General features: G+C 43.5%; 1 protein-coding gene across 2 annotated transcripts; it reads right to left on the reverse strand.

Moving 5' to 3' along the window:
- Positions 1 to 17,344: 17,344 nt before the first annotated feature.
- CCDC85A (coiled-coil domain containing 85A) lies at positions 17,345 to 96,083 on the reverse strand. Of its 2 annotated transcripts, XM_086631137.1 has the most exons (5): positions 95,865 to 96,083; positions 92,303 to 93,218; positions 33,736 to 33,812; positions 24,394 to 24,513; positions 17,345 to 17,434 (listed from the first exon to the last, which is right to left on the reverse strand). In XM_086631137.1, exons 1-5 carry the CDS (start codon positions 96,081 to 96,083, stop codon positions 17,345 to 17,347), a joined length of 1,422 nt encoding a protein of 473 aa, XP_086487263.1. The 2 variants fall into 2 exon arrangements, with proteins under 2 accessions (XP_086487263.1, XP_086487265.1); XM_086631139.1 differs by lacking the exon at positions 24,394 to 24,513.
- Between the last annotated feature and the right edge of the window lie 48,096 nt (positions 96,084 to 144,179).

Below are 144,179 nucleotides of genomic sequence, written 5' to 3' on the forward strand. Positions count from 1 at the left end.
TCCCACGCTAAAAATGAAACTGTATATAAAGACTGTCCTAAAAGCCCGGCAGTCACAACAGCTCCCGGAAACAGCAGATATCTATTTGGGTAATACAGACAAGATGTCAAGTCTTCAAACGCGTAAGCTGTTAAACCAAGCGCCAACCCATCCATAAACGTCTGCGCACCACAGAGCCAGAAAGAGCTCTCCCCTTCATTCAGCCTCCGAGAAATAAATCATGTATTTGCCTTATTGCAGCAGCGACAACAAGTCGTCTTGAATTCAGACATTCAAGAATTAAAGCTCTCCCTCTTTGTGCATTTCCTAAAGGAAAAGAATTTCCTAAAGACAATATTTATTGCACGGGAGCTGCAGTGACTCGGACCACCGTGGGCCCAGCAGGAGGGTGCTTGCCAGGGCCCAGCTTCAGCAGAGCCACCCAGCTCCGAGCTCCCAGAGCGGGACCAACGTCCTGCTGTGCTCAAGACCCCGTGCTTTCTTAGCTCAGCATTGCTTTCTCCTTCTTATCCTAGAGCTGGCAGGAGCTTTATCTACTGCAGGCTGGCAAAAACTTGGAATTAATGGTCCTTTATTTCCTTATGGACTTTCTTTATTTGTAATGCTATTCTTTATGCCATGGTGGCAGAGGTAGGGAATCCCTCTTCCTTCTCCTCCTGCCCCACTGCTGATTTGCTCACCTGACGTTTAAGTTTTCCTACAACATCCATAAGGGGTGGGGTGGAAATCACAACAAAAAAAAAAAATCCAGGAAACATAAGCTTATAACTTCAGGCCATACTATATTCAGCAGTTCCCTGGTGTGCTGCTATGTTTTTGATTGCTGTTGTCAGTATACATGCAGGAGAGGTAGCTGCTGTTTTATGAAAGAAGAACCCTTTACACCCAGGTGTTAAGTGCGTGACTTTCACTCCTGATGTGTGTATATATATTTATACACATTATATTGCATCACGATACTTTGATTTGCAAGCGAGCAATGTTCAACGACGTAACGTGTAATGTATACGGGGGACAGATAGATACAGAGTTATTACAAGGTAAGATTAAAACTCTTTGGTTGATCTGTATTGATTTTATTTTCGCAGTACTGTCTGTCTGATCATACATCTTCCCATTTCCACCCCGCTGCTGGGCAGGAGATGGTGCCTGATTCGGCTGAGACTGCAGAGCACGGCGTGTATCTGTGTAGCAGAGAAAAAGCCACCGGCATCCTTGAGTGGTTACAAATTACAGACCTCTCACCAGGGGACCAGACTAGAGCCAGCATCCAGCTTTTAGTGTGCCAAAGCCAAATACGGCTAAATTACACTCTCATCCGCTTCACCAAACAGCCACTGTGGCAGATGCAGCCTCCAGCAGGTCCTCGCCCCGTGGCCGGGGCCACCTTGCGCGGCCATCCGCACTGGCACACGCACAAAGCACGGAGGGGTCGTGCCGCAGCGCGGCGACCCTCTTCACGGTCTGTCAGATCAAGTTTAGCCCTTGTACAAATGCACGCACACGTGTAACGGCCAAAAGCACCTCGAGAAGCAAAAGAGAAGTGTCGCAACATACAAGTGCCGAGTGAGAGCACCAACACTTCCATACCCAGCACAGAAGTCCCCTCCTTTCTTTGCAAATCAAAAAAACTCAACCAGGAGCATCTCCCAACCCTCCTTACTGACTGAAAAGTAGCAGATTATTTGAAAGCAGGAAGCAGACACACCCACATCACATTTTCAACCTTGTCAGCGTTTGCCAAGCATCATTTCAAGCCTAACATTACAGACGTTTAACAGGTCCATACTGAAAGCCTTTGAACCTTGCAATCAATATGACTGAGCCACTGCACAAAATTTACCATTGATCCGTGTTTCACTTCATTAAATGTTAGTTTTACAAGGTTCAAAACGGGTCTGCTTAAAATTGTTTAACAACCTGCGCTTGCACCATCAGCTCTAAATAGCCACACAAGACTGACTGCAGGCAAACCCGCTAGTTGTATCTTGCTCTGCAACAATATCAATGTGGTAAACTCACTTTTTAAAGTTTGTCATGTGTTCAGCAACATTCACTTTGAGCTCAAGTATGCTGACAATACCACTTAACGGTAACCCTTCGGGATTCAGACACGGCAACATCACCACCAGCTGCCTCCAGCGCACACTCGCCTGTAGGTACTGCAAAAGTGACGCTGCAAATACACATTAATCACACCCCTGAGAAGCTGCTGCCATACCAGCTACATTTCAGCTGTCTCTCCCATCTTAAGGGAGGAAAAGCCAGTACAAGGTTGGGAACAGGTAGCAGCGTATGTCCTCAGATGGTGCATCACACAGGGGAAGGACTGTCTGAGGCAGAAAACAGTTGCAGGATTTGTGTGTGTGTGTTGCAACTCACCACAGGTGACGCAAGCTCCAAGGCAGCAGCAGAGAGAGACAGCATGAATAACAAAACTTAAACGGTGAGCTCACCCTCTTCTTTGAATGCCACTGCTGCCCGAGCTCAGCCACAGCTGAGCTGCCCACCCTGAGGGCCTCAAGGAGGGACTCTTTAAAATTTGTCAAACTTTAAATACAGATATTTTTAAAAAATACCAGTTCCTCTGGAGCGAGCAGGCACAAGTGCTGCGGCATGTGCCATTTAGTCACTTAAAAACCATTTGTGATCCTGAAGTGGACTATGCCATACAGATTTGCAGCAGTATTAATGTGCACACTCAGCTAATTAATAATCAGTTCTGCTTTTTGGCTTCTCATTCTTGATCCACTGAGTTAAGTGTGAAACACAAAATCTTGATTCCTGCTACACCAGGATGCCTGAGAGCATCTATCAAGCCCTTAGTCCACAGGCAACGCTCTGCATGGGACAAATTCCGAGGGCTGATAGCAAACCATCACTCTCCTACCACTACTAACGAACACCGTTATTTATCTTCTGGACAACTTTAATATTTTAGTGCAAATGGGTTTATGTACTAGTATTTCCTCATTTCTACAGCCTTGAGTTGCCAGCCTCTATATTTTCACTTCCCTAGCCAACAGTTAATAACGGAGAAAAATATTGTACATTCATTACAGAGGGGAAAAAAAAGTTCCACATCAACATGATTCCTTCATGCTCTGGTTAAGGGTTGGGCTTCTCTCTTTATTCTTGCCTCCCATAATTTATGAAACCCTCTGCCACAATAAAATTAACAGCAAGTCTTAGAGTAGGTGAAAATTTTTTTATGCAAACAATTCCTACATTGCATAAACCATCAGACAAGAATCAGCATTCTTTAAAAATAATATATATACATTTTTAAGGCATATCAGTTGCTGATGAACTTTGCCACCTACCACTTGCAGATGCGCTGGGGCAGCCAGCCCCAGGCAGGGGCCTCCTTGCTGGCACCCAGCTGGGAGCTGGCATTTGCAAATGGAAATCTGCTCAAGTGTTTTGAAAATTGCTACTCACCTTTGCTGGTGCTGAGAGCCAAGGTGACAGTCCAGCATACCGCGGCCATGACAATGCCTGGGTGTATTGCTCCTCTCAGTGCAGCACTGTGGCCTTCAGCGGAAGCATTCCTGTTTAAGAACACCGTGTCAGAGAATTACAGCAATTTTACAGCCCAGAAATAACAGCGGCTCTCTTGTTCACAAGGCAAGTAATTAGACATCGCAAAACCCACAGAAAAGTGTTGTTTTCACATTGGTACTCTGTATTACAGAGCTGTGAACTGCTCAATACCAAAATCTCCCAGATGCTGTTTCTGAGGTGTTACACTTCAGTCATTACTCAGTCCCCCTGTCAAAAAACAGGCATTGCTAAGTCTTGAAGGAAACCTCTGGGTTGGTACAAGCTCCATGGCCAGGAGAGGGACACGCAAATCTATGTTCAGATTCGGAGGGCTGCAATGCACACAGTGACAGAAACCACCCTTGCAGTGACATCAGAAGAGTTTCACAGCACCCACTAGCGTGATGTTACCAAAGGCGTTCAGAGAATTCTCCTCCTTTGTGCATTATTTCTCTCTGTCCCCCAGTTTTCCTTTGAGCAGAGAAGCCCTGCCGACGGCAGCGGCTCGAAAGTGGTCCCTTTGACTTCATGGCTAAAGCATCACACAATGTAATGTTTTCCTTGTTCCTGTTGTCTGCAGGATAAGCAGTATTTTTTTGACAGACAAACTCATAAACGAAATAAACAGATACCTCTACAGGATACAATGAGCGGAGAGCTGCTCCAGTCACAGATCAGCATGATTTTGCAAGGCCCAGCAGCCAATCTGCTTAGCACAGCCACAAAACCAACTCCAGCATCAAGGCAGGAAAGGAGAAGGGCAGAAATCAGCTCTCATCTGCAAAGTTTTATTCCTCTGAGCATCAACAAAACGCAGATGGCCTTTTCTCTGAGTGAAGACCATTCTGCACCTGGAAAACTCGAGTTGGGAAGAGAGACCAGAAGGCAAAGGGGAGAAATCTGTTTGTACAAGCACTTTGCTTTGCAAACTGAGCCATACCCCTCTAATCAGCAGCAAATGTTCCTGTGCACAGCAGTACTATGTGCAAATCAAATGTGTCTCTCAAACAGGTGAAGGCATTTCTTCACATAAATAAATATTTTGCATTGACTTCACAAAAGCCAACAGGTGCCTGTTGGAATTTTTAAAATAGATGAAAAAGGTGTTAAGAAAAATGGTGTTAAGAAAAATAATGTTAATAAGGTATTCAGCACAAATCCAAAACTTAGCTTCATACTTGCGACTATGAAGAGAATTAACTCTATCCCAGCCAAAACCAGCACAGGCTGTTTGGGATCTGCCTTTCTTTTCTGAAATTATTTTGAAGGCCCAGGGATGAAGCCAGAAGCGGATTGGAGGGACCCTCCCCCTAGGAACGGAATTCAAAAAGCAGTATTTTTCTGAGCAGTGTTCCCAAGGAAAGGCCATCAGGCACTTGCACATATCTCCCAGCAGTACCACAGAATGATGCCACATCACACGCTAAGATAAAAACTCAGCTAAGACCAGACAAATTAAGTGTGTGTTTTATCATCAGGCTGCACAAACCCAGAGTAAATGCCTTACAGACTTACCTGTCTGCACCAACAGTTTACAAAGCACCAACACTGAGCATGTTCACAGGGTTATCCTTCGAGGCATTAACAAACCCCATCTGACAAACTCCCCTCTAACAAGAAGTTTTTGCAAAGCATCCAGTGAATCACAGACCAACAGGAAATGAATTCAAGTTCTCAAGAGCAGAGGAACACCTTGTCCAGGCCGGTGCCTTATTCACATAAAACTATCCCGGTTATAACTCCTCACCCTCATCAAGTTGTTCCGAGCTGCATAAATTAGTTACATGGGAGTGAACAGGAATAGCAGATATCTGATAGATGATGTAAATTCCCTGAAGTCCTTTGAAAATCTAAGCTTCAAAACGAGGAAAACATCTTTTAGAACTCCTTTAAGCTGATTTTTAATTGCAAAGTATAGATCACTGCACTTCACCCAGATTTTTTTCTTCTTCTAACATGGCTTTATTTTGTTGTAATTCAATTAGAATTGTAGTTTCTCAAGTACCATAGCTGTGTCCTTTTGATAAATACCTAATTATCCTACTAAACTCTACTATATTTATTTACGAGAGCAAGAGTGCCTACAAAGTACAACCATTTTTGATCACAACAATGAGATTTCTACTGTTTATGGACCAAATTTTCCTAGGAGGTACAGAGGGGGAAAATCCACTTACAGCTGAGGTATATCAAATGGCATTAGTTCAGGAGCTTACCTAGAGTATTTATATTTTATTGGAATAGCTTTGTCACTTCCTTTTAATACACATTATCATTTTTACTACAGTTACAGGTTTACAATCTCTGGTTCCCTTCCTGGGCCTTAGGCCATTCCCAGCAGCCACTAACGATGGCAATTTACCAATAGTCACAAACGAGGGACACATCATTTCCCACCAATTGTGGTAACCATTGCTTCTCAAGATGAAAACCTGTTCCAGGTGTTTATACCACAAGAAAGGACTTGCACGGTTAAATTAAATTTTAAACCTTTATAATTACTACATTTGACAATTTCCATGTAACTTACCTACTCCTGAGGAAATTGCAACAGACACACCAAAACAAGAATAGGAAATGCAGCACTTCGAGATAATTTTCCAGTCATTTATACCCATGAAATCCCAGTTAATAGGACTGTGGCCGTAAAGCAGCAATAGAAACATGAAAGGAATCAGGCCCTTTCTTTTAAGGGAATGTCAGTCCAGCTAAACCAGCACTACCTTTCCTGATGGGTTTAAATAGTGTACGGATCACTCAGGTAACTGAAAATAGAATAAAAAACCGGTTTGGTGTGCAGTTACAGTTCAGCTAAGACTCCAAGCATTGCAGTCGTATTTTTCCTGCCCTTTGGTCATCTTTGAAAGAATGTACGATGCAAAGAATGAAACTTAGAGGACACATCTGAACAGAGTCCACGCCAGAACATTGCTCTGGATCAGCTACACAGCTCTCTTCTGGTACCACCCCTGAATTTATAGAATTTTAGCTCCTCTTGTTCAGGCTACCAGAACTCAGAGCCTAATAATGTGTGAAATAGGAATTACAAAGGTGGTTAATAGGCAGTATAGTCAGAAACCTATTAGGGAACATATTTAATTACCTCTAGGAAAAAAAAAAAAAAGAAAACAACAGTCTGCCTAATGTTTCCTCCCCATCCAAACGAATAGCATGGAATAATTAGACGAAATATAAATCACTGTGATTTATGGACTTTGCTGTTTATACAGTTTCTGTGATGGCAAAAACTTAAAACGCCACAAATACAGAATTAGATTACCTTTTTTACAACATGCATTCAAAAAGTTTTCCTCAGTCTTCCATACCGACGGCTGCTGACCAGGCACGGCTAACCACGGGCAGCAAGCGGGAGAAAAAGGATTTCTCGGGACGCCGTTCCGCCCAAGGAAACACGCTTTTACCTTTAGGGCACAAAATGGCTGGAAACGCCCAAATTCGAGCCGCTTTTTTCCGCCCTTGGGACTCGCACAGCGCCGGGCGCGGCGTGTGAGGAGAGGGGAGGGGAGGAGCGGCGGGGGCGCCCCCCGCCGGGCGCAGCCGGTTCTGGCCGGTTCCGGCCGCCCCGCGCGGGGCAGCGCGCAGCCCCGCGGAGCGCTGCGGGAACGTTATCGGAATCCATCTTCTCCCGATCGCGCCTCCCTCCCGCTCAGGCTGGGATATCAGCCGGGAAAAAGGCAAGGATATGGCCACACGGAGTCTTCATCTGGGAAAAGGAAGAGCTGCCGAGGGAAGCCACTCGGACAGTCGGAAGTAGTCACTTTTTTTTTTTTTTTTTTTTTTTTAATTTGAGGCATCTTTTTTTAACCTGAAAATTTCTCCAAAATGACTTTAGAGCAGCACGTGCATTGCATGCTGCTGGCACAGACCTGCCTCTACATCCAACTCAATTTCCCATTAGCACTTGCAGAAACATTTTGCTGGAGGCAGTAAAGCCGTTACTCAGCATCAGGACATACGGATTATGGATGTTATGCACCAATATTCCTGTAATTTCCATTCTGTCAGAGTACCAACACAGCCTTTGTCATCACTGTATTTAAACACATCTTGTACCCATATAAAATAGGGCTGCTGAGGGAGGTCATCCCTCCCCTCCAGTTAGCACTGGTGGGACATCTGGAGTGCTGGGTCCAGTTTTGGGCTTCCCAGATGGCCATGGACATACCAGAACGAGCACATACCACAACAGCCAGAGGCTGGAGCACAAAGCATGTGCCTCTCCCCAGAGGTGCCCAGTTAAAGGATGAGCCACATGGGAACACAGGAAATTCTGGGCAGACTATAAATAAAGCTTTTTCACCATGAGGATGATCCAACTGGATGGAAGACAGAGCAACTCTGTGTTTGGCAAGGGGTGACCAACACACAGGGATGAACCCTGCACATCTGGTGTGGTCTAGCCCAAGAGTCGGTCCATGCAGCTCCCCACTGGCACTCAGCCACTGGCGCATGCCACGGCCAACGGCAATGGCTTCCCCTGAAGATGATTACAGGCCACTCCTATCCTGTTTACTTGTTATGAATCGTTTCAGCATGTTTTCCAAAGTCTGATTAAATCGTGGTTAACAGCTCGTCCACTCACAAGTGGCTTGTGAAGGTCCTCAGGTGCCCGACCCCTTTCCTCCGCTGCGATGCGCAGTCGGGTCCCGGTGTGCAATCACTGGGCAGACCCGCTCCGGTGGACAGCTTAATTACAGCCACATGCTACTGGGGTCAACGCAGAACTTAGAGACTGAACTCCAGGTAACACACGGCATCAGTTATGATTACAGAAATATACTGGTGTCTTCCTGCTGCTCTCCCTGTCTGCCCAGTTACGCCCACGGCTGCAAACCACATGTGATGCATCAACCCCAAACAGCGCTTTCCAAGTGGGCAAAGGATGGTGGCAGCTCTGCTTTGGCACGTTGTGCCCTGGATCTGGGGACCAGCTGGCCAGGCTCTCCCCATGGGACACACCAAGGGTGAACCTGAACTATGGGGACTGCTGATCTTTCCTGATGGTCTGTGGCACCTTCAGATCCAGAGTGGATATTGTCCTGTACAGAAACAAACAGGAATGTGCTAATTATGTAGCTTTGCTCTTCTAGTGAAGCCATCTCAGAGTATACTGCCTTCAACATCTATTTCATTTTTTCCTCTAATGTTATTTAGTGGGATTTTTGGAGACCAAGTTTAATCATTCATCATTATTTTACCGTTTCTCCCCCCTTTCAAGTTATTAGCAAAACAATTAAGATTAATATTTTAACAAAAATTTCTAGCTATAATTAGTCTCTGGGAGGCAAAAATCTTTTGCTTTGTTTAACATGTACATACAATTTATTTACTGTGGTTAAATGAAGAAGCTTTGGAGTCCTCTTAGCTACAGGTTACCTCATCTGGATGCGAGGTGCTCTACCTGTCTGCAGGGAACTGACCTCTCCAAAGGAGCACGTTTTACTTCGAAATCACTCATTCAGATGCCATCGAATTCCAAGATACAAATAAGAAATTTGGCTACAAACCTTTTTGCTTTTTACTTTAAGTTCTCTTTTTAAACGTTTGATGTGAATATCCCAATCAGGAAAGCCAAGAAACTGTGCTGGGAGCCTTACCAAGAGAAACGTGCTGCCTTTTGGGCATTATAGCAGAAAACAGACTTTGCTCTGAGGAGCGCAACATCCCATCTGCAACACCCTCTAACTGCACTATGCACCAGACCATAAACTAAGTCCTGTTTGTTTCCAGCGACCTTCAAATTAAGCCCGGTGTGCATACCTGCGTGCAGACCCTCAGTGCGTGTGAGCACCTGAGCAAAAGGGAGGCTGTACCATGCTACGTATTGATCCAGACAACTAGAAATCTAATAACATATATTATTCTCTCACTATACTGTGCAGAAGTTCAGTAGCATCTCTTAACTCCGCATCATCATGACAGGCTCAACGGCTACGACGTGCTTTTTCTTTTAAAGGGTTTTCAGCTGTAAGGGCAGCTAACATATGCTCTCCTTCCAGCCCTAGAGACCTGTTGGCCATTCCGGGCTGTCGGCAGCCCTGCCAGCGAGGCGTGGTGCCCTGGCACAGAAGGGTGACACAGCATGCACCAACAGACTAATGTTTCTTCGGGAAACTGACGGACGGGGTGGTGGGAGGCAGCTAAGCAAGGGCAAAGGGGATCGTGGTTCAGCAAGACAGAAACTGAACCACAAAGCCCGTGATTTAGAAGCCCTCACACTATTCATGACATCTTGTTCCCTTGGATAGAAGGTTTCTTCCCACGCTGTGGAAGATTTGTCTTTCTAGATGGCACCATCCAGAGCAGAAGGCCTCCAAGAAGCAGTTTTTGCAGTTGGGCATATTCGAAATTTGATGTAAAAGAAAGCAAAACCAGAGAAATCACTAGGACCTGTTAGACAATGGTAAGAAGCAGCCTTCAACCCCAGCCAACTCCTCCTCCATCTTTTCATCCACTTCCTACAAACTTGGCCGCACACACTTGTAAGTTCATCACTGCTCCTCTTTTCTATGGGGCCACGCGACCATCTGGCCTGAACATCAGTGACCCCAGTCCTGCTGCCCAAGCGTGAAAGGTGCTTGACCAACTCTGAGAAGAACTCGCTTCGGGTGTTCAACATCACCACTTCTTCCCCGACACTTTGGCTTTATTTGGCCCCAGCTACAAATGCTAATGTTTAGCTAAGCTCCTCTGAGACACCACTCGCATGCTGCAGGAGAAAAGCACAGGAGGAAAATCAAACCTCCAGTCGACATTTGGTAGGCTGTTGGCAGAGTGCCCAAATGATGCATCCAAGCCCCAAAACATGCAGTGCAAAACTCCAGAATCTTTAGCAAGAAGCCAAAGGGATGCTGTAAAACGACAGGCTTAAACAAAAAACAAGAGGGAGTGTGAAAGTCACAACAGAAAGAAAAGAGTGCATTGCTTGAACATCAGTGTACTGTGAGATAGTTCAAGAGTGCTCGTGAAGAAGGCTTTGAAATGAGTTTCATAATCTGCTGTGATTCAAGGAAAGGCCTTATTCGAGACATTATTCATCTTGCACTTAACTGTAAGCACATGTTGGGGTTTCGGCCTGAAGCAAGGGGTTAATTCTCCAATTATTTCACAGGATTAGAACTACCTTTCTTTTTCCCCAGGAAATGTAGTGTTATCGTGAAGCCCATCCAGACATGCTATTTCATAATTAACACTAAATAAAAAGTGAATTCTCTCCTTTGTCTAAATAGTTTGCTTTGGCTCGGCTAGGAGCAGCAATTAGCAAGACGGCCTCCCTGAACGTGTTTGATCTGCTACGGGGCTTCCTGCTGCGTATCAGAAGAACAAACCTGATTTCACACAATCCATGGGGTTTACGTTGGCTGGACGTGCTATAATTAAAATAATCTTTTTTTTTTTTCCTTCCAAGGGCTTTGTTTATATGCTTGTGGGTTTTTGTGGAGAGGCATGCACGTACCTAATGCAGCAGTTTTGTTGACTTACACTTCTGCTCTTTACCGGTTCCCTTTGTAGTGTTCACTGTTTGTAGTTTGGTGCAGAAACTGGGACCTGTTATCATTTGTGTTATAGGTCCATTTTATGAGCAGGAGTAAAGGAGCAGTTCCCATGGAAATGTTTCCTTGTTTCACGGTGTGCTTTTCCTGGGATTTTCAAGGTTGTGTAGGGTGAGCTCTGGGGCTTTCTAAATGGGCGCATGCAGCAGTCTGTGACCACTTCCCTTTCAGCAGGGAGAAAAAGAACACATTTTTGGATTGTCTATTTCCTCTCTTATGAAGTCTTAACGCCTGTGAAAACAGCAGCTCGACAGCCCCATAGCACAGATTGATGTTCAGGCCAATTCCCACCTCTCTGACAACAAACCGGATCCTATTTTGAAAGGCCACCTCAAAACTCGAGTGTTTTCCTTCCATTCTCCGACCTTTACACTTAAGCCATGAGTGATGCTATGGTTTAACGGGGCTCAGCACACTCGCCTGAGCCAAGATGTCCTTGTGTCACTAGGGACTTTCAAAGCCTCTTGAAAAAACACGCCATGAACCCCCCTCCTGCTCTCCAGCAGAGGCATTCAGGCCCAGGGAACACTACTGCTCATGAACCAGCCCTGTCCCCTGGCATTTACCAAGAGCAATGCTAAAAAAAATAAAAATGTAAAATCACAGGTGAAAATGTTAAACCACCTTCTTTCTCACACAGCCCTTCTCCGAGTCCTTTATGATCGCTGCATACACAGGTGAGCTGCATTGCAAAAAGATCCACCTGCAGCCTGGATCCTGGCAGGACATGTCCCCGTCCCCATCCCCTTTCCCTTTGTCCTCATTCTTTCCAGAGCCTGGAGCTGGGTTCCCAGTGTTATATTTTCCTTTACTTTTTCCATCTGAAGACTTATAAATAATTTTTAAAGTTTACTTCACTCTATTCACAGTCGTAGTGAAAAACCCACCAAAGAGACTTCAAACTTCAGGGCCATGGCCACTGCATTGAAGAGATAATTACAACAAATTCTCATTCAATTGGAGAGTAATTATCATCTTCTAACAATCATATTAAATAATTAATTTTTGTTATTTAGCACTTCTTTGTGAAGCAGGTGTTTAGGAAACTGTTTCAGACAGAAACACGTAATGAAGTCCCTGTGGTCCTTCCCCACCAGCCAGCAGCATGAGAAGAACCACAAAAACTTGGACAGATCTGGAGATACCCACAGCCTAGCTCCAGCACGGCCAGCAAAGACCTCATATCAATATCAGAAGATGCTGTGGTTTTACTTATTTTTCATCATTCCCCATGAATGTTTCCCAGTTTTCTAATTACTCCCACGGAAATGTTTGCACTTTCTCAGTTAAGAAAGATTCGAGTAAGGTTTGTCTCTGGTCCATGTTCTCTCTTAAGCTTTTAAAACATGATAAAATTTTTTATTTATGTTAGACTATGTAAAATTTCATTTTCATTCACACTGCCATTTTTGGTAGTTGTCTGTCCCCCCACCAAAGTCAGCAGGAGCATCCCATGTAGTCTCATGGTCCTTCAGCAATTACTAAGCCTTCCCCTCCTCTGATCTTTTTGAGAGGTGGCCCCTGTATTTGGCTTTTCATAACAACTAAAGCTTGTCTTCCACATACTGAAAATCTCAGCCACGCCATGCTATTTCTGGGATAAAAAAAGAACCATGAAGAGTCTGGAGTCACCAAGGAGGAGGGGAAAGAGGTTCTTTAAAAAAAAAAAAGTAGTCATTACTAGGCAAGAAGATTACTTGTTCTTTCCTCTGTTTGCAGTTTCTCCCTGCCCCTCACTCCCAACACTGCATATATCGCATGTGAGTTGCCAGCTCTGGCATCTGCTGATTCACTTTTGGGCCAGACTGCATGTTCTAAAAAGTACCATAACCATGAGGCAGCCCAGCAAACACCTGTTTGCTGGTTGATTAAATAATGCAGAACAACTGGTTACTAAATCCAGGCAGAGCTGCTATCAAGTCAGCTGTTCTTACCTTCAGGTTTTTGGACAACCAGAGTCACAGAGCTAGTTGCTGGTTTGGGGACGTTCATGGCTGGGGTCCCTGTGTACACGGTTCACCTGAGCCTGGAAAACATGAGTGCGGAGTTATAAGGAGGTCTTGACATCATATACCTGGCAGCTGCATTTGCTACTCTGCTCTGCAGGAATTCCAAATAAATGACAGTCTCATCAATATTACTTCCCCCTCTGAAAGTGGGGAAAAAAAGTGGCTGAGCCACTTTCTTCTGTATCAAACTGGTGAGATCAGTATAAAGAATTCACACCACCTTGGGACTTATTTCAAAAACATGTAAAGAATTAAACAAACCAGTGCCCTGGAAAGAGTGGTATTTGCTGGGGAGGTACTCGACAGCAACACAGAAAGCCTGTGGGGCATTTAGTGTTTGAGGCTCGGGCAGCTGGAGGGAGCGTGGGGCTGGGTGCCGTCCCCACAGGCTGCCCGTGCTCAAAATGTCAAAAAGGGGCACCCTGGCTTCGTGCCGCATCCATAAACACATCCATCACCTGCAACCTTTGGGGAACAGGCTCTACTGAAACAATTCACCTGCTGAAAAACAAACTGCCATTCTTTACCTTCCAACCCTTCAGCAAAGTAGCTTTTCTCCCCTCCGGAACGTAAAATCCACTCCCTACATCCGCCACACGAGTGCTATTTAAAATTCACTCGCATGGTGAATTTTATGGCTCATTCACGCTCAGCGCAGAAGCTGGGAACGGCCCCGTAACAACACGTGCAAATTTTCCACTGAAGCAGCTTTATGCTAAAACCAACTGAACAAGGAGTCCATGAGGCTTGGCACCATTACATTCTACCGAAACGCGCCTAACCGTGCGCGCAGAGAGCAAGACAGACGAGATGAAGGTCTGTAACTACTACAGCAATTTTTACTCATTAGTGCAGAGACATATCAGCAGGGTACAGGACACCTCGAGAGCACTGACCCTCTTCTCCGCACGCTGCCCACTTTCTCCTCTTAGTAAGCTGTATTTTTAGGAGCCCCCAAAGGATTCATTAGCTTCCAAGATATTGATTGTACTAAGTATTTTTTTTTCCAGAAAATTTAGTGTGAGTTTCCTGCTCACTGGCACAAGCAGTAACAGGCAGCCCTTTCACTGCACTTTCCCCCGACATGAGGGGGACGAGGGAGCCTGGTCTCAGGGCAGAGATGAGGTGGGCAGAGAGAGATGAGGTGGGCAGAGAGAGATGAGGTGGGCAGAGAGAGATGAGGTGGGCAGAGAGAGATGAGGTGGGCAGAGAGAGATGAGGTGGGCAGAGAGAGATGAGGTGGGCAGAGAGAGATGAGGTGGGCAGAGAGAGATGAGGTGGGCAGAGAGAGATGAGGTGGGCAGAGAGAGATGAGGTGGGCAGAGAGAGATGAGGTGGGCAGAGAGAGATGAGGTGGGCAGAGAGAGATGAGGTGGGCAGAGAGAGATGAGGTGGGCAGAGAGAGATGAGGTGGGCAGAGAGAGATGAGGTGGGCAGAGAGAGATGAGGTGGGCAGAGAGAGATGAGGTGGGCAGAGAGAGATGAGGTGGGCAGAGAGAGATGAGGTGGGCAGAGAGAGATGAGGTGGGCAGAGAGAGATGAGGTGGGCAGAGAGAGATGAGGTGGGCAGAGAGAGATGAGGTGGGCAGAGAGAGATGAGGTGGGCAGAGAGAGATGAGGTGGGCAGAGAGAGATGAGGTGGGCAGAGAGAGATGAGGTGGGCAGAGAGAGATGAGGTGGGCAGAGAGAGATGAGGTGGGCAGAGATGAGGTGGGCAGAGATGAGGTGGGCAGAGATGAGGTGGGCACAGGAGGCCACCAACACACCGCAGGACACAACCAGCCTCCCCCAGTACCACAAACATGCCTGAGTCTCTTACCTGAACAAAACGCTCCAGGAGCTCCATCTGGCCCTGTCCTCATCTCAGAGCTGAGAGCTGCACTGTGCCAGAAGGGAGGAGGAGGAAGGGCCGGGCAGACTGCCCCGGCAGCACACCTGTGGCTTAATGCATCACACCTGGGGCACACAGCTGGTGGCAACCTGGGGCTGCTGCATGGCACCTCGCTGTCAGCATGTAACACACACAGTAGCTACCTCAGTTAGTGTAAAACACAAGCAAGTCCACACATCTGGGAATTTTTTTAAGACACCTGGAGAGAAAGTGAACAAGAATCCACAAAAGCGAACAAGAATCCACAAAAGCGAACAAAAATCCATAAAAGTGAACAAGAATCCACAAAATGTAGCTAATTTCTCAACCGAGCAGGAAGCACTTCAAACAGCTCCTTCGAAGCAAACGGCACGTGAGCCCAAGCACCTCGCGGCTGCGGTCATGAAAGGAGAGCAAACCACGGTGAGATTCTATAATTTATTACCGTTGCTAAGATGAACACAGATACTTGATACCCAATCGTATGTAGAACTGTAAAAAAATAGTTTTAATACAGTATCAAAATTTACACAAGTGTCGTGTCAAAAGACCAGCGTCCTTCCAATTAGCCCCTGCACGTACGGACTGCAGGCACAAGTACATGTTCACGTTTTTTCATACAGATAGAGATATATAGGAATACAACAATTGAAGTTTAACTATGCAAACAATATGTATGGGAGAAAACAACATGGAAAGATAACAGACGACCGTTGGGGCTGGGTAATATTTAACAAATTATGCACAAGTGCAATGTTTCAAAATGGAAGGCCGGATTCTGCATTTCCAACTCAAGGAGATGGAGTGAACAGGAGTTTTGCCCGAGAAAGCGATGCTGGATCAGAGGCCTTACGTCAAATGGTACCAAGGGAAAATAACAACAGAAACCAACAGAATTACTGCTGCAAATGAACACGCTTTTTCTGAGGACAGTTGGCAGATTTACATCATACTCCTATAGAACAAAAGATTGTACAGCAACCGAGCTACATTCCACCGCAAACAGCCCACGAATACAGCACGTTGCAAGCTCAGAGAAAACAGAGGTTCTGACTTTGGCTTAAATCTTAGTAACCAAGAACAAACCAGAAACCCAGGAATTGTTGCATTCCTATTTTTTTTTTTTTTTATTAGTCTCTTTGATGCCCAGCTATGGTAAAAAGTTAAGCAACAGCATTCAGTCACAAGCCTGTTGCACATTCATACATGAAACTATCATTGCTTGTAGATATACACAAAATACCTATCGTTGCAATTCAATACACACAACTACTATCATACACATAGATAAAAATAAACTAAGCACATCTAGGGCGCCGTCTGGTCAAATCTCAGGCAATCTGAACAAGAGCTTTCTGCCTCATAATGATGAAAGACATGCTCTGAGTATAATAAAACCTTCTTCTTTGAAAGGACGCTACAGTGGCAAGAAAAGCTTTTTATAATGCAGTGCAATCCTTTAGATCCTTATAGACTCGTGTTAAATAAACCAGCGTGTCTCTAAATTAAGCAGTAGAAATTAGCATCCTGACAATTGGAAAATACTTTCCAAAAAAACCTCTGATGGAAATTCTGATTTGAGACCTGCAATAGTGATACCTAAGTATTCTGTTCATTAAAGGGCTGCGAACACGGTACACGTCTTCAGAAGATGTGCATCAAAGTGAACCGAAAAGAAAGCTACCGGTACTTTCATTTAGAAAGAAATTGTGTTTCACTACAAGTACTGTAGTTATGCTACACTACTGGCTGGTTAGGAGACTGTATGGTCTTTTAGCACCTCCAAAGGCAGGTATTCTACCAAAGCAAAAAAATCATCTGGAAATTGCCTAAGCACCATTACCCAATATTTTACAGACTGAAGTGTGAGCTACTACGAAGTGACTTTCTCAAAACTGTGGAGACCAAAGGCACAGTTTATCAATGTCTCTCCAGTCTGGTGAAAAACCTCTGTTAAATCCGGCGGAAAATTCGGTCAGACTTACTAGAGATTCACTGCAACTAACCAAAATAAAACTTATTCCATGTAACTCCTGCGGAATCCCAATTATCTTTTAGTTAGGATGGAAATACCTCAGTGCTTCTAAAGGCGGTGTGTGGAAGTGACGATGCGGCGGCAGCGTTTCAGTAGCCAGGATACCAAACAGCAGTATTCGGGGAACGCGGACAACGCGGCTCCTCTGAAAGACCCCTGTGCAGAACCTCTACCAGTTGCCAAGGTAGTCTCTTGTAGTGCATACAGACACCCCGTCGTCAGCTGGGAAGTCACTGCGGACACAGTCCGTTCTTCCTCTCTCATCGGCAGTTCAAACTCCTTCTCTTCAGAGAGAGGACTTGCTCAGGGCCTTTCACATCGGTCCCTTATACTGATTTCCTGACAAATGTTGTCTAATTCCAGGGCACGACCCTGCAGCATCTCCAAGTTTCCTCCACACAACCTAAAGGGAGGGATGGAAAGAGATCTCATTATCACCAGTTCAGCTGTACTGGCCTTCATACAGGCATGCATCTGGAAACACCACGCGTTCACTAAGCAGACCATGCAGCACAAGTAAAGACAGAGGGGAGGGACACACAACAGGAGAAGAGAATATTTCTCAAGGGATACGACATTCCTTCTGAACACGGAAAGCACATGCTTCTAGGTAAAAATGATTAAAAACAGAGACAAATGAACTAGCACGTGCATCACCAGGATATTCTGCGCTTCAGATACAAGACTGAGGACATTTACAAGCCTCAAATGAAACTTTCTTCAACTATTTCCTAAACCACATCTCTTGTAGAATGCAACTGAGAAGCACGAAGCTCAGTCCAGAGGAGTCTAACTGTTTCTAGTTTAAAAAGCACAGAACAGTTCTCCTCTTTTTCAAATAATTTACCTGTACTCTCGAAATCGAGCAAGGCATTACAAGTGTTCGGTTTATTTCATTTGTTCTTCCTTGAGATCAGAGGAATTGTGCATGTAGTCACTGTTCTACATATGCTTGTATGTTTTGTTGAACCAGAGCAAAATCTACAATTTCGTAGAAGTTAGCAATTTTTTTCTTAGCTTAGACTCTAGGTTATAAAAGTTTCCTTCCTCATACTCACACCTACTCCCATTCATGATTGCATAGCATCCATGTTACAATTATGGAGTTAAAAATGCAGAGAAGTTATACCAAAAAAAACCTTAGGGAAGTATTTTATAATGATTTATAAAAAGTTTGACTGATTATAAGCAGAAGAATCAGCAGCTTGTGTCGTATCACCAGACATCTCCTCCAGGGGACACCAGAAACAAGTGGTGGTTACCACCATACTGTGTATTGCAACTGAAGATTATTTCTGTCTAATAATAATCAACTAAAGTGTAACTGCTACTGAACCACACATTAATCTTTGGAGGAACAGCAATATGACTGTCGAGAAAGGCAAAACCAGTTTCCCATTGTCATTTTTTATTATCTGTATTTTAACAGAGTCTAAAGCCCAGGAGCGACCAGAGATTGCATTAACTGCAACTGAATAAACACAAAGCAGATGGATCCTGGGAAGCTATCGCCCTGAAAAGACACCACCAGCCCCGGTTCCTACAGCTGATGAGCAAAGGCAGAACAAGCCCAAGGTCCTACAGTTATTCTGCGTAAGAGATGGGAAAACAATCCAGTTTCTCTGAGCCTTTGCTGAAGAAAACCTAAGTATAGGCATGAAAAACAGAACTACTCCAAGATTGGAAGCAATAAGACTAGTGTTACTACACAGGGTCAAACAAATTAAAGTCCTTCAAAGAGAACTGTCTCTAATACCAATGGGTGGGCACAACCCAAACCCTGCAAACTCTTCATAAGACCAGAATCTCGTAGACTGAAATCAGAAGGAAAATGGGTGGAATCATGTTATCATCATAAAACACGCATGCATTTTAGCTGTTTGCTGTGTTGTGAAACACCGTGCCATGGAGAAAGCACAAAAATGGGTTTTCAGTAAACCTTCCACACCAGCTGTCTATGGCTGAGCCATCAGAAACGGGGGAGGGCTGGATTTGATGAGACGGGCCATCTCTTTCCAATATTTGGTTGCTGATGTTCCTAATTTCATATTATCAAGACCTCTTGGATAACTTTTGCGAGAAGGCACATTGTACCTACAATTTCAACAATTTTTCTGGTAAATAAACATTGGACAATATTTACCAAGCAGCTAATGCTGACACAATAATAAACTAAAAGGTGAAACTTCCCAAAGTCCTTTATTTCCAGCTGAACAAATGACCCCTGATTGCTAGGGACAAATGCATACAAGACAGCCCTGGAAAACCAACATCCTAAGCAGAACTGACAAGGGGGGGTCAAAGGGAATATTCCTGGTGTTTTTGTAGGTGGGAAAAGGAGAAATCGTTATCAGCAACCACTTTTGCTTGTGCATACAGTGCAACAGATACCTGGGTCTCAAAGGCATCACAGTAATTTTATTTGCCTCCTTTTCAGAAACACGGGATCATATAGGCTAAATTCCTTCAGATTTATCAGGAAACTCTCCTTTTGTGCTGGCATACGTACAGTTCTTTGCCCAGTCATGATAGTTGTACATACTGCTGCCTTCTGGGCACATATTTGTTTGGCCCTCTGCATTGCAAGTGCATTTTGGATTTTATATAGGGTTTTCTTTCAATGCTGACTTGTCACTAGCAGCACTAATGGAATTACTTTGCATTTACAAGCACTCAGAAAATGTAATACTTAAGCATTCCTGAATGTGTTTTAAATAGTCATGACAGAGTAAAAAGCCTATTGCCAAAAGCTTCACTCAAAATTTCAGCAGAAACCTTGACTGAATAAAAAACAGCTACGAGGTTCATGATGAAGTCATGGTGATTCATTTTTAGCTTACTTCCAATGTACAGGAGCGAAAGGATGGAGAAATCTTCTCCCCGGAAGCCAGGCAGAAACCTGCACCCTCAGAGTGGTCAGGGAGCCGGCTGTGGCAGCGCTCGAGGCCCGTGGTACTTCACATGGAGAACGAAACACTTGAGATCTCTGGGCTCCCTGACCCCTCTTGCCCAGCTACCCCACAAATCCCATATGACATATCCCATCTTCCCTTTGGCTCCAAGCCCGAGTGAGTGTGCTGCAGCCTTGTGAACAAAACTCCTCAGTAGCCTGAGGAAAATAATGAAGAACACCCTTCTAGACTTAATCCAAACATTCCTGTGCTTTGGAGTTACCTCCATGCTCACTAATACATGATAAGCTACCTCTAAACCTGCTGCTACATTCTCCTAGGACATTGCAAGTACATAAACACAAAGCAAAACCAGTCCCAAATACTTTGTTGATGAGGGGGTACCAATACCATATGCACATCCTGAGGAGAGAATTCCCACATCCATTATCTTAATAAAATATCAGCGTGATCGCATAACACCATAAAGTTCCTACAACGTGAATTATACATCCAAATTGCATTGTGGTACCAATCAAGGCTATGCACCAAAATTATAGAGCCCAAAATGAAACTTCCATTCATTCCAGTGTTTTCAGAGGCAAAACGATGCCGTGGCAAACATTTCACATAAAACACCCACAGTGCATAAAGCTGGAGCAAAACACTGAGCGACAAACTGGAAGGAACTGTAATGAGAATGTAAAAAAAAAAGAAATGTTACAATTAGTTTCTCACAAATCCACTGTACTTTTAACATGGACTAGACGAATATAAGAAAAAGTAAAACCAGAAAGGAAATATGCCACTATTTTAAAAGTATAATAATATATCAATAGTCAAATCAGACATAGATTATAAAAGTCAGAAGAAAAAGTAGTGTTTCAGTGCCAGCAGCAGAACTTTGAATGGCTGGGAACAAAGAGACAAGGCAGAACACAAGTACACATTTGGGATTTACAAAAATGAATTGATAATGTCAAATTTAGTATATTAGCATTTTAGAAGTGGCACTACTTACATCACGAGAACTTTTACGGATTACTGTTGAATATGCATTAGCTAGAAACTGCTTTTTTATCCATAAATTGCAAAGTGGTAGCGTAGGCAGGAAAATACCTACGTGCCATTGTACAGATGGGGAAACTGAGGCTGCCAGATTTCATCACACTTGCCAGATTTTATTCTTGTGAAGGATAAATTCAGGTCAGCTGAGTCATTCGGTACTTTATCCCAGATATATTATCATACATAGATTTTTCTGATCGATACTAACCAACATGTCAAAATTACAGTGTTCCTAATAAAACAGTAATTGCATTACAGAAACAGTAATTGACTTAATTTCCATATAAAATCTTCAAGGGCATATTGTCAGCACTTAAACCAAAACACTTTGCATCTTCAGGTCTTTCCAGGCTTGCTAAGGTAGTGGGGTAAGAGTCTTTAACAGCCTGCTGATTTATATTTTCCTGAGCTTCCAAAACAAGGATATGTTTAAAAAAAAAAGGGTATTTTATGTTACAAATTTTTGGTATGCAGACACAAATAAGAGCAGTAGTATATATAAGCTTTCATGGGTCCTCCTCAGTATGGGCATACATATATAACTGGCCAATTGCATTTACAGATAACTCGACTGACTCCAGGGCTCTGGATTTCGGGGCAGGAGGGATCATTAAATCTTCTTGCCTGACCTCCTGGGTACCACAGAACACTTACTTTTCTGCAGCAGCTCCTACACTTAGCCTCAGACTTTGTCTTCGATGAAAGCACACCTCAATTTAATTTGCAGATGGCATAGTGGAGTTTCCAGGAGGTGACACACAACTCAGGACAGGAAAACCTGAAGCACGCTTCGCAGGTAAGCCTGTGCCCTTGGTTATTCAGGCAGTCAGACTAGATAACCATCATCATTCCATAATCCATAAACGTAAACCCTGGTCCGCAAGACAAACCTACGTGGCACGTGCACACCTCCGTGCACAAGCGTGCGGTTTGGCCACATACGACTTGCAAAAAGAAACGACCACATCCTGCCATATGAAGCAGCGACGTATAGATCCCTGGTGGCACCACTCGCCCATAGGGAACAACCCCGCAGGCACTGGCGGGGTGGGGAGGATCGCCGAGGCCCAGGCAGGGCGACACGCACGTGGCAGTTTCTTCTTTCCACCACTCTGCACGGCGGAACGGGTCATGGAGGAGCCTTTATCAGACCAGCTGCATGGCAAAGCTCTTCTCTCTCTTTCACACTGTCTCCCCCAGCAGGAGATTCACAGGCAATTTATTGTTTTAAAAAGTCTCCTCGTTACTCAGGGAAAAAACAGCTCTATTTTTAGCAATGACCTCACTCTGTTTTCTTACGGATCTGTCCCTTCAAAATCCATTCCTGCTCTTTATATTTCTTGCTGTGCAGAAGGGGATTGCGCTAACAACCAGGTTTTGTTAACAAGGACTATTTCTTTTTTTGCAGGAACTCCAAATTGCCAGATTTGTAAAGAAAAGCAGGCTCCTTCCTTTGGCTTGTTCTTCCTCCTGCATCTGATTCTGCTCAGTGATGTAAGCGGGAGCTCTGCAGAAAAATGCCAGAAAGGCAGGATCAAACCCATCTGCTTCACTCTGGGAAACAGCAGGGTCTCCTCCGTGGCTGGGGACGGGGAAGGTTGGGCAGTGTGTCTAGCTGACAGCTCACTTTCCATTCCGAATACAACAGTATCATTTATATCTATTTCTGCCTGCCGCAACACCTCCTAGTAAACTAAAAGCTGAGCTTTCACATCATATTGCACTAAATTCTGTGTATTTCTTATCAATCCATTTCAGCAACCAAGGCATCAGCCATTGTTCAAACATTCCACTTATGCCAACCAGCTATTACAGGCTGTCAAAAGCACATCGTCAAACGTTCCGTTCATGGGTATTTTAAGAGAACTACAAAAGGCTTTTTTCGATAATTAGGCATGATCTCTTGACAAAATTGCTTGGCATAGCTGTATTTTCTTCCATAACACATGGAAGATGCACACTGGACCTTGAGCTGAACTGGGCACTCCTCAGCAGCCGGGCACGGCGGTTTGTCACACCTCTCCTGCCCGAGGGCAAGCCCAGCGTGGCAGAGTGCTGCTGACGGGGACGTGGTCCGGGTGGCCGCTAGAAGGGGACTTGTAATTGTGTGCATGGGGAGAGGGGCTCAAGCACTCTGCTGCTGCTTCCCCCGTTGGGAAGCCAGAAAAACAGGGGAGGCGGCTGCGGTGAAGCCCTGCACCCGGGTTTTATGTTACAGGAAAGGATTTGATGGCTGTAATTTGTGCGCTGTTCACTTGCATAAACCTATTTCCTCAGGCTTGAGAGAGGAGAAGTCAATGTCACCCAGCCACGTGGAAGATAATCACTCTGCATAAACTCAGATGTCCAGGCAAGTCGACAGCACTACTGAGCTCCTACTGTGCACTGTGCATCTCCACAAAACTCAAAACCAGAGCAAACGTCTACAAAAGTCCTTTCCGGGTCTCTCCTGAAGGAGTGCAAACCTAAACCCCCCAAGTGTCCAGGATGTCCCTGCAACATCTGCATGGGTGGAGAATTACATCCACTTACCCGAGAGTTTTAGAGCAGTTTAGCTAACGAGGGAAGTCGAGGAGAGAAGATGTGCACAAAGCACCAGAAAACAATCACATCGGAGCCAGCATTAGGGGACAGGAATACGGGGTCCCTGCCCCTCTGCTCAGCTCACCATCAGTTTTTAATCCTCTCCTGAGGAGCATGGACACAGCTGGGTGGTGGGACAGTGAACTCAACCACTTGTTGAATCAGATGACCTGATAAACCATTGCATCTTGTAACAGCTTTCTGAATTTCATTAATTGCAACAGTTGGACACAGGTAAGAACAGGCGAATTTGCCCCTCTGGTTGCTTGTGTCAGTTGCTGTTTACCAACACAACACAACGCAGGTCTCTGCAATCCAACCCTGACTTCAGAGTAAATCACATCTGCTCTCAAGGAAGTTTCAACACTGACCTTGGGATCACGATGCATGGTCTTCAGCACAAAGTTCTGCTATTTTTGTTATGATTATACCATGCGTATTGGCTTTATCTTTGCATTTAAGAATTTTTCTTTCTGCATGGGTTACAGGAATCCGTTATATTCCACTGGAGAACAAATATTACATCCCAGATGAAGTAGAAAAACTTCCTTATTCAGCAAAACACCACTTTCAGCTTCAAAGTGTACAAGTGTGAGTAATTTGGAGAGCAGCTACAGCTGGCATCACCTCCATTGTAAGGGCTGGATTCCTGCCCCAAGAAACACACAGTCCACAGATGCGATGAGTGACACACAGAAAAACAATCCCACTCATGACAGTAACATCCCAGTGGTGTCCACAGGAATGTTGCCAGGACAATACGACACGTGTTGAGTAGCAGACATGACGTTTTGCATGGACTGTACCGGAGGAGCGTTACCTTCAGAGCATTTACCACTGAGTCAGACTGCTGAGAGGCTGAGCCATGTCCACTGACGCTAGCTGGCTCGTTTGCAGAGCAGTAACTCCCCTCCGCCCCTCCTGGCATCCTAATGGGATCCTTTGCAAAAAATTAAAAACTATTTAATAAAGAAAAGGGTTGGTAACTAATTAAAACAGATGTCAATTATCTATTGTTCTTTTTAAAAAGGCTGAGAAGCACTGAAAGCACGTTTTACTCCAAAGTCCCCCTCCTTCTGTGCCACTGGAACCAAGATCCACGTGAGGCAGCTCGGGTGCTACTGCTGAGTGTCATCCAAACACTCTGGCCCTCAAGAGCATCTATCTGGAAAATCAGGACATAGCAATAAAATTTCTTACATATGTACGTTGCCTCAGAAAAGTGCTGCGAGGTTCAGAGAGATGATTTCAACTCCAGAGGAAAGTTTTGAGAACATCTACTTTTATCCCAATAATTCTGGAGGTTGTTCCTTCAACAAAACTCTCATTTTCAGACATTGCTGCAAGGTTTGCAACACAAGCTCAGTCACAGCCAACCAGGGAAGGAGCCAGGAGCTCCGGGCTGCCAGCTCACTCCTTCCCTGTCTCCAGCTGCTCTGGTGCAAGGGCATGTCCCCCTGCTTGCCTGCAACATGTCAATTGATACCCAACAGTGACAACCTCAGGGGCTTCTGCCTCCCAGAGAACACCTGGAAGGGTTCTTCAGGACACTGCCAAACAAATGCAAGCTACCCAAACTCTTGCAGCTCAGTCACCTCAAACTTTGCAGGGTGTAAAGCATCTCCTGGAGCAACTGCAGTGCCAAGGTAACTTGAGCAAGCAGCCTGCTTTGGAGGAGTGCTAAAAATACCCCTGCTGCATTCATGGACATCAATGCGATAGCTGCAGCGACAGAGACGGTCCGAGTAGATGCTTTCAACCTGATCTGCTCTTCACTGTCATTCTTAATGCAGAATTTTGTTTGAAAAAAATGAGAAATATAAAGAAGAAAAAACATTTCAAAGATTGTGAGATGAAAAGTTCCTTTCTTACAGAGTAAGAAACACTGTAGGAAACACTAAGAAATAACGTAGCAGTAATTCCTGCTGGAATGTGTGGGAAATGCATTTCTGAAGGAAAGGTAATGACAGTGGAAAGAGCCTCTGATCACAATCAGTGCCCCCATGTGCACTAATTTGCCCCGCTGAGCAAGCGCACAGCACGTTGCGGTCTTTTTGGGGGTGTCTACAACCTAAACAATAGGGAAGATGAAGGTGTGTGTGGGAGGAAAAGGGCACAGAGAGATGACACGAGGCTGAACTTCACAGATCCAGCCTGCCTGACTACGTTTCACTGAAAAGCACCCCAGTCCAAAGCAAGTTTATGTGCCACGCACGACTTTGTGGGGATACGCCCAGGCCTTGGCAACCAACGCTGCGTTGCCCATGGCCGTGCCAAAGGAGCACATGGCAGAGAGAATCCTTGCAATTCCTGAACATGTTACGCCCGATCCTCGCGATCGTCTGCACACAGGCTGCAGGACTGAACCTCACATATTCAAAAAACCCTAAAAACAATTAAAAAAACCCCAAAGAGAATGCTGCATCCGCTAAGCCCACGGAAAAGGTACCTTGAGTCTAAATATGAAACCTCGTTTGGCACATGAACTCTCTTCCAGTGCCACCCTCCTGCCAAGCAATGGTGGGCATTAAAGGGTCTCCTCACCAGGCTGCCAATACTGGCACACACTCAGGGCAGCGCGCGGCGTATCGTCCTACAACTCACCGCGGCTATTACCAATTTGCTGTGATGTATGGAGGGAGGTTTAGGACTTATTTTGCTTTGGGAAGGATTTATAGATCTGTTGGTGACTGGGCTGGCTTAATGCTATTCTTTGGGAAAGGAAATGAAAGAGGAAGGAAAAGGGGTAATAAAGCAGATTGGAATGATTCAGGTTTAGGATAAATTTCCTCAGTCAGCTTTGGGTTTTTACAAATCAGACTATTCTGGTTCTTTACTGACTCCAGGGCCAGCAAAGATTTTGGTCAGTTTTGAACAGTGAAATAGAAATATTGCTACTAAAAGGCTGGGAAAATTAGTACAGATCATACATCTAAAGCCTCCTGAAAATGGTATATCCAAAAGTCCTGCAAATTGTGCTGCTGTCAGAGCTCAGGCCTTCCTCCAGGCAGCCGTCCTCCACAGCCTTTTCTGTGCCACATGCAGCACTTTTCTGTCTCGCCTTCACGAGAACGTTGTGAACACGCTGCTTTAAGCAGACAGCACTCTCAGCACATGTTGGTAGGAGACTGAAAATTAGTATTTCCCCTGTGGACATCCTTCTCCCTCCTCCCTCTGTCCTTGAGAAGAGACATAAGCTTTTCTTAAAAAGCAAGGCAGGTTTTGCAGCCCTGAAGGCTCATCCTCCAGCTCAGGGACTCTTCATCTCAGGTGAGGCCTCACCAGAGAGGCAGCACAGCTTCAGCCTTCGTTGGAGGAAGCTTATTCCAGCAGATGATGGGGATGGGACCAGCCTGAATGTGGGTCTCCTGATGCTCGGCAAGTCCTGCGAGCCTGAAGACGCTTCAGCACTACTGACTGTATGATGAGTTTCTGAGGCAGTGGAGCAAAACAAGAGGAAAAGGCACTCTGCCAAAGTGGCGGTGTCTGAAAACGAGGTGCTTTGGGGGACTAAAAAAGTGTGCTTTTCAGACCTGTCATCACCACCGCCGCTTGTCGGGGGGGAGCACGGCAATGTTGAACCTTCCACCAACACTGGACTCGAGTTTCCTTGTACTGAGACTCTTCTCTGTCACTGCCCAACCCAGGTTACAACTGGATCCTGAGCAGGACATTGAGGGTGGGAGGAGAAATCCTTTTCCCTTCCTCCTCTTCTCTAGCTCCACACTCAGCATTTGCATTCAGCCACTCAAAGCGGGCATCCCATGTGTCCACAGGTTTTGGACAGATCTTTCATTTATTATCCAGTAACAAAGTCATGGAAATGGAACCAAATCAGAGGGATGAAGTTGTGGCTCCACAGTGCTGAAATCTGTATCAATTTTAAATATCTTGAGTAATTTTGAATAAACATCAACATCTGAGAAAGAATTGGGTTTTTTGCTCATTCTACACTAACTATCCCTACTGCTCCTGTCCAGCCCTTGCACCCAAGCTGAAGCATGGTTTGCATGCTGTCTCCTCCAAGCCTAACATGTACTGTGCATGGACTATACCACTGCAGAAAGCACCTTGTCTGAAGCAGGTAAAAACCACATAACATCGCCTGCATGTTTGGCCATAAAGATAGTAGAGGGAACTGCAATCACTAAGCATGCAGATCCATTTTCTGTTGCAAGTAAACCTACAAAACATCTAATGCCGACATGCGACTCTAGTGAATAGAAAGCACAGAAAATCTGACTCAATCCTGTAATACTACATAACAAAAATTAGATGAATGGAAATTGAGCATCCCCCTCACACTGACTGCAAAATGTTAAGGATACTCAGGCCGTTATCCCATAGTGCCAGAGGCAAACCCTGCACTGTACTCTGTCATGGTCAGAATAAAGACCCCTGTGTAGAACAGGATACTCTTTGATGGAGAGAGCTATTATGAGCCTTTCTACTTGAGCCAGAAGAAAACATCTTTTTTTCAGTCCCTACTGCTGATAAGGACAGCCATGAATGAAAACCACTGTAGTGCAAAGCAGACTACACAGCTCAAGCCAGTGGCAGTTGATCTGCCGGCCTCTCTGGAGGAAGCACGCCGCTTGCTGCCTGACTCGCAGCCTCCCCACGGCACACAGGGATAGCCAAGGAGGAAAAAACACGGTCCATCTCTGCCCCAAGGACACTTGTAGTCACCTCACCAAAGCTGCTGAGAGAACACGATTTTCCTGTCCACTGAGCACTGCTCTGTTCACTCACCATCGGAGACCCACCTCAGCCAAAGCACAAGACCTCCTTCTCCAGCTGCCTTTTATCCCAGAGGTTTCCAGGGAAGTATATCCTTCCTGCTGGGTAACTGCCATGCCAGTTCAATCACTACCTGATCTTCAAAGCTTCTTTCTGATTTCCCCAGCCCTCAATTTCCCCGTTAGCTCAAAGTAAAACACAGGCTGTGTTTGCCAGCTTGTTTCAAACAGGCAAGAGAAAGGAAAAACACAAAGCAATAAGCTGCAGTCTGTTGCTCTGCTGGATTAATAACGCACTAAACAAACCTGCAAAAATTTTTTAGGGAACATTCCTGTCGATTAAAATACATGACTTCAAAATGCTGCAGTTATTCACCATAATTCCTGCTCTCAAAGACCTCAGCGGAAACCTCTGCTTCTGCATATTGCTGCCAAAATCCAGGCATCCTCGTAGCGTATTTGAAGCACACTCAGATTTCCGAGTTGCCAAAACCATTGCTGGCTGCACACCTTCAGAAACACTCATCTTCCGCAGGCCCTTCATAAATCTCTTTTGCTAATGAACCTGTATGAGAAAAAGGCTTTGGGCTGCAGCACCTTTAAATCTTGAAGGCATAAAGACCACCACTGTATAAAATCTGGAAGATTCAGTGGACTCTACTAGAAACTCATGAGTACAAAGTAACTCCAGACTTTCAGAAATTACTCTGGGGAAAAAAATAAGTAACTCTGTCCTTCTCTCTGAACTACAACTCTTTTTGCACACTAAGTTCTTCTTGTATCTGTATCTTGGTAACATCAAGCCACAAGCTCTTGCCGTTCAGCTTGCCCATGCCAACCAAGTCGGAAGTGCTATGTTCAGGACACCCCGAGACAAAGACTCTGGTCAGAACCTCAGTTGTTGTAAACTGAAGTCGCTCCATTAATGATCTTTTAATATAAACTGAGGATGAGAGCGCATGAAAGAAAGGGTGGGTGGACGCTGTTGATTTACTTTCAGCAAATATTTGATGACATGATTAGGTAACTCGGGTTTGTTCAATGGGTTTTAATTACATTTTGGTTGAAGAATTCCCTATTCTTCTACACGCTATGGAAGGGAGAAGACAAACAGTGTCGGACTGTGACTGACAGATTTTACAAAAAAAAACGACTAACCAAACAGCTCCCATCTTCTAATTAGATTTATAACTAAAGCCATGCCATGCAGGGGAAAAATAAAAACCACAGATGTCAGCAAAAAGGTTTTTGAATAGTTGGAAAGGACTTGAAATAAAATGTGATAATCTAATGAAAGGAGGAAGAAAGAGGGAAATGGAAAGTGTTGGAAGCACTTAAAAATAAACTGGTGTGTGCCTAAGGATTACGCCTGCCATTTCACACTTAAACATACCAGGACTGGAAAAGGCTAGCAAGGATGCAAAAACCAAAAAAACTTCCTGAAGCAACAGTGGAAATGAGAGAGAGAAAAAAAAAGAGATGGCAAAAGTCTTGTAAAGGAAAGAATGGGGAAACTGAGGCAGAAAAGCCCACGTGAGAGGGCGCAGAGGGCTCTGGTTCAGCCCTGCACCACACCTGCCCCATGGTTTTGGTGCTGCACGCTGTGGGAAGCCGGGAGGTCAGCTCCCTGCATCCAGCCCCCGGCCCCACTGACCCGCGCGGTTTGTTCACTCGGGAAGCGCATCCTGGCCATACTTCCTCTCCCCTTCTTTAAAACATAAAGCTAAACCATAAGGACAAAGACTTGGAAGGGGGAAATGTCTGACAATTCTCTGCCTCTTGCTCCCTCCTCCCGTGAAACAAACGAAAACCGAAGCAATTTGAACTGGTGGCTTGCCAAGTGTTTCTTCTGCAAATGCATTCGCTGTCATTATATGACAGACGTCCGCATTTCCATAACATTGCAGCTCAGCTTATCAGCCCTGAAATACTACCCCTATGAAAATTCAGGGATATCTCCAGTTAATTGACACGTGGATGCCAGATCCCCATCTCACTTCTCCCAGCATAAAGACACAGACAGCAGTTGCCCCCCACACCAAGGCTGGGAGGACACTTCTGTTTTCAGTTATCTGAAGTTACTCACGACATAACAGATCTGTCACAGCTCAGGAAGCTGTAACTGAAATCCAAACCCATTGTTTGGTCCCTACATATTTTCTTAATTATTGCTGAGTATCTTCATTGCAATACGCACGGACGCTATCTTCTGGCTAGAGCACTGGCCATACTACCACGTATTTTGGTTTTTTTTTTTTTAATGTTAGGGGTAAAACTCGAGCCACAGCGATGCCGTACACACTTTGAGGCAGCAGAAGGCAGTGGCACTGCCAGAGTCCACGTGCTGCGAAGAGCTTTCCTGCCCCCGCTGGGAACCACACTGGCCTGAAATCCATCCAGCAAACCAGAAATGTTCTCACTCAGGTCCTGTTGCCTCTACGCACTGCGGTCACGCACCCTTACCAACTTGAGCGGTTGAGAAGCACCAGCGCCCGCTGCACGCCCCTTGTCCCGGGCCCAGCGGCACAGTTTGGCATTCTCAACAGAAGACCCAGCTGCATACCATAAATCTTGGGAAGTATCTGTTTCCTTGCACAAAAATCCTATCTGTGGCCAGAAAATGAAAGGGTCTGGATCGTGTCTTGTTACATGCTATCTGAGAGAAGGGAAAAAACATCAACAACAACAAAGGAACAGCTAATTACAGCAAACCTACAACCCTTCCGTGGCTTCTTACAACTCTTAAGCCCACTACTATGCTATGAACCACCACCAGGAAGAGACACTAACAGGCATAAGTGAATATGTGCATTTTTATACCTTTTCTATCAGCTGATCAAACTAAAACATCGACTCAGTGGTGGTACTGCATCTCCTCCGACAAAGCAGCCCTTCAGTACAGCAGACTGAACTCAAACCCAGATTCCATTTGAACAGCGATGGCAGCACTTAAAACCATTTTCTCTGGAAATGCTCTTGCCACTAAATATTAATAAAACCTTTACATTAGAGGTCTGTGAGGTTCTGAAAAGAAAACTAATATGTATGGTGGGAGACAAGCAAAGCAAAACGAATTGGAAAAGAACAACACCTAAGTGATAGATGGAAGGAGTGATTTATCTGAAGAGGGAGTCAACAAATGTGCCGGTGCATTCTCACGAGTGACACACAAGCAGAAAAGGGGGAAACGCAAGGATATTGAAAGCAGAGGGGAAAAAGAAGAAAACCCTCCCAGGGCTCCAGTACGCAGTCAATGAGGTGCTGCACAAAAAGCAAAAGGCACTCTCTGACCGAAGCACTGGCGAAATTTTAAGGCACGACACTGTAATTGAGGAAGAGCTGTGCCAGAAACCTTCATCAGTTGTGGAGCTCATCGTATATTTTCAGCTGATTTGTCAAAAGCACTCAGTTTGGCTTAATGCCCAACAAACTCCCATTCCTCCCATTAAATGGAATCGAACCAGTGCCAGGAGCTTATATATTTCCATCCCGTGTCCTTGTCTTTGTGACGGGGCCTGATGGCTGCTGACAGCACGTTCAGGGCGTTACTCACAGGAACAACAAATCCCCCAAAATGAACTCATGCAAACGCAATGCCAAGGTAATTGCGTGCCAAGTCAGAATAAGCTTGGTGTCTACATTTCTTCCCTCTCCCCAAAGCAATGACTTTCTTCAGGAGGAAAGGTGAGTAAGATATGCCGAGAAACGTGAACCCTTGTCACTCCTTATTTCTTACAATAAAGTATCCAGAGATAGAAGGAGATTTTTCAGAACTCTGCTGCAGATCCTTATGCCAAGAAAACCAAACATAAGACAAACTTTGACCTGTGTATTTAAAAACAAAAAGCAGTTTGCAGGCTTGCTCACCTAGTTCTTCCCCTTCCAAACCCCACAATCAACATATTTCATTTCGATTACTTTTCTAACAGCTATGGGCTCAAGTGCTATTTTCACAAGCACTATCTTCTGGTTTTGGAACCCCATCCAATGCATTTTCAATGAACTCAACATCCACAATGTGGGTGTTCCAGTCTTTGGCAAGATCTGGCAATGCATTTCATGGATGTCCACCTGAGTGCCTCAAACCCAGACAAATAAAACATATGTCCACTTCTAAAGACTTTGCCCACAGAGAACGTTCTGCACAATTTATCCTCTAGTGTTGTTCCAGACCCAAGACAAACCACAACGGTATTTTTCAGGCAGATTTGTTAACATTTGCCCTGAACACCGCTCTTGACAAGAAAATTACATTCTTTATCACTGAAGATCAACCTTTGTCTTTCCTAGTGAAGACACTTCAATGGGCAGACATTTAACCATTCTTGCTTTCCTTCTTCTCCAGATCAAAAAATCTGGGTATAGAGAAGTTATATAAATTGCTCAAGGTCACTTAACAAGCCAAGAGCTAACTAAGAGCTGTAAAGGCCTTTCCAACTATCTTATCATAGGTGAGGAAAAAAAACACCACACTTCACTTAAAATCTGCCTTGAGAAAGGAAATTGTTAACCTGAAGCTGAGATCTTCTAGCTAATCTTGCCTTATACAAATGAATAAATCAGAGCCAGTAGATTTTAATTCTTGTTACATTTCAATGCTATCTTGGATTTTACACTCAAGTAACAGTACTACGTTCAAGAAAAAGCACTTTTCTTCCTCAGACCAATGTCTTCATTTAAACTAGTGTTTGATTTAAACAAAATGCAACATCTTTTTTCTTCCAGTGGGCAACTTCATTTGGAGACTTTATGGATTTTCCTAAGGATTACTTAACAAAATATAACAGAAATATGTGCTGGTTTGTATGTGTATACATAAAAAAATACAAGTGTTTTTGATTCAGTCTTAATGAACTTCGAATTTTTTCATTCTTAAAAACATATTGGGAAAACCTTCAACTTCATATTTGCTTATTTACTCAATTTAATTTGTCTTGCATTTACATATCTAATATATTCCTTAAAATATTAAAAACAATATAACCCAATTATTATTACTTAAACCATTTGCATTTTTAAAGCAAAATATTTTGGTTAACTATAAAAAGTACTCAATATCTTAATAACAAGACGCTCTTGGAATAAAACCAGAATGTAAAGGGTCAGCTCACTGTGATTTTCAACCCTCAAATTGATTAACTAGATGCACCAGCTTCCAGTGAATTTTTCTTAGCAAAGTATCAACATCTGCAAAGGAGAAAAATGAATGACAGCATTGTCATAGTCTTAAATAAATACCCCACTCAATCACGAGCAAGATGAACAAACAGATGCGAGTGACTCTGATTATCCGAATGATCAGCCTGAGTGTTCCAATGGAATAACGTCAAACGAGAAGTCATACTGGTTTTATCTCAAGCACGAGGACCCGAGCGTTGCTGTCTAGCTGCCGGCTACTGTTCCCACCAACAGAAGTCACCCACCTGGGGCAGCATGCGATTTTCCTCCTCCAGCTGTCTTACTCTTGCCTCCAGCTGCCTAACATAGGACAAGGTTGATTCTAAAAAATCAAAAAGAAAAAAAACTCATATTATCCACAGAGATCTGCTTGTGTTTACTAGTGTCAGAGCCCATGCGATATTCTGACTGGTGCTCAGAGCAGATTGCCTCTCTCAAACGTCCATTCAACATTCATCTCTGCTCCTCTCAAGGGCAGTGCAAATAACGCCGATGCTAGAATTAACCTAATTCCTCATTGCTTGTGATTCTGAACTGCTGCACTCTAAAGGTGGTCCCTTCTCAGACACACGGTATCTCACAGAAAGGCACCACAGACTTGAGTGCTTCCAACCCAGCCCCCAAGCTCTGTGACCTTGCACTGTATTTCAGAAATACCCCACGAGAGTAACGTGTTATCCCACCAAGTCACCACTGAAAAGCCCAGAAAGAGAAGACAGTCTTCTGCAGGAAGACACAGTAAAAGTGGGGTCCTCCACCATGGTGCCCATGCAGCCTGCCCCCACGAGCCATGGTCTCGCCAGCAGGGAATACAGTAGGTTGTCAGTACGAAGGTTCAACCCTAAGCCACTGCTAGGGACGTGCTGTCAGGGCTTGAGCCTGGGCTAGAAACCAGATGTGTGTCCCAGGGCGCTGAGAGGGTTTGGAGTCTGGTTGCTAGCACGACAGCCTGGGGCACAGCACTGCTCACGGCAAGTGCTCCTCACCCCACGCGCTCCAGGGCACTACAGTACTAGGACATGTTCTCACAGCGTGGCCTTGCTATGCGGTCTTGACTGAAGAGCACAGTCCTGCCCGCTCTATTCACAAGTGACCTCGCTGACCCTCGTAAGATAATTTGGTTGATTATGGAGAATATGAGTCACTCCCAGTCTGCTCTGTTCCCAAGAACTTTATGTAAGAAGAGCAGATCCATGATCCATCCCTAAAAGCATCCAAGAACTTGATCATCCTGCATTTCTTGGGTCACATAGAATTTCTGCTATTGAAGTCCTGTATCTGAGAGAAGTACATGCCTGAGAAAGTAGCACTCAGCTGTGAGAGAAAGGATATCTTCTCAATCCTGAAACACTGCTGTGACTCTCGTACCTCCTTGTATATAGATGAAAGTCCACCATGTACCCACTCCTGCCTCGATGATCCACTCAACTTTCTCTGCGATGTCAATTTGTACTCATCCTACCACATAACTAGTAAAATGATCTCTTTGATGATTAATAGTACGGAATCCACAGGGTTCGGGACAGTACTGTCAGTTGATATAACTCTGCAAAGCTGCACCAACGACAGAGCTGTTCACTGGTTTAAACTGACAGATGAATTCGTGCACCAGTTCCCTCCGATCCTTCATCACCATGTCAGCCTGCCCATAAAATAAAGGTGATGGGAAACGAGGTGTCACTTACTGCTCTGACGAGACCGCGATAGGTTAAGATATGCACGCACGGATAGTGCACGGGAATTTACGCAACACCAAGTAATTTGTCAAAAATGATTAATACACAGCAAGGCACTGGATTAAAAATAGCATTGTACAATAAAAGGGAAGAGGTAATGTGAGGTTCTGCGCACTCTGCTGCATAAGGATTTTCATAGCTAGTGATGGGTGCATCTCTGGAGAGTCACTAAGCCTAGCTCAGATGAGCACTTAGAAGATGAACAGCTTATTCAATTAACTGTATACGACAGGGTCCCTCCCATCAAATCAGCCTCCTTCCCAGCAGCAGCACTTTGGGGAGGAGCTGCAGAAGCTCCCTCACTATTACGGCCATTAGCATAGGCAATAGCTCCCAGCACACCTTATCTCTTCTCTCTGTTGTTTTATACAGAAGATGGTTTCTGTGGAGCCATCTTTCTGGAAGGACTGAAGCAGGCGCTTTCTCTGGCACTAGCCATCTCTAAACTCACCGGTTACAAGTCCACTGCTATGCTAGTTTGGGCTCAGGTCTGACTTCCCAGCTGTGCCCACCAGCCCACTTCATGCAAGCTCTCTCCTGGATTCTCTTCAACTCTGGATCTTTTCTAATTTTCTGCTTTACCATTTATTAGCTCTTCGCATGGCATATAGCTCTTGGAAAAGTTTGCTTCTCGGTCGTACTTCCTCACTTACATGTTGGGAGTCCAGAGTCTCTGCTGCTTCAAATCACACAACTCTGCTGTCGGTTCACAACTTCCCAATACCAGTTCATACCAGCTGAGGATTTGGTCTGAAATCTCTGCGCCTGTTAACCCTTCTAAAGTGTGAAAACAGTTACTTACATCTCCTTTTGCAATCTGATTAAAACAGAAAATTAGGTCATCTAGCAAAGGCTTGTAGCAAATCCTTACTTATGTGAGCCTTCTTGACAGAGAGACTAGACGCATATATATTTCAGTATCTGTTAATATATTTATGCTGTGATGTTATGAGCTTAGAGGAAAAAATGAGCAGAAAAGCCAGTCAAGGATATAAGAGATGGAGGAACTTAAAATACACAAAGTGAAACACAGACACCAGCGACACCAATAACAAACTTTAAAAAAAAAAAAAGTTGCATCTTCAAGGTATTTATGAGAAGGACTCTATGAACCATCTATTCTTAATCAGCCTGAAGACCAGCAAATCTTAAAACACCATCCAGAAAATGGCTACCTGACACCACTCCCATTGTCATTCCAGGCAAATTTTCACCAGGCAATTAAGCAATTTAAACTGAAGCAGAATGCACGGATGATAGTAAAGCTTCAGCTCCAGTATCTGAGCTGAAAACAAATGTCTCCCAAAGGGAAAGCAGTACAGAAACTTAGCATCACTTCCATAACATGACAGTTGTCTCGTAATAAAGCATTTAATAAGATGCTACAATGTGTCAGGCAATCACTGCTCTGAAACAGAACCTGCGCAAACAAGATGATCCCTAGCTGATGTCATCAGTCATAAAACCTGTTTGTGCTTCATCTTTCCCCAAACAGATTTACCTAACACTGCTCATTTTCACAGAGATGCAAGCACACAGAAAAGCCCTCCCTTATTTGCAGAATCTCAAACTTGAGTTGCAGACTGCTTATAAACTCCCGAACGCGAATCTGCTGAGCTTCCCCTGCTCAGAGCACAACCAGGGGAAAACAGCAGCTGCATTAACACCGTAAAAGCTCAACTACTACGTTGTGGGTAACAGCACAGAAACTGTTAACTACGCTGAGGTCAAACGCATACGTAAATAAGAACTGACAAATAATTAATTTGGGCTCACACACAAACAGGATCTCACCACAAAGACGACACTGCAGTAGCCAAACTACCAGTTTCATCACCTGTGGGCTTCTTGGTTACACTATTCCCACCCCTTCCCATCTTCCCTCACTAGGTACTTCGACCCGAGCATCAGTTTTCAATAATTCCCATTCTCTGGAATTGATTCCTACAAAACAAGCCTCCCTGCTTGAGCTTCCCGTGCTCTTAGCATGACTGAGAGTGTGATCATTGTGTGATGCTGCATTCCAGGGTTGAAACTAAAATTCTTTCTAAATTATTAGAGAGACAGTAATATCTTGCTTTTAGGGAAATTCAGTTACAATCCACCCTTTCTCCACATCTGTCACTCCAACATGTTATTAGAGAACATCAATATTTATGTAGCTGATCTCTTTTTCTTTGACATCCACACTCTTGAAGCTAGTAGGTATTTTTGGGTAGTGTCAAACTTTATCAGACACTTACGTTGCTGCCAAAGGCATGTTTGTGCCTTGGCTTTATCCATTCTTGTGTGACTGCACCCGATCTTGCTCTCTCAAGTAGTTCCTAATGTTCCTTAAGCTAGATTATCCTCTGCTATTTTAGAATGGTTGAGGACATCACATTAAATTCTGATACTTTCCTTTTTTTACTTGGGCTTGGGTTTTTTGCAGAGACTAGAGGTTTACAACTCACAGGCAACTGTGGAATTGCATGGGAGAACTTTTCAAAGACTGAGGTCCTCTACCCAGCTGTTAGCTCCCTGCAAAGCAAATAGATCAGAACCCCACAGAAAGCAAAAACTCAAGGGTTCAACCTACACTTCTACTTGTTGAAATGAGCCTGAGTAACAAGTACAATGTAGCAGGTGGAAGGGGCTTTACCTCATGACCAGAGGAGTATTTGAGGCGAAGACTGGGAGATGCAACACCTCTAGTGCTGATACGAACTCAGAAAGTAACATTACTTTCTGAGTGCTTTAACTCAACAACTAAAATTCAATTTTTCTGCATTTAAAAAAAAAACCAATGATTCTAAATTGTAATAGTTGTATGTAAAAATTGAGCCCAGGGATTCCGCAGACCTCCTTTTGACTAACTTTAAAGGAGAAACCCATCAATGCAGACAATGCTACCTGCTTCATGGAAGTTAAAAAAAAAAATGTATAGGATCTTTTAACTTTGAAGAAAACTGATAATACAGCGAATGAGCGAAGCAGACATCCCACAGGAAGCTGAAAAAATCCTCCAAGCTGAAAATATTTAGAAGGCTGGAGGTATTAGGAGAAAAGAGTAATACTGTTTGCCTTCATCCCTAGCCACCAACTTATGGCCAGCATGAAGAAAAGATGCTATGCTGGACAGAGGCTGCTCTGGAGCAGCAGCAGCCGGTCCTCACATCCTCACGGCCAGAAAATGGAAAACCACTATTTCCTGAGAGTCTGAACATCTCCTCAGTTCTGATAATGTCAACGTTTGCTGCTTCCACTGGCTCAGCTCTGCCTGGCATTCACGTTCCTAAAGGAGGTCACCAGAATCTGGAGAGCTGTCACATCCCAATCCGTGTATTTTAAACGGTATAAATGAGGGAAACTGCCAACAATTTACCACAGCGAAGAATTTAGCGTGTTAGGCATAGTGATGCTTTGATGTATGGCAACGAAGGTCCCGGTAAGGTATATCCAGCTTCACCAGGTGAAGTCATTTGTCACGCTGCTCTTCCTGCACTGCGTTGGCAGGAATTTAAGAACTGCATATCGAATCGGGTTTTGGTCACTCACACCCGCACCCAGCATCCCGCGCTGAAAACTAAATAATCTGTAAATAAACAGAAGATGAAAAACAAGTCTGTGCAAGGGCTGTTTTAAACCCTCCTGTAATTAACTGACAGCTCCACACGTTTCTGAAGGGCTTTCCGTGCTAACTGGGGAGCAGATTCAATGACACACAAAGTATCTCCCTGTCCTGTAATTCCTAGTCATCTGATTTAATTACTTCAATATTAATATTCATGACTACGACATGTTATTGCTGCAATCCATCCTCTTTCAGCTGCCTCGTTTGAACACAAGAAAAAAACCAAATCGCACTGTTCGTGTAAATCCAACACAGATTCACACCACCCGCACCCCTGAACTGGTGAAGCTGCTCAGTGGTCACACTGGCAGCGTCCAGCCTCCCAGCAGCAGGATTCGACGACCTCCGAAGGTCGTTTTTAGCCCTGTCTTGTGCGATTTTGTTACGGCTGCACATCTTACATAACGCTCCTATTGAATCCCCCTGTAACGCAGCAACGTTCAGACTAGTGCAATCGTGTAGGCAAAGATGTTTGCCGAAGGTGCCGTTTTATTAAGCTCACCAGAATGTTTAGGAGCTGTTTACCACTAAGGCACACATTCCCGGGAAGTTTTGGGGCAGCGAACGCCGCAGCATTAGCACTAAGATAGGGTTTGCATTTCTCGATATTGCTGTTCTCTGAAATTCTCCCAGCCCAAGCTGAGATTTCTTGTGATTACGGATCCAGCACTTCTTGACTTCTCCCTGTAATTAAAAATATAATTACCTAAGCTTAGCCAGTTCACTGAATATTTCAAAACTGAATCCTAGCGAAGGGAAAAGCGTACATATGCTAATTCAAACATCCAGAAGGCAATGTTACCCCTGCCACTTAGTTTTATTTCTCAGGCAACATGTGCCATGTTTCCCCTTTCAGCACACATTACACACAGACGTGCTAATTACAGGATCTCTGTAATCAGATGTTTTTACCCAGATTTCATACAAAAATAGTGTTTTCTCAGTTACAGCAGCTTTTAATCACAGATTATCTATTTATTACTGAAAAAAATACTTCTCATTGCCTTGAGGCATCCCTAGCCGTGCGTTGAACGATTCCTCAACGCTGCCTGACTCGGATTGCCAGTGTGTTTGCACTTCTCTGCATTTAAGTGCCACTTGGATGCCGTAGATTCTCTGGGCTGACCAGGCTGCCGTGCACACGCTTCCCTGGGGCGAGGGGCAGGCATCGCCCCGCTGTGGCAGCACCCGGGGGTTTCACTCCTGTTGGGGTCACCCAAGGAACGCCCGAGGTCACCCAAACGCTGCCTGTGACACAACCTACTGAAAACATAGGGTTGGCTTCCACTTAAGTGGGACTTAAGTGATTTAGGTTGGCATTTGTCAGAGGTTTTGTTGCATGTTTAGCTTTAGGGTGCAATAAAATTTCCAGGAGTATTAATCAATAAAAATCTTAAAAAAGAAATTTAACAGAGAAAGAGGATTTGACTACAAGAGTACCTAAAAACGGTATCAGATACCAGACGAGGTAAGATTTCGTTTCCTACTTCTCTGAAGCTATCCATAACACTTGCTAACAGCTGGATAACTGTCACACTAATGGTCTGCTGTAACACTAACCTTGGTTTGTTTGGGTTTTTTGGTGCTAGAGGTGACAACAGCAAAGCTCTTCTTGCTGGCCTGCTTGATATCCTGTTAGCTCCACTTCAGCCTGTGCTAAATGCATTTGCCACGTTATTGCTGAAAACTGAGAAAATCAAACCCATTATCCTATTGCTGAAACCTTTCCCACTGGCTGTTAGCTTGTTCTGGTATTGATTTTGCGTGTTTCATGATTGGTAAAATCCTTATTGGCTCCACTTACTTGACTGCTTGGGTTTGTCCCCATGCCACCACACTCCCATTTGCTCATTAGGGGCGTTCCCCAGCTGCAGGCACATCCTCCCAGACTGGAAGTGCAGCAGAAGGAGAGGGGGGTGTTCAGTGGGCTCCTGTGTGAAATCCAATGAAAGACTGGAAAAGTCTCTTCAGCCCATTCCAAGGCTGGGAATAGCTTTGCTTAGGGAAAAAAGAAAGATGAGGGCACTGACTCGGAGACATAAATACAGGAGGGTTTCACTACTGCTACATAGAAAGAAATCTATGTAAAGACATTTCAAACTTACACCAGTGCCTCCTGATCATGTTGGTTTGCATCTGTTAAGTGGTCCCTCTCTGAAAAGGCCCTGGGTCCCCTGCAAACACACGGCCAGCGTGAAACCACGCACGCCTTCGTGGCCCCATGCGTCCACAGAGCCACCTCCCACTTCTCCCAGTTCTCCTGTGCCCATGGTAAGTGACCATTTGCAGTACAACAAAATGAAAAAAAAATAAAGAAAATTCAAAGCTTCCCAGCAACAGCAATATTAGTGCAAAAAGCAGAGGACCAGAGGGTCAAACTGACTGAGGTGTCGAACACATGCACTAAAGGTCCTTCATCATCCCCGCAACTCCCCACAGACGCTCAGGACCACCTTTCTTATCAGGTAGAACTGTATTTCTTAGGCTCCAATCATCAGATGCTGAGGAAACATAATGTAGAATAGTTAGTTTGGCTGAGAATGTTAGTACTGGTACAGCAAGCTCTAGTTAATAATTATATTGGCTTCCACTTGGAAGTCTGCAATGTAGGCCAAAACTGAAACCTACACCTCCAGGAATTCTGAATCAGATCAAACCTATGAATCATTTCTATGCTCATCTACTGCCTCGTTAGGAGGCAGTTATCCAACCTGTAAGCTCCCTTTTAATGGGTTCCTATTTGTCTGACTCAAAAGCAAATTTAAATGATGTTCCTGAGAGAGCACAAATAGAAGCTTGCACATTACGGAAGCAGCACACACACTTTTTCTTGCTACAACTGCAAAACAGATGCCAAAACTCAAAAGGAAGATCAATAGCCACGTGAATATATGGAAGAACAACCAACCCACACTCTTCCTCCTTGGTAAGGCATCTCCTTGTGCAAGCGAAATTGACAGTTCACATTCTGGGTTTGTGGGGAAGCTTGGAGGGAGAGGCAAAGGCTGGAAAGGATCCCGTAGCTGTGTACACCATCAACTAAATCGGTCACCGCAAAGTGCACATGTACGGCAGCAAACTGCATCCTACTGTCCATAGGCTGCAGACCACGGCAGGCAGCAAGCTGTCCCAGGGAGTCCTTTCCTGACCCCTTACATCTCCCCCTGCTCAGAGAGGCCTCCGGTGAGATATTCTCACTTGGGAGAACCTGGACAGTCATCCAATCTCAGCTTCCAAGAGATACTTGGGCAGCAGGCAGTGCCATGAAAGCAAGAGGGGCAGCAAGGCTGCTCTCTCAGGCTCTGTTTCCAGCTCCTTGGCTCAGTCCTGATCCTGCTGCCACTCCATCTCCTGCAATAGCAGCATCCCACAGTGAGCTGCGGTGTGCAGACAGCGGCACAAAGCCTCTCGTAAGCCCTGCCGGAGAGCCAACGCCGCGACAGCATCTCCCACGCGTGCAACAACGGTGGCACACTTGGTCTTCAGGGGAAGAGTATCACGTAACAACAACCCGAGCAGACAGCAGGATTTAATACAGCTATTATCTGTGAGCCTGCTGCCTCAGGGGCACAGAAAAAGCTGCTGAGAGGATCAGGAATCTTTTAAATCTGCTCTTAAACTCAGATGTGCAAACTGACACCTGTCATGTCAAAGATCAGGGAAAACGCAACCAACCACTGACAACCCTGTTTGGGAAGCTCCTTCTTAACTGCATTGCACAGCCCTAATAGAATCATTTTTTAAAACTTTTTGTGGTTTCTCTTACTTTTAAGTGTTCTAAACCATTCCTGCAACACAGCAATCCAGACAGCAGAAAGGCTTTCAGAAAGCAGCATGCTGGATAAAAGGATGAGCATTTACATTTAGCAGACTCAGGAGGGATAACAACTGTCTCAACCAAAGGAAGAAATCCATTCCCTAACCAATGTCAGAGAGGAGACGGAAGAGAAGGAAACAGCAAACGGAATGCCAAGACGCTAAATTTAGATCAGCTCTTATTGCTGCTCCGTGAGCATCCACGGACAAAGAACCTTCACGTTTTGAGTCACCACTGCAGTTCACACAACCTGCAACTCGGAATTAAAGCACGTGTCCCAGATACCACGCCAAGTTACAGCGGCAATCAGTTCTGCACAAACACACCGAAACATATCAAGCTACGTGAATTAACCCGGTAAATAATATCAGTAATATCCGAGATGTTCTTACTGTGAACATCGTCTCCCAACTAAATGTGAAAGTTAAAAACATGAGAAATTTTGAGCGGTTTTGCCATTTGATCTCAGTCAGCGCTCAAGCAGCAGAAGAGAAATTCTCCTACATCCAGCCATCTCCCTCACACACACATCTTGCAGACGTCCACGAGAAACATTATGGTCCTTCATTGAGAAAAACAAGTCAGCACACAGCCTGCGTGCCACAAAGGAGAGAAGAAATTCAATGTATTTATAGAAAGCTTTCATTTTATTTCTAATAAAAGACCTCAGAGTGTTTTCACAATATCGTGGTTATGAAATAAACATATCCCAGTATTTTATGAACGATGAGGAGTCGATAAGGGACATCATTATTCAAATACACATACAAGATAAATGTATTTGATAAATAGTGATGAACTGCAGAGATATTTATCTCTGACGCTCTAAGTCCTTACTTCAATTCTCAAACATAGAATGGAAAATTAAAAAAAAAAGGGAAAAAAAAATATTTGGGTTTATTGCCAGAGCAGTAAACATTTCCAAGAACATCTCACTAGCCGTGTTCAAAGCTCTGCCGATACACAATTTCATACTGGAATAATGAGTCATACTTTCTAACGAGCAGGAGATCCAATTTTGATTTCAGACCTGTCCATTAGTCTCCCCGCAGCCGCACAGCCCTGCCGCAGGTACGCGGCACGCCAGGTCGCGCTGGCCAGGCAGGCATCCCCGAGCCCGTGGCCACCCGCAGCGCCCGCCGCCAAGAGGGCTGGACCTCATCGCCAGGTGGAGAGAGAGGGCAAAGGGGGACACCCCACACCTCTCGCCTCTAGGAACAAAGGCATCGAAACGTTCCGAGCACTTGGCATCTTGTCCCAGGGGCAGAGCATCAGCAGAAGGCACCAGCTACAGCAGGTCACCACCGCAGCACCGGGACGCTCCACCCACCCAGAAAGAAGTGGGAGAACGTGCTCCCCGAAACCCTGAGTGTATTATTACAGGATGGATATTTACTGGGAAAATCAATGGGAAAAAGTACAAAACCAGCAGGTCTCCAAGGGAAGGAGAAGCTCAATTTATACCATTATCCTTCTCTATGGATGAGCGATGAGGAGCACTCCTGTGATCAGGCGCAAGCAGAAGCTGGGGAACTGGAATTCCATGATTCTATGAACTGCCAGAGGAAGACAGGCTAATGTGGGCAAGCACAGTGAAGATTTAAAATTATCAGAACAAAAGGGGTTTTTGGATTAATTTCTCTACACAGAGTGATTGAGATGTAGGACAGGCTATTAAATGTCGTAAAAGAAGTTGCAAGATTAAATATGTCCTCGGGACTGAAACCAACCTCTTGCTTCCCACAGCCCACTAAAGAGCCATCACATAGTAACGCCCTCCTGTCCCTGCTGAGCCTGGTCACATCTGAAGCAGGAAAGATGACCATTTTGTAAAATTAGTCCACTGGCAACCTCAGCACAGAACCTAACTCTGAGGAAAAATTAATCCATCCATTTTGTGCTGGCAGCTACACGAAAGCGGAGGAGAGGACTGTCTGTATAGCCTCCATCTCTTCTGTAAGACTTTTTGGGGCTGATTGTGGAAGGGAGTAATAAAAAGCAGTATTCAAATGGCATGGCTTTTAAGCCAAAATCTGTGGGTGCGAGTATGTCACTACCTGTGGGTACTCCGCCTTCAACAGTCTGTCTGCCAGGCCATGAAACACGAGCGCCTGGGCTGCTTCCCCCTCAGCTGGAAGCATCCATGTCTCCAGACAAAATCTCTGGGAAGGGGAAGCTTCCAAAAGGGATCTCAGGGACTGGGAATCAGTCTAAACATCCAGCTCTGGCTGAAATCAGCACCTTACTAAACTACTTCAGCACTTGGGAAAACTCTGTAGATATCTCCTGCATGTTCTAGATACATCAACAAGCCTGACCTCAGGGGCATAAAGATGACTGTACCAGAACAGACCAGGCACCCACCTAACACAGGATCCCACCCCAGCTTCACCTATTTCCTTAATTTTTGGAGCTCTGACCCAGCATGTCTGGGTTCCTGATATAATGCTGCGATTACGTGATTATTCAGCAGTCATTGCGTCCTCAGAGCCACAGCTGGGGCAGTGCCTGCCAGGCAGAGCGAACCCGGTGCTGCATGCCGACCCCACCACATTGCATTTCTAGACATCCAAGCTCTCCTGGGGACAGGGTTTCGGCATGTTTTGCACATTTCTCCATTCACACGGTCAGACATATGGTTCTCTACCCTGAGCCCACAATTTTCCCTGCCCTGTTGCCTCTCCTGCCTTGGATGAGGCTTTGGGCAACCTGGTGTAGTGGAAGGTGTCCCTGCCCATGGCAGGGGGGTTGGAACTAGATGATCTTTGAGGTCCCTTCCAACCCAAACCATTCTGTGATTCTATGATTCCCCGAGGTCTCTATGGCTGTACCCTACACTGCTGCTGGGCCTTAGAACTAATCAAAGACTGCATTTTATTTTGTGAAAGTAAACAGATACAAACCCACATCATTAAGTGATTCAGAAAAACAGCACTTGTGAGAGGCATAAAACACGGGAACCTCTGTCTTATCAGGGCTTCAGAGGAAACCAGGGGCACCACATGAACAGAGTTTTCTGGTTTCTCAGTGCCTTTCACAGTTATTGCACTGCAACCATAATATGCTGCTATTGTATTAACATGAGTAAGACACTAATAATTTAAAACTAATCTCAAATACAGGTAACAAAGCACAGCACGTAATGATAGGCTGCACTATACACATTTATCTGCTTTAAAGCTATCAGCTTAACAGCTGAATCACAACATACCTCCTAGACCCAGCGAATGGTGGCTGAGCCCCTTGTGCTCTCTTTCCCTTTCTGCTAGCAGAGTATGTGCAATGCCTTCGTAGCAAAACCAGCCGAGATTTCCTAAGTCAGCATGTTCAATAACCAGCTGCCCATTTCCTGGTCAGCGTAACATATTTCTCCAGTGATCCCATATAGGTTGTGTAGGTCCCGCGACAGCAGATGTGGCAGCTCCCTTAAGATGCTGCTGCCTGTCCTGCTGGCAGCCCCTCCACCGATGTCACTTTTAACCAGTATTAGCAAAGCTAATCCTTGGCCTTTAACATGACATGATCACCTTCCTAACTGAAGAGGTTAACAAAGTGCTTTCACTTTACTACACTTCCAAAACATTTAGGAGAAATATTTAAATGTATCTCCAAGCAGCCCTAAATACAGGTCAGGAAGTCTTCTACAGAGCCATCCATTCACCTTTGTCCCTAACGTTGCCACCAACCACCCAGTATGGCCACTTCTGAATCTGTGCTTCTCACTTGGAGCTGTCTCTTAACACGTGAAACGATGCCACGCTCCTGCTGACTGCCCCTGCCCCTTCTACGTCTCAAGTCCCATTTAAGCCAACAGGACAGCATCAGCCAAATATAAGAAGCACCTGAAAATGGTCAACCAACAGTTGCAGTAATTCTGCAAGTGTCTAAATCACCCGCAGTTCTTCGGTCAGGGATGTAGTACTTTGTTCAGTTGTACAGGGGCTTTGACACCCAGGCAAAGCTTCGAATGACTCACGGAGCAGTCAAACATGAGAGCTCTCACAGCTGCTTATCTACATCATCAGAACAAAACATATTTTAAACAAGGTCTCCTCTGTTTATTTCCTGGTTACTTCACTAATGGGAAAGCAATTTACGCATTTCCTCTCCCTAAACATATAAATAATGGAGAAAGGCTTTTGGTTACAAAGGCTGTTGAAAATTGTCATTTTCAGCGCTGGCATTTACACAGGGTAATTCATGGCTGCTCCTCCTGCCCCGGGCACAAGGAGAGGGGCTGCACGACCTCCCGAGGCCCCTTTCTGGCCCCGTTCAGCGTCAGGTCCCTCTCCCGCTACACAACACACAGAGAACAACGAGACAGGCCTCGGAAATCAAGGGTGCACGTGCTTGTGTGCGCACGTGGGTGTGAAGTGAGGGCCTCTTTACTCACTACCTGCTTTAGAGTTATTAGGATTTCGTTCTGGCTTTTTTAATAGGATTACAAGGACTAAAAATTTGCCTCTTCAGCAGACAAAACCACACAAGAGTGGTTTTTTTTTTTGGTTCCTTAGCTGAGCATTTCCTGAGCAGGTGGTACGGTGTAATAGTGACAGTTATCGTGTCTATCTGATTAATACCAATACTGAAACTGAAAGATAATAATGTTAGGAAATATAATAAATTCTAGAAAAATAAAAAATACCGACGTTTTACTCTCCCAGCAGCTGCAAACTAGGCCTGTATCTCCTGAGACTTTCTAGAATGAAGACAAAAAGACATAATTATTCCCAGAGTTCTGGGCGATAAGAGACAGACGCGACTGTAACTACGAACTGAAGGAAAACTATGAGTAAAACAGTCGGGGGGGAATTACGAATCGGATTATATTACATACATGTGATCACCGCAAGTCATGTTAAAAAGACAACAAAACCAGACTACCTGCTATTTTTTTACAAAGGGATGAGCTCCAATACTATAGTGCTGAGGGCAAGGAAGGTAGAGTAAGTGTATAAATGAGCTGTCAGGGTAGCTGCTGTAACGAAATGCAGGCAGCATCCTGAAGTTTCTGAAGAAAATTGAGGAATAGTCAATAGTCAAGAAAGTCTCGGAGGTTTAAGGCTAGAAAAATGCCATTAAAACAATGCAATCTGGCTTCCTGCCCTGTGGAGACAAAGGAATTTTGATAATAATTCCAGGAATGCCTGGTTTCCTTTTCACTGCTGGAAGTGGATACGGTCACAAGGAGGCTGTGGGCTTTTTTCTCTACAGAAAATTTTTGCAAAAACTATTGGACCAAAATTAAACTTACCAACAGTATCTTTCATGTGACTTAGGACTTAAACATAAGATCTGCGGTAATAAATCATTGCAGGAGGTTTGTATTGTCTATTTCTGTGTTTTTTCGTGAAGCTCGACAACCAGTTCCAACTCATCTGCATTACTTCCTGCCATTCACTGGGACAACCCTGCTTGCATGTTCACCTACGGAAACAGCAGGAGAAAACCTCTATCACTTAATCTCCGTCACTTCCTTTACATCACAAGAAGGAAACTCATCCATCCCTGCTGCCACACCACCCGCTGGAGGACATCCCATGATGCTTCCTCCATCCACCTGCTCTACATGGGTACTGCAATAGGTACCATAGCACCAAGATTTGTCATGCTACAGATAAATGTTGACAAAGTCCCCAAATAAGGCAGACAATCTTAGAGAGAAGTTGATCCCCAGCAACCCACTGGTATTTCCTAGTTGGCAAAAACTATGTGGCCTCCACCAGAGCTTATCAGAGAACTGTTCTTAGCTCCTCTCTGGCAGAAACTGGGGCTTACAGGTTAGGGGGAGGCTTTGTGCAGGCTTGTGCCACCGGCCATGGAGAAGGCAAGTTCTTCCTAAAGACTTGCTCACAAACTCAACAGAAACTTCCAGCCTTAACGCAGACTAAAAGAAAAACCTCAGAGCACAGGATCGGAGAGTAGAAGGAATCTCCCTTCCTCCCATTCTTCTAATAGCAGCAATTGCGGCCCACTGACTCCAGAGGCAGCTGAGACACAAAACAACTTCTTCTTGGAAACGTGCCAGGAGCTCGAGAAAATTATAAGCTTGCCTTTCCGGTAGCACAAACACATTTCAAGGAGGCTCCGCAACAACAACAGCAGAATTACCAGGCGGAGCAGCTGCTAAACGCTACGTGCCTCTCTGCTGACAACCGGCACAGCCGGGCCGGCTCCTTCCAAGGAAAACTGGCATTTTCTCAGACAGCTGAGATAACCTTTTCCTGAGCACTCAGGAGCCAACGCTGGCGGGAACTGAACTCTTCCAGCGGAGCGGCAAGGCCCATCATTTCTCATCAGACAAAGGGAATTCGGTAATCCAAAGCACTTGGGCAGCAAATGGAGCTAGAAGAGTAGTAATGGGAACTGCCTGCTTTGTTTGCTATGCTTGCTGGTTTTTGAGTTGTTTTTTGGTGGCAGTGAGGGTTTTTCTTTTGTCCCATTGTTACAAACAGGAAGAAGGAAAAAAAAAGGCATTTAACACCTCTGAAACACTTCATAGGCTGGAAAGTGGTAGTGAGTAGACCTTTTTCCCACATTGGTCTCCTCCTGTTCCCATAGCTGCTTGTTACAAGCACGTCTGTGGAGAAAGTGCTTCCACTTCAATGACTAAGTTTCCTTTTCACTCCTCGTTAAGGGAACACTTGCAGGGGCAGTGACATAGCTGGCTGAGTTTTGCTGAGAGTATTTGTCATACCATGACCAGAGGCCTGACTCCACATACAGCACACAGGAAAAATTTACACTGTATAGGACAGCAAAAAAACTGCTACGGTCGCAGAAGACCTGTGGTGACTAGAGGGGGGTTATTTAAAGGCCACGGGCTTTTTCTGGTCTGAATTAAGTGCTTCCTTTAGTAAACAATACAAGGATGCTACAAAGGGTTAACTTCACCAATCGGTGTTAAGCTGGTGTTCGATACTGGAGATGGGCAGAAGGATTTGATTTCTGTATTCCCCACAAAGAGAACTGTTACCTGCTCTTACAAAAGGCAGAGAACACTCTTGATATCTCTGTTTTGTTTTGGTTTTCTATAAAGTAACTCAAGTTGCTCTAAGGGACAAACTATGGATATCTCAGTAATACCCAAAATCCCAAGAATCCTGACTCCAAAGGCTACTTCCCATAATCAGAGAGAAAGGAAAAGCCCACAATTCAACAACAGCGTTACACCAGACTTACCCAGGCATACCACTTTGGTAACTATGCTGGAGTCCATAAATAAAAACAATTAGAGTCGCCTGGGCAACATTTTAATGAAACATTTATCCCTGTGACACCTAAACATGAAGAGTGTTACCTAAATGCCATCTAAACACAACTGAATGCTGTTGTGGATGAGGGCACCGTTTTCAGCTGAACAGAGAAGAGGTGCAACATGGAGCGACATCGCTTCCTCTAAGACTCATGGGCCTCTGAGCTTCTCCTGGTTCTGACCTCACACTAAACATCAAGCATGGACACCAAACACGGTGACGATCCTGTGACCCGGACACTGCTCCAGGGCAATAAATGATCGAACACCACCCTTTCATTTCAGACTGGTCACTGAACAGACACCAGCTTTCCTTACAAGGAATACCAGTAACGAAGAGCCTTTTGTGATCTTTCGGGTTTGCTTGTTGATTACCATCCTTATCAAGGACATTTTAGATTTTGATGAAAATGCTTATGCTCATGTTAAACACAAACATGCAAGTCATAGCTCTGTCTTAGAAGAATACAAGATTAAAGGGTCAGTTCTCAAAAGGACTGGATGTTTTGGTTAGAAAAACATTACAGGATAGACTTACACTTGGATTTGAAGCTTTCAGAATGGAAAAGTGAAAGAGAGGGAAGGCAGAGTCGGAGAAAGGAAACTTGACCTCACTTTGAACTAACAAGTGAGAAAAATTTCTTATTGTGGAAGTCAGAGGAATGCAGACCTGTTTGGGAAAAGTAAAATCAGAGGAAGTAAGTAATAATCAGTAAACTTATTTTCAGAAAATCACCTATCTTTACTGCCTTGTTCTTAACACAAACACAATGTTTCTTATGTTATGATAAAGAATTCCCTGTAAACTTTAGAAGTGGGTTTTTTTTCCCTCAATAGTTTTCTTCAAGTCATCCATTACCTCCAAAGAAAGTCTACAATCCCTTCCGGATCAAGGCATTTGCCAAACATGTTAAATGTTGGCAATAGCCAATTTTGTTTCAGAAACACACACTATGCAACGTCAAGTCCTACTTTTCTCTACTAGTTCTTGTCAAAGCCCAAACAACATCCACTGCTGGTGCCATCTAACTAGTTTCTTTCCTCATCTAACAGCTAAGTGCATTTCAGAACTGTAAAATAAATACGTTAAAATAAGTTGAAAGCGTTTTTTGTTGAAAGCTCTTATGACTGCCCATTTGTTAAGTGCCATAATTACTGCAGCAATAGTTGCAGTACTGCCAAAAGTGACATTTTACTCTGTTTTATTAAAAATATTTGTGTTAGCACATAAGATATTTAACAACTCTAGTCAAAAGTGTCAAAACCAGAAGGCAACGACTCTTCTATCATGACTGAGTTCTCAAGATAACACATAGAAAAATGAAAAAAAAAAAAAAGTATATACCCTGCAACTGCACAATGTGTTTATAGTAAGCATTAGCCAGATCTAATCTCTGGCATTTTGCTCAATATAGAAGTTTCATCTGCAAACATTTTTTCCCCACTTCTATATAAATGTTTACACGTATGAGCAAAACGACAGCAGAACTACCTGTCCTAACAGAAAATAAACACTGTTTGTCTCCAAAGTACATCAAGTGTTTTTGCTCAACTCCATCGTGGTACAATAACAGCCAGTGAACATGCCATAAGGCTACCTGGAGTAACTGTGTCTAGAGCTGACATTTGGACACGTAGAAATGTCCATTTCTATGAATTCTGTAAAGGTTCCTCAGTCCAGAATCACCAGGTGTTCAGATCCTACCTACCTCACAGGGATTTCCTAGGAACGGGACAATGCATCATAGACATGTACTGCTCTAAGATCCAAATCAATTTTCCCTGTTCTTTAACAGACACATCACTGTTGAAAAGTTTAACACACTGACCCAGGACTAACGCAGCACATTTGTGATTTGATTTTCAATTTTAAAAATACTCATGAAGTTGCAAGATCCTTTTCCCACAAAGGCAAGACTAAAATTCAGCCCATGCTTAACCTACTTACATAGTCTTTTACCTTCATGTTGCAAGGACATCCAATCAAATCTGCTGATTCACACACATGTCTTTAAGGAAAAAGGATATTTGTCCTTTAGATTCAGGTTTGGAAAATAACATAGAAAACACAAGTTTTCACAAATTATGTAGTAAGTGCTGATATTCTGGAGAAATGTCTTTGCAAGTTATTATTTACTGCTTGGGGATCATATTTCAGGAAACGTCATGTCATGGAAAAGCTTTCTTGCACTGTAAAAAAATAAATTTCCCACACTGTATATTGCAACTCTTCTCAAATGAAACTCCTTTCCCTGTTGAAATAATGGATTAAATCCATACAGCCTACAGTTCATTTAGTGCACTGAACAGATCACATGTTGAGTCAAAGTCACTTTGATCCTAGGGAAAAAAAAGAAAAGAAAAAAGACTGTTGAATCAGCAGTGTCATACACTAGATTAAATTTGCCCCTAATCCAATCAGACACACCACTTACTCTGCCCTACATGTTAAGCACACACGCCCTCAATCTATTAATGACCACGTATTTCATTAAATAGTGCTGGTTCATAACTCCCAGTTAATGTCTGAGCACCAACTGGAAGGAGCTGAAATCCTGCCTCCCCTCGCTGATGCGTGTCTTCGTGCCCGGCGGCTCTGCCACCCTCGGCAGGGTGTACCGCGCTCATCGCTTCCGTTTTCACCGCGCAGTAAAACGGGTCACAGAACTCTGGAGCTGACTGATGGCGGAGCAGACACGAACACAGACGCAGCGTAACTGGCACAGACCCGCAGCCCGGCCCAGCCCAGCGCTCTGCTGGGCACCAGTGATGCTGGGGCAGAAAGGAAGGAGCCAGACGGTGTTGCAACACACAACCACGTGAACGCTGTGCAACTGGCAAAGGGGTGTGCGACCTGCCACAGTTTAGTTGTACTCCTGAGCAGAGACAGACGGATAAATTGTGTCTTTACACACTTTTGATATTTTGGGGTTTTATGTATAGAGATACACACGTTTCAGGTGGGCTGTCCCATCCCCTCTCTGCAACTCGGCAGAAGTTCAGCTGCACCCTGGCTGCTCCCCGCGGTGGGTCACACGAGACCCAGGGCAGGTGTGCCTCTCGTCTCTTCATTTGCAGAATTTACATATCCGCCAATTTAAATAGCCACAGTGGGGCCCAAAACTAACGACAAATTTGGACTCCTCCTCGCTCCCTGCCCAGTTCTAAAAACAGCTTCACACACGAGTTGTAGCCTCAGAGCAGGGCTGGGGCAGCTCTCCCAGGACAGCCCCCTTTCCTCTGCCAGCAACCTGGAATCAGTATTATGGGATTGGTACATATTTTCATCATGCCGAGAGCCATTTCCCAAACACTAGTCTTTACCTGCTAATTGTTAAGTTTCCATTTCCAGCAGTAATTGGCTTTCACCTGCTGCTCTTGCTGCTGCAGACTTTAAGAGACCTGAAGGAGTTCTTACCAAGAACTCAGTCTAATGGACCATAGTGAGCTGCTTCACACTATAATTAAGTCTTCCCAGCCCTCTGAACCACAATACCAAAGTTAATCAAGCATAAAAGAAATTAGGGATGTTGTTACTCAAAACACCCAAATTTTACAAGTCATATTTCTTAACGGTACGATTATTCCACGTCTGTCATTCATTAGTTGTAGCTTCACTGTGAAAAGTCTGCAGAGAAATTATGTTTATTTGAAATGTCACCTTTAGCAATCTTCATACCAAGTTTAAGCTCAACAAGCTCATACTACATTAAATTGAAAATCTGTTGAACGAAAGACGAGTTTGACTGAACTGCAATTTTCATAATGTAATAGCACGTAATCAAAGGCAAGATTGCTATCCCCAGCAGAACTCTCTCTAGTAAAAAACGTGTTCCATGGTAACAGGATAGGTTAATTACTGTTTCCCCTCAATAAAATCACTTTTATTTAGTTTTTGCTTATTACATTAGAACAAACGATGTATGCGCACTTTTAAATGTGATTTCTCTCTTCATGAAGGCCATCACAATCAGCAAACTCCTAAGTCCTTTCTCAGTTTTTACTGTGTTTACTTGAAAAAACTCTCATTAAGGATCACAGGTCTTCAGATTTTACCCTATTCCCACTACTGTCATTGCCTGACAATTTCTGAGACTGAGAATCAATCGATAAGTATCTTCCTTACACTGCAACTTCCTTACGTCTTCGTATCACCCGTCCTAACTATGAGCGTGAACACTTAGACACGCGCCAACCAAAACAGCTGAAAGCCCGTGGAAAACAGTAGGACTGGACATACGCCTCCGCGTCCTCAAAATTGTGCTTCCTATCTTCTTGTCAAACACGTCTCTTCCATTTGACATGTTTATCAGCTGGATAAATACGCACACTGTCAAATTTCACACTCAGAAGCATCATTCTGACCCTGGGGCAGGCATTCACATTGTATATTTTTACAGCTGGAGAACGCGTAGAGGGAAAATATGCTTTGAAAAAGGCAGTAAGATTGAGGCCATAGGAATGAAGATTTAAGATGAAAGATTTATTTATGTAAAACAAACTTTTAAAAAATAATTAAAAAAAAAACAAAGATAACATTTAAACAAAGTTAGATCCTGCTGCAAAGAAAAGTCAGAAGACAAGTTTCAAAAGAGTGGAAAAAGTCCTTTTTGAGGTGTGCCACTCGGGACCGTTTTCAAAACACTGGCATACACACAAACTTTTCGAATGCTTATACAGCTCCACTGAACCTCTAAAAAAATACGTACCATTTAATATTAGCACGTGCAGATCTTGTATATGCTGTGAGAACAGCTCTACTGCCAATTCCCATGAATTACTTCAGCATTCTACAAAAGTGTGGGAGGATGAGATATCTGACACGGAATACAAACAGAGATTTCATCCGACTGTTTAGGATCTGCACAAGATGCTCTTTCACACCAACCTCAGTCCCACAACCTGCAGCTCAGCAAGAGGGGCAGCACTTACGGGTAAGCAACACCCATTCTGCACACCAGTATTTCCATCCCAGTGTTTTCGCAGCACTTTCATTTTCAACCAACAGTTTTCTCTCACATGCAGCACTTGCCACATAGCTGTAAATTTAGGACATTCAAGGGTGGATGGATGATTTTAGTAAAACTAACATAATCTGAGCCAAGATGGAGTTAAAGATCTCCTTTGCATGCCTTTTCATTCTGCAGGCTTAATTTTACTGCTATTTTTTCAAATTAATACCAGCATAAGAAGGGCCTGTACTTGGCCATCATGTGGTTTGGCACTTCTTTTACCCGTCCGACCTGTCATTTGTATTTTTGCCATTTTGACTGTTTCTCTGCATTCCCCTTTGCAGCCAGCCACAGACCCAAGAGTTGCTTCTCAGAGACTGAAGTTCTGCCCAACTCAGAAGTTTTAGCTTGAAAACCGTGTCACTAAGCATCGGGCACACGCACCGTTCCAACAACATCTGTGAGCTTCACAGGGGTATTTGCAGCGATTGCCCTCACGTGGATCTGCTCCTACTGTGCCTGTTTTCTTGTAGGAGCAAGTAATAACCCTTCCACATGGGAGTTACAAGAACTTGTTGCACTTGGTGTTACACAGTGAGGAAGGAACCAAAGGAGAATAACGTCATGAAGGGCCTCCTTTACTGCCGTTGGAGGATTTGGAAATATCTGCCCAGCGCCATCGCATGTCCTCTGTCTGTCCCACATACATCATGCCGGTGGGCCAAGCCGTAGGCACGGGGACCCAGAACAGATCTTCTCCTTTAAATGCTTCTTTCAAAACAGGAATTGTTTTGAAACAATGTATTGTTATTAACAATTTATAAATATATAACCATATTTATTCCTGAGGCCTCTTCCCACCTCCAGAGAGAAAACGTCCAGCTCCTCAGCTCCTTTCAGAGTACTCACTCACCGATCTCCATGCGAAGACAGTACTCATGGCATTTTCCTTTAAAGGCTTCTAATTCTGAAAATGTCACAAACATTAAGATATATACATTCATGACATACATTTCCTGTACTACAACAGTTCAAACAATGTTCCTATCCTAAAGAGCCACGAAGGGAATCTGTATGGATAAGATTATTAATGCTTAGTGGTCAAATTTGGTCCTGACTTGTTTACTTGATTTATTCAATGCAAGCAGGTGTGAAGAGAAGCAATTTTCCCTAAAAATACAGGAGAAGCTCCAGATTCTTTATTCTCTCTCTGGCTTCTATGACAGAAAATCATAAAAGATTCCTAGCTTTCCTTTTAGAAAAAAAACATAAAAGCATCTTTAAATTACAGCAGATGTGAAGTCAGTGACTGAAATGATGGAAGACCGTCCACGAAGCCGTCCTAGAGGATGCCCTGTCAGTTAAGGATCTGGTTGCAGCTGTAACAAAATTGTCAACAATCTGCAAACACGTTTTGCCCACAGCCTCTGGCCTCCGACCACCGGGAACGCAGTGGAGCCGCAGCTCTTCCCGAGGGTCCGGGCCCACCATATTCGCCCCTGAAGCGCCAAGTGATGCTTTCCAAGAGACACACACGTGTGCCTACCACAGCATGCCTCTACCACCGACATGTGCCTATGGTTTCGAGTTAGATTGCAAACAGATTTAGACACCTATACCAGGATTTAGGTGGAACACAAACTATTATAGCCAGAACTGGAGTCTGTTCTTTAAATGGGCTGCCTGAACAGATAGAACGCTACGGAGCAGGTTCCGCCAGCACAGAGCAGGAACTGTTTCACACAGCAGCACGTTTTGTGTAGCCCTGCAGCAGCACATCCACTGCTTTGCTCTGTGGTTCCTTCCACTCTCAGAACACCAGCACTTCGCTCAGGGAAAGCACAACAATCTGACTGTCACTTCGAGTTCTGTAGATACCACACAAGTTTGTCCACGCATTTGCATTTTCCTATACAACTACTGTGTTACTCATTGCTCCAGGCACCACAAGAGGACTCTGGCCTGCGTCGAGAAGCAGAGCCCCACTGAAATGACAGGGAGATGGCCCCAAGGACAGACCATAAACTGCCACTGGCACCAGCAAACAGGGGTGCTAAGCCCGGGCTGAGACATGGCTTTCTTTGCAAATCACAGGACTCCTGCATTTCTCTCTTTCAGAGACAACCACTTCAGTGAAAGGGACTGCCTCGTACGACGTGTTTGCACCGTGCCTGTTCCAGCAGGTCCGACGGACAGCGAACGAGCCACGTGCCACCGAGCCAAACTCCCTAGGAGTGAGCCCGCTGCAACCAGCCAAAAGGGAACAGCCGGTCCTTGGCTCCAGCCAAGTGGTGTCCCAGCTGAAGCTGACAGTAACTCTTCCACATCTGTAATGATCAACCTAATGGGTATATTTATAGTGTAAATGCTGTATGTACCCACTGTAAACACTGACATCCACTGTAAATCCACTGTAAATGCTGACAGTGATTTGTTGTTTAATAAATCATGGGTTTGATTTTCCAAGGCAGCCAAGTGCCAGCTCTGGTCCCATTGAAGCCACTAGGAAAAATCTCTCTTGATTTCAGTAGAGTCAGACGAAAACTCAACACTTTTAAAAATCTTAATTATATGGAGATGTAAAAGCTCACTGAAACAAAGTTATTATAGAAAAATGTAAGCTGCTTAAACAATTTTTTAAAATTTACATCAGACCAAATTTTGCAATTTACAGGTATTTCACATCAAAGCCGTAACAGATGTGAAAGCCAAAAGGAGCAAGAGAGAGAGAATTAATTAAGATGCACGACTCTTCAGTTTCTTAAATCCAGATATAACACATAATGACTGAGTCTTAACCTTGCCCTGAAGTATAATACATGACAGGACAATGTTTCTTACAGAAAAGGTAGCTATCTTCTGGCAGTGACCATGTAAAATTTAAATGGCATGAATAATGAAGAAGAGATTAATAGATACCGTAAATAAATAATAAGCTTCATGAAAATAGCATCACATACATGTTTTAAAACCCTTAACTGAAAATGTAGTAAACAGTAGAGCACTTGGAGGAAATAATTTTTACTTTCACAAAATAGTCTATCAGTTTATAACGTGTTTACAGCAGTAACTACCATATATCCAGAGCTTCAATGTAGGGGGTTTTCTCAAGGGTAACTTAAAGTATTTGTTTTGTTAAACATAAATAAGGATCAGATGTGCTACCTTTACTCACGTTGAGCTCATTTTACTCAGGACCTGATCCTCCTTATACACTCAAAGTTGGCACTAAGAGTACAAAGGTTTAGCTACGTATGGCAGCTCCCAGGACAAAGCCCATTTCCCCAAGAAATCCAAATTTATTTCAAAAGAATCTTACATCCAATCTCTAGCACATGTAATTCTCAGTACCTGGAGATTTTGGTACATCCAAGAAGCTAGATCCCATAACATCTGGGTTAATAAAAAAGGTATTTCCGAAAGAAGTGTTGGTGAGAAGAAGAGCCTCCATTGGGCTCCTGAACCCTTTCAGCACTTAGATGAAAAAGAGCAGGAGCCAGCAGCCGCAGTTCCCACAGAACTAACAGGACTTCCTTGCCCTCAAGGCAAAGGTACCAGCCATAATAACTTCTTGCCTGAGGTTCTACAAAGGTATTAGGTAAAGGAGGGGCACTTACAATGCAGGGAGACACTTGCCCATTCAGAGCTATCCGGTGCAGTAGCTCTCAGCAACTGCTGCCTGCTGTAAATCGCCACAAAAGGCTGCATCACGAAATACAGGGGGGAAGGAGGAACAGCTGAGACCAGTCAGAACTTCAAAGTGCACAAGGTGGACAGACGCCTCTTCAGACCAGAACACTGAGCCCTCAACACTCAGAGCATTTCCCATCCGTAACTGTGTTCTCAGCGGAGAGCCTGACGGTGAGAAGCCCGAGAAGCCACAGTATTGCCGGTCGGGCCTTCCATCGCCCTCCCTCCCGCTGTCCCACACCAAGATGAACGCAGAAAAGCCACTTGTGAGGAGCTCACACAACCCAAAGAGCACTTCATACAACAGCGAGGCTTCCCTGCCGGGACGCCAGAGACCTCCCACAGCAGATTTCACCTGAGAGTAAATGTTTCAATGTTTGAGTTACAAACCTCCATAAATGGGGCTTCAAGATTTAATTTCCACGTTCCCTTGGCTAAGGTGTTACTCTAAAAAGAAACTGTTGAAGAGAGATCTATTACCTGAGGCAAGATTAAAAATAAGGTTTCAGGGCAAGTAAGTTCAATGCAGAACGTATATGTATTTAAGAGACCCATTTATTCCATGCAGTTACATTTCTCCCTAATCTTCCTTTTCTTTTCATGCAATTATCTTTAGAATTAATAAGATTTAGAATTATATTTAGAATCCCATAGTCAAAACTGTAGAGCTGTGTCCATCTTTTTAAGATGCTTTCTAAACCAATTTTCACAAAGATTTCTCAGCCATCTGAACTACATATGGATTCTTTTTTTCCTATTTTGCAATTTTACAGATACTCAGATTAAAAAAGGAAAAACGCCGAAACAAAATTAAGCTTAAAAAAAGTACCTGCTAATAACAACCATTAATGGTAGTTGAACAGCACTGCAGTAAGAGATTGCTTACATCTGCAAACAGAAACCATTTGTAAAAATTAGTCTTATAAACCACTGCGCATAAATCTATGGGAAATCAATGCCCATGGTTTCAGTTAGGAAGTAGTAATGAATTATTACTTATCCAAGAAGTAAAATAAGCTCTTTTTTTTTTTTTTTTCTCCCTGTAAAATTTTGAAGACCAGATCCAAAGCCCTTAACTGTCAGCGAAGCTCCTCACTGACTTCTGTGGGCTTTGGACAACACCCTTCGCCTGTCCTTAATCTTGTCAACAAATTCTATCATATCCTTCTGAGAAAATCCTGTAGTTGTTTTAAGTATGTCTAATCCATAAGGACAAAGCTTTAATGAGTTTCTAAATTTATATCTTAAGCAGTAAAATAAAATAAAATAAAAAAACCCTGTGACCTAGAATCTATTCCAAAGCACCGTTCTTTTCACCCTCCTGCAGTGAAGTCTCCAGATCAGATTTATCTCACGTACGTGAGCTGACAGGCACAAACAGGGAAGAACTCTCGTGCTGCACAGAAATATGGTTTGCACCATATCCCTCAAAAGCCAGTCAAGGGGCCATGTTCTGCATGCCCACTGCCACCCCAGAGAAGCTACCACCTCCCCTACCTGCAGGCACGCGTGTGTGTGTGTCTGACAGCACGACATCGTTTCTAGATGAGAGATGGTAGTTTTGGTAAAAATGAAAAGTCAAATAAATGAGGGATGGAATAGACCCCTGGGAACAGTAACAGGCTTCTCCTTGATTCTCACTGTCCCTCCCTCAGGTGGTTTAATAAAGGGCAGGATATTGTGCATCAGAAACTGAAAGAGACAAAATTCATAAGAACTTCTTGTGTTCCAGCGAGTTTGTTTATAATTTGGCAGCTCTGTAATTTAAAAGAATCGCACGGTACTTCCCAGGCAGACTTTATCAAGCCGAGAACAATAACGTCCTAGTCCCTTACCTGGGCTTTATTCCACTTCCAGCAAAATGACAAATGAAAGCAAGCACCAGCCTTTCACTTGTTCCTATTAAAGAATTTAAATTCCTTCAAATGACCCAATTCTGTACCCTACAGGAAGCTGCAAGTCAAAATCATTTACTTAGTCTCTTTTTATTTAATTTTTCATTTAAATTGATTCACTTTAAGGTAAATAAAATAAACCCAAGCTGGTAAGCAGCTAGGGGAGTGGAAGATGAGTAGGTGAATTCATGAGAAAAGGACAGGAATTTACTCTTTTTAGTCATGCATGTAGAATGTGCAAAAGAATATATGAAACAATATATTTACAAATATATTTGTATCTAAAACAATGCATTTATCACCACACTGATCATTATAGCTGCCTGGTGTACTGCTCTTTGCATCCCTTTTTTCTTTTATTGTTTTTCCAGTATATGCAGCCTTTGTGCAAAGGACAACATTCCCTTTGTGTTTTCACATTGCTGGGCACATCTGGGATGCTGCTGCAATCCAGCCCAGTGAACCCACAAGGCTGATGTAAGATACAGCAGGGAGGGCTAAGAGAGACAGCAGCAGAAGGGCAGCAACCAACATCTGCTGTGGCACGTGAAAGCACAAACCAACTTAGTCTCTTCCATTCTTGATCAGATTTGGCTATTGCTCTAAAGGTTTGACCCAGAGTAAGTTGTGATTATATCAGAAAAAGAGGGCCAGGAACGCAGAGGGCACAGATCAAGAACATACAACTTTAATTTATCACACCTTTTGAGTCCTAACGGTGATAAAATAGTCCCCATTGATGTTCTGACCTTCTCACATCTGGTGCCAGGTAGAATCCACGAAAAAGACTTGCCTTTTGTAAAAACAGATGGGGTTGTAGATAAGCTACAGAGGGGAGCTGCCAGGCACACAACAATGCAGAGTGCTCCCCAGCACATCGCTGGGGTACAGGACTGAGCGGATGGAGCAGGTAGAACCTCAAACCAAACACTTTTCATACTGTACACCTCTTCCTTTTTGGTCCTGCGGCGCCTGTCCTGCCTGATCCTGCTGAATATGCCACAAGTAATGCCCTTTGTCTTATCTGAGGTACTGTTGGAGGGCTTCTCCCTCACTCTGTTTTATGTTGATGTCTGTTCAATCTTCTTTCCTAACTGTTCAGCTGCATTTTCATATAAAAACGTGTGTACATCTTTAGAATTCCATCCATATGATATGATTTCTGCATATATAGTCGAAACAAAGTTTCTACTTGCAAATTCTCTTAATTATTACCATCCTCTCGCACTAAAATAAGCTACAGTATTTAATGCTCACAGACTCAAAATCACAGCATCTTCAGGGTGAGCTCACTTGGAGCGCAAGCCAAACGATCCCTACGAGCAGGGACCCTTCCCAGGTTTCCCACCAAACGAGCACATGGGCGTGCTGAAGTGATCTATTAAAAAAATAAGTGATGCAAACAATTGATGGAATAGCACTTGAGTATGAAACGAAGCTCCAGCAGAAAGGGTAAACACAGCCTTTACGTGGACAAACCAACTTCCCGTATCAGCCAGGAGCCACCACACTGACCTGATGTCAGCCCAAGCACTCCTCCAGTCTCACACCGGTTAATTTGTCCCTCTTAGGGGGGAACACACCCTGTTCTTTAGTAGTCAGGAGTAAACAGAATCTTGAAATGTAATTATTGGGGAACACAGTTTGTTCCAGTTGATTGTAACAACCCTGAACATTCCCCATATCCACATTTCAGTCTTTTTTTCAATTAAAAATACCTTTTAAATATCAACCACCTCTTTTGGTTGTAAATTTTATTTACATATTTAAACATGTTCGTTTCTTTCATTGATTTTTTAATTTCCTGCTATTGCATTTCACAGAGTATCTCCTACATTTTCTAGAAGTAAAATAAAGCTTCAGTCTGTTTCCTGCAGTTACTCAGCATTTATATCCAATCTCCAATTTTTTTCTCCTCTTCTCAGATTAAAAATGTCTTTTCCAATTGTCCTTCACCAATTTATTCTTTTTTGTCCCCAAGACTGAGATGACTAGAACTTCACTTGTTATTTACAATAAAGCTTACACAAAATATGCATGTATTAGGATGTTCTCTGTAGCATTCACCCCACGACTCAGCATCATCTTTCCTTTTTCTAAAGGATGCTGCATGTGCACAGAACCTCCTTTCAGCTGTAATGCCCAGGCTCAACACCAGTATTGGCAATGCTACCATTTTAGCACGGGGAAAAGTGCCTCAGTTATTTCACATCCCTATTAAAGTTGTCCCAGCTGGACAGTGCAGCAGTCACAACGGGACTCAAACAGCGGCCCGTGTGCTCTTCGGCCTCACGAATCCAAGAGCAGGCAACTCCCACCACCAAGGAAAGAATCATACAAAAACGGAAGAGGGTTGTTAGCACTAGCAAGACAGGTAACAAGATAGAATCTATTTTTTTTTAATATTTAGGTTGATGACTTCACATCAAATTCTAGTGGAACTGGACAAATTGATGATACTCAAGTAAGTTGATCTTGAATACGTTTGTTTCGCCATGGAACACATCTTGAATAAGTTTGTTTTAACAGGCATTACTCACATATTAAGCAAACACTGTCCACAACGTTTTTTTTCACTCCCAAAGACATTTGAATCTTTTTCTAAACAAAGTGACAGAACGACAAATGTTTGAGACCTCCTCTGGGGAAAATCTTTGTTCAATTGCTACTTCACTGGGATTTTCTTCCTGTACTCTCACACATTGGTTGTGAATTCTGCAGATGCTCCCTTTGTTCTCTTTCAAATGTCACTCTCTTTTCATGTCCCAACCATTTATTTAAAGACAGTTTTTCTCACTTGGTAAAAGGGCATTTGAAGACCTAGCAGTAGCCTAACATTTGCAGTTCCAGTTCTATACTGTGTCAATTTAAGCTCTTCACTTGCCTCAAAGTCCTTTTATTCTTCTTCTTTAGGAACCTACAGACATGTGGCAGTAGTCATCAAGAGGCAGAAAGGAGTGACGTGTGGCATGAGCTAGCTAAGAAAAATTAACAAGCATACGGTTTTTCACTAGAGGCAACAGTGTTAAATACAGAACCAAAGTGTCCCAAATATAACAGTAGCACTTTCTGCATGGGTGCATATGCTAAAAATACCCGATTTTCAGGTGGCAGACTTTGGTCCAGTCCAGGTGAGGAGCAGTATTTCTCCTCAGTTGAAATACCAGCACTTTCTGCAGCTTCACAGTCAAGTTCAGAAACGGCAACTAATCACTAGGAGCACGCAGCAGCAAGGAATCAAAAGCAGCTCCCATTCACCTGCAAGGTCAATACTTTGTCGACAGGGAAAATCATTTTCTGTGTGAATTTGTAGGTATTTATTTCCCTGGTTGCTCCTGCACTGATGAGCCAGTGACCCCGAGGAACATACACAGGTGCCAGCTGGGAGATCTGCTCTTGCAGCTCACAGGCCAGCCTGACGTTAGTGGACAGCAAAACGTGGAATGATGAAATTAAAGGAGATTTAGTCTATACAGATACGAAGATAGAAAATATTCTATTTTAACCCAGTACTGATGCTCCATTGCTGAAGTTTTCCTTCATCGTTCCCAGGAAATACTGACAAAAATCTATCGCCTTTCAGTAAGCTTCAGTTTTCAACCTTTTAGCAACAAAACTGAAAATTAATGATGTCAGCATATAAGCACAATCAAAACAGCAGCTGATAAAAATCCCTGTAAAAATGAAATACAGCTTATTCTTCTTGCAAGTTTACATGCAGCTTGCATTTCTTCCTAAAGCTTCAGAAAAGGCCAGGAGACAGACTATTTATCAGAAAACCATCAAGCTAGAATTTCAAGTCAGGCTAAAAAGATTCCAGCTGAGCTGCTCACTTATAAATAAAAGAACCCATGAAGTATGGTGTGGAGCTTGATTTCTTTAGCTTTGAACCCCAAAGCAAATGGTCAAACCCAGAAAACTCTATCCACAATTTAATTCATCTTATTTTTGAAGTTCTGCTGCAGCATCAACCACCTCTGGATGTGCTATCAGGCCTTCCTTGTGCATCAGACTATAAAATACACACATGGCCCTGCTTCAGCTGTCAGCTCATCAAAGGGAGCACATCCAAAGCTGCAGCACTGTGGAGACAGCCACAAAACTACACTTTTTGCACAGCCTTCTGTGGAGGAGGCAGACAAGCTAGAGTTTGGGGTCAACTATGCACACCAGGTGCCATGGTAATGGAATGACGTGATTCAATAAAAGCATTAGAAGTTTAACAAGATCCACGTTATAGATATGGGATTCCTTCAAGAAAAATTCAGCACTGGTCTGCTTTCAGACAAGTTAAGGCAGTTTTGATTCCGAGAAGAGTTACCAATACATAATACCTCACCTCACAACCAGATCTACTGCATCTAACACAGCTTCAGTGAATTCTGTATCATGAATAACACAAAATATACTGGCTGAGCTCACCAGTTCACATCGACTTTCTTATTTTATTAAGCAGTAAGTCAGGGTGTGGAAGAAAGATGTAAAAGAAAATCTCATGCATCACCGGGTTGGCCACTATCCAAATCTTCGCAGCTTTCATAAGAGCTGTCATTATGTGATGTAATGTATGAAATGGCTTGAAGATCTGAAAATCTAAGCCAAATTCTTAATCCGTCAGAAGTCTGTTGCACTATGCATTAGCTAAGGATTTGGCATCTCATCCCTTAAAACTTAAAACTTTCATTTGGTGATTTGGATCACCAACACACACTGGTACCCATTCCCTATGGCTGCAGGGGGCTGGTTGGATGCAGTCACGTCCACAAGGTCCTTCCCTTACCTCTGCCAAAGGGAAGGGGAGATTTAATTGTCACAGCTCTTTAGTCAGGAATCATTTTCTTCCCTCCTCACTACAGTGTCTTTGTATTTCTTAAAACTCTTTTTGGAAGAAAAAAGAAAGCAGCGAGATGTATTAAGATCTACAAATAAGAAAACAAACAAAAAAATAATATCTGTTTTCCAGTTATTACTAAATTAGATTAAACTGGCTCCTGTAATGAGACCCACCTCTTATTGGAGAAAGGGGAGGCAAAGAAATGGCTGTGAAAGAAAAACTGGCCTCAAGAAAAACATCATCATTATTCCCTTTCCACTCCAAAACCTTGAACATACTCAGTCTTACTTGATTTCATCAAGATATTGCCTAGGCAAGTGAAAAGATTCCAAAAATAGTGTCAGCATCAAGACTACTTGCACTGCAACATATTCCCGGACACTTTCCTTCTGATCTATCCCTTCTGACATGACATCCAGAACATCACTGAGGCTTAGTATCAGACTGTGGCATTCAGCATCTGACGCTGCAGCAATTACCGTGTTACTGTGACGGAATGTCTCTCCTGAGTAATCCCACAGACTGGTACGCGGCACGAGAATGTGACTTGTGAAGGGAACACTGATCTTCTACACTCTGACACAGGACGTGTTTCCAGGTCCTGCACATTCAGCGTAACTCAAAGCAGCCCTGATATGAATTTCAACCAGCAACCTCAGTTTACCTTCGAAACAGCTACTATTTATGTCTTTGATCTAGACAAAAATCACCCTCAGCACATCCCACTGCTTCCTAGCCTTCTCCCATTTTCTTGGCTCTCATACAGTATCTTCAAAACTTGACACCAAATCTGGTCGTTGTTTTAGCCACCCATTGCATTATGTGTAAGGAATACTGCCTATAAACTCTATCTTGCACTTCTTCACTCTCCTTCTGCCCTTCCGAGGCTTTTATGATTCCTGCTGACACTGCCTACCTGGAAACCTCAGCTCTGGGAACGGATTTCATTTTGGTTCCCCTAAGGAAAAGAACATGCAAAGAAAAAAAACCCAGAACTCCATCAAATCAATTGCCTTACTCGTCAATCGGGCAAACGTTGTGGGGTGCTTCATGTGCGAGGGGTTTATTTCTGTTCCATCCAGATTACGGACCAAACTTCCACTACAGCGTGCGTCAGCCTCAGCAGGTGCAGAGGTAACGCGACCTCACGCACACCAATGGAGTTGTTTGGAATTTGGTGTGGATTTCCAATACAAGACAGACATTCATTCCTTCTTTACTATATTTTTGCCATTCCTTTGTCATTCAACAGGGAAAAGCTGAAGTGAAGCACATAGTGCAAAGTGGACACATGATAGAAAACGTAATGTATGCTCGGGTAGGCATCAAATCCAAATTCTGCCTTGGGGTGCAAGCGTAAAGCTCCTGCAAGTACCTAAGAGAGAGAGACAGAACTTTGCCAAGATTTAAACAAGACCGCAACGTAGAACTGTAATGTTCAAGTCGTCTAAATTGCCAGAACCAGAAGCTGGAACGATGCCTGTGCTTTTTGGAAACACAACACTTCACATGATGCAATGCATGGCTACAGTCAACCTCCCTTCCCTGGTCTCACGGGCACCTAAAGACCAGGCTACTAGTCCTTCATTGCTTCCTATTCCAAAGTTTTATCCCGTTTCAAGATCATCTCTCATTCCTTGCTGTCTGACAACACTTTTAGCTTCTTAAAAGTTCTAATTCTACTAATTATGTATATTCCAAAAGTAACATTTTTGATGCACGTGCTGTTCTTGGACAAAGACTTTACCCCTTTTTCCACCCACGTGGCCTGCAGAACCATTTTCATTTTGCTAAAATGTCCGAAAAAGGGACACTTTTACCAGCAATGAAATACACAGCATCTTTCTTGTCTTACATGAAAATTAAGCCCAAGCTGCCATCTGTTCAATCTGTCACATCTAACACTTCCTGCAAAAGACAGCTAGTTTGATCATCACCCATCTAGACTTGGATAGAGTGATCAGAGGATCCTCTTTAAAGGACAGTAACAAATTCCAGTGTCTCTTCTGTCAGCAACCACAAGGCATTTTAAACCTATGATGAGACTCAGAATTATGCAAAGCTTCCCCTATTATTCACAATAATAATAAATAATAAAACCTTTTATTATTATTATCATTATTATTATTAATGTGGTAAAAAAAGTTGTATTTGCAAAAGAAAACAGTAAAACATACTCTACCATTGAAACAAAGCCAAGGCTGAGTGGTTCTGAAAGAGTTCATGCCTCGAGCATCCTGAATGATGAGGCAGAACACCTACAGGAAATTTGGGAAGTTTATACCAGGAGGAACAGCAAATGGATCTCAGATTTGGCCAGGTTTGTTCTGCTCTGTCCAGACAGCACCACCAGTACAGCCAAGTTAGGGTCATTTCTGAGAGCGAAGAAAGAGCCCACAGAGGTTTGGCTGCTGAGGAAGACAAATAAAACTATTTTTGACCTAAGATGCATTTCTCTAATATAAAAAGATTTTTCCATAACAGAAGTTTGATGACTTCACATTCCAGAAGCCAATGATTTGAAATCATCGGTTTATGACTACACTGAGCATAAAGCTTAGGTCTTGAAAACAAACTCATATTTACTGCGACACCAACATTCATGCACTTTTTACCATTTTTACCAAGGGTGAAGGCTGAGATGCAAACAGCCCGTTAAGGAAACTGCCTCTTTCATATCTACAGTTGCTCATCAGACAGTCAAGCCAGATGTAAGTTTGAAAGTCCAAACACTGATCATTCGGATAAATCCAAGAGGACAGATAACAAAACAGGGAGATGTAAGAAGAATATCCATGACTGATTTTTACCAAACAGCCTATTCACTGGTGTGTTGCACTGCAAGGCTCGGTATCTGCAGTGTATAGCAACCAGTTGTGAGCAGCTCAGAGCCAGAGGGCACCGCGGTTCTTCTCACGCAATCAGAGTATGGGGGATTGCAGAGTCACCTGATAGCTACTTACTTCACCAGCCACGAAAGGTAAAAATCTGGCTTAAATATTTTACAATTCTTGAGCACTGAATTTTCTGAAGATGTGTAGGGAAACATAAGGGAAACAGCATTTCCCAGAGAGAAAACAGGTCAGAGAAGGGAGTTTTTCCCCAGAATGGGAATGATCCCTTCTTGACATAGTCCTGGACCATTTCCATCCTCAGCAGGCATTTTTGCTTTTAATTAAATCTGTCTTCCAAAAATATAACACAGAAGAGTGGCAGGGAAAAGGGGCAAAGAGATGCTGTCAGACAAAAGCTGGCTGTGATAAAGAGAATAAATAGGTGCTGTGTGGAGAGAAGAGAAAGTGAGAGAAGAACCTGCTCCAGACTCGCAGCAGCCCGGCGCTCGGCGCTGTGTTTGCTTCCAAGCACATCGCAGCATCGTACGGCAGTTTCTGATGAGAAGCAAATGATGTTTGCAGAGAGCCTTGGAAAAAACTTTAAAGCTCTTGGTCTTTGGGACTTCAAATAACAAGTAGAAAGAATCTCAGCTTAATATTTCAACCTTTACCCTCGCAGTATTTATGACTGATTCAAAAGATAATGGTTTTTCCATCACTGTCTAACGCACCTGGGTTCTTTCCAGAGGTTAAAAATTCAGGTAATGACCCAGACTCACCCTGTTCAGCTTACAAATGCTGAGAAGAGTCTTGCTTGCAAAAGTGCAGCCTCTTTTCTTTTAAATAAAGAAAGAATTAAATAAAACACTGAGTCTTTGCTTTTGTTGGCTAAGACACCACTGAGCTCTTGGGCCACTGTGGAACTGCACAAGAGCCTCTGTGTAAAGGAGGATTATGAAACAACCTCCGAACGAAGCATAGTCATCAGCTTACCTGATCTCTGTAGGGCAAGGACCAAAACCACTAAGCACCTGCAAAATTTCACCTAAATCCAACATTTCGGTGTTACTGAGACTGTCAGAGCACATATCCTATGCTGCCTAACTCCATGGATTTATGAAGTGTGATCAACACCGATGCTTCCACTAGCGGGCATGTACAACCCTGAAGCCTGATGCTTTACTCCGGCAAGACCCTCACACGTGCACTGCTCACCCACAGGATCCAACGCGCATCTTCAGCTCATCTTCAATATTCCAGATCACCAACCCGAGACATCCAGTGCGGGCTGGCTGTACACGTCTTAGCTCTGAGTTGAAGGAACCCACTCAGGAAGCAGCATGGGTATTTTCAAATCCCCACAGCGCGAGAGCCAAACCCAAGTCTTGTTTGCAAGGAGAAATCCCTAAACTCTGCATCGTTGGGGGCCTGCCCTCCAGAGAGTTAACCCCATACCACAGCTGATGATTCTCTCAAAGAGAGGCCGTCTCTAACGTACCTCTCCCATCTTCTGCTGGATGGATTCTCCTCTCATTTTCCAGTTTTTGCTAATCCTACGCCTAAATAGTTTATTCTCCCCAGAAGTTAAAGGGTCAATCCAGGTCCATAACTTGGAACTGAAAATTCCCCTTGCTGAGCAAGCCCTGACGTGGGCGTTTCACGATGACCGGCCTCCCGCTGCCTGGGGTTTCAAACTGAAGCCTGTCAGCTGAGATCAGCCCAGAAAGCGCCGTGGGTACCGAAGGGCCATGCAGAGAGGGATGATCTATACACTTCAGTTTAGGTCAATCCCCTGAGAGCTTTAAAGAATAAGACCAGTAATTTGATAAGGAACCAGAATAAAGTGAGCTATAAACATGTTTTGCAGCATAAACTGCTGTTAGATTAGGTTTGTAAAACATCTCACGGGGAAAAGAGGGGTATTCTTGTTCTGAAAAGCACAAGTTTAAAATCGTTCATATTTTATTTTTGAGTTTGTTTTTTTTAAAGTGATATTTAGCAATCTAAGATTCCAGGAGGTACAAACAAGCAAGAACATGAATAATCCACTGAAAATTAATTCTGCATGTTGGTTCTACAGTTTTAAAGGGAATAAATCACCAATTACCAGCACAGGACCACAGCATCTATTTCATGCATGAAGCAGCACTTTATCACAGCAAATTTAGCTGTGTCTTGTTAAACTGACTGCAGTCTCTGGCCAGCTAGCAGAACCTGAGTAGGTTTTCACATTACATTCCTCAGAGCTCAAAATAAATCAAAAAAGTCTCAGCTTCATACATCTACGTGATCTTTAGAAAATGACTTAACCATTTCAACCACCGGACTACTCGGCAAGCGTGCGGTCAGTCCGAGGACTAGAAGTTCAAGGAAAACCATTCCTCAGCCCCCAATGCTCTGGCATAACAACCATATTTAAGATTAAAAAGTTAATTTAGACTCCACGTAGTGAAGTAGATTTTGTTTACTCATTTTTTTGTTTGGGTCGGGGTGTTTTTGAGTGTCAGTGAATTAATCTATACCAACAGAAAAGCATGGAATCACAGGCAAACAGCGTGGCTATATCCTGTTCTTCTAGAAATCAATGGCAATATTTCTACAAGAGGATTAAACTGTGTATGATCAATTTCTCATTCAAATTCATTTCTTCTTCCCACCAAAATGAAATTAAAGCAATTTAAGCATTTTCCAAATCCCTCTGTCCCTTCTCCCCGTTGTTTACAAGCCATTCTTTTCTGGAGGAAAATAAATTTTCTCCTCTGTTTATGTTCTAAAGGACATATAACGTGTGGCTGATTGTGCCAAGGTTTTATCCCAAATCCACCTGTTTCCTTCACTATGTACACACTGATTTTTCATACTTCAACTACTGTGGGGAGCAAAGATTTAGGGAAAGAGTTGACTATCAAGGATGAAACATATGTTCCCATGAAAAGAAAATCAAAAGAGAATTCCTGCATGACCAGTTCTGCGTAGCACAAACTTCCTCTCCTTCCAACATTCTATTTTTCTTAAAAATCAAAATGGGGTTGAACAGGCTGGAAATGGTACTTTGGAACTATCCATGTCCTCTGCTAACCTACAGCACCCCAAGTGTTGCGAGGTCAATTGTTGCTCCTGGCAATTGTAATTTTTATTCCTGCTTCAGGAGGACTCTGCTGTTTGGCAAGAAAACAGGCCCAATAATCCTAGTTCAGTATTTTCTTGATTCTACTTTAAATCTCTCTCCTCTGTGTGTAACAAGAATTAACACAGGAAATACTTGTATGTCGATTTCTGTTCTTTTTTACATCTTCAGCAAAGGGGGTGACTGAAAAAGCATATTTCATTCTCTCCTTCATGCAACGCTCTTTCATTCAAAGTACTTAAGGACCAGAACATCTAATGTTAAGATATGTTCAACACACACACACGAGTTCTGCTCATTTACCCTGAAGATTCTGGGCTCATCACTTCAACACGTCTGTTACTGTGACGAACACAGGGTCACAGCACCAGGATCTGAAACGCTCGTCACACTGACAGCCAGAAGCTACCAAAGCATATCTGAGGAAATTCTCTTGGCTTTTTTTAATCTATTAAGAAAAACAAAGGTTTCAAAAGAAAAGTCTGATAAATGTAGAAACGCCTTTTCATGCGTATGGAGTTACAAAGCTTTGCACCTACGACCAACGTCTGTTCGCTGCCCTTTTCCTCTGCACTGCTAGGTAAGCCTCGCTCATAGGGCTTGCTTCATGTGCCAGTTCACAGGCCAACTGCTCAGAACAGGAGTCAGCAAGAGGCTTTCCACCGGCTTTAACCTCACCTGAAAGTGATGACAGGAATCACTGCGGCACAGCAGAACCTCATCTAAAGGCTGCCCAATCCTGTACTTCTCTCTCCACAACTTCAACAGCAACCATCACCCCTGCATTTCCCCATCTAGTTCTGTTTTCCTGAAAAGCAATGAAATACTTCCTGCAATTCCTTGACTTAAGAGCAAAACGCTCCAAACCACAGGCAAAATGACATTCATTAGTAATTGTGACTTTTAAGATATCAGTGATTAAAATCTGCATTTCCTCAAGGAGAACAGCCATCTCGTCAGTCTATCATTACCTATTTAGCGAGCCAACACTGCTGGCCCTTAGCTGTCACCAAAGCAATGTCAGAAAGAAGCAGGCACAAAATTATTCCAATCTCCCAAAATGTAATCACAGTTCACGACATAACAGCTCAAGCGCTGCTCACACATAGTTCTTCTTTTGAAGTATTAGATAAATCCCGGCACGCAGCAAGGATGTCTCACAGACTTCATAATATTAATTTATTGCAGAGAGCAGGTCTAATTTCCTGCCCTCAGTACAGTTACAGGTTGGCACCACTCTTGTATTAATTCTACTTTCTCCCTTCCTGTTGAATCTCAGACAGTCTGTATACGTGCGTACTGAGCTTACTGTATAGCTACAATATAACCTGTACGTTACCACACTGTGTACCTTCTGGAAATATAAAAATCCTCTCTGATAAACATTTTACCTTTTCGCCACGTACCCTGGCAGTGGGATGGCAGTCCCCAGGCACCTGCACTGGATTTCTCTCCACTCTCTCCACCTCAGACAGAGGTTACACTTCTTTGAAACAGAAATGCGATTTCATGTTAGCTTTATGTAATTGAGAAAAAAAAAAAAGGAATAAAAACCCATAAATAATCTATTTCTCTTCTCAGTGACCTTCCAGGAAAGTTTTCAATCCCACAGTTCTCTTTGTGCACGTTAAATTTATCAGAATTACCCTTTAGACAAACTGAGAGATTAAAGGTAGTTAAGGCTATAGGCAGGAGCAGTCATAAGGCTAAAGCTAAGCACTACAAATTATTCAAGAAAGCTTTCAAGCCTACTATCTTTGTAAGACTATTTAGCTAAGTTTCTCCATAACCTTGAAAACAAAAGCAAATAAACCTCATAATGATTGACCAAAAATTTGCAGTTTAACATGTTAGTTACATGTTGTCTTATATCTATGTCACATATAATTAAATTATTTTCAAGCAATGCATGGCAGCCTTTGTAACTGAAATTAATTCACTGCTTTTACTTTAATTAATCTGATATAACAACAGGTATACAGATGGATAGTCCTACTGGTGCTGCTGAATGAACATTTGCCATTTGATTTAAAATGAGGCAAGGGGCCCCCTAAATTAATAAATGCTACCACGTATGGACACACACAAAACGAATCATCAGATTCTTCCCCCATTCAGTTAATCAGATTTTTTTCCAAGTGCTAAAGCACAGGCACCTATAGGAACCTCATACTGCCAGAAACGTCGTGCTGCCATATTAATCAGACAGCACTCTGTCATTTAACCAGCTGCCAGACAAGGACTAACAAGAGAAACCAGGAGGAATTCCTACATCCCTGTCTCACTCTGAATAATCTATCACCCACTATCACAAATAAATCAAGGAAAACCAAACATTTTCGAAGACTAGAACATATCTTTCTAGTCACTGGCAGATTTGCAGCGATACATCTCAGCGTTGGTGTGGGTGAAAGTCAGCCTTCATGGGAACAGGCACGGTGCTGTTGAAACTATGAAAGTCGTGTCAGGCCTGGATATGATCCCAAGTTTATCTGACAAGCCGTATTATCCAGAGGTAGAAAACACACATGCTAATCCTTTACTAATATGCAAAAGAAATTGAGCCTATTTCTCACTACACTGCACCCAACGTATAAAAGGCAACAAAATATAACCCAAACAGAAAACATTAATTAAATGCTGCATTAAAGCAGCACTCAGAGGATGACACTGTGTTTCACAAGGAGGGATGGGACTCTCACACCCAGCTCCCAGCTGGGTTTGTGATGTGTAAGAAAACAACGCCGGATCATTCTTCTTTTCAAGGATTCTGGTCAACGACGTCTATGACTTTCATCTACGTAACGTTTCTTTTGCAATGCCCAATGCATAATTTCCAAACCCAGATTTAATTAAAGTTTACTTATTAGCATGGTCTGAACTTTAAGTGTCCATCAGACTCTCCCTGAACCACATGATTTCTTGTACTGCCAGGTTTAACGAAGAATAGGTTGCCCTTTAGGAGACCAAGTCCTCAAATCAGCAAAGGCAGCTTTTGTACTTAAGATGAGGAACACACAGAAGAGCTCACAGAAGACAACAGCATCACTTCAGGACATGAGGTTAGAGCTGTTTGTAAACAACCACAATTCAGGGCCAAAGAGGTAAGGCTGGACACGCTGAAACTGCAACTTCAACACACTCAGATGACTGCAACCAAACCTATTTTTTTATTTCAGAGTCGCGTGGATTGTCCCTGGCCTGATGGATCAGTCACTAAGCCTTTGAGCAGCATTCCAATGCTGAAAGAGCATGCAGTGAAAGCCAGCTGGATCTTCCACTTCAAATCTTTATTAGATCTTCCTGCACTGCTGGACTCACCCTCTTTTGTCACTTTTGCCACATTGCTGAATCTGTCCAATTTCACCACTGAATCTTCAGTCAAGTCCCAGCAGATTAATGGAGCTGGCACTTGGGAGAGAAATGGCTGACAAGTTATTTTTTAAGAATATATACTGTTGCAGCAAAAAAAATTATAAGAAGAGAAGAACTTAGCTATTTAATAGCAAAACTGAGAATCCAGATAATTGGATTACCTCTGTTCTTGTCTGCAGATAGTCTAAACTGTGTTTATATAAGGCAGCAAGAGACCATCTCTGCCCCATATAACTGATGGAGAAACTAGCACTGTAGTTTTTAATCTTGTGTTAGACCTTTAGTTGGTCTTACAGTGTAATTGCTTTTTCAACACCTATAATAAAAGGACTCATAGTAATGACTTTTACAAATTGTTAAGATTAATTTAGTAAAAAGTGGATAGAAAAGATTTTGCTTTCTCTTTCTTAAACAGGAAAGCTCACAGTAGCAGAGTTCATCGACTAACAGATATTTCACCGATGTCATGGCAGCAATTGTTTGAAAAATTAAATATTTAATAACAAAAGACTTCTGCCTTCCAATGTACAGGGAAGAATCCTGCTTCACAGCAAGCTCTGGGAGAAGAGTCAGGTGTATAAAAAGAAATTTCCATTTCTACACTATTAGCTGCTCAGGTTGCTAAAGTAGCTGCAGTTGTACTTCTCCACTCTCAATCACAAGAGACTTCCAGTAGGCACCTTCAAGTGCTCAAGACACCAAAAGCCACAGGGAGCTCTGAGGTGCCACAGAAGTAAAAATCCTGAGCACCCACCATGAGTTGGTCAGGATCAGCAGCTACCATGGCTGGCAGATACTGTAATAAATCTCCTATTTTTCATCTGACAGCAGAACGAGGGGGGCAGGATAGCAACCGATATCTGCAACTGACTGAAAAACTGCGTAGTCATTAACGAAAACCCTTCAATTATTAATCATCCACAAAAAAAGTGATATATGAGTGGTCATCACCTACATCATTTCCTACCATTTCAAGTTTGGAAATGCTAGAGCTCTGGTTGCCCCTATAATCCAATTCTGTTCTTCTGCATCTCTGTTTTCTGGAAGCAGGGATACTGTTAAAAAACAAATTCACCACAATCCAACTTTGGGTAACGGGATTATGGCATTTTCCCTTCTTTGGAGTCCTTCACTTTGACCTTTTCCTTTCTTCAGAGCCCTTCACTTCACAATCTAAACACTCCTAAATATAGCTCTGAATCTGTGTAACCTCATCTAGTTTCTTTTTCTCTAAAAAAACCTCAGAAACTACAAATTCCCTTCTGAGCAACTTTATCACCTGTGCTCACTAGGGTGGGACTCAGACCTCCAGCACGGAACGCAGCCCACTCCCACTACAGCTGCACCACCACCTTCGCATCTGAGCGACGCTTCCCTAGAGACAGCGATCAGCTTCTGAAGCCAGTTTTGGGAGCAAGGAGGAGAAAGGAGACCCTGTTCAGCTCATCCTTCTCTTCCCTTTCCGCTTCCAGCAATTGTGCACTTGCACTCCATCTGCAGCCCCTCTGGGGAAGGGAGCTCTCTGCCTGCGTGCTCCAGCCCCCAGGCACGCCTGCTGGAGCTGCTCACTTCCTCCTTTCCTGGAGGCTGAAGATGCTGCATCCCTCGCAGTGTTTTACAAGGTATATGGGTTGTCAAGAGCTCTGGACTCGGTTCAGTGTTTCCAGTGCAGCACAGAGGGAGCCTGACACGCTTCCTCTGCTAGGAAAAGCTGCAGAGCAGCTCCTACACGTCTTGAGGGAGGGCAGCAGCCCAGCCCCGGGGCGATCAATGAAGGCAGTGCCCCAAGGAGAGAAAAGCTGTAGTGATTTTTTTTCACTGTCTTCAAACCTCGACTGAGCGTCTCCACGTCAAATATCAATCTTATTGAAAGCAGACAGCGGAAGAATAGAACTTCTTGAAAGAAAAGTTGTAGGATTTCCTTCAGATCAGAACATTATGGGCAAAAAGAGATTGCTGCCTGCTTTCCTTGGAATAAATTTCTAAGTCCCAGCTCACGTTTTCATGACACCACTTAAAAAAACCAACGTGCTTCTAAAAGCCTGTGAACTCAGTGGGAACGTGCAAGGGTATAAAGTCAGCCACCTGCATAAACAAAAGCGGTATCAAGTCCTGTATGATCTCATTAGCTAGACCAGTATCTCCAACATGACAACATGGCGAGTCATTTTGTTTTAAGCAGCATCAAGATTACAGCACACACATACACATACACACACGTGCATTTCAGAACAGTACCCAAGTGCCTAGAACAGGCAATAAGTAATTTATTCTAAGTAGCAAGAGGTGCCTCAGGTGTTGGTTTAACACAACCTGCCATATTCCTAGAAGGCATGCTAGGACATTCTGCTGGCAGCCTGTCTTTTGAAGTCTGCCCAACTCCATCCTTCCGTGCACTCAAGCTGCTGGCTCTCGGATATCACAGCTGCTGGGAAGGCACAGGGCAGCACAAGACCCCATCATCAGTCTGGCAGCAGTCCTACACCTTAGAGCACTTCCTAGAGGGGCAGGTAACATGGGTGATGCTCATCGCACACCCATCTCTTGACAACTTACTTTAAAGAGGATCACATTTATCGGAATCCTGCTTTCCCACCGCCATGTAAGAAGAGTAGTTTTAGAACTGCATCATTCCCTGAGAGAAATGTTTTTGCTCATTTCTGAAGAAGTTTATTTAACAGAGCCAATTAGTCTCCTGCTAATCATCTCTCATGCTGGATAAAAGTATTCTACTCCTCTAACTTTTCCAGCTACACCAAACTCTTCAGTCTCAGAAACGTTTGTTTCCCTTCATTGTATACAGAACAATATGTCACTATTTTACATTTTTTAATGCATGTTCATGACTTAAGCTTCACATGGCTCAGAGAGAAGAAACACCATCACTTGGAAAGTGTGTTTGCTAGACTGAACACAAAACATGACATATTCTGATATCCCCAGAGTTCAGCTTAAAAATAAAATTACTATTTTGACCCTTTCAAAACATCTGGGAAATGTTTTGATAAACTATTTTTTTTATGTGATTATCACTATTCCATTTCTTCCTAGTATCCTTGAACTTCTAACTACTTATTGTTTATTTTTCTTATTCGGGCTTCACAGTTCAATTTCTTGACCTACATCCAGTAAAAGTTTATAATGACAAAAACATGATAATCCCATGCTCTAGTTATAAAATTGGTTAAATACATTAGGAATGTTTTTACAGGAGAAAATTATATGGCTCTGAAGAAAATTTTACAAGCAAAGATATTTAGACAAGTGCTACATCAGAAGTAGCACCATATGTTCCTATACTTCAGCATGAGAGACAAAATGCCTGTAAAATGAAAAGCAATGATATTTTTTCCAAAAGCTACTGCCCTGAGAACTTAAAAATATGCACTTATTTCAAGTACCAAATAATCAGACCAATCTAATTAGGAAGGAGATAATTAAAAGACTAACAGGTTGCTAAATCATGCTCAGGACACACAACCTGGTGTTTGCTCTAGTTTATAAGTGAGATTAAAATAGTAACGGTAGCAATGTCTCTTTAATCTCTGCACAGGTTTGAAATATGAAATTGCACTCAGACCCCATTTCACCGTAAGAAGCACCATTAAAACCTCCCTACTCAGCATGGCAGGAAGCTGCTGTAATTGCAGTAACTTTCTACTCCCAACAAGAATTGTTACCGTAGTCCTGTCATCACTTACCACTGACTGGAAATGTTTAGGCTGTCATTTTCGAACGTCAAACTCTGATTCCCCACTGAGTGTACATTACTACGAAGCTTTAAAATCCTGGACCGAGTTCTGATCGGTGCCATTCACAAACATTTTTAGAAATTACTCCGCTACAGTTACTTTGTACAGGAAATCTCCATCTTTTGGCAGACAGTGAGGACCTTTCCCAGTCTTCCCTCAAACACAGCCACGGCTTCACATGACTTCAAGTAAACATTTCAGACTGCAGGACTCGAAAGGCAGCAGCAGCAGCCCCCTGCCTCCCTGCTAGAAACGAGTCTACCAGCATTCAGTCGAAAAAACTCAGAATACACCAGTTCACCAAGCTCCCATCTTCCACATCTGCCAAGTCACACAGATGTTCGACTGAGACTCGTTATGGAGATTTATATCTGCTATGCATCACTTCCCCTCTTCCCTGGCATATTCACAAGATGCCACACTATTGATTGATACTAAGGGCCAAATGACCATCTTGCCAAAATACTGTGTGCTCTTTTTTTTTTACCGTATAAAAGCTTTCCTTTCCAAATTTTATCTGATGAAAGATGAGCACTCCTTTTGATTGCACCAGTTAGCAACCTGAGATCCTCAGCTGATAGCTGCCCGTGCCTCCGGTTCGTATCAGCACTTTGATTTCCCAAATGAAGACAACTAGAGCTACACGACTATCCTGCAACATTAAAAACAGGTCACAAGAAAAAAGGCAGAAAAATACAGCTTCCTCAAGTAAAGCTACCACGGCACTTCAAGTTTGGATTCATTATAAATTACTTTCTCTATGTGCACGGACACTTTTAAACACCCCTGTAAATACAAAAAGTACATTAACATCTTCTAATAGGCCTGCTGCACACACACACAAAATAATTAAAAATAGCTTTGTTCCCCACCGGCCCGGTTAGCACAATTCAGGAAATCCAGGAAGGAAGGTGCCTCAAAAGTTGGTTTTGAAAGGAAGCACATTGAAAATGTTTGTATCGAGCTAATTATTCATAAAGGTGTTTTCTAGGCACGTGAGTAACCTCAGCCCCAGTATTTACACCACACTCAAAACAGGCTAATCTAAGAAAAAAAAAAATGTTAGAAAAGTAGTATGATGCGATGGAAAAATCTGTAGCTAAAACTCATGAAACCCGGATTTAAGGTTTAGTTGGTGGCTGATTAATCCTGTTTTGTCATTTGTTTAGCCCATTGTTCTTCATGCACAAGATGACGATCACAGTATTTGCTTCCTTGGTAAATTTTGAGAACTACTAATAAAAAGTTCTACTAACGGGTGTAAGAGTTTACTCCTGTTAGCAGCACATTTGTAGCTCACTGTGCACATCAAGGTCTCAACTTCGCAAAGCCATTTTTCTGACTTTGTACAACCAATACCCTGGCTGCATGCACATCCAACAATCAACATGTTCCACACATTGTTGCTGTCCTGGTCAACACACGAGAGATCTCCAGGGCTAGAATTGCCATGAGTTAATCCATCTCCTGCTGAAAAGCCCAGGCTCTCCAGTCAGAGCTGCTCTATCTCCTAACAGTCAAGCAAGGCTGGTCTACAAGCCTCTGCAAGCTCAAACTCCAGTTAGGAGCTGGAGTGAGGAGAGGACTTTCTTATGGCTTTTCACAGCAACCAAGTGAGCAAAGAAAAACAGCCATGTCCTCCCCTCCTCTAGCTCCCCTGGCTGGTACCACAGTCCCCATCTGTGAGATGACAGACTTGTTTTGGACCTTTCAGAAGCTTACAGGATTCACTGAGACACAGAAGCAAGCTTACACAGCATGAACCAGAGTGAGAGTTTTTGGCCCAATAGATTGGGCCTGGAAAGAACAGACGTGTTGCAATGGCGATTTCCAGTAGATGTATAAATGTCATTAGCCTAATGATCAAAATGTTACAGATTTTCAGTGTTTCCCTCTGCCACATGTTCACAAATTCATCAAAATGTAAACATACCACAGAAACACAAAATTGGTATCAGTGAACATTTATTTTGGTGTCTTTCAGATCTGATATATACTTGGGTTTGGGTTTTTCACAGTTCAGCTTTGTGTTTCTGAAGGTTAAGTTTTCTGCACAATACACAATGAAAAACACGTGTTCACAAAACCAGTGAGATAAGAAGATACAAGATGTGATGACCCCACTGCAGCGATGCCATAACAGAAGGTGAAGGGAGCCGCCTGAGCAGTGAGGAGCACACCTTGGCTTTGAGGAGGGCAGAGGATGCTCAGATCTCTGAGACTACTCCCCACCCTGCGGGAAGGGGCCTTAGCAAACCTGCATGCAGTGAAATGGATCCCAAGCCTTATCTGACCATCTGTCACGAAAACCTCACACCTCCACAGGTAGCCTCCAGCCCAGCTGACCGGTTTGCAGCTAGCAGGACACACCTTGCATGGCGTGGAGGATAAGCACAGATGGAGTTGGAAGTGGACAGGCCCACAGATGACAGCTTAGTCCGCATCATGCCAAGCCAAGATCTAAGATCTCATCCACCATTGGACCTCCACAGATTTGCAGCTGGCTTAAGCCCTGAATTAGAAATACATTTGGATTGCTAAAGGGATGCTGTTTACATGCAGAAGAGAACTGGGCCCGCAATCCGTAGGTCAAAGAGCTGCTTCTGATTTACACCATTAAATAGAGAAATACAGATTTCTCTATTTTATATTATATTATTTCATCTATAGTTTGCCGATATGTTTCTTTACGTATGCAACGAATGTCTCTGATGTGGCTAAAATCGAGAATGTTCTCAGCTTTATCCTCTCCAGATTCCTGACCAGACTCCTGGAGCAGGGAAGAAACTGTCTCTCAAAGAACCTTTCCCACTGTGTCTCACCAGATATAATGGGACACAAATTTAGTACTTAGTAAGCACCGTATCAACAGTCACGTCAGCTGAGGGGAGTAAAGCAGCTGGTTTATCATCATCGAACTAGCACGACTGCTCACGCTCCTGAGGCACACGAATTCTGCACTGATGGGTGAAAACACAGACAGTGAGGCTCAGCGTTTGGAATTAAGATGCTCCTGGTTCCCTGGGAAACCGCAATTCCTAATAAACGCAATACAAACATTATCTGGATTTTTCTCACTCTGGGCAGTGAAAATCTACTAATCACTTTCATGTTCCATTACAGATCCTTTCCCGTAAGTTTCAAGAGCCTCTTGCTTCCTGTGCATCATGATGTATTTCTGAGCAGCACTGCAAGAACAAACCAACTAAAATCTAACAAAATTTTGGGGGTATTAAAAGCACTTAATTAAAAATGTTAAATTTGAGAGCAAGTGTCACTTGACTGCATCTTTGCAGTCAACACTCTGTTTCTCCCGTAACAAGGACAATGACTATCCAAAAATCTCACACTAGGTTTAAGTGACACGTAGGATTGATAGCTAACATTAAATAACTGGAAAAATACATCTGCTAAGTGCACCTCTACCCAACACAGAGCAGAGAGCCAAGGTTTGCTACATTTAAAGCATCGATCTTTTCATATTGATAAATTCAACAAGATATTTTGCTCTCAAAGCAAACAGAACTAATTCCTTATTCAAACATTCTTCAATAATCCCTCAACTATCCATTTTCCAAACTGGTATCAGAATCAACCCTGTCGATTTTGTTAGTTAAAAAAATAAACAAAATAAAAACACCATCAAGCAAGAGAGATGGAACAGAATATGTTGCCCAGGAAACTGACTGAGCTTCAGCGCCTGAAGGGCACCTTTCCAAGGGGCAGTTGATAAGCGTTGACTTGTCATTTAAGTACAACACACTTTGTTTAATTTGGATTGTCGTAGGGTTATCATGAAAGAGGGTCAAGCAAGTCCTTTTGTGCTACTTCTCTTTTTGGACTTCTCCAAGTATCTTCTCAGTAATTCCACGGCTCTACAACTGGATGTAATTGCAGTAGTGTGATCAATACAAGGAGTTAGCACTATCCAACTCATTCTTGACAAAACCAGGATGATCAAATGACTTGAGAGGATAAAACTCTGGGATCCAAGCTTCCAAGATAGTCTGATCAGCGACTTCCATGCTGTCAGGCAATCCAGCAATTCATCTTTATCTGCCTGAAAACAACCTTTCAGTGCACTCTAAAAGGTTAAGAAATCTTTCCATTTTATAGAAAAGGTAAATACTTTTATACTTTTATAGAGAAGGTAAAATATGCAAACACCAGCGCCTTAATGCTGAAGTTAGGATTTCCTTTAATATGCTCAGGATGCTTTTGTCCTCCTAGTTCTACAAAATATTTGCACATCCTATGGTTGCAAGAGGTCAAAATGTAGCATTCAGCATTGTCGACTGGAGTGTAGATCAGGTGTCAAGTTCCAACAACAAGGATTAAAAAGTTCTTAGCACCTATACCTGGAGGAGACACATTCTGGTATCTTCTGCTGTTTAGTTAAGACTGCAGAGCCTTTGGTCTTGGTGGCTGGAGAGCTAGTTAGGAAAAAAAACATTGTTGGAATGCTTAGCTTTCATTTTCCTTTATGGACTTAATGATATCGCAAAAAAAATAAAATTCAGAATTTAACTTCAGGTTACAGAAAAAAAATCCTAAAACGGACCCAAGCAAGCAAGATGAATGACAGTAACAGAGAAGTGACTTCATTCAGAGCACTGCAGGAGTGTGGATATTTAAGCATGTTTCTGTCTGGGCATCCAATTTCAGTGCAAGTCAGGTGCCAACGAGGAGTGAAGTACACAGATACTTTGAAGGATCTAAGCCAATTTTCACGTTCTACCTCATAGCATTCATATGCTTGTGCTTGATGTATTCAGCTGCCTTCAGTGAAATGTTGTTCTTCTCTCTCACAATCAAACGGTAGTTTTAGAGACCCACCTTAATGTCATCGGTAATGTTTTCAGACCACAAAAATCGTAAGATGGATTTTTAACATCATTAAGATTCATCCACTGTGAAACAAAAATAGACTCAGAAACCAAGAGGGGATGTGGGTCAGCTATCAATGCTTTTCTCCAGGCTCGTCTGAACTTTGCATAAATGTGAGCTACATCGTGAGGAATCAGCCCCACAACCTTTGTAAAAAGCATATCTGTTTTTTCCTTTGAATCCGAGTTACAAGTACATGCTCCAAAAGCCTACAGCAAGTGTCGATCCAGGCAAACTTTCACAATTCACAGGAACTTAAAGAGATGCAGTGAAAGAAAGCTAGTGAGTTTTGAGGTCAAACATTTGACGGAGGTATCTCAGTATTGATCAAATCGGAGAAGTTTGATATTGCAGACATAAAAGCTCTGGAATAACTTGGGTAATCTTGAAGAAGTACCAAAATGGAGACCTTTCGAAAACATTCAATATTGCTGCTCACCACATGGCTCACTGTGCTTTTTCAGCTGTAATGTATCTTTTACTCTTGACAGGGCTTGAACGCTACTGTGTTTAATTAGTCTAAATAACCACTTAAATTATTGTATGGCCTTTTACAAATCAGCATTACAAACCTTATCACCACTTTTCCCCTCTGTAATCTGACAAAACATCTGTAATAATTTGATGCAAAGTTCACACGAATCATGCAAATAAAAATAAAGGGTTGAAGAAACATGTACTTGCTGAAATATATGGGTCCAAAACCGTTGGTTCTTTCCTCTCCCCAAGAATGTACTGAAATAATGCAAATATGCCCAAACTGAAAAGTTGAACTATTTGTTATTCACAGCCTTCACGTAACCGTTCATCTTTTAAGACAGCCTAGCTCAAGACAGCAGCTTTCCCATTCACAATCAATAAATTTGCACACATTCTCATGCTGCGTACCAAATGCTCATGGACAGATCTCAAATCACGATCCTGACACTTTTTCGTGCATCTTGCAGAACTGAAAGTACTAAAAAAGAACAAAAATATTTACAAAAACACTAAATGTGCACAGAATAGTATCAGTACTGCATTTATTTTTTAAAAGAAGACTTTTGTAGATATCCTTCCCCACACACACATTCTACCTGTATAATTAATCTCCAGATTACTGTTATCAGATTACTGTTATCACTATGTATCTCCCTGTCTTTCAGTCCCACTGTCCAAGGCCTATTCCAGGCTAATCCTTCCCTTTTCTCATTTTGTTTGGCATCTTTCTGTTATGATACTGTCTGAAAATCCCATCACAAGTGATCAGACTTCAAAGGAAGAAATAGCACAAGGAGGGGAAAGGAAGAAGGGTGGATTTTTCTCCTCATTTACTTAAATATGCTTTTAGATTTCTTGATTGTGAATGCCCCAAAGATTATAGAAAATTCTTAAATGATGTATATAAAGGAACCAAAGAACATTACTAAAACTCTTCACAGTACTTCAAGTTTGTACTAACGGTGAAGACCATATTAATTAAATCCTTGGGGAACATTACAAGCCACAGCTGGATAACATGTGCATGGAAAAAATTTCATCCACATAAAAAGGAACAATGACCAAAAGAACCACCTTGCAGAATTTAGAAATTGCCACACAGGATCAGACCAACGCAATCAGTATCTTATCCTTTTGGGTTTTTTTCCCCTCCTCCCAAGAGGGACCAGCACCAGCTCTTTTAGATAGAGGCACACAAAAACTTTTGCCACTAACAGCAACGGAACAACACACCGGAGTGAAATTCATCCTCAGTTTCTATTACTTAGACCAAATGAATCAGACCCCTTCCCCCAACCACCACGGACTCCCATGCTGTCTTTCCTTTCGTGTTCTCCAAAGGAACGTGTGATACTTCCCGGGACTGTAACCGCTGTCGGCCTCTGTGCGGTTTCACAGCAATGAGGGTCTGGCTAAATCTGCTGGTGTGGCTTAAGAGTTCAGTTACCACTGAGCATCCTATGAAAGCACTTCTCCAAATTCCACGGTACATGCCACAGTTAGCTTCAGGCAAACAGGAACACTGTGGTTACACAGTGGACTCTTCTCCAGGTTCAAGTGTAAGGTTGTGGTAAAAGCGCTCGTGCCACAAGCACTGTACCAGTTGGTTTTAATCTCTTCCCAAGTATGGATGTGGTATATTGAGATGTTCTTTCTGCATCAAGCAAAACTCGAAGCTCAGTGTTTCAGTCCTGGCTGATTCTCTTAGCAGAGTCCACCCTTTTAAGTATTCAAGAAGCACATGCAGACAAGATTCATATCAAGATCATGACCTGAAGATAATTCTCAATGCTCTCTCAGTAACTATATATCTGTGTATATGACAATAAGACCTAAGATAAGCTGTGCTTCAGTTTTCTAATTAAGACATGACTTACTACCTCCGAAGCCAATGAATTTTCATTGCTAGAGTCATTTTCTTGTGAACACAAAGCTTTATTATACCTCATTAAATACCCTATAATTTGGAATGCCTCACTGTCCTTGACTCCTGTCAAAATCTATGCACTTTGTGTGGGAATGGTAGTACAAAATTTTAACCCCATGCTATACTAACTGCTGCGCTCTTCCCTAATTGTTAACCAATTCAGTTTTAATCCCTCCACAACTTGCAGCAATTCTCCATTGTTAACTTCCTAATAAAATTAAAAAAATTAAAAAAAGAGATCGCATTAATAGAACAGAACAGACAGGACACTCTTTGATTAACACATATAATATACTCTACGAGGCTGAAGTTCTTAAACAAGCAGCATTTACCAAGAGTTATTGTAATATTCCAACTCCGTATTATAACTGCCAGAGTTCAAAGAGTTTGACAATTTAATCACTGTAATATTTCTAAAACATATTTTACTATTATAAAATCATAACACTGTAACTCAGAAAGCTGTGCAAAGGACTATGTTACACGAGGTCCTGTCCTCAAGTTAAAGGTACTCTCTCCAAGCAAGGACTCAGACAAGGCTTTAATGTGAGGACTCTCCAATTTGGCACTGAAAAAAATAAAATAAAATAAAAATCTGTCCAGATATTTCAGGCAGACAACACTAACAGCTGTGCAAGCTCCTGACGAGCTCTCAGAGGTAAAGGCAAATGTCTTGCCTCTTGACCCAAGGACCATAAAAAATAAATAAGCTTTTCTATTGCCTATTTTCTATTTCCATTCTGAATTTCTATTCGAAACAAACTCCTATTCACTACTCAGAAAACATATTATTTTTAAAAACATGTAATGAAATAAACAAAACAGAAAATAATGAGTAGGTCAGATCCATCCCAGATGTAACACTAGTAGAGTTGGGATGCACACAAGCACTGGCTTGCAGGGTGTTTGTCATGACACCGTCAATAACGGCGCAGTGATTTATTGTTAGCCTGTCACTGCTGGAGGTCTTGGTCAAACGGCAGTGAAGTTCCAACAGACACTCAAAACAAGAGCTATGGCCACACATCTCAAATGAATCAGCCAGCCAGCATGGCTGCTAACCTCCGCTTCGTACTGGTTAAATGCTCGGAAGATAAGGGCACTAGCCACAGGTCTGAAGGGAGAGTTACTGAACGGGCTATCCCAGCGCTCCGCTCCGGAGTAGCGGTGGTACTGGTACGGCACGTGAGCTGGGGAAACGAGCAACTGACTCACTGGCAGAAGCTGTGGAGTCACCACCAATTCCCGCCCACCTTATTAACACACACCCCGCACCTCCATCACGGACTAACACGGATCTTGCTCTAAAAGGTACATGGCACACCTGTGATGGTTTAAAGACAATATAGCTATATTCCCTTCTCTGATTCTTGCAGTGAAAGTGTCACTGCTTCCATCAAAGGAAGACTGAATGAGCATCAAGTCCTTACTGAAAAACAAAGTCATCTGTGTAGCAGGATATGCAACCAAAGGGGAAAAGGAAAATGTAAAAAACTTGAAAGCAGTGACTTCAAAGAAAGTGCTGGGTATCACCTGTGGCTGTGGTGTATTCATAGGCCTGTAAAAAGAGTTGTTGTCCAGCTGAATCCTTCCTACACTTCCCACCATACCGTGTGGTGCCACTGCCTATCCAGAATAGATAGACAGGGATGGAAGCAAACCAGTCTGTTTGCCACTTTGGTCATCCACTGAACTTTGCACTAGTCAGAGTGCTGGAACATCCATATAACTGCTTGAAACTGGGCAAGTTTGTTTATGGAGAGAGAGACATCAACCTTCTCATTAACATACCAATAGTTTGGCTGGAAGGTTGATCCACATTACACCAAAACATTCAAACCAAACTGGTTTTGTCAGTAAAGTTAAGGATATGCAAGCGTAAACTTCTCCCAAAAGCCCTACAAGATGAGTTTCTAGTAGGTTCATTGGTTTGATATTATAAGGCACACTTTCAACTTGATAAATTACTCCACAAAAAAGAGTTTGGTAATAAATGAGCATGTTCTAGTCACATACATACTCACATATCATGCCCCACTTCTCTTCCAGTGTGCAATAGCTAAAACTAATTTACAAGTTTGACATAAAACCTATGGAATTCAATAGAACGACTCCGATTGGCATAAGGTTTCAGAGCTCTACACTTCAAAAAATAAACTTCTGAAATAAATGGTAGATTACTTCATACTAGTGAGCAAAAAATTCTATCAATCCCAAAGCCTTTGTTCATGCAACAGGTTATTCTCAAGAGTAAGTAATGCTGTACCAGGCTGCCAACAGCAGAGGTACAGTGGTGGGTGCCATCAGGAAAGCTCAAGTCACACACGAAGTACTGCACATTGCTATTAGTGACAGGCAAATTATTTCCACTTTAAGAAATATAACACGTACGCAAACCAACATCGAAACACGACATCATTTCACTTTTTTGGCCAGCAGGATGCAAGCTACTTCCACAGAGAGGATAATCACTTAACTCACTAACATTATCGAAGGTTTTTTCTCTCTGAAGTCATACTGCAGTTTCCTCTTTTTTACCCAGCACAGTATTTTCTGATTTCATTTTCCTTATAAGAAGCGCGTTCATAGTAGAAATTGTTCCCAATTTAAGCCAAGTCTCTGTTTAGCCTCCAAATACCTTTGTTCAAGGAGAGGTGCTGTGGCATTCGTTCTGCAAGAATCCTCACACCTCCAGCAGTACCTACAGCGTTAGTCAGCAGTTTTACTTCTCATTAATACCCTCAGCAGGAAGCAGAAAGCCCATATGGAGGAAGCCTTCTGACACTTTCCTTTCACACAGAAGTCAAAGCCCAGAGTAAAGCAAAGGGCTTCTTAAAATAGAAAGTTTACACTAAACTGCTTAGAATAAAACCCACCACTTAGATTGCAAATGCTGAAAGCACATTCATTTATATAAAGGCACTTTGACACACATATGTGGAGTGTAACTGCCATGGATTATTCAAGGTTTCATAAATGTTCTCTTTAAAATGCTTTTACTGCTGGTATTTTCTGATTTCAGCAGTCTTTCTATCCCAAATACCTCTGTGCTCATTATCCAGAACGTTTAGGTGTGATCACAGCAAAAGATCACCATGTTTTATTTGGTTAGAGCCTTCAAAATGAAATACATATGTTTTTAATTAACACACATCGAGCCAAATTTAGCTCTCACATTCCACTTTCTGTCACTCCAAAGGTTGAGGACACCCATTTCAGAAAAATACGTAGGACAACCCTGAAGTATTTTTTTTTTAAAAGCTTTATAAATCTTATAAATGAAAGCTGACAGGTCACACAAGAAAAAATACCGAGATCAAACCTTTGAGCGCAGAAAATGAGAAGAATTATGAAATGAAATGCTATCACCTCATCCTTTATGCTCTCAGCTGTGCCTATGGACCAAAGACAGCTTCAGACTGAAGTAGCTTCCCACATACCTCACGACAGCTTAAAACATGCATGAAGCCCAAATGATTAATGCATATACCATATCCTATAGAACAGACTACAGATATATGTCATATTTCCGATAGCATTGTAATATTATACTGCAACTGCTTTACCTTTAGCTTAAGAGTTGCTCAGAAACCTGCAACCCTCCAGCTCCATTCCCCGCATCTTTGCGTGCAAAGTTCTGGTACAGATAACTGTCGACTACGGAATAAATTGCTTCCCTGTGGTCACACAAGTGCTGACCAGACCAGAGCTCCAGGTAACTGGGAGCTGTTAATAGTGTATGGGAGCTCTCATTTCAACAGGAATAGCCAGGCTGTGCACAAACACGCTTTCCAGTTAGGAACAGCAATTCCAGGCAGACAGTACAGTACTTTTTAGAATGAGGTTTGACATGCAGGGCAATACCTTCTCCTCTCAGACCTCATTCAGTGTCAAGACCAAGGAAGATGGGACAGGCCTGTACTGAGTCTGGTAAGTTCAGATTACAGAGTTAAAATATGTGATTTTACTGCTTTTTTACAAAGGAGTCACAAGACGTTAAGTCTCTGCTGTTGGTCATTTAGGATCACAAACACTCCACTCTTGCTGCTCAAATAACAGCCCACAAGTACTGCAATGGGATTAGAAGTGCCCCGCAAAATAATCGCACAGATGTGAAATGAAACATCTACTAGCTAGGTGTACTCCAAATCTTAAAACAAACTAGGTTCCACCAACATGACAGAGTATGCTAACTACATGATTTGGGGATACAAATCGAAAATAACATCCTTTCATATTACCCATCAGAGTTTAGGGCCGGGTTTCCACGCCACTTGAACTCACATTTTCACAGTTTCAACATTCCTTACAACAGATGCAAAAGATCAGGATTTTCCTCACAGCTCAACATGCAGTTCCCCATCTAAACTCGGTTGGCAGGTTTGTGTGTGCAGGTATACACAGAACATGCAAATTAAGATTTACACATTACTTTCACAATAACAAGTGATCCCGGTCAGCACTTTTACCACTTCCACATTAACTGCTCTTCTCCACGACTTTGCAGTAGCTGACAAATTCAAAGCACAAAAAACCCAAAATGATTCAGCCTCGCTGTGAAGAAGAAGTATTTTCCTGAAGTTAGAGGCCTCTTCCTCAGAGCAAAGCTGTCAAGAGTTTTACCTCTGAGCAAGGTCAGACGAATGTCAGAATTAAACCTCATGCTTGCATGAAATTATATAAATATGAAAGAAGAGAGGTTTGACAACTTACTGGTGAGAGAAGTCCTCTGCAAAAATGACTCTATCAAGTGTAGGACAGGCAAAGCTCCAGTAAGTCAATAAACAGACTCCCAGATCACCAGCTGCCCTCTCCAGCATCTTGTGGCTCAAGTCCAAATTGTAGATAGTTTAAATAGTGTGCACAAAGGATGCCAGTCAACTGGGGTTTAAAGTAACAACTGCTTTCATTGCACTGTTAATGACATGGCCAAGTTCTTAACAAAACTATTTCGACAAAAAAAAATAATAATATCAGAAATCCCACCACGTTGGGAGCAGTAAAACCATATCTTTGTTTGTGGAGGAGTTTTAAAATATATACTTAAAACTTTATATCGCCTTCCTATATAAGGAGTGAGTGGACTGATGAACACCAGGAGTGTGAGTAAGAAGGCACACCTTTAAGAAGTCTGGTTCCACACTTCACACTACGTACAGCCAGGTCAATTTTAGACAGAAAGAACTGAATGGAGAAAGAAATACAGTATTTAACAGAAGTTTTGTAAGACCAACGTTTATAACTTACGTATTACACATCTTCACGCAGTTGCTACACACTCATCGTATTAATCGTTTTAAAGTCATTAAAAAGAGAAGTCTCTACACTTACCACTTTGGGGTTGGCCAGCCCTGCCAAGCACATGCACTTCACTGACAGTAATTGGGATTTACCCCTACTGAGCGGGTTATCTGAACTGAAGGCGCTCTGCAAGTTAATCGCGACAGGTAAACGGATCCATGTGACAAATGAGGACAGCACCCGGCACAGAGCTCGCTGTTTCCTCCACCTCACAGGCAGATCCAACAACAAGTGGTCAGTTCCACCGATGTCAACACAGCTTCTCAAAGCTGCTTATAAAATGGAAACACATCGACTCCATTCAAGACAATTAACTAAAGCAAAATCCTCACCTGCTTCAATGCTTGACTTGAAATCTAAGTGTAAAGGTCCGAAAATGGGTTTGCAACTATGATGCTAATTTCCTTCATGAAACCATCTCAAAGCACACAGAAGAAACAACACAGAGCACACTACAGAAACTCTGCTAAATCTAGAGAAAGATATTTCTACAGCACAGTAGGAGGTTTGAACTTTGTTTTTAACCGTTTCATTTGCTGTATTTCATTCATTTCAATATCGTTGTATCCGCTTGTCTTTCAAAATAACAAAAAAGTTGTGACTATCTTAAAAAAAAAAAATTATTTTCAATTAGTGAAGATATACAGCTCTTAAAAGCTAGGCATGTTTATTGGGTACCTTTCTAAAATGCACCAGTAACAATATCAAAAAAATACCCTTATGATCTTTCTTAACTGATAATTTGTTACCATTAAACACGTGCAAACTCAAGGTTTGAAAAGCTTTAGGAGCTATCAGACTCATTAATATTGAGCCTAGCTCTTCATCTGGGGTATTTTCCAAAGTTTATGGAAGAGGATTTAAGAAGCCTTCCATCAATAAACAGGAAATTTTAAAATCTTTAAAGCTACAGACAGGGCAGGTTAGGAACACGGACACGAAACTGGAGACATTCACCTCCATTCTGCTGACTCAAATATAGGCAGGACGAGAAACATCTGCAATTCCACTCTGATGTAAACAGCAATCTACCTCGGGACAAAGAGTTTACATCTGCCAGCCACAGAGCCGGATCAAAGCCAAGAGCTGCTTCTTGACTCTTTACACCAACACTCGAGACGCACTTTTCCTCTACCGTTTGAATCCACCCAACACCTGCTGGATGGACAAACAGGCACACTGCAGTTAACTCACTTGCTAAAGGAATAATGCTGACACCAGACCTGTTACCTTTTGGTTTATCTAAAACATTATTCCTCTTCCAGAAATAGTTGAACTAGCATTGAAACTACCTTAGGAATTTTCAAAGTGAGTTTTCACTGAACAGATTAACCCACCGTTCATTCCATTGTATATACTTCTGTGGTGAGGTGACAGGTCATCTGTTACTTGTCTCCTGAGGGTACCTTCTCTGCTGCCTCCACTGAGATGTTTGAGATGCTCTGGGCTCCCTCCATAGTGTTGTTTGAGATGCTCAGGGCTCGTACCCCTCACTTTGTGGAGATGTTCTGTACTTCCACTTGGTGTGTGCTTTTGAAGATGATCTGGGCTGCCGCTGCTGTGCTTTTGATGCTCAGGGCTACTACCAGGCCTCTGCTTTTGAAAGTGTTCAGGGCTACTACTCAAAACGTGCTTTGGGAGAGTTTCTGGGCTGCTGCTGATGTGCTTTTGTTGTTCAGGTGCTTTGACAATGGTTTTGTGATGTTCTGGACTTGGTCCTTTCAGGTGATGATCAGGGCTGCCAGAACTCCTGGGTTTCTGGAGGTGCTCTGGGCTGATGCTCCTGTGTTTCTGATGCTCAGGGCTTCCTTCACCCCGAGGTTTTTGAAGATGTTCTGGACTAGTACTTGGATGATGTTTATGATGGTCTGGACTGTCGGTACTCCCCGTGCTAGAAGTACTACTCCCATCACCGACATCTCTTACGTAAGTACTCGTCGTGGTTAACTGGCACAGGCTGATTTGGCTGTCGATAGAGCTCCGGCTGCCTGCTCCACCACTTTTCTCCTCATCCAGCAACACACACAATTCTTTCAGCTCCAGGTTTTCCTTAACCACTTCTTCTTGTCTCACTTCCAGTTCTTTCAGCTTCTGTAAGTATAAGGCAACCTCTTTGTGCATAACACTAGCACTGTATCTGCCCAGTCTCTGCCATTCACGGGACACCTTCTTGCCTTTCTGCCTGTCATCATCCAGAAAGCAGCAGAGGTCTCTCAGTTCTTGGTTATCTTCTTGTAGTTTCTGGTTGATATCCTTTAAAAGAAAGACAACCATGACAGAGAAGTGTCTAGAAGAATTAACATTATACCATTACCATTATACAAGCCAGTGAGCAGCACCGCTATAAGCCCATCATCTAAGCACCCACGTGGGACATAAATAATTGTGTGTAGATCTGGCATACTATAACAGCATCATGCTCCAAGCAAGCAAAACCGCTGCCCAGCAGAGAGTAACTATAATGTGGAGCTAATCTGGAAGGGTTCAAAGACTAACTCCTGATACAGCATAAAAGTTTCAGGTGCTTAATTGTTCTTCATGCTAAATACCAGAACAATTTAGCTCCTAAACTGAACAAAGATCATCAGCTCTCTCACGATGACCTCACTCCTTTGAGAAATGTTCACCTGACAGTCACTGCTGAATAAAACTGCAAGGTACATCAGAAATCTCACTTAAATAATTAGTTATTAACATTTATACTCTCTATTTCCTAAAGCATATTCACATAAAAAGACGAACTTTTTAGAGATTTAAAATATTTGGGTTTTGTTTGATTTTGTTTCACACTTGCATAAAACAATCTTGTCAGCCATCATTTAATCAGAATTGCTTCAACCACTCTGAAATGAAATAATCTGCTTTAATAGATTTTTCCCTCTTAACAAAATGAAGTACACGATTCCGCGCCCTTCTCTGAGTGAGGAACAGTCTGAAGCAAAAATGTTCAAGCTATTACTATAGTAGAATCATATGCCAAAGAAAACATTTTCAGTATTTTCGTCCTCCTAGTTTTACTGAAGTCGCTTGTGACCATATTTATCTTTCTCCCATCTAAATATTCATTTCTTCATATGTATGATATTAGAAGCAGAGACTAGCCACAATTAAAAATGTAGCCTTATGGAAAGACCATTTTAGCACTGTTTCTCAAGCAAAGGAAGTTTCTGAAGTTTCTGTAACTCCATCGGATTTGTGTGCATGCATGCATTTGATCTTTGTCTCAAAATAACTTTGAACTTGACCAGATTCAACTCATATTTGACAAAGGAGAAATCTCAATGAGGCTATAAGGTATTCTTAAAAATCTGCGATGAGGAGAGAGATTTAAAATGACCCCTTGGTGGAAAAGAAAAGTTGTGGAAGCCCATAATTCCTTAGTCAGAAGCAGTGGGCACCCATCCACACCTGGCTGTTATTACTCATGGGCCAGTTATTTCACAGAGGACAAAGGAGGTAGATGTCCAGACACCAACGCAGGGCTCAAAACCTTGTTCTCCCAAATTCCTTTTAAAAATTCCAGCTGAGGCCTCTGAACAAAAGGCGGAAGTTAAACATCACTTAAGGAGTTCAGAACTGAGAGAGGAATTGGTCACTGTTTCCTACGCATCTTGGCGTGTTTTGTTACTTAGCTGGAAGATGCATAAATCCATATGACATCACAACACCTGGAAGAAAGATACTGTTGTGGTAATTTAACTTATATTTTAAATGTAAGCTTTATTTTTACAAAAGTACTATCATTGATGGGTCTTTTTCACCCCCAGACACCAGATACCAAAAAGAGGGAGGGGACGGACACACATGCATGCTTTGCAGACTGGAAAACTTGGGAGACAGGAACAGTCTTTCCCCACATGCTATTTATTTTATGCCACGCTATTACCAAAGACACTTTCTCAGTAATTTAGTTGTTTAAAGCCATTCTACAAGTCAAGAACTCTCTTGTAATGTACTCTCACGTAACTATTCAAAAGCCCACACTGCACCTCTCTCTCCTTCCCTCCAACCTCACCTCACAGAAGGAATTTCCTAAAAAAACAACGTCATTTCTCAAAGCAACAAGACAGAAAACGTTTTGCAGCCATGTCTACTTTAAGATAACTTTCTAGGTCTGTAATACACGTGTACATGCTCCATCAGGGTAATTATCTGTAAATAGTCACGTTATCTTCCCAATCCTTGGAACTGGCAAGGAAACATGAGAGATTATGCTTCTCGTCCAAAAAAAACAGAGTTAAATTAAAAAGGGCCAAATCATTACAGACTTGGTCTGCCTCTCACTGTAGTCTGCAGCAGTATACAATCAAAAATGGTTTGATCAGAGATGCGTTATCAGATGTCTTTTTCAGATAATAAACTACAGATCGACTCTGATCATCCCAAAACCAAGCCCAGGGGTTTTCTGTCACTGGCCATACGCTGCACTGCCTCCTGGAAACGACCAACTCTCTCCAGTAGCCTACCAGACTGTCTGACAGACAAGCAAGTCGTCTTAAAATAGTGACAGAAAACAGTATAAGCTACACAAAACCTTTTGAACGTCTACAGCTCTGCACACTATTCTTTCACGTGCACTTTGGACAGGATCATTTAGCCTTGCTAGAAACCAGTGAAATCTAGTCTTAAGGGTTTTCATCAACCCAAAGCATATTAGGGCAGAGCATACAACAACCGTGCTCTACAGCCGGCCGAATAGTCGGTCATCTCTTAACCGGACATTCGACTTTTAAGCGGGATCGAGCGCTATTCACTCCAGTCCTCGTCCACTTTTCACGCCATCCTCGGTGACGGCTCCTCCCAGCCCATCCACCTGATGAGATCGCTCCCGGCGGGACGGGCGGGGGCCGCGGAGCCACGGCAGAAACTTCGGGGGTCCCACCCTGCCCACCCCTCTACCTTCAAGCCGCGGATCTCGCCGAGGTGGAGCTGGAGGCGGCGGTTCACCTCGCGGATGAGGTTGCTGTGGTCCAGCATCGCGCTCATCTTCTCGGCCTCGGCGCGGCGGAGGCTGCGGATCAGCTCCTCCTTGCTCCACTTGAGCAGCTCCTCGTCCGACACCTTGGACAAGTCCTCGGCCGGCGCCGCCCCGCAACTTTCCGCCGCCACTTTGGACATGGTGGCGGCCCGGCAGCCCGGGGGCACGCCGCCGCCAAGGGGCTGCAGCCCTCCCGGGGCCGCCCCACCGCCGCGGCCGCGACCGCCCCGCGGTGCGCAGGGGAAAGGGCAAGCCCGGAGCCGGCGGGCAGGTGCTGCGGGAGGACGGGGGTGCCCCCAGCTCCGGCGCTGGCGGCCGCTGGGCCGGGCTGGGGGTTACGAGGGAAATCACGTCTAAGCCCCAGGCAGCGGATCCTGGAAAAAAGGAGGAAGAGGAGGAGGAAAGGGTGTGGAGGAAGCCTGGCCACAGTCTGGGGAGCAAACTTCCCCCGTCGAGAAGGGAAAGAAAAAAAAAAAAAAAAGCGCAGCAAGACAAAGGAAACCCCAGAAGCCCGGCTCTTTCAACAGGTCAGCGGTAGCGGCGTGCGCCTCGGCCCCCGCGCTGCGCCGGGGCTGCCCGGCCCTGGCAGCGGCGCCTCTTCACGGTAACCGACGCCGCTGGGCTGAGGGACGCGGGCGCCGCGCCGAGACGGGAGGATGCGAAGCCCCGAGCCGGCGCACCATGGCGGCGGGCACGGCGGGCGGGCGGCCCGGCTCCGGCTCCGCCGCAGCGGGAGGAGCGGGGCGCGCGGGCGCTGCCGGCGCCAGTGGCGGGCGCGGGGCGGCTCGCGGCTTTTCACCGGGGCGCGCGCCACGTGCGGGCCCGCGCGGGCGGGGGGGGGGGAACGGGGCGGGCGGCGCGCTCCCCGCGCGGCTCGCGGGCGCCACCTGCCGCGCGCTGCCCGCGCCGCCGCCCGGCCGGGGCTGCCCCGGGGAACCGGGGTCCCTCCCGCCCGCCCCGGCGTCCACCGATCGCGGGGCGCTCCTGCGGGCGGCCTCGGGACGGGGTGCGGGCACGCTCGGAGCAAGGGCGGAGGGAGGGGGCACACCGGAGAGCAGCACGGCGGGCCCCCGCCCCACGTCTCCGGGCCCGGGTTCGGGAAGGGGTTCGGCGCGCAGCTTCGCAGCGGCAGTAAGGGCAGGAACACGTCCCACCCTTGTGCCAGTCTCGTCCCTCCGCCGGGGCAGCCCGCATGCCATCACCGGCTCAGCCCTCACCTCACCGGGCACTTCCAGTGCCAGCACTGGAGCCCTACGGAGCTGTCATCCGACAGGACGAGGTACGCGTCCTTATGGCAACATGCTACTCAAGCCGAAGGTCACGTGCCATGAAACGAGCTCCCCACGGGAATTAAGATTGGGATATTCCTGTTTCTTCCTTGGGATCATTCAGTCATGATGTTGCGGGAGGCTTATGTGTCCCAGTTTGGTTAGAGAGACAAAGACTCTGCGTAAACCTGCCTTGCAGGTGACATCAGAATGAAACGTGATCATCTACTCATGCTGCTTACAAAGAAAGATGATACGACATAATTTTATGATTACTTAGCATTAAAGATCTCTGATTCTTGAGGAGAAAATTTAAAGTACTTAGTCCTGGCAGATCACGAGGTTGTAGCCCCCAAGCGGGGCTGGCTCTGCAGAAGGCAGCTGCAGCTGGAGAACACGTGTCCTGCCTGTCCCACGACCGCTGTCCCAGCTGCCTCCCCTGGCATTTCGCTGCCTCTGGCAACTCTCTGCCCCGACTGCTGGAAGCTCAGCCGATGCCACAGGACCAGACTAGCCAAGGATTATTTGCTCCTCTGGTCCTATTTAAAAGTTGCCAGAAGAACGGTTAAATCAAGCTCTATTCCGTTGTTCTTATTCCTCATCTTCTCCTTGAACCATCAGCTGTCACTCGATCACAATAAAAGTTCTCCTGCTCCTATTCATCTTGGGCTACACTTTGCATTTTCACCATGCCAAAATGTCCGACATGTTTTCCTTTTCCACACACCATGCAGAGATGTTCTTTCAGCTGATCCATTTTCTCCTGTACCTCCAGTTTCCCAGCAACATGCCAGACTCTCTGGTTCCATCCAGCTGGGTCCCAAGACAATGCAGTAAGGGCAGCCCCAGAAGTCCATACCAGCTTCCTCCTTTAACAGTCACTTGCCAAAGCCCTGACATGGGAATCACGTTTGAGCTGCCACCGCAGGCACAGGCTGCTACTCAGGACCTACCACCCCGACTACAAGAAGTACCTGTGCCACCGAGTGACACGCAAAAGGACGGGCATGTTTGCTGAGCTGTGATATGAACCCTGATGTCCATCGCTGTCATCAAGAGTTTCAACAAAGCATGGCACTTTGCCATCATGAAATCCCATTTTCCGATCAGCACTTTTAAGTATTGTGTGAAAATTTTATTTTCTCTGAAAACTCTCCTATCACTCTCTTAAATCCTTCGGATTTTTTTCCACTGTAAAGAACAAAGCTTTAGATAAAAGTGTCTGACCAGCCACAGCAAAAATACAGTAAAAGGCCATGAAAAGGAGCTGTCATCTTTTATGCCCAAATATATTCCATTTTAATGCAACTAAAAAAGAGCAGCTTGGGGAAAAGGCAGCAATAAATAAAGGCTTTTCTTATTCTTCTAATTAAGCAGTGTATTAGTTGAAAGATCTTATGATGTTAGACTTCTAAAAGTTCAAATGTATTTCTTTCCCTGAAATAAACAGTTGACTGAAAAACGCCTGAAAATTTTTAATTGAAAAGCTTCGGGGAAAAACGTCCACTTGCCTCAATTCATCGTTAACAGCATTTCTCAGGAGTAGCATTTCATAGCTTTTGATCATGGGGTGCCACGGAAAGCACGGATCTCAGATGAACAGCTTCAGGGAACACTGCGTTCTCCACCAGCATGGAACGCCTCCACAGTTGTGTCTTCAGGAGGCACAGCTTTATTATATAGACACAAACGTGAAAGGAGAATTCATAAAGTAAGGCCATTAGAAATAGTTTGATAAAGTCAAACTTGAAAAGTTTGGGACAAAATGTAGCTCTAATAATGGAACCAGAAACGTCTCAAGTGAAACTAATCTGGAACGTTTCTATAAGGAGAGGATCTAATTTCACATTCACTCACTCACATAACAAGATCAAAACGAGGGTGGGAAGTGTGACATAATTATTCCCAGCTCCTGGCAATTTTCAGACTTCACTTTCAGATAGCCCACCTTAACTGCTCAAATGCCAAGTGCTTCCCTGTGCCCGGGCTGTTGTCATCAGCGGTGATAAATAAATCCGTTGTCATCAGCGGTGATGACAACACCTGCCCCGAAACAAGCACTTTATTTTTCACATTACAGCTGATTTTTTCTGCCATCCTGTCTTACTCCCCTGAGTAATTCTCATTCACGGGCGGAAGCGGGGAGACCAGGCAAATGAGCCAGGGACTGGCGGAGCTGGGATCGCTGCCGCCTTTGTCCAGTGCCGAGGGGGATGGCAATCTCCCTTCCTTTCCATTCTTTCACACCGTGGACCCACATCCAATGCAATCTCCAGAGCTGGCCATGGTTTGCCAGCTCAGTGAGGTTTTCACTGCCGTGTCCTGCTCACCCCTGCTAGGCAGACAAGCAGCCGTTGTTGCTGGCAAATCCTCTTGCAAGTCCTTGAGGGCTTTTCATTGCCACTTGCGGACTATCTAGTGCTTTGAGTCTCTGATTGCTGGGTGGACTCTCTGAGCATTGTAATGATTTTGTATACTTTGTATAATAATAAACACTTCTGGACATTTCCAATGAGGCCCTGAAGTTGTTCAATATCTGTCTGCCAAAAATGTGTCACAGCCAGTGAATGCTTTCATAGCAGTCATTTTACACAAAGATGGCTGAACTGTTTTTGTTCAGACTTTCCAAAAATACTTTTGACAAGAGTTCAGACTTGAAAATGTCATTCCCAAACTGGAAGGAAGTGAAAAAATTGAAAAGTCCAAGTAATTTTAGTTATAATTGCTTCTAGATGTTATACCCATCATTCATGTGTCTGTAGCTGACACCCAACACAGCTTCACCCACACTGGCTGCTCTCTGATCCAAGCCCATTAGCTCTCTGCTGGCTCCTCACCCATCCCTAGGCAGAGCTCCACCTTCCCATTGCTAACAAAAAAGATGACTCCTCCTCCTCGCCTTCCCATCCTGTCCGTCCTGTAGAGCCTCTATCCATCTGTGGCCGCATCCAGTTGTGAGCTATCCCACCATGCCTCCATGAGATCATAGCCCTGCAACTGCACACAGACACCTCATTCCTCCTGTTCGTTCCCCATGCTGTCTGCATCACCCTACAGGCATTTCAAAGAGGCACTCAGTTGTGCTGATTTCCCAGGAAAAGTGGTAGAGGTTTCCCTGTGATGCTGTCCTCTTGGCACCTCCTCATTTAGGTGCATATGCTTTAGGTGGGCAGCCTTCAGTCCTGCATGTAATTTCTGATGTTTTTCTGATGTGAACACATCACCCTGCATCCCTTGCTTGCCAATCTGGTTCACTATTTTCTCACTTGTCTACCATCAGCTCTCACCTGTCCGTTCCTTGGTTAAAGTTCTCCTCACCAGGTTTGCCAGCATGTTGGCAAAAATGCTTGTGTCTGATTTGGTCAGATGAATCCCATCTCTTCCTAACAGTCCTTGACACTCAGAGAGGGTCTCATGGCCTTAAAAGCCAAATCCCTGTTGTCAATACCAGTTGTGCAAGCACTCATTGACCACAGCATCCATCCACTCCTCCTCAAGCCCTTTCGCCATCGTAGGAGTCTTTCTTTTCCAACCTGACAAGCACAGGCCCCAGCTGCCCCTCCTTTCTTCCCTGTACCAGTATAAGTTAGATTAATGCATTCACACAAGAATATTTTACAATACAATATAGAGCAACTTTTCCTAATGGAGTCTCATACAGTGTTCATAGAGTGTTAGCACATATAAAAATAAATAGACTGGTAGTAGTCCATATAATATTTCTACTTCATTGCATACCCACTTTCATCACACAAGGGATATTAGGGATAACACCATCTAGCTAAAGCTGGCCAGAAACAAAATCCTTCATTACAGACACCTTGATATTCAAAACATTTACAGACAGAATCCCCATCCTTTGCTCCTGACATTACAATAGGTAAAAGTAAACAGCCAGCTTCAAACAAACCTGAACTTAATGGCTTTAGACTGAAAGAGGGGAGATTTAGATTAGATACAAGGAAGAAATTTTTCACTCTGAGGGTGGTGAGGCACTGGAACAGGTTGCCCAGAGAAGTTGTGGATGCTCCATCCCTGGAAGTGTTCAAGGCCAGGTTGGATGAGGCTTTGGGCAACCTGGTGTAGTGGAGGGTGTCCCTGCCCATGGCAGGGGGGTTGGAACTGGATGATCTTTGAGATCCCTTCCAACCCAAACCATTCCATGATTCTATGATTCATCGTGTTCACAATCCAGTGTGAGCTATACTCACATCCTCTGGCTTAAACCCATTGCTTGCGTGTGGTTTATTTACACCGTATCTCTTAATAAATCTGTAAGAGGTATAGATACAACACCACAGTTTTCAGCTTTAAATGACAGTAAAGACAGTATGTTATGTGAAAGGGAAAGCAACTCAAAATGTCAGTTGGTTTTCCAAAGCTCTTGTGCCCACGTGCCCTTGGCATTTCAGAATGCCTCTCACCATTCTCTACTTTGACAGGATTTCATCTGTGAACTCCCTCCCAAGCAACACTGGCATCACAGCAAAGCCAATGCACCAGGAAAAGCTGCAGAAAGGGAAAAATGAGTGGAAACAGCAGGAAGTGCCAATCCCCAGGACAAGGCTGGCTCCGGAAGGGCCCCCTGTGTGAGTCTTAAAGCCTCTCGCTGATGTTTCAGCTTTACTGGAACCTAAATGACAAACAATTCCACAAATAGAATTGCCAGTGTAACTATGAGCATTTTTTTTAAACTTAGCAACATGCAGTTTTCTCATCCCAGAAATACTTTTGAGAGAGAAAAATGTTCATATATTCTCAGCTATGAGAAAATGTAAAAGAAATCTAGCAAAAAAATGTTTTCAAATTAAAAATCTGGAAAGGGGAAAAAAGTTTGACTTGAGTTAGTCATTGGGCTTTTTAAAACTTCAGCAAGTTTCAACTTTAAACTCTTTAATTAGATAAATGGCTGCTATTTATTCTGTAAGAAAAAAATAAACTTTTTAACAATTTCAAGAAGAAAAAAAGTTTTTCTCTGTTTTTCAAAATTAAGACTTTATTATGAAACAATGTTTCCTATGAACTCCCTCCTCCTGCCACCTGCACATTTCTCATGATCTAGCTATCATGCAACCATGTGGTGAGCTGGATCAGCCTCATGAATCAAAAAAGAAAAAAAAAAAAAAATCAACCACTTGAAAATAACAACTGGTTTTCCAGTGGATGACTGCGCTGATCTGGCTCACAGTACCTATATCGGATGCAAGGGAGGTGGAGAGAACACACAACCTCAGGGAGGGAGGTGGCACAGGATCATCCCTGTCAATGGCAGCCTGTGTTTAGAGCAGATTAAACATGCCATGACAGTGAGCCCTCAGGACAGACACCACAGATTCCCAGGCAAGAGCAGCAGAGAGCAATTAGCACTCCCTGCTCGAGTTTGTGCGCTGGTTGTGGCTCAACCAGACTCGCAGATTTGACTTGGAATCTATAACGGAATGAAAAATCCTGAAAGGTCTTATGTGGGCACTTTGCTTTTGTTTCAGTTGGAAAACTGACTGGAGACTTTTGTTGCCCTCCTCCGGGACAAACCCGGGATCCCCAGGTCATGGATTGCTCACGGGAGGTGTCACTCTTTAGCCAATACTCCTAAAGCCGTTCGTTAATTCTGGTGAGGAACAGGGATGTGAACATGCTTCCTAACTGCGCGAGATGAAACGGTGGTCAGATGGCTAATGCTTAGAACCAAAACGAAATACAGAAACAGGCACCTTTCCAACTCAGCAGAAAACATACCTGAAACAACAACTTCAAGGCATGCAAAGATGCTAGAATGAAATCGTTAATGACAACATTTTGATGGGGCTGATTTGATTGTGCAGAGCTTGGCAACTTTTCTGCACAGCGAACAGTTTGCTCCGGTGGGGATCCAACGTAGATGCACAACCAGAGCATCTGTGGGTTTGTTTGAATTTTACTCCTCTGCATTGTTTGGGGAACACCGGGCTTCATTTTGGGTTCATATTTGATCAGTGAGTTAATAAGGGGCCAGATGCTTCTTTCCACTACTGCTGATGGAAGTAAAGTAGATGACTCTGTGGTGGGAAGCAAATAAAGGTGCATACCCTACGGCACAATCCTTTGCTTCCCCCAGCCTTGTAGAAGTGGCAAATACTGGCACTGTATCTACAGGGATGAAGATGGAGATCTTCTGTCCTCCTCTAGCACACCAACATAACCGTGGTAAAGCATAATTTTAAGCATTTACAACATTCTTAGTAAGCACAAGCATTGGAATGAGATTAAGGTAGGATAAATCCTTGGGGGAAAAAAAGGAAAAAGTTTTGGAAATTAAGCAATACCATGCAAGGAAGACAGGCACCACTGTCTGGAAGGAGAAACATGGAAAAAACTCTTGCCCTGATGGACACTGAATACCTTATATGTGCTTTTTTCCGCCCCCTTCCCCTCTTCCTTTCTATGTCTTTTGTTCAAGTTTGGGCTCTGGAATCGCAAATGAAAATTGACACGAATTGACTGGAGTAGTGGGTTCCTTGCTAACTATACAAAGCCACAATTCTCCTGGACTTCATGTCCATAAGCCATCATATCAAATGAGCCACACACCCTAAGTCCCACGAGCTGTGACCCAAGCCAGCGATCTAGCGAAGCGGAGAGGCAAGCCTCCACACTCTATCGTCATTTCCCTAAATCTAAAACACAAAAGACTGTATTTTCAAGGTAAAAGCTTCTTTTTTAATCTTTTTAGTGGCATTATTGTCACTTGTTAATAAACTCTTTTTATGAAAAAGGCATTACGCATTGTATTTTTATAAAGCTACGTATGCTTAAATAAAATTAATCTACAACAAGAGTATATGGGACAGATCTCCAACAGTTTGCAACACAGTACTTTTCATTTAGAATCATCTTCATTTATCCCAAAATATTTAAATCAGCCAGCCACCCACAACTTGGGGTGCTGCATGGCTACACGATGGCCTTTTATACCCACCTCCTTCTTTGGTAGGGCAGTATTTTGTAAACAGACTCTGCAGGTTCACCAAATCTCCCCAAAATTCAGTTGTTGTCTGCAACAAGGTGGGCTTTTGTGAAACCATCAGTTATTTATCCATCACTTACCCCTTTGCCAGGGAGACAGTAGCAGTCTGTCACCAAAGCCGATTTCTCTCTGTCTCTTGCTGTTTCACAGTGACAGCTTCCACAGTAGAGCTCAGCAGGGAAACAATTCCAGGGATTTCCGACTTATCTTGACTTCCCATTCCGAGGTGTTCACGTCTTTACTGAGATTACCTATTTACAGGGAAGCAAAGTGAGGTTCTTTTGAAGATTTCCCTAGACTCACTTTAAATACTAGACTAGCTTAAAAATACAAACAAACCCATTCTTTCCAGCCAAGCATCAGTTCTTGAGTACAAAATTGCAAAGCAAGTAATGAAAGTAAAGCATAAATCCAAGGAACCCACGCTGTCCATATCAGTCTCGTGTCCTCACTGCAACTTCATCTACAGCACTTGTCAAAGCCAACGGCCAGACCACAGCACCTGGAGTGCTGTCTTTCACGGTGGGTGCTCTCAGAGGCCTTGTTTGGGTTCCAGAGCCAAGACAGCAGCTCAGGAGCGGTTCATTTCCTAGCAGGCATCTTTCAGAGTTACCCTGCACTGTTGTATTGCTGGACCTAAACCCATGCTTCACCTGAGGGGTGCTTCCTTCTCATATAGCTCTGTCTGCAAGACAGAATTCCAAGACAAAACCCCTTCAACTTTCATCTAAGAAAAAGCAGCAGGAGTAACACAACCTCTAGCAGATGTGGCTGTGATAACACTCAGCTCCTTCATACCCACTGCAGCTCCGATAATTCCTGTTTCCCTCTCCCTGTTCTTCAGAGTTGGGCTTTTTTTTCACTCCCTTTTAATTTGAAAAAACAAAACCAACCTTCAATGTTTGTGCTCCTGTGAAGTGAAGCATTCAGAATTTATCTAACAGAAAGTGGTAAGTCCTATTGCACGCACTCCCTGTGTTGCGACAGCAGTTTAAAAACTATTTTTTAGAGTAAATATCACACATTTCATCAAACCCTCAGTCTCCATCTCACTGGTAATTCTTCACAGTGATCTGGTGCAACATGCTAATAACATGGATGAAGAAGCTGAGCACTCAGAGCTCTTTGGGCTTATTCAAAACATTGACTGGTTCTCATTTTGTCCAGTGAAAGCACAGGAGAGCAGGTACTTTCTGTCAATTTATTTTTTTCTAAATTGTTTTCCACGGGTGATTTTTGACGAGAAAAACAACAGAAACAGTTGGAGAAGAAAGAAGAGTTAATGACATGTCAGTGGAGCTATCACAGTGCCTAGGGAAGTTGCAAGCTGAAGCTGGAGTCATTGCAGTTTTTGCAGCCATTGCCTTCACATCAGGTAGAAATTACAGGAATGTAGGAGGAGGCTGCCTGCTAACAGATACACTTCTCCCTTGTCCAAGCCTTATGCAGATACCACTGGCTCTAGTAATTCTAGCAATTATTTATCCATTCTGACAATGCCGTGCAGGATAGAATAAAGACTGTAGCGTGCTTAGTCACCTTGAGCATTATTTATTTATTCATACTGCAGTATCAGCTGAGACCTCTAGCCACGGAGTATGATACCTTGGAGTTGGAGCTACAGAACCACAAAATGAGAAGTACATAAACAGACAATGCTCCTAGAATTTACAAGCTCCACCTTAGACCTCTGTTTCCTGCAAAGTGCAGGGGAAGGGCAGAACTAGTTAATTAAGACAGTCCTGTTTAATATATCGTCGTTTTTCACTGTAAACCTACACACAGTAAACTCATGAAGGAACAATCCACACTAAAAAAAAAGTAGCAAAAGTCAAACAGGAGGATTATAAGGTTTGCAGTGAGAAGAAAAATGGATATTAAGAGACAAAGAATAATTCTAAGGAGTGTATTAGTGAGAATTGTATCAAACAGTTATAAATCAAGTAATGTAACCTGAAAAGATGATGAAGTCCACGACAGCAAAACCAAAACAGCTCCCTCAAAGCGCCTAGGCGGATGATTTTTATGAAAACTTAGAAACCATTGCAGACACAAAGCATTGAGCTGTAACAGGGAAAAGGACAGAAGCACTGAAGTCCTTAAAGCAAGGGTGGTCCTTCTGCAGGTACGCCTCAGCCAGGGCAGCCACAGGGAGCTTTGCTGATGCGAAATGGCTGAGAGAAGAGCAGCATGCTGTCCCAAATGACAACAGCCTCTAGAAGCTGAGACCACAGGCTCTGTGGAGATTGCAGAGGAGAAAAGATACTGACTTCAAACAGGAGGTGTTTTCACATCGAGTCACTCTGGTTGAAGTGATGGTTGAGCTGGTGCACTGATGCCGGAGATGGCCTTGTCAACAACACTGAGCATTGGCCTGGACCTTCCTAACAGCATTTCTGCTGCTTGCAGTCGGTGAAGTTTTATAAAACACTTTGAAAGTGTGCCCCTGGCGAAATGTGCCGAGAATGGTCCGTGAATCCCATGCTTATAGGCATCTAATCTGCCTCTGTATCACCGCTAAACTCATCTTTGCTCCATGTTGTTCTGACTCTCTGAACATGTCCAAATGATGCAATTTGCTTTAAACTAGATTGTCAGTTCAGCAAACAGTGATCAGCTCAATATTTACCATCATGTCATGCAATAACACTTTGAAATTCTTTACGGGTTTGAGGCCACTGAAACATGCATATACATATTAACGCACGCAATACCACACTTGGAAGAATGGTATACAGTAATTGGAAAGGCAGCTCACGAGGTTATTGAATGAGCAGCCATCCCCACAGATCACCTTCCTCTGCAGTTTTCATCTCCATGAACACGCTCTTTAGTTATTCTGCTGATTCCTCTCAGCAGGACAAATCCATTAAATATTTAATTAAGCTGTGTTCAATATATTAGGTAAGTGAACTATTCTATCTATGGTAGCTTAACACTACATGCTGTGTCATAATGTTCTGCACAACACAGCGTTGCGATGATATGCACGTTTTTGAGGATTTTGTTCTATTTGCTTATGAACAGCAAAAGCAAAAAGAAAACGAACACCCAAATCAGGATTTCTAATCTAGACATGCTCCTTTTAGCTATTATTTAATCAATTCAAGAGGAGATGCACGAACTCTAGAAACTGCTGGTGCACTAATAGGTGGGCATTGAAGTGCAAGAGTTTTTCATTTGTTTGGGTTTATAAGCAGAGCAGAAATTCATTGGTAGAGAAAATCCCTGCATATGGCTTGCACAGCCACAGGCATGCCAGACCATACTGGAAATTTTAACGTGAATGAAACAGAGGTAAAAAAGAGAGGAAGGCAATTTGGAGATTCCAAGAAATACCATTTCATCTAAGTACAGCACAAACCATTGCTTTGGAACTGCCAGCAAAAGCTCACCAACCTCAGCCAATTCCCAGCAATTAGAGATGTCATACACTGTGACGCTTGGAATATGCAGGGAGAAGAGAAGAAAGAGAATCAAATTGCTGTTCATTTTGTCACAGCTGACGTATGACAATTGCCAAGGGCAAGTGTTTCTGAAGATAAACTGATAGGCTGCAGTTGAAACAATTGCTTCCGACAAGGAAATATTAGAGGCCAAAAAAGCCCTGATCTTCAGGGGCTGAGTATTTGTTCTGTTTGTTACAGTAGATGAACAAGGTGCACAAAGCAAGACCACTGCACAGGGAATTCTTGCAACTGCAGCACCACGTGAAACAAAAGACTAACCCAGAAACTTGATTTTCTAGGCTGACACAGCAAACATCCAGCAGAGGTTAAAGAAAAGATTTTAACTTCCTAATATCTGAAGGTAGGGACAATTTGGGTTCAGTCTTACAGAGGCTGAAGGACTGGGGATAAAATGCCACTACATAAGACCCCAGAACTGCCTAACAGAAAGCTATGATTAAAAAAGGAGACAAACCTCAGTATTTTTTTTATCAGGAGCTCAGTGCTCTGGGAACAGACAGCTGTTAGATGTTTCAGAATTTGTCCCAAAACTCACTGGCTTCAATATGTGACTTTCCATTATTGCAAGGAGTACTGGGTTGGTATCCTGCCCAGTTACTTCCCTATCAGCCTTATTCCTGATCTCTGATTAGAAGCAGGCTGACATTTGCACAGAGAAAATGACAGAAAAAAATTAGAAGACAGAAATAGCTAATAAAAAATAGTTAAGAAAAAAAAAAACAAAATCACATCATCTACTTTTTTCTCTTGTCAACTGGAATCCCCTTACAGTTCCAGTAATCCAAGCAGTAAGTACTTCCTCACATTGCCAAAAATGCAAAGATGTTAAAGAGAATTTTGCAAGTCAGCCATGTATCAGGAAAATCCCAGCTGATTTAACTTTGATAAATGTCTTTTCTAATAAGAGCAAATGTATTCCTTTTTCCACCGTAATGCCTTTTTTTTGGTGGTAATTTTAAGTAGGCAGACTTGTAAGCACTAAAACATTCTGAAAAAATGCAGAACACAGAGCTTTCTTGCAAGAAGACATGGGAAGATTTGCCAGCTGCCCAATTACTGCTTTGGAAATCAAGCAGGTTCTGGAACAAGACCATCTACGACTTTACACAAACCCAGAAAGTCCCTGATCTTGCCGGGAGGGCAGAGGGAAGTAGTTTGGACAAAATTGAAGGGAAAACTTCCCTAAGGTTTTCTTCCAAGAGGATCAGATGTTGATGCTTGCCTCAAAAGCAGTTATTTCTAAATAAATAAATAAGGCTATAGAGAAACAGTTATTTTCCATACATCCTTCTGAACCACAGGCAAGAACGAAGGCCAAGGTCGGCAGCTTTTGTCATTATTACAGACATGAAAAGAAAAAAAAGAAATACAACCAGATACTGTTAAAAACACTATTGGTTTAAAGCCAACTCCTCTTCTTCAAAGGGTGGTAGAAACGTGCTGGCCCCACAGAGAAATTGAGAGTCTCCTCATCTTTGTGCTATAATCTGCTTGTTTCTAGTCTTCCAGGACCATAAATCTCTGCTCAACACTGTGACACATCCTTCTGCAGAAACACCATCACTAGTCTGAGCTGAAAGTGTCCTATCTTAGTCTTAGACAAGGATAATTTTAGGGGAGAGGGAAGCCGTGAGATGTACACGTTCAGGTAGGACAAATATAAAATGATTTATGTCTCAATCTGCATAAACAAGCTGGTGTTATTATTTGTATGTACGGGCACTGCAGCTGCTCACTTCACCGGGATTCGGAGGATGGCGTTTGGTCTGAAGTCAGATCCTCGAAGTTTACGTCTCAATAATCCAATTAAAACGTACAAGAACTAATTAAACCTAGTGGATAACGACAGTAACAACAGTACATCGTAATTTATAGCACTTTCTATCTGCAATGCACTTTACAGGCATTAACTAATTAATAGACAACATGAATTTTAAAAAATCAATGCATGAGCATAGCATATGATGAGAATTAACATTTCAATCACTCTCCTTCTCTGACCACTACATTTACAAAATGCTTATTTATTTGTATTTACGTGTAATAATTAAAATAATTAGAAAGGCTTCTTTACAACTTACTACAAAGTAATTATAGAGTTTCTGAACCACCCTATTCACTCAATGAGAAATCTGCTCTCTTATTCTCCTCGAAATTCCACCTTTTTAGTTGATTTCCGTAGACCCCTACCAACATAATCTCTTTTTCTCCAACTTTGCTCATGCCCAGAGGATTCTGCGCAGTAACTTCGATCCTACAGCAGCTGCCCCACACCAGAAACAGGGGAAGCTCCTCCGGAAACGGCAGAGGAGCTGCTGTTACCTCAGGACTCAGGTGCTCACCTGCAGACACACAAGCTGGATTTGGGAAGTTCCCGGGACCAAATCCCCACCGATTCTTCCCATGTGGCAATTACTGTCACCTGACTCGTAGTGATTGCAGCCTGATCTACCTCAAAAATCGCCACTTGAGGTACTGCTAGCGCCGAAGCCAGAGCAGCACAGAGCCTGGCACAGCGCCTGGCACAGCACCTGGCACAGGGGAACTGCTCTGGAGCTGCTTCACGGGCCCTTTTTTCAGTGGAGCCTTCTGGTTGCGCCCCAGCAGTTTAATTGTAACGCAAGCATATCTGCGCAGGGGCCAAACGGGGAAGTCTTCCATGAGGAGGAACCGAGGCTTTCAGAAACAGCAAAACAAAGACACATTTTGGCAACTCATCTTCCTCTGCTGCCAATTTAAATCTTACAGTTTAAAGTTACTTCCTTTCAACATCTGTTGTTTTTGTGGCTAGCAGATTGACCTTTCTGAGCAGGGAAAAGTTCCTTCTGGGGTTTTTTGCAGGCCACTGGTCTGCAGGGACGTCAGACCGAGTGCCTGGATAACCCACTGTTGTTAGATTTTTCCAATAGTTTTCAAGGGTTTTGAGGTACTAAACCCAAAGCAAAATGAAAATCCTCAAGGCCATAAGATCCATACACACTAGCTGTCAAACACAGCCTACAATAAAAAGAAACCACCCGTAGCTGACAGGGTAAATGCATCTGCCTTTTCTCCACAACAAGAATTTGCAGCACCGAGTCTCCCTGCTGCTGCTTTCCTACCACTGCCCTCTCCATCTGCAGAGAGTTTCAGTTTGTCCCCCTGCCGTTTCACACACCGTTTTAATGAAAATTAATTCATATTGCAGCATTTTCCCTGCTAGATGTGCAGGCTGAGGCTCTCTTCACCCTGCTGTTCTCTAACTTTATGGACAAATGCAGATCGCCCAGGTAGAGTTTCCTGTAAGAACTGTTGGGTTTTTGTTGTGGTTTGGTTTTTTCACATGTCCCCACAGAATTGTCAGGCATTAAATTTGAACTTGTAAGCACAGAGGGATAAAAGCATTTATCCAGCCTGACACAGTTACCTCTTTCAAATGGCTTTCCTGCTCATGTCTGAACTCTTTAGCCAGCTGTAGAAGCCTCTGAGCAGCTGGTATCCACTCTAACTTGTCTTTTTTGGTGCCAGTTACGTGTTTTCAATCAATTAAATCAATAGCACACGTCTCATGTTTTCCCTATTACATAAATAAATATAGATCTAATGCCTCAAAGAAAGGGGAGCACAATAGGAAAACCCAACAGAAATCACTCAAAACACTGCTGAATAAAGTTCTTACTAATAGTTCAATTATCAGTTTTTTTTTCATATAAATTAATAACACCCCCACAAATTTCTAGAAGGAAGAGCCAGCACTGATTTTAGTCTTGCTCATTACTTCATTTGGTTCTGACTAATAGGGCTGCAAATATTCATTCCTGAAATTCCATTATTTTTTTAATTATTCTTAAAAACTGAATGTTTCTTTAATTTAGACAGAAGCTAGCTGTTGAGATCTACATAGCAGTATTTCAAGCTCATTGCATTTTGCTTTCAGCTGTGAAAAAAGTCTGTGTGAAGACAAGTTTCAATCAAAATGGAATTGATCACTTCAGAATAGCATTTCTGTACACATTGTGGAAGAAAGAACTGTGTTTGTCCAGTGTTAAGAAAGTTTTCTGGACTCTGGATGGAAATTCCCATTGGTAAGTCTCACTAGCAGGGTGGTCCTAAACCCTTACTACTATCACTGAGGAAGATTCTATAACAGCAAGAGAGAGGCAAAGGGGGTGAAATAGGGAAAAAAATCCATTACCATTACTGCCACACTGAGACAGAACTCTGAAAGTTGAAACATTTGGCTGCTACAACATAGGAATCAGATTTAAGGACATTATTTCCCAGGCAAAAATAGGACGAAAGGATTCCTGGTACTCCAACGTGGAGCTCACCCCAGGAATCCACCTGAATCTATCCACATGTGCAGCAACTACCGCTGCCACTATTGCTCTGTGACCTCTGAAGTAGACAATGAGGGAAAATCATTCCATTTCTAAAGCATAGGAAGATATTTTTAGAAGAGCAAGCAAGTTTGTCCCATCTCAGTAGGCTTGGGAGAGTCGATGGAGAATAAATGAACACTGGAGAGGAATAATGCTGTGAGCCCCAGAGATGAGTATTAGACAAGATTCAGGCACTGGCCCAGAGCATGAGGAAATTTCCATTGCTGCTAGCACTGTACGTCATCTGGATAAACAAAGGTTTTCCTAAGCCATCCCCTTCCCATTGCCTTTCAGAAGTGCTGCACTTATAAAGCAGTACAAACCTGAAGGCTGCAAGAAATGCAAAGTATTTGTCTTTTACAAAAACGTTCTAAAGGAAAGAGGTATCACATGGAGAAATATTTCAGAAGAAATTACAGCCTCATAGCGATCCCATTTTGCTTTTCCATTTGTCATTTCTACCCACCTGCTCTCCCACCCACACACCCCCAGCATTATTAATGCTTACGAAAGAGCATAAAGTTTTCGTAATAAAGAATGGTTTTGTCCATTATCTAGAGAATAATACAGTTCCTTCAATATGTTCCCTTGGAGAAAGAAAACACATTTAAACATTTTGGTCTGCTGTAACTAGATGCTTTTTTTCAGGACAATACATTGCACTGAACTACCTGATTTTCTTTTGGATTTATAAGAGTAGGAAGCAGTTCTGCCTAGAGACAGTGATTTTCCTTGTGGTGATGCTCACCCACAGATGACATCAGGTGTGCTGTTCGTTCCGTATCATCATCCCATACCATGTGTTATGTGCAGAACAAGGAGACATATTTTTGATCCTAAGAGCTGGCTCTGTTCTTTTTATCTCATTACTGAAAAGACAGACATGCTTTTTGTACCCAAAACCTACTTCAAGGATATGCTTTGCTGCCATTTATTGTTTGCTTCTGGAAAGTTCTTTATTAGCCAGAAATCTGGTGACATCACTAAATCATGTACTTGCAAAAGAATATAAATAAGCAGTTGCTTATGCTAAGGTTAAGGCTAGACTATAAATCTGGGAGTCAGTTGCGGAGCTGGGGATTTCATCTGACAGTGCTTTTACCATAATATCTACAAGCGTAATGTTAAGGTAAAAACAGCAGGAGCATCTCGAGTAGGCAGGAACATTTCGGCAGAAGAGGGGAGAGGCAGTCCTTGAGGCAGCTGGCATGCAGGCAGTTCAGTGCTCTCTAAATAGAAACCAAAGTTTCAGTGTGCCCATGGTAGTGAAATGACAGCCAGTGCTGAACACAGAAGCATTGGTACAGAGCGCTGGTGTCAGCCTATAAAACTGGTGGCCATCTTCAGCGTTACCTAAGGGTACTGAGCAGTCTTCAAGGGTGAACAGTCCTCTATTTATCTGCTTTATAGTAATCTAGTCTAGAAGGAGCCAGGCAGGGGTAACTATAGCAAGGACTGCATCAGAAAGAAAAATTTGCAAAACCCTGCCCCTTCAAAGCTGGGTGTACCTACACGGAGGTTAAGGCTGCCAGGCAGGAATTCACAGCCGTTAACAAAACGAGACTGTAGAATATTGCAACCACTTCAACAACAGCAGCTGACACGACTCCCCATTAGTGCCTCCAGGGCTTCTCATTCCTACATGCCTAATCTCCAAACTGAATTCATGTCGTCACGTTTCCTAAGGCTGCCCTCTCCTAGTAGCCTTACAACCACAGGGAAACTAAGGAACTTCAACTTGCATGTTGCAAGGAGCACTGGCTGAAACCTAGGTGCCCTGCTGGATAGGGTACGATGCTGTCGTTCCCCGAACCCTCAGATACACGGAGCCAGGAAAGGAGCCTACCGATTTATTGGGAGAAAACCGTCCCCTAAATATCACGCCCCCAAAATGAAAGAAACAATTGCATAGCAACCTCATCTGTCCATGAGCGGTACTGCATGACAAGTAGAGACAGCAGTGGAATGACTTCAGTCAGCCTAGTGAATTTCGTGGATTTGTTATTTAGTAAACATTTGTTAAAAAAACAAACAAACCAACCAAACAAAAAGGAAACTAAGTTATTCATTGACATTTTCAAAAACAACTCTAATATGAGTTAGCACTGAAATGACAGAAACTAGAAACAAAATAGCAAATAAAATGTGACTGCACTGATGAGCCAAGAGCTACCTGCATTCCTCCCTGGCTTTTATCTACTCAAGTCGAATGCAGCCTGATCGAGCTTTCTCTATGCTGACCCAGACTTATCTTCCTTAGTTTTTGAGACCTGCCTGAACACGCTCACATGGAGCCGGTTATCCTTTGTGCTCCATGGGGAGAGAGACGCTCTGAGCGATGGCTGAGCTCTCCGAGAGCCCCCAGCGCACCCCAGCACACAGACCCGCAGGGCCAGCAGGCTGAGGGGCTCCCCGGTCCAGGCTGGCCGTGCCCACAGGGCCGGAGCTGCCTGCGAGTCTGATGGGGCAAACCCAGGGCTTTCTCCATCTTTGAAATAGGAAAAGTGTAGTCCCAGCAGAGAGAGAGCTCCGATAGTTTGTGATTTCCAGCACCGCAACCCAGAGACACGCAGTGGGAGTGCTGGAAGTCCGGCTCTGTATGGAAGGGAAAGGGGGAAAGGGAAAGCGGGCTGCCTGGGATGGACCCACCGCCTCGTTACCTCAGTCAGAGATGGCGGAGGGCGAGCGGGCATCGCACCCGGGAGATTCTTCACAGAGGCAGCTAAAACGTTCACCTGGGGCTGAAAGCTTGGCGCTCCCTTTGAGAAACTCGCAGCACACGGTGGGACACACGCGCGTGACCGGTCAGATCACCAGAGTCTGACATTACCTCAGGCCTGCCCCGGCCGCCGCCCGGCTCACCGGCGCTCGCGCCCGCTCCCCTCTCCACCGAGCCTCCTCGCGACCCGCGCACACGGAAACCGGAGGGTGCCGCTGGCGGAGCGCCGCGGAGCACCACCGAGCACCACCGACCCGCCCGCGGAGGGAAACGGGCCGGGCGGGAGCGCCGCGCTGAGGGGGGGGGGGCGGCGGCGCGGCCGGCAGGTGGCGCCCGCGCACAGCGCGGCGGCCGCGCGGCCCCGCGCCTTGGGGGGGGGGGTGTCCGGGGTCACGCACGGCGGTTTGAGCGTCACTGAAGTGACTTTTAAATGTGCAAACTGCGGCTTGCGACGTCACTTGACGTCACTCGCAGGTAGAGAGAGCGGGAGCGAACACCTGTGAATGTGAACGGAACACGACTCCTGTTCTGACGCCTTGTTTTAGCTACAGGACGTCGTTCCCCCCACAACCACCATGAGGCCCTGTTATCAGACTTATTTTTCGGACAGAAATCCCCGTGAATGTGGGCTCGGACAGGAGTGAATGGCCTCCAGCGACAGGGAGCCATGGCTGAGGCCGGGAAAGCCCAGAAACCCCCATACTCAACTGCTGCTCTGACCATCGGGGCCATCACCATTACCATCAGCGTAAGAGCTTCCACCATCATCTCCTCTCACCCTCTTCCTCTCTCACACACCAGTCACGAAAGTCTGTTCAAAGACAAACAAAGCAAAATTCAAAAAAAAAAAAAAAACCAAAACACAACAAACAACAAAATCAAAGCAGGCAGTTTGGTTTTACTGCCCAGTAAAGTGCCCTGTGAAGATTACTGGGCAGTAACTCACAGTTATGGCTCTCAAGCTGTGCTGAAGAAAACTTAGGGAGGGTTCCTGAAAAAACTTTGGGAGGTTTCCTGAAAGGGCCACGGTCCATCTGGATACAGCTCATAAGCCTGAAAACAGCTGATAAATAAGCATCGAGAAAGCCAGGATTTCTGTGTGCTACAGCCATCTCACCCTCTCCAAACGCATTTGTGCCTAGAAATGCATTTGGGAAACATCCTTCTCCCCCGATGCACTGCCTTCCTTACAGGAAGGTAGGAAGAAAATACACCCCTTCAAGTATGGTGTTTTACTGAGCACAGCAGGTGCATTTGTGTAGAATTGGACAATTCACTCCATCGGATGATGCTGCCTCACACTGTCTGCACAGGGATCTCTGCCAAAGAGGCTGACAAAGGTACCTGAGAGGCTCCTTCACGTGTTTGGGGCTCACTAAGTTCATTAGGCTTACGAGAAAGAACCAGCTCAACTAAAACTGCACCCATCAGTGTGCCCTGCTGGGATTAAAATGTACGATCGTCACACAGCTGACACCCATAACACTGCTGACACCAAGGAACTACACATGTCCCTCAGTTAATAGTGCTTTATGTTAAGGCAAAACTTTTCAGGCAAGGTTTTTTTGGGGAGGCTCAGTGTCTCTATTCATCTGGGTTAAGAAGCTGCACCAGGCGGAACCAGGTCTCATGAGTTTCTGGATGCGTTTCAGAAAGCACTTGAAGAGTCAAGATTGTCAAGATAATAGTTGGAAAAGATATGTATCTTAGTGATTTTTTTTTTGTGATCAAGATTTTGTGAAATATCCTACAAGTATTGACCATTTTTTCCTCCATTTCCCATTTCTGTAGCTGATTGCTACACTCATACAAAAGTAAAAGATTTTGTGGAGCTTGGGGAAAACCAGAAAATCCCAGATCATGCCACTAGAGTTTTCCAGTTGCGTTTTCCCCTGCCTATAGACCCTCTCCATCTACATCAGGATACACAGAGAACAACCATTCCCATAGCACAGAACCCAGTGGCTTAAAATTTTCCTCATCATCGCAGGTGCCCTGCCCTCTGCCCAGCAGTTGTAGCACCAGCACTGGCAGTGATCTCCCCTTAAATCCCTTCTCCAGCCTCCCTGGAGACACAGAGGAGGCTGGTCAGTCTTTGAATGGTGGTCATAAAGCCAAGGGAGCCTTGGTATGTGGTTGAGAGAGGATTTATGTATGCACACCTACATATCTCTACATGATCGGGAGAGAAGAGCAAAGGCAGAATGTACCAGATACCCCCAGCAAGACCACAGCTGTTGCCTCTTTCGTCTTCCACCCGTTCCCTGAAGGGTCTCTCCTCACAGCCCCCAGTTCAGGCTCGATCCTGCAGAGAGGCCTCCAAGGGGTTCTGCATCCAAGCATGGAAATTTAGCGCGCGGATGGTTTGCAAGATCAGCCCATTGGGACAAGCGCTCTGTGCTCAGTGTCAGACACACCTGTGGCACTAGGGACACCTCAGGGAACAGGAACTGTAAAGCTGGTCCCACGCTTGCTGTGCCCAAGAACTTTAGGACAGAATTTCAAATTGCAATGCTACATTTACACTCCAGAACTAAATATAAGCATCTGAATAATTATACAGGTTTCTCTCCAGAAGGTTTTGTCACAGCAAACATAGCTTTAAAGGAAATAAAAATTTTACTTGGAATATGATAGAAAAAGCATTTCAGCAAGTAGACTTGTGTTGGCTCGTGTTACTTCTGAGAAGAAAAATATATTTGTGCTTTTTCCTTTGTTCTATTACTTGTGATATAGAGAGTTTACATTTAAGGTTATTTTTTTCTATGCCTGCTTTTATCAACATGGTATCTTTCCAATGACCCTGTTCATTCTGGCTGCAGAAACTGTGGCATATAACGTTCTGCCATTTGCAACCCATTATGGGATGTTGTTCCAATGATTTGCAATAGAGTGCAACATAAAGCTGTTTATAAGGCAGTTACTTGTGTGTATAATTTAGCGTAACTAAGAGATATTGCAAAGAAAGGCTCTCAGAGCCATCTTTTTTTATTTGCTCATAAAACTATTTTGGAACTTTAATACTCAAGTGTAAACTTAAGCCAAATTAAAGTGCTGAAATGTTTACCGAGAGTCATATTTTAGGAACAAGTAACTTCAAAAGTACTAAGAAAACAAAAAGTAGGATCTGAAGGCATAGCTCTGCACAGAACAGCAAAATTCAAACAGTACAGTTTAGCCAGAAAACAGTGCCTTCAGTGAAAGTGAGAAGGCAATGAATAACCCTCTTATGAAGGTGCTTCACATTGACAAATCCCACCAAACACAAGGGGCTGAGACACGAACTTCAAGTCCCTTTGAACATCAGGTGAAAAACCTAAATCCAATGTACATAGACCCTTCCTTAAAAGAGGTTCGGTGGCTAAAAATAGTTGAATTTTGCTAATTTCGGCACAGGACTTGAAAGTGTTTTGCAAACGATCTGGACTTAACAGCGTTCCAGGGCAGCGAGGGTGGTGTTGTGCCCGTTTTATAGAGAACATGTACTAAGCAGATTTTTACAGTAAGTTTTTGCTATCGTATTTTAAAATGCCAACTATGAGGCAGAAATCATTTTGAAACACAGCTGCCCCTAATGGGGTTTTAGGTCAGCTGCACTCACCACTGCTGGAACGCTGAACTATTAGTCTGATTCAGTACAATAATTTCCATGTTCCCAAAACTGAGGCAAGAGAATCTAAAGTCCATCTCAAAGAGTAAAAAGGCCGGGGAGCAAATTCTTCTATGTTACACTATGAGTAACCACTGTCTGCTTACTAATAACCTGATCCAAAGGGAAGATCCTCTTGTAACCGACACGCGTCCGAGCGGACCAGAAGCAGACGCTGAGGGGGCCGGCACAGCGCGTAAAGCAGGAGGACACGATCCGGATGCTCTCCTGGGGCTAGGAGAATACTTGCCTCAGCCAGAGCAGCCCTTTGGGGCAGGATCAGAGGCTGAACTCTCCGGGAGGTGACAGCGGTTCCGTCCGAGGTGCCCTGTGGTGGAGTTGGGCAGTTTTGTTGCTTTCCACATCTTTCACTGTTTTCCATTACTGAAAAAAGGCAGCACGAAGTGGAAAAAGCACGTGTTTTCAGAGAGCGGAGAGGCCGTTTCTGACAGTTTATACAGCGTGCCATGCAAGATGGCCCAACTATTTTTCTTTTCTGAAAAAAAGATTCCCCTGAGCAAGCCTTAATTCACAGTTCCAAACCGCCTGGCAACCAGGAGTAGATGACACTCCAGATCACGCTCCATCACAATACAGTTACAACTATTTAAAACCCAATTAATTCTCTTTCTAACTTTCCCATCAAGCTGTAAAGTTCCAGTTGGCAAGGCTTTTCACTTTGATTTTGAATTCCTGCTTGGAAGATTAACTGAAAATGGATTTGGCTCGAACAGCTGCACCGAACAGATTTTGTTTTATTTTGTTGCCATCTCAAATAACAATACTTAGCACTCTTCATCTTCAAAGCATTATACAAACATTGAGTCACATCCCCTCACAACAATCTCGTGACATCACCTCCTGTAAATAAAATCCTTCTCATTGCAAAGAGGTGGAGAATGAGCAAGAGATCCACAATTTGTGCAGGGTCATAGGAAAAGCCCTTGGCAGAGGCAGATGTAGAAGCCAGGGGCTCAAAGGCCCCTTCTGGTCCTCACTTTATTAATCTGCACTTCTGCAGACACATGTGGGTTGTTTTGGGGTGGGGTTTTCTTTCTTTTCTCTTTCTTTTTTTTTTTTTTTTAGCTCAGTTCCTACTACAGTAACATCCGTGGTCGCTAGTATGTGCACGAATTAGCTTGCAGGCACTGTGTGCTGCTACGTGCCCTGCCACCTGAAGTCCAGCATGCACGGCTGCATCTGCAGTAGGGAGTTCCAGTTTCCCTCAGTGACTAAAAGATGTCTCGGGCATGGTTGTATGCAAGTATATCTTTGCCCTTCGGTCACGGAGGCACATATATATGGCTACATACAGCCAGGGAAGAGCATCCTTTTCTTCAGACTCAACTCTGACAAAGTAGTGATCTCCTCAGGATTTCCTGTGTGGAGAAAGCAGTGCCAAGGCAAGGAGCACCTCCCTGAGCCCTCAGCTGGAAGAAAAAGTGGCCCTGACAGCTCCCTAACGTCTCCTGTGCTGAGGAACCCTACCACCGCTGCTCTGCAGGTGGGCCAGGAGAGACATGAGAGTCTGAAAGTGTCTGAGCCAGGCCACAGTCACTGAACAGGACCAGCACTCTGGCTCTCTGCTGGGCAGCTTCTACTCTGTTCTTCAACTGGATATGGGCATGGCCATCCCTGTGCACAGTCTCTGCCTTCCCACCGTCAAGGAGGTGAGGTGAGGAGGTGTATGTTGGCCACACTGTCCCCTGTGGAACAGGGCACCTCCAGCTGGGACCTGCATCCCTCTCTCCAACAACAGCTCTGTCTTCTCCCAGTTCCCCCAGTGCACTCCCAGCAATTTACTCTCAGTGAGGAGGTTCCACTCCTGTGATACGAGGTGAAGGACAGTTTCCTGGCTTGTAGGCTGACTCGAAGGTCCCCTGCCCCAACAGAGGTACAATCTTGCAACGTTTGGCAAAGCCTCCTCCCTCCTTACTCAATGAATACGGGTTCACAGCAGCGTCTCCGCTAGGAATTCTCTGCCCTGCTCAATGAACGAGAAGGGTCCAGTTCTGTTTACACAAGGTTAATACACTGGGCATGTGACTTACGTGCCTAAATCCGGAGCCTCAGGTTGCTCTGAACTCAGTGGAGAAAGGTACGTCCTTTCAGGGGGTAATTCAGAGACACGAATTTAGGCTCCACTGACTACAGAGAGAGCCTGTGCTCCTAAATTAGACATCTAAATCAGTAGTCTGTGTGAAGCAGAAGTCGTGTGAATACAGCCCTATAAATACATATTCTCTGCCAACTCCCGTAAGTGAATTAACGTCACACGTGTAGAGCATATAATTGTCAGGGCTTCTTTTCCTGAAGAAAACCAACAAAGAAAATATGCTATTTGTGTTCCTCGCGCATCTTATTTTGTTTCCCTCCTTATTTGGCTTCTTCCTAACTATCTGAAGAGATCTTTCGAGACTAGAAGGATTGGATTATTCCCTATAAAACTATAATGTAAACCAAAGAGCCCCTTCCCAAGGCATTCCAAGGCAGAAGCCATGCCTTCTCCTAAGGCACAACAGGTATGTGGCAACAAAATCTAGAAGTTTTTGTTGAATTTATGCCCCTTTGTGCAGTCTAGCTCTCTTTTTTCTAGACTGGAAGGCACTGGGAAGAAATGGCAACACAACGAGGCTGAATCATTCCGCAATCAAGACACTGGCCTAAGGTAATTCCCAGGCCCATTAGTCTTGCAGCACACCTGTGAACAAGTTATAGAATCATAGAATGGTTAGGGTTGGAAGGGACCTTCAAAGGTCATCTAGTCCAACCCCCCTGCAAGGAACAGGGATATCTCCAACTAGATCAGGTTGCTCAGGGCCTCATCCACCCTGGCCTTGAACGTCTCCAGGGATGGAGCATCCACCACCTCTCTGGGCAACCTGTCACCTCTATTCCTATTATGAGGTAGACTTGAATACAGGAAACACTTGATGGTGCCTCCTGAGATAAGTCCTAGTGCCAGTTTTTGAGTTCATGTGAAAATTGTCTGTAGAATTCTGAAGGGCGATGCCCACGTGGTGCGCTGGCGAGGCAGCATGGGAGGGCACGCACCGATACCGCTGCGCTGTTCCTTTGCTCTGGCACAATTTCGAGCCAGACTTCCTTTAAGCACAAGTGGCAACAGCTCTGGCAAAGTCTTACACAAGCTTCTGGCCCGTTTCAAAGCAGTGGAATATTTGTAAGAACTCTAGTTTACATAAAACGGCGTGGGGTCACTAAAGAAAAACACCCCACAAACCAGCATGGCCATTTCAATGTGTATTTTATGCTCTGGTTCTGTGTAACCTGTACTGTTAGAACCTGTCCAATTTAGCCCTCCATCTCCGTAGCGACAGCTCCTCTGTTAGGACTGCAACAACCTGAACCATGCAGATCCTCATTGCAAACAACAAATTTTAACAGCTCATTTTAAACTTTGGCCCTTAAAATAAGCTGAATTCTCGTTGCCTCAACTGCAAGAAATTCTAGCTAGGAGGAGGGTCCTTCGACTATGAAAGGTGGAGCCAGTGAACCTGAACACAGAAGGACTAATGAAACTGTTCAAAACCTCACCTAGAGGTCACCCTTGCCACTCTTCTCAACATAGTTAATGTATTTCTGATATCTCAAAATAAAAGGAAAAATACAAATAAAAGTGCCATCAATATGCAGCTTTTCAAGTAGCAAGTCCAACTCCCAAAGGCTAACACTGTTAGCAACACAGACCCAGCTTACGTCTTCAGCAGCACTTCCTGGCATTTGAAGTCTCCCACAGAGAGTCATTTATGGCCTTCTATCACTGGGGTAGTAGGAACACATAAAGACACCAAGAGCATATAAAAAACCCACAGAATAGGAAGAGGATGTAGCTGAAAGAATTTTTGAGAAGCTCTTTCTCTCAGTATCAACTCTCAGTTGCTGGCTTCTGCTCTATTCTGGATCACCTGCATTCTTTCTCAACTGTACTATTAATTTCACATCCAGGGACTGAAATAAACCCATCACCTGGACTATACTGTAGCAAGTGTGTAAAATAATTCATATTTCCATATATATCAACCATCTCCACACACTCTAGTTGCAGAATGGTAAAATAACACACCATCAGCTGTGCGATAGAAGAAGTGGGAGCAAAATCTTGTACTGTTCCTCTTGGACACACTTAGGTGCGGTCAATTAAAGAGATGCAGAAGGATGCATTTAAAATTGCTATTTCTCATTGTGCAATAATGCTACTAAAGTTAAGAGAGCACCAACGCTGAAAGCTGCATCAGATTCAGATTCCCACTGACATTCCAGATCTTCCATTAACCACTAGTGAAGTTCCAGGTACTATTTTGTACCAGAACAGTGTTCTATATAACCCTGACTTCACGGGAGCATCACTGTTTTTCAGGTGTAATGAAGTGATGAGCCATGGTATAAAAAGGAAGAAAATGGTCAAGGTAACTCTCTAGACACCAGAAGACTCTATGTGTTTATTACCTCAAAGTGAAAACACAGTACAGACAGGAAGGGAAAGAGGTTCAGTAGAAGCAGTTTCCGCAGAGGAATTCAAAATTATTCTCGTATTCATCGGAAAGAATCCACAGCACTTTCGTCTGGTAACAGCAGTACTGTGTTAGGAAACAGCACTTAGGAATTCTGGATTAAATAGCTAGCTTGTAAAAATCAGGTGGAGGCTATTAGTCTTACTCATCTATAACCAAAATTAAACCCCTGCAACGATTTGCTGCAACGATACGCAGCAAAGGGCATATGTTAGAGGGAATAAAAAGCATTACTGATACAAAACAAAAGCGTGGCTGTCATTATTTGTCTTCTCCAAAGGTAAGCGTGGATAGCCTGACGATAACACCTGATCTCATATGAAAGAACAGCTTCATCACACCGACTGCTTCATATGCAGCGAGTGTTTACAGAAAACAGTGGATACTAGTGAGTGGTCAGAAGTGGAAGAGTCCTTTCTCAGATCCACACTTAACCTTTGGAAGTTTAGCAGTTTCACTGTGCTGCTCCACGCTTCTACAGAATCTCTCCAAGCCCTGTAAAGATAATAATGAATTCGCACACGGAGATGCTGCGTGTGTTTTATACCTAGGCAGCCTGCAGCACAAAGGTCAAGATCTTCACCCGAGGCCAAGAGGAAAGCAGCGATAATGATGAACAAACACACGTGTGTTTATCCACAAGTCACTGAAATTAGCAGAATTTCAGAGTTTAAGACAGCAGCCTTCCTCCAAATGCAAAGAAATGATAATGTTGGGGAAAAAAAGCAGCGTCAGCACAACTATATCTGGGTGCAGATTTCAGCAGGAACATTTCAGGAGGCAATGTTAGGAGCCAGCTCACATACAAGGTTTTACACAGGTTTAAAAAAAAAATAAAAATCTAGCTAACACTTGATTTGGAATCAGCTGACCTGTCCCAGAGAGCAAACAAAGTGTCATGGGAAGAACGAGAGAGAAAATACACCCCAACCAGTCCAGGGCTGAGAGGAAGTTTTGTGGACTGTAACAGCACAGAGCCCTTCCCCAAAGTAACAGCTGTTATTCCAAACAGCTCCTGAAAAGCACTTTCATGAAAATTCCATTGCTAAAAAAATAAACAAGCAAGTAAAACGACCACCATAAATACACAAATAAGGAGTAAAAATACACAAGTGTATAATATATATATAAATATCAATATAGACAGAGGATGAAACGTTCTCAGTTAAATCTGAGGCACCGCACAAAGAAAAGTTGGTGTTCTTGCCAACCCTACGGACAGAAAAAGCCCAGCAATTGTGGCCATCAAAGATTTAGAGAAGATTTCTGCAAAAAGCAAGAGGCAAACCTCCTGAAGTCCCCAAAGCGCATTTCGTTAGACAGGCCAACTTAATTAATTTGTTCAATTTGCTCCTCTTCTATGCATGGGTGTAAATGCAGGTCCGAAGGCAGCAGGCTAGAGGTGATGGGAATGAAGCTCATTAGGAAGCAATAAAGAAGGAAGAGGCGCCAGGAAATGAATGCCAGCTCATTGGGAGAATTTTAAAAAACGCCATTTGTCTTCATGACACGGAGGGAGACGAGCTCAGCGAGCCCATGCACGCGGCTAGTTCGCAGGGACCTTTGGCTTCTGCTGGCCTCTGACCTCAGCGCTTCAATCATGACGACACCGAGCCGTGCGTGGGGCCACCTCTTCGGATCTAGTAACTACAGTTCCTGGGGATTACAAGTCAAACCCAGAATCAAAAAAAGACACCTAATAGAGGGTTTCACCACGACGTAGATGAGCAGCACAATGCTGATCGTAAGCGCCCACGGGCCTGGGCCTCCTGTACACTGACATTTCACACCCTCTGGTCCCCTTGGATCCAAAAGTCCTTTTCGGCACGTGGGGTCTCAGTCCACTGCACGTTTCCAAACTCACAGGCACAAACTGACCTGGGCTTCTCCTGAAACGATAGTACTGGTAGTCCCTTTTCTTCAGACCGTGGCGAAGGTGGTGCCACTGTCTGAACAGCCTGCTGGTTAAGGATTTGCCAAACATGTCAGAGACATTTCTCCAATCATTTCTCCTTTTTGCCCTCTTTCAAATTGGTATCTGCCAGAAACTGGTGCTATGCCCCTGGGTAAGGAAAAGAATTCAAATGCAGGAGCAAAACCCTAATATCAGGGAGCTACAGCACTACCTGGAGACCAGAAGGTTTGGTCCTTCCTTCTCAGGACCATTTAAGCATTTTTTGTGACCAGTGAGAACTTTACCTGCCCAAGAGAAAAGCTCTGCTGTGTTTCCAGCCCAACAGTGAAGCTTTCACTGCAGGGGCAGAGATTATACAGCTCGTCAAAGAATGAAGTCGTACTGCCCTCCACGTGTGTTAGAGAAGGAGAACGAAGGAGCTGCAAATCCTGTGTACTGCCCCACACGGAGCATCTTCCTGCTTCATGCCCATAGGACCCTCTGATGATACATCCCACACTTCCATACTAGCTTGGACTTGAATCCTCTGGAACTGGGATCGCTTCTCCGGGGAAAAATATTACTTTCTTTTGCACAGCAATTCATTTCAGGTGAGCGGGCAGACAGAAGAAGGCTTCCCCTTAGGAAGGGAAGACTGTAGCTGGTGAGTGAAGCTGAGTGCATATCTGTATCCTGGACTCCGGCTGACGGAGGCACGCAGAACATCAGACCTCTTTTGTACCCAGCCTCTGTGGACAAGATCTAGCCCAGCGTGTCCAGGAGCCATGCTGACTGCTGACATACTCTTCTACCACCCTCAAGCTACAACTTAAACATACTGCACATATCAAATTATGCCACAAACATTAGCTGCTTCCCTAGGTGGTTTCTCATTGCTCTCTCCTTAACTGCTCAAAACCTTCAGGAAGAGGTGTTTGCCCTTTTAGGCTCTTCGAGAAGAGCAGCTATGGTCATTTCTGCAGTAGGAGAAGACAGTTGTGCACTTAACCTGGCCAGGGATTGCTGACAGCCATGTCACCTCTTCTTCCTCCATCTAGGCATCGAGCCAGCAGTCTTCTCAAGGAATCTCTACGAGCTGAGACAGCCATATCCCATAAATAAGTCAGACTCAATTATTTTATATCAAAACAATATCTTAGCTTTTAATGAGTGCAACTGCCAATACAGAGAGTCACGCATTATGAATCACTATTTTCTCCTTCCTAGCACTTTCTAATTTCCTGCTAAGGAGACAAGCTGAATGGGGTCATTAATCTGAATTAGAAATACCGTGACCTGCTCTGCACTTTATCTGCTAACATTTTCTGGCATAGCAATACAGGATGGGATTTTGTATTTCAGACAACAGTAGGATGTGAGAAATGTAGGTCCTCATTTAAAATAACCTCAGGAAGAACTGTATTTTTATAACAAACTCTCAAATTTAAATGCAGCACAGGGTTCTCTGTCTTAAAGCATTACAGAAAACATGGTGACCGGACAGCAGATATCGTGTTCTTTAAATAAGCTAGCATGGGGACTCTGCTCCTTTACCTTCCAATTAAATATTGGAACATTTTTGAAAACACATAGATGAACGAGATCACAAAACAACTATAAATGGAAATATAAGGTATTAAAACATAAAAAAGGTATAAATAATAACAATGTTCAGAAAATTAAAAACACTGTACCTAATTTTATTTTCCATTTACAGTGCAACTTTCCTCACTTGAGAGTCCAAAGGCCCTGACAAAGGACAGGTCAGGCTGGGTCTACGCTTTTCAAGCAGAATTGCACTCTGATCTCTACAGAGGGTTGTTCAAAGGCACAAACATGATCTAGCCCAAGAGGTACAATATCTGAAAACGCTTATGCACTCAAGCCTTGCTTTCTTTTTTTTATTATTTCTTTTATTAGACTAAAATGGAAAGCGCAAGCTCCAGTCATGGAGCGCGTTCCCATTGCGCAAGGCACAGGGCAAATTCAGACCAACAAAAATATACGGCCAGAGCTGAGACCTAAGCGTTGCCCAGACTTCTTGCCAGCCATTTGACAAAGGAATGCACCTCCCTCAAAATAACTTTCCGCAAACGGATAATCCCTGCAAAGTCAGTGGGAGTTTTCCATAGGACTTAAACTGCTCATGGAAACGAGAATTTCCAGCATCCAGCCCAAGGCCCCGATGAGCTCGTATGCGAGGCTGCCCGAGTTTCCAGGGCTCCTCCAGCAGGAGTGGGCCTGATTCAGAGAACAGCATTTACAAACGCCCATGCCTGGAAAGACGAGCAGCAGTCACCCGGGACTCGGCATCCCGAACGGCAGCAGCACGAAGGGAAGTTCTGGCTGAAGATACCAAAGCAAATGCTGCACATATATCTAATGTGCAGAATTACACAGAATGCAGCCAACTCTCACTACGAATTACCCAGTAATTATTCCCTGTTCCCTATATACATTCGAGAAGCCAAGAAGATTAAAAGCCAGTAGTAAAACTATTTTTTCCCCTTATTTCTTTGGTAAAGTCCTAATTTTCTCCTGCCTACGGCACTTTTACTATGCCAAAATCCCTTCAGCGTTTAATTCTACTTAGAACTAAGTCATCTTTCCTCTGACCCAGACCTCTGCCTCCCAGGGTGTTAAATTTATTATCAGGTTTTGATATCATGTTACACAGTTATGTTTCACAGTGCGAACATTTTTCAGCTTTACAAACCTTGTTGCTAAACACATATTAAGGCAGACTACAAATTAGAGCCAAGGAAGTCAGTTAAGGTAGAAGAGAGTTTTTCAGTTGTTCAGATACCTCTTTGTTTCAGTCATTGGTTGGCTGCACCTCTGTCCTTCTGAAGAAGGTGACAAGCAACTCATATTTCAGCAGCTTCTCAGTCTGCTGACATGACAGGAGAGGGAGAAAAGTTGATGCAGGTATCAAGAAACAGATTTTAAAACTGTAGGCTAAGATCGCTCCAGTTTTTGTACAACGTTCTTCTACAAATGAGCAGTGCTGTGGCGTCCTCCTCCCTTGTCCTTGCACACCACGTGGCAAGAGAACACGATATAAAATGTCAGTTCTTGAAACAAGATGAGCATTGACAGGCGAGTTGATTTCTTCCCTTCCTTGATGTAAAGAAGTTTTACGTGAACATCAGAGTTTTCTCTTCATTGCACACAGACTGCAAACAATGCAATGCACAGGCTACGGAACCATTTGTTTTGCCCAATTTCTATCAACATGTGACACTCACAACAGACAGGATGGAGCTAGAGAAAATGAAAAATGCCTGTAGAGCTTCCCACTATTTGCTTTCTTCCTAAGTTTACCCTCCTCACGTCTCCCTTTCTTGTTACCAGGACATAGAAATTCCCATGGGTAATACAACTACTTCCTCTGACTCAAAAAGACATTCTGTGCTGAAAAAAGATTAAAAAGGGCAAAGAGATGGAAGCTCCTGTCTTGAATTTTTTTTTTTTTTAATAAACATATACACTGACATACAAGCTGAAAAGAGCAAGGTAGCCTTTAAAAGTCTGGGTGTACTTAGAAGCAGCCTATCTGTTGTTTAATCAGTTCTGACTTCCTTTTATTCACGAGAGAGAACTGCAAACTGTGGTGCTGATGACCTGTTGTTTGACAACTGGTTTAGGATCAGAAACGACCTGCTGTATTCTGGGCCAGCACTGTTTTCCTTTATTTTGTCCTATTTTCAGCCTTTGACTATAAAAAAAATAAAAAAAATTACATTTTGGCAAACAGTTTAGAGTGCAGGAATTGCTGGTCAGCAGTCTCGCTATTTCAGCATCCTGACTTTGCCAGCGGCTTTCAGGAAAGCCATCTCTTTTTGGGTCAAACTTTACAGGTTACTATTGTCACCAGGGCCCATACAAACACTCCCTCATGGCTGTGCCCCTTTGGCTAAGCACAGCAAATAGTCTTTCCTGAACTTTGAAGATGATCCAAACAGCCATCTCATCAACCTTCTTTATTGCACACTACTAACCTTTGAGGAATTTCATTGTTTCTCAAGGAAAACCTCATGATTTTCCACTGACACGTTTCCATTGCTGAGCAGTACTTCTGTCCTCACGGTAGGTGACAACATGTTAAGAATAATAAAGTCTATTCCCAAATGAATTCCTTGTCCAGTTTGAGCTGTGACAGCAATAGGTACATCCTAAACTCTCCATTATATTTCCAAATCCTGGTAAAGCTGTAATGCATTCTAACACTTTTTTTTTTTTTTTAACTCTCCTTACACTGCCATCCAGTTTTTCCAAAGGAAACACAGCAGTTCCTTTCATAAGCTCTTTGAGAATTTTGGAGGCTGACACTCAGCCATGCAGTAATTCCTAGAAAAAGTAAAGCAGAACAACTGAACATTTGAACTCCCACAAACAACCTCCGCAATGATTTTCCACATGACCCAGAAGAATTATTTTTAGAACCAGAAAAGCAGCTTTATCCTCTATTTCCATTTAGTCCTTGTGATGTTGGATAGGATATTCAGTAAGGACGAGTGTTATTATTTCTCCATGATATGTTCTCGTTCGGAAAAACTATAATTCCTAGAAGTACCAGCCATGATGAAGACACTCTGTTCTTAAGCACTGTGTAACCTATGATAAGAAACAGCTTCTGCCTCCTGAGAATTTACAATCAAAACAGACAAAACAGAAAACAAGAGGATGAGAAGTTTGTTTTGCAGGCAGGGGTCCCCTCTAGTTTCTAGGTTTGCCACAGTTTTGTGCGAGGCACAACAAGCCATCAATCTTTCTAAACTTTAGACTTTACTCCGTGTTTGATCACAAGTGTCTTCTGCCTTGACTGTTTTGCTCTCAACTGAGAGTTTTTGGCAAAAGCATTCAATTGCAGCTTTTCTGAGGGCCGCCGAAGATCCAACAGGCAACTTCCCTCTACCCCTGATTTTTTTTTTTTTTTTTGCTTTTTTCACTCTCTAGCAAATGGAGGTATCAGGTGCCATTGGGTGGTCATGGAAGAGGCTCAGTGGTACAAATTGGACCACCACATTTCCAGTTTTGACACCCCCATGACTTCAGAGCCCACCAAAGTAATGTTATTTCTATAGCATCTCTGTTCTAGTCACTTCTCAGCCACTACATGTTGCTTAAAACCACAGCAAACAAAAAATGCTTATACCGCCTTACAGGACCCCCATCAGTTCTTGAATTCTATCAAAATTTCAATTATTGTAATGCTAAGGGGTGATACATAACGTGCCATCTTGCACGATGTAGTAACACTTCCCACACAAATTTACTTGACTTATTTGCTAATCTCTTACTTATTTCTACAGCCCGAGGAGAATCAACAGCCAATGACTAATGCTGTGTAAGCAGCTTTTTCTATATGAAGCTACATAGAACTTCAATTTGCATGCCACAGTAAATAGAGCCATAAATTCTATTTACTGTAAAAGCCCATGACTATATATCATATTACAGACTAACACAAATTCTGGTGCATGTAACTCAAGTACGTTGCAGCAAATGGTGGTGGAGGAGCTGTAGAAGTGTGGACAGTGCGATATATTAAGTTCCAAGAAAATGCTGCTGCTGTCCACAGATGGGCGATTTTCTTACCAAACAGGCTGTTGGACAGATAGAATGAGGTTTGTGCATTGAAAACTGCTGAGACCAAATATAAAAAAATAACAAATCTAATTCTGAGATCAAATATAAAGCTCCTGTAAATACCTCAGGAACTATTTTAATACCTATTTTAGTAGCTCATAGTCAATGTAATCCAAGTCTATTTATGAGCCACTTCTTTATTTCTGAAAAACTTTCTAGAATTGGTACACAAATGTTCATTTACCCCCATTGTTTTTCTCCCTGATATCTACTAAAGGAATCATGCCAACAGTAAGATGCAAGGAACCTATTTCCATTTTTAGTGCCTTTTCCTAAGTCTTAACTTTTCCAAATGTCACTTCCTTGGGACCCATGAACTCCATCTGAAGTCCGTGAAAACCAAAGGGATGCATCAGTTGGTTAAAATAGGTCTGGGGTTTGTGCCTAGGTTCCCAGCACAGGTGAACCAGGTCCCAGTTCATCTCAAGGCTCTTCCTTAACATTAAAAGTACATCAAAACCTCCTATAGCGTTTACATGCCTGTTTCTCAGAATAAACTAGTCTACATAGACCTTTTTGTGCTGTGAAACACTGCAGATGAAATACTTTGGCTCAGAAAATGGTTCTCTCTGAAGCTTTCACACCTGCAGGTTCTCCCCCTTGCATATCCAGTGGACACCTCAACAGCAGTGCCATACAGGTTCGGTATCCATATTTAACACACGTTTCTTTCAGGTCAGATTTATTGCACATCTCTAGAACCTAATCATATGCTCTCAGTTTGGTGCTGACTTTTAGGTCTTGCTTTGTTAATCGTGTTGGTTGTTGGATTTTGCGTTGCGGTTTTTTCTTTTTAAAAAGGTGTCTGAACATTTGAGTAATTTTTAAGTGAAAAAAGTGATTATTTCTCATGGAATCTTTCAAGAAAGCACTGAAAAGCTTCTGTGATAACAATACAATTTACAGTGAATCAAAAGGAAAAATTCCAATTACAGAATTTTTAATTCAGGAATTTTGTATAGTGGATTTTACTTTGTGGTCCCATCCAAAATAGTGCAGAATACAACAGAAAATCATGGAATTTCATATGTCATCTGTCCGTTATATATAGACACGTGACACACCACGCTACTTGTTCTAAGCAAGTTGGATTAATTTGCATGTTATAAAAAGTTATCTTGCTTTTATCCTCATTTTATGGGTAGAAGCAGCTAAATGTTAGACTGTGGGAGAGATCTGTGTGTCCCTCACTAACGTGCAGGGCACAGCTCAAGATCTAGGCCTACACAGAAATTAATTTTCGATGAAAACACATGCAGGAATATTCCCAGAACATTTTTGACGGATGAGACAAAACCACCTTATCGGTCCTTCTTCGTTTGCCCCTTTCCACGAGCCCTTCTCTGCCCTGTTCTGGAGAAAATTAGATTATTTTTTAAACAATGTGTCACGACATGACTGTTGTGTTATCTCAGCAGGGAGCGGGCTGCTGGTGAAAGCCGGCACTCGGCAGGGACCAAGCGGTGCTGCAGCTGCACTCGAGCATTGTCCCACCAGGTGCTGGAGGCAACACTCACTTGGGTTTTTTTTCCCCTCTATCCCCTTCCACTGCTCACGGTTAGAAAGAGCTTGGAGAGCTCCCGAGGGGAGCAGGGAGGCAAAATAAATTTCACAGCTGAACTCTGGCACCTGGTAGGCAGCAAAGCGGCCGAGCGTGTCCCGGCGCAGCAGGAACGCGCTGCGCCCGCAGCACAGGGCTCTGCCTGACCCCGGCCAGCAGCAGCCAGTGGCCAGAGGTCAGGATCTGGACCTCCTAACCCAGGCACTGGAGTCCAGCCCAGTGCTGCTAAATTCACAGGACTCTCGTAGTTGAATCCACAGCGATTAGACCCCTGCACAGGGAGGATTTTGCACTAGGCATAAAATTTTTATTCTTTTTGGGGGACAGTCTATGAATCTCCTCCTTCCAGTGAGAACCCACGTTAGGATGAATTTGCATTTTGCTGCTCTTTCAGTTTGCAAATCTTACAAAACAATTCAGTTCTGCAATTTTTAAATAGCAAACATCATTATCATTATCAAGCCAGAATTTAGAAAGGCTTTCTTTTTTAGGTTTTGTTTCTTTTTGTACCTCAGTGAATGAAAACTCTGATTCTGGAGAGCCCAAGAGAAATTTAGCCACAATTCAAGCAATCATACCCACATCTCCATGAGCTTGCAGGGTCAACATGCCGGAGTCTGTTTGCTTAGGTGGCTCTCTTCGTTATCTGATTTCTTTCTCTCCGTGGTTAATGGCTGGACCGAGAAGCATGTTCCATTTACACAAACAGCATTTTAGTTCTTTAATTAAAATGCAGCATAATCAGAAGCAATTGAGCAGACACCAGTGAGGCACAAGACAGAACAGCTTGTCCCACACAAGCCACAGTATTAAGGCTGTAGACGATTTTCATTTGTTTCCTTATTAAGGAACATAAATGAAGCCTTATATTATCTGAAGATGCTCAGAGAATATAGGTATGAGCACTCGGTGGGTTAATCGCTTCCAGACAGAAGACTATTGGTAATTTCTTTAATTACAGTCCAACTAATCAAACACAGAAAACTCAAAAGAATTGGCCTGTTCCTATGGATTAGACCGCAGGGGTCCCATCTAATTCCAGCGACTTAACCCACGATTTCAAGTCATGTATTTCAACTCGAACTCCAGAACAAAACCCAAAGCTGTACAGCAGATGGTGAGGTTACTATACCATTTTCTGTATTTTTATTTAATACAGCTACAGCTGAGCTTTGGTAGGAAGAGAATATTAACAATAAAGTAAACTTATTGAATGAAGTCTCTTTCTATGGAGTTAGTATAATCAGTTTAAACTTGCTGCAAAAACATAAATTCATAAACTCTTAAAAGCCACCTAGTTTCAGCCATTGTTCAAAAGAGAAAATACAATTGTCAAAGCAAATGCAATTGTATAAACTGCTTCTTTTGTCTGTTTTAAGGCATTAGTGTTCAAGACTGGAATTGCTTTTCTCTATATTGCTACTTAATTACATTTATTAAGGTTTTTTTTAATATATAAAATACGTTACTGTCATTACCTTAATACCTTCCTGAATTGTCATCTAGTTCATTTTCTATTTATTTTTTAATATGCACATTTCTTATTTTGGAAGTCTTTTATAAAATTAAGATATTTATACTTGGCTAATTCTGACATAAAAAAAGAGCATGAGATCAGTGAATCAGGAGTCAATTCTTGCTAGAGAAGACCTAAAGAATCTTAAATGTATCCACAGTGACACATGGAATAATAATTACTTTTACATGGCGCTATAAGGGGGGAGGTAATAGAGTATATTACAATGCATGAAGATAATACCCTGTCTTTAATCCAACATATGCTTTTCATGAAAGATGAATTTAAATTACAGAGCAACCAGAAGGAAAAAAAAAAAAAAAAAAGGAAGGCTAGCAAGTGAACACAGGGACAGACAATTTACTACCTTAATATTAATACAGAAGGAAAAAATACCTTCCTGGCAAAGCCTGTTCACACAAGGATGAAAAGTCAGATTTCAGGGAAATTCCCTTCATCAAATACAGCCGTTGGAAAGAATGTAAGCGCCTTCCTTTGCTCTCCCATCTCAAACCAGAAAGGAATTGCCCAAAGACTTTCAGATACCTCTAGATTTTCACGGCTAGTTTGTAGTATGTATTTCTGCTCTCGATTCTCCAGAGAACTTTGTGTCCTCCTGCTAAACCTCATTTATAGTCCAGCCAATTCTCACCTTGAATTTTCTAGGAGTCTTCTGACCTCAGGTGTATAAAGTTAATTCTTCTTAGCTAATTTATCTTACCCTTCTTTTCAGCTAATTCAATTATTTCTTGATTAGTGGTACAAGACAAGGAAGAAAATAAAACCAGTGTATCATTAAGAGCAGAGTCAGGAAATTCACCTAAAGGTTTCCATGAGAGGTGTCTTCGGTGGACCCCGATGACACGAGAAACGAACGAGGGATCTCAGTGCCATCCTCCAGAGTTGTCCTCACACAGTGGGACTGGTTATATGTCACTGAGGTTCACTTGAGCTTGTCTGGCTCAGCTTATAGCCAGTGCTACAGGATTCGCTATGGGATTCGCTCATCCTCCAAGGTCTCTGCAGCAGGACGCCCTACACAGGCCAACGCACATCTGCTACCTCTGCTTCTTGAGGCAGCACTTGGAGCACAGCCTCCTTCAGCACCTCACCTCAGCGCGCTCACTGCCACGCTACGTAAAGGGTTTAATTCTCCGGCATCAGTCCTCTGCCCTTATTCTGGTCGCTGGTGCCACCACACAGATCCCACTCCCACGCTGTTGTTGCCAAGCACTGTCATTGCCCAGATACCAACCAAATTCCGCTTGTGTACAGACAATCCTGCCTTTCGTGTTCGCTGATAATCTTTCACCACTACATATCCATTAAATATAGATTAGAGAAGCAATCAGAGCATTTAAGAAATAATTACTGTGTACTGATTTCTCCAAAGGAATGAGACAAATTAGGTATGAGGTAATTATGAGAGACTCTTCAGGACTTTTGTAGAAGGAACAGCAACTGTAATGATTGATTTTTAACACGAGTTTCCAGCCCACCCTTCTATTTTATCTGACTCTGGATAAAATTTTCAAGAAAACAACAAAACATTGTCAGACAAACACCAAGTTAGAATAAAATACTTTAGCCGCTAGCAAGTACAAGAAAGTAAATTTCCTATTATAAAAAGAATTTTAAAGCCTTCTTAGAGCAAATGAAATGAGGAAGAAGACTGGCGTGTGACTGAAGACAGGGACTGGGAAATAAACACCTCTTCCTCTTTGAAGAGTTGTTCGATTTCCCTGAATCCCAAATCCCTAGTTAAAAAATAGAAAGAATGACACTTCATTATCTCATACAGCTATTATAAAAATAAAGACAGCAGTGCCTCAGAGAAGGCTGGGAATGGGGCAAGTCACAGCCAGATAGCTGAAGGCAGAACTGAGAGCTAACTCAGAAATTTGCTTATTCCAGAAGTGTGGGGTTTGAGTTCTCCAAGCCAAGATGTAGTTCCGCATACGAATGCGGCAAAGCAGACTGTTCCCTGAGAATGGGAAGCCCAGAAGTGATGAACGATTTGCTGCACGTGCATTCATGATGAGCTTTGCTGACTACTGAAAGGTTTAATCCAATACACAGAGGGTTCCCAAAATGTTTGAGCAGATACTTCAGCAGACCATTCCTTCTACTGTCTGCACACTTCACAACGTACGCTCCTCGTACTCTTAAAACAGCCCACTTTGCTTCAGCTCCAGCCAAAGAGGATATGAGAAGAGAGCAGGAGGCAAATTCTGCTGGTCCCAGAGCTCCAGGGAGTCCTCCTACTAGTTTGTTAAATAAAAATAAAGAGTAATAGAGAAAGGTGATGAACCCTACAAAAATAAACATTCTGTAAAGATGAAAACATTTCTGCTATCACAGACAGAATACAGTAAATACTACTTACAGCCAGAACAGTGTGCAATCAAAATTAGTTTACAGAGTTTGCCACATGGTACCACAGCAGCCTTAAATATTTCAGCAATCAAAAAAGTGTCACCTGGTGTCACGCTCAGATTCATGTAAGTGCTCTCCTGGTTATTAGCTCAAGAGCCAAGTAAATGTCATCGTCTGGGGAGACCTGAGCTCCAGAGAACATTTCAAATGAAAAAATTTACACCCTGCCTGAAGAAACTTTATTTTTCTCAAGCAGCAGTTCAAGACACCCCAGGTTCTCCAGTACCGTTGCGGCTCCACTCTTTATATTCTCTAGTGTTACCATATGCTTGGCGTAAAAACAGGGACCACTTTAATCACAGCTTATTTGGCCATTATGCTCTTGGAATGAGGAGATCACCAAAGGACCCAGCTTGGTATAATGATAGAGAATAGCAACAACTTTGGCTTAACAGGGAAGTGTAAATTCTGCCTAATGAGGATACATCCACCCTGTGCCAACTGGTTAAGCAGTGCTTACACAGATGTTTAACATATACAAACTCCTCAAATCCAATCTTTTAATTAAAAATTATGATAAAAATGAATCATAGAATGGTTAGGGTTGGAAGGGACCTCAAAGATCATCTAGTTCCAACCCCCTTGCCATGGGCAGGGGCACCCTCCACTACACCAGGTTGCCCAAAGCCTCATCCAACCCGGTCTTGAACACTTCCAGAGATAGGGCATCCACAACTTCTCTGGGTAACCTGTTCCAGTGCCTCACCACCCTCAGAGGGAGGAATTTCTTCCTTAGATCTCATCTAAATCTCCCCTCTTTCAGTCTAAAGCCATTGCCCCTTGTAGGGGGATGAAGATGCTCAGCTAAAGATGACAGCTTCATCCAATGTCACAGACACCATTTTATCATTTCATTTAAGTCTTTGAAGCATAATTTTGCACAGTGTCTTCTTTGGTTACCACACTAGAGGGGCTGCTACAGCATTTACACAGTGTCACGTATCGGTTACTGGGTGAAGTAGAACCGTCCGGTCGGTGTTAAGCTGTCATTGCCACGTCTCTGGGACCTGTAGCAGTAGAGTACTCTGTGCTGCTAGAGGCGAAACCACAACCAAACAAGCTGCTCCATATAAAGCAAGGAAAAATTATTTGTTTTGCTTTGATCCTCAGGAACAGGAAACCTTTCCAGAGAGGAACGAGCGCACAGCCAGCGGCAGACTATTCACCCCCTCCTTGTGCCTGCTCACTGCTGGCCAGCAACGAAAGGGAGCACGGGCATTCTCCTGGCACAGAAGAGGTATTTGGGACAGCCCTGATGTCCACACTCCTCCTGCACCGTATCTGCTGGGCGATTATCTCCCACCCAGCATTAAGCGACGCCCTATTCATGCCATAGGGTCGTAGGCAGCTATTTTTGATGCGCTGCAGCCATTCCGTATGTAGATATGTACATCCTGTAGGCACAAACTTAGCGACTACTGTTAGGAAATTTGTTGAAGGAGCAGCATTTCCTAGCAAACGCACATCCGTAACTCTCCCTGAAACAAGTGTTCCAGTATAACTGCGGTCAAAATCTGGTCCAAAGGAAGCTATGCTTATTTATATTCTGGAGACGGATTTGAGCTCTTAGTATCTTGTTTTCCATATTAACTTCAACAAAGCATGCCTTTTCCAAGGCTTGCTAATGAGCCTAGCACACTCAGGGAAAAAATGTAAAATATACAAACAAACTCACTGTCAGATGGGTTTTTCCAAGGCCTGCACTGAAACTCAGAGAAATAAGAAATAAATGTTATGTCCCTCCAAATCTCTTACAAACTTTGACGAAGAGAAAAAAAAAAAAAACCACAAAAAACCAATCATGATTTTCTGGCCAAATCTCCCAGCTGCTTTTGCAATTCATATCGGGTCTGGCTGAAGAGTTGGTTCATTTTTATAAATCCAGTTCCTTTGCACAAAAATGTTACTTTAATAACATCCAAATCCTGATTATTTTGTGCTTAAAACCAAACTTTGTTAAAAGGCAGTGCCTCTTCCTGCAATGCACTTGCACCCAACATATACAAAAACACCTCTGAATTCCTTTTGGAAAGAGTGTGCCCCTTCCAGAAGCAGTGTTGGTACCCAGAGATTAGGATGAGTGCATTTGTGAAGAAAATTGATAAATCAAGATAGAAAGATAGAGTCTAACATCCTGGTGGTCAGTAAACTGTCAAAACATGCAAGACACTAAAGCTGCAGGAACCAGATACCTTCAAAATTCAACTAACTGGTGAACGATTGATGCAAGTTCCAAACTGACAACATCATTCCCAATGCCAGAACAGCCAAACATCAGGTTTTTGAAAGATACATTTCATTGTATTTCCTGCATTTCATCAATGCAAATCAGCACTGCATTCTCAAGGATTCTGCTACCCTCTTGCAGGTGTAACATTTTCAAAGATTCACTAGCTAATAAACTTTTCTGCTTTTCTTACAAACCCACGAGTAGCATGTATTTTGTGCCTAAGCTGTTGTAAGCAGAAATCAGAAAACATTTTTGGTTTATACACACACAGTTATTAACGCAGTTATATAACTTTTGTGTGCAAATACACACCTTGCAAATACACATGTGTATCGTAATCTGACTCACCTGAGCATGTTCTCCTCAACATTCAGTTTTTTTCTGACAAATTACACACAAAAAAAAAACCATATAGGAACCAAATGCGATTCTGAGAAATGCATACGCTAGGCTTGCCACAAAGCCTTTTTCCACTTCCAGGCTCCATTACTCAAAATAGCCGTAGCTCCGAAGGATTTCCAAAAGGCTGGCAAGACACAAAGCAGCTTTCACATGTGACTTGCAGCCACTTGTTTCTTACCTACTAAGTGATGGTGAAGGGGTCTGGAGGGGTTTTGACCGGATTAAGCCTTTCCTTCACTGTATGCACCGTATTACTTCTCGTACTGTGTTTGTCTTCAGTACAGAATATTGTAATTTCTGGCATCTCATAAACTTGTTCTGAAGGACAACACAGCAGATCTTAGCCAGGGGATCTCCAATGCCACTGCATACAGGAAACAACTACTTTCAGCCCTCAAATAAATAATCCACACAATTGTGCTTGATGAAGATCTAAGACACAAGTTAAAATGCATCACATTAAATCACACCAGCATTTGCAGGCTGTTCTTCAACAAAGCTGTCTACCAAGGTCAAAAAGCAGTCACCTGAAGTGGGATTATCACCAAACAGATTTACTTGGAGATTTTGCTTCCTCAAATGAAGTTATCCAGCTAGTCCTTATTAGGAGGAAAGCACTTCTTGCCGTGCTTCCTGAGCACGTCCTCACTTTCTAATGTATGGCACAAACCACGACCACTTTCCTGTTCACTGAGTTAACATTGGACGAGAGGGCAGCTCAGTAAACCAAATCTTCAGAAACTAAAGGGAAGACAAAACCAGCACAGGCTTTGTCATAGAGCAAACCCTGCCGAGTCTCACAAAGGGCCGCACCGTGGTGTGATTTGAAGCAAATGCCATCGAGCACACAGAGGAACACGTCACCAGAAGAGAGGGAAACAGCAGCAACCTGGAGCTCAAAAGCTCACGTCTCCTCTCCTGAAAAGTCAGTCCTGTGGTATTTCAGGGAGCAGGACTCCAAGCCAAGCACCAGCAGACCAACGGGACGGTGAGGACTTTGAGAATTCCAGAGCTTGCTGCTCCAAAAATACACTGTTTGACCAGCCTGCTGTCAGAGCCGATTCCTACTAAAACAAACATTTAACATGTGCAAATACTAAAAGACGAATTTCCTGTTTGAACAGTCAGCACTACAGAATATTGCCAAAAGAATCATTGCAACATCTGTCAACGTAACCAACCAACTACAAGCCAGAAAGCAGGACAACCACCATTTGTCATCAAGAGCCAGAAAGAATGTCCCAGCAAAGCCTTCCTATATCAAATTCCACCGTGGAGACAAATGACTTGCAGGACAGGGTGCAAGCGAGACAGTCGCTGTGATCTCCTACCCTTCCCTTCGTACCCAAATAAGCCAACAATCAGCTTAGGAGTGAAAGTACCTTTGGTGCTTAGCTCAAAGGATGCACGAAAGCAGCAAAGGAACCACACTCTGGGCAGTGACAAGTTTGAGACCTGCTCTGCCCTCCCCAAAGATGCACTGGTTTGCTTATGACCTCAGTGCCATTTGCCTCAGACACCTGAGTTATCAGAGCTTACGAGCCTGGCCAAACGTCCACAGCAGATACAGAAAGACAGTGTGATGATGGCAATAACAACTCACTAATGTCAAAAAGAGCCTGTGCTTTGAGGTCTTTTTAAACAACTATTTCCAAGGTCTTTGCTCATTTTCTAAGTATTCACATATTCATCATCACTCACTCTAAATCAGCTGGTAATAAAAATATTTAATTAAAGTTCTGAGGGACAAGGTGTGACTGCTCATTGCACACTTCTGCTCAACAGACACAGGTGTGTACTGGTACCCGCAGGTGTGTCACAGTCCTCAACATTTCCTCCTTCCCTGAGAAGCTGTCTGTATGTGCAGTGGGACACTCAGGCTGTGAGAGATGTTACTTTACCAGGAGGAACGATACTGATGCAACTACGAGGCTTTTTAACCTATTTGAGGAAACAAAAATTCCTCTTCAGCCTGAATACCTGAAAAGTTATTACAGGAGTGTGCTGTGAAAGGGTAAATGTTATCAATTTTGCAGCCATGCTTTAAAAATGATGTAAAAAACCCTGAGGAAGCCAAATTAAATCTAGTCTTATTTGACCAGCCAGTTAATGAACCCTCCAGTGCCAAGGAGAAGGCTCCTGACCACAAATGGCCACGGGAAAATTCCCCGTTGTGAACTTGCTGCCAGTGGAAATCTGGCGAAGAATTTTCTGAGCCAGTTCTTACTATTGTGGCGAACAGAACATGCCGGGGGAAAAAGAAAAGAAAAAGGAAAAAAGTACAGCAGAGCAGTTGATAATATCTCAACTAGCCTATGCTAAAGGCAGACTAGCAGCAGCAAGCCACAGCTGACTTCCACACGCTCTCCCCCTGGATACCTGCACGGAGCCCGCAGGGAGAAGCTGAGCTCGCTGCCCTTTCAGCCACAGCTTGCTTGCCTGGGATTTGGGCATGGGAACGCAGCCCTGAACTTCCAAAAACCTTCCTGTTTCTATTTGGAACTAAAAGGAGCCACTCAGAACTTGTAGAAGAAGGCACGTCCATAAACCTGTCCGGGCTCAGGGCATCTAAAGCACGAGAATAAAGCGTTGCATTTGCAATTTGTTGCCAGTTTGCTGACTGTTATTTGGAACATTATAAAATCACAGAAAGTAAAAATGGAGGAGGGGAGGGGGGAAAAAAAAAATAGAAAAACCATTTCCACTGCTCAGGACTGACACCTGCATTATTACATCTAACACTTCCAGTGTTTCACGCTGTTTCCAGTTTACTTCCACACATTTCTGATGGTAGTTTCCGTGTTTCCTTTGGGAAACCACCCCCGGACATAATCCACCTCATTATTAAGAAGTTCTTCTCAATATCCAATATTCTTTTTTTCCTTAGTTTTATCTTACTAGACTTGATTATGCTTTTTCCCTCATTATAAATTACTCTTGCATTACTTTGATATTTAATGTTCTCCCTCTCACTGGTAATCAGGGTAACAGTTACATCCAGAAAAACCCAAGAAGAATGCAATTAACTAATGGGAAAATGTTGCCAAACACTGGCTGCATAAATAAAAACTCCACTTGATAACGAGCCACTTACCATTCCTGCACAATAGCAAAACCTATCTTGATGCTTTCGATTCAATTATTTGACACAAAGTTTGGAGGATAAAGACCCAAACGGGGCTATAAACCCCCCAGCATGGCTACAGAGCAGCTTCTCGAAGACAGGACACGCAATCTGAGGCAGTTAAATCCAGCTGGCTGAATGATCCATACAGCTGTGGCTTCCCTCAGCTCTTCAATAAAATATTAGGGTGTGTTTCTATTGTTTGGTAGCTGTCATCAGCCCGTCTTTCAGCTGGCCGAGGTTAAAGGCTATGTAGATTCCTGGGACAGCTGTTTGGTAATTGTCACAGCCAGTTACTTGGTAACCCACCAGCAGCAATCTCAGGAGGTAGGTTCTTGGTTGCTAAGCGATAAATTCAGGTAAAATAACCTTTTCCTGGATTTTATTGCAACTATAGGCTCCAACTGTATAGTCTAAAGATTTTTTTTTTTTCTTTTCTTTCCTTCCCAGGGATAGGATTTAAAATTATTGCTGAATAACTTTTCTGGGATCTTATGCAGCATTCAGCATGGGTTAAATGAAGTGGCACTATATTCCGCTCCTATTTAAAGGGATAAAGCTACAGCAGACTTCCTACAGCATGTTGCAGCACGTGTAGTTAATTTGCTGGGTATAAGAGAGTGATTTACAGAATAACAGACCGAGGAAAGCAGAAAAAAAGGCAGGTCCTCCTGCAAAAAGGACTTTGTGTTCCTGTTTCCTTCCCTTTTTCAGTTTGGGATTCTTTTTTATTTTTAAGAAAATGCAACACACAGGTTTGAGCTGAGCCAGATGCTTTTGTGACTAATGCTTGCTAAGCAAACCACCAAAGACCTCGCTGCCCTTGGCAGCATTATAGGGGTCAAAATTCCACATGTACACATGGATCTTTAGCACTTTTTCCCACATGTGTGTCACAAGCAGGAGCTCTCAAACATAATCTCAGCTTCAGTGCCAGCTCTCAGCATTCCTTAATTTCTTCACCTATGAAACGGAGATCCTGGCAAGACTGACTTTTCTACTTCGCAACCTTATTTATGAAGGTCCTTGCAGATGAAAGTCTGCTCTTCCCTACAGACTCGTAGTTTTCCGGTGTTTCCTTAGCAGGGATACAGCTGTGCACAGTGGGGATGGCAAGTCGCTGGCGATGGGTGAGAGGGAGATGGGGCTAGCTTGGCCCTGGCTATCTGCTGCTCATCCCAGCTCCGGATGCGGTATTTGCGTGTGAGCCCGTGCGGAGCAGTGTGGGCTGATGGCTTTCCGTCCCAGGGAAAAGGGCAGCTGCTCTGCCCTCTGCCCAGGGAACGGTTAATGTCCCCAGCTGCTTCAGCTCTACCTTACACAAACACGCTTTGCAGTTCTGTCTGCTCTTTTCATTTTTATTTTCAACAAAGATATTATTATTGGTTGCTACAGGAGAAATCCCTTCCACCTCTTGTGGTTGTTATTTATTAATTCTCATGTCCATCTTCAAGGAAATTAATAAATCAACACCGCTTCCCTCCAAAAGAGATATGCAACAAGAAGCTGGCTGAATTGGTTGCACTAACCCCACCTTGCTATTACAAAGCAGGAGAGAAAAGGGTTATGATTAGGTTTTGGCTGCTTGGTTCATCATGGGCTTGAGGTTAGGAGCACGGTGTAGCTGTCCACAAGATTAGTGCAGCCACCTAGGTGTCTATCAGCAAGCACAAGTGGCCACCAAAGGCAGTGGTGCTAGCCCAGGGAGTAGCTGACTCCCCTTTCTAGAGGTCTCTGAGCAGCATGACAAAAACCCCATCACACTTCTTATAACTGCCCACCTTCTGCGGAGCAGTGGGCACGGCCTCTCCCATCGTATCTGAAGGAGAACAATGTGTTGGTCCATGCTCTGAGATCACGCCATCTATATTACATTTTCTCTCTGGAAACAACCAGCAATGCTGAGACGACTTCCCAGACACACTGGAAGAACTGCTACAGGGCTCTAAGTGACTTACGTTCCTTTCAAGGGGAAGAAATCTAAATTGTTCCCTTGTCCAGACCCTCGCACAATAACCTACGATACGGGAACACCAGGCTTTCAATCTGGCATCGCGCAGAGGAACTTTTAGGAATGATTTGTGCAGCCAGTTCTGCTACAAAAACCCAGTGAATAAGAGCAATTCTTGCCTCACTCTTGGCGACTTGAGCGCGTTCAGATTTGCCTTATTCCCTTGACCAGTAACAAGTGAACTCCCCGAGCCAGACTAACAACCCACCTCAGCCGGTACCCGAGTCGGTACTGCGGGGGCTGGCGAGCGTGATGTGTGTGTGCTGGTTACGCCGAGCGGAGCATCCATCCTTCCACACAAAAGACTGACAGGAAACACAACGCAGCATCCCAAAGGAAAAGAAAACCCCAAAGAGTGGTGGTGGTGAGGAGCATGTACACAACGTATTCCTGTGTTGTACGTGTGCA

This window comes from Tauraco erythrolophus, chromosome 2 (genome assembly GCF_009769465.1).
Source record: "Tauraco erythrolophus isolate bTauEry1 chromosome 2, bTauEry1.pri, whole genome shotgun sequence".
Lineage (NCBI taxonomy): Eukaryota > Metazoa > Chordata > Aves > Musophagiformes > Musophagidae > Tauraco > Tauraco erythrolophus.

Coding starts and splice junctions, on each gene's coding strand:
- CCDC85A (XM_086631137.1), bottom strand. CDS start 96,083: ATGTCCAAAGTGGCGGCGGAAAGTTGCGGGGCGGCGCCGGCCGAGGAC. Junction 33,813..92,302: donor TATATACAATGGAATGAACG/GTGGGTTAATCT, acceptor TTGATTTTTTAG/AATCAACCTTGTCCTATGTT. Junction 24,514..33,735: donor AAAATCGCATGCTGCCCCAG/GTGGGTGACTTC, acceptor TTTTTTGCAAAG/GATCCCATTAGGATGCCAGG.